General features: G+C 35.3%; 15 protein-coding genes and 2 long non-coding RNA genes across 27 annotated transcripts in view; 6 read left to right on the top strand and 11 right to left on the bottom strand.

Annotated features, from left to right (window-relative positions):
- The first annotated feature begins 6,529 nt into the window (after positions 1-6,529).
- On the top strand, positions 6,530-8,655 carry LOC106426566 (probable mitochondrial saccharopine dehydrogenase-like oxidoreductase At5g39410). Its single transcript, XM_013867276.3, has 3 exons — positions 6,530-7,062; positions 7,373-7,697; positions 7,763-8,655. Exons 1-3 carry the CDS (start codon positions 6,716-6,718, stop codon positions 8,450-8,452), a joined length of 1,362 nt encoding a protein of 453 aa, XP_013722730.2. The 5' UTR covers positions 6,530-6,715; the 3' UTR covers positions 8,453-8,655.
- LOC106426539 (phosphatidylinositol 3,4,5-trisphosphate 3-phosphatase and protein-tyrosine-phosphatase PTEN1-like) lies at positions 8,490-11,207 on the bottom strand. The gene is made up of 8 exons (XM_022696321.2): positions 11,046-11,207; positions 10,687-10,969; positions 10,436-10,612; positions 10,253-10,366; positions 9,998-10,180; positions 9,265-9,507; positions 9,087-9,188; positions 8,490-9,005 (listed from the first exon to the last, which is right to left on the bottom strand). The coding sequence occupies exons 2-8, from the start codon at positions 10,966-10,968 to the stop codon at positions 8,865-8,867; spliced, it is 1,242 nt and encodes a 413-aa protein (XP_022552042.1). The 5' UTR covers position 10,969; positions 11,046-11,207; the 3' UTR covers positions 8,490-8,864.
- Positions 11,208-19,548: 8,341 nt separating this feature from the next.
- LOC125586099 (meiosis-specific protein ASY2-like) lies at positions 19,549-22,675 on the bottom strand. Its single transcript, XM_048755905.1, has 7 exons — positions 22,444-22,675; positions 21,737-22,381; positions 21,520-21,654; positions 21,353-21,435; positions 20,540-21,121; positions 19,978-20,463; positions 19,549-19,932 (listed from the first exon to the last, which is right to left on the bottom strand). Exons 1-7 carry the CDS (start codon positions 22,673-22,675, stop codon positions 19,549-19,551), a joined length of 2,547 nt encoding a protein of 848 aa, XP_048611862.1.
- Positions 22,676-33,772: 11,097 nt separating this feature from the next.
- LOC106426527 (protein IWS1 homolog A) lies at positions 33,773-36,714 on the top strand. Of its 4 annotated transcripts, none has more exons than XM_013867239.3 (3): positions 33,773-33,976; positions 34,857-36,356; positions 36,446-36,714. In XM_013867239.3, exons 2-3 carry the CDS (start codon positions 34,883-34,885, stop codon positions 36,469-36,471), a joined length of 1,500 nt encoding a protein of 499 aa, XP_013722693.1. In that variant the 5' UTR covers positions 33,773-33,976; positions 34,857-34,882; the 3' UTR covers positions 36,472-36,714. The 4 variants fall into 4 exon arrangements, with proteins under 4 accessions (XP_013722693.1, XP_013722694.1, XP_013722697.1 ...); XM_013867240.3 differs by having other exon boundaries at positions 33,787-34,073; XM_013867243.3 differs by lacking the exon at positions 33,773-33,976 and adding an exon at positions 34,097-34,243.
- A 780-nt stretch (positions 36,715-37,494) lies between these two features.
- Positions 37,495-39,100, top strand: LOC106426570 (EID1-like F-box protein 2). Of its 2 annotated transcripts, none has more exons than XM_013867282.3 (2): positions 37,495-37,832; positions 38,127-39,100. In XM_013867282.3, exon 2 carries the CDS (start codon positions 38,136-38,138, stop codon positions 38,886-38,888), a length of 753 nt encoding a protein of 250 aa, XP_013722736.1. In that variant the 5' UTR covers positions 37,495-37,832; positions 38,127-38,135; the 3' UTR covers positions 38,889-39,100. The 2 variants fall into 2 exon arrangements, with proteins under 2 accessions (XP_013722736.1, XP_013722737.1); XM_013867283.3 differs by having other exon boundaries at positions 37,525-37,777.
- LOC106426569 (pentatricopeptide repeat-containing protein At5g39350) lies at positions 38,847-41,397 on the bottom strand. Its single transcript, XM_013867281.3, has one exon. The coding sequence runs from the start codon at positions 41,178-41,180 to the stop codon at positions 39,162-39,164; it is 2,019 nt and encodes a 672-aa protein (XP_013722735.2). The 5' UTR covers positions 41,181-41,397; the 3' UTR covers positions 38,847-39,161.
- A 35-nt stretch (positions 41,398-41,432) lies between these two features.
- LOC106426523 (histidine-containing phosphotransfer protein 3) lies at positions 41,433-43,345 on the bottom strand. 2 transcript variants are annotated; one of them, XM_013867237.3, is made up of 7 exons: positions 43,093-43,345; positions 42,808-43,011; positions 42,265-42,395; positions 42,102-42,173; positions 41,944-42,015; positions 41,790-41,862; positions 41,433-41,717 (listed from the first exon to the last, which is right to left on the bottom strand). In XM_013867237.3, exons 2-7 carry the CDS (start codon positions 42,871-42,873, stop codon positions 41,664-41,666), a joined length of 468 nt encoding a protein of 155 aa, XP_013722691.1. In that variant the 5' UTR covers positions 42,874-43,011; positions 43,093-43,345; the 3' UTR covers positions 41,433-41,663. The 2 variants fall into 2 exon arrangements, with proteins under 2 accessions (XP_013722691.1, XP_048610745.1); XM_048754788.1 differs by having other exon boundaries at positions 42,808-42,975; positions 43,093-43,324.
- An 11,368-nt stretch (positions 43,346-54,713) lies between these two features.
- LOC106426560 (phenolic glucoside malonyltransferase 1-like) lies at positions 54,714-56,436 on the top strand. The gene has a single exon (XM_013867271.3). The coding sequence runs from the start codon at positions 54,932-54,934 to the stop codon at positions 56,312-56,314; it is 1,383 nt and encodes a 460-aa protein (XP_013722725.2). The 5' UTR covers positions 54,714-54,931; the 3' UTR covers positions 56,315-56,436.
- A 219-nt stretch (positions 56,437-56,655) lies between these two features.
- Positions 56,656-58,959, bottom strand: LOC106426559 (UDP-glucose 6-dehydrogenase 4). Of its 2 annotated transcripts, none has more exons than XM_013867269.3 (2): positions 58,815-58,959; positions 56,656-58,301 (listed from the first exon to the last, which is right to left on the bottom strand). In XM_013867269.3, exon 2 carries the CDS (start codon positions 58,283-58,285, stop codon positions 56,843-56,845), a length of 1,443 nt encoding a protein of 480 aa, XP_013722723.1. In that variant the 5' UTR covers positions 58,286-58,301; positions 58,815-58,959; the 3' UTR covers positions 56,656-56,842. The 2 variants fall into 2 exon arrangements, with proteins under 2 accessions (XP_013722723.1, XP_013722724.1); XM_013867270.3 differs by having other exon boundaries at positions 56,656-58,402; positions 58,815-58,908.
- Positions 58,960-59,839: 880 nt separating this feature from the next.
- LOC106426558 (zinc finger BED domain-containing protein DAYSLEEPER) lies at positions 59,840-62,488 on the bottom strand. Its single transcript, XM_013867268.3, has 2 exons — positions 62,330-62,488; positions 59,840-62,000 (listed from the first exon to the last, which is right to left on the bottom strand). Exon 2 carries the CDS (start codon positions 61,993-61,995, stop codon positions 60,052-60,054), a length of 1,944 nt encoding a protein of 647 aa, XP_013722722.1. The 5' UTR covers positions 61,996-62,000; positions 62,330-62,488; the 3' UTR covers positions 59,840-60,051.
- Positions 62,489-72,536: 10,048 nt separating this feature from the next.
- Positions 72,537-74,692, top strand: LOC106426562 (expansin-A22-like). Its single transcript, XM_013867273.3, has 2 exons — positions 72,537-72,779; positions 74,064-74,692. The coding sequence occupies exons 1-2, from the start codon at positions 72,575-72,577 to the stop codon at positions 74,675-74,677; spliced, it is 819 nt and encodes a 272-aa protein (XP_013722727.2). The 5' UTR covers positions 72,537-72,574; the 3' UTR covers positions 74,678-74,692.
- A 2,101-nt stretch (positions 74,693-76,793) lies between these two features.
- On the bottom strand, positions 76,794-78,257 carry LOC106426550 (F-box protein At5g39250). Its single transcript, XM_013867263.3, has 2 exons — positions 78,129-78,257; positions 76,794-77,759 (listed from the first exon to the last, which is right to left on the bottom strand). The coding sequence occupies exon 2, from the start codon at positions 77,732-77,734 to the stop codon at positions 76,979-76,981; it is 756 nt and encodes a 251-aa protein (XP_013722717.1). The 5' UTR covers positions 77,735-77,759; positions 78,129-78,257; the 3' UTR covers positions 76,794-76,978.
- Positions 78,258-91,390: 13,133 nt separating this feature from the next.
- On the bottom strand, positions 91,391-94,008 carry LOC106426541. The gene is made up of 2 exons (XM_022701945.1): positions 93,018-94,008; positions 91,391-92,511 (listed from the first exon to the last, which is right to left on the bottom strand). The coding sequence occupies exons 1-2, from the start codon at positions 94,006-94,008 to the stop codon at positions 91,391-91,393; spliced, it is 2,112 nt and encodes a 703-aa protein (XP_022557666.1).
- Positions 94,009-106,787: 12,779 nt separating this feature from the next.
- LOC106426552 lies at positions 106,788-107,393 on the top strand. The gene has a single exon (XM_013867264.3). It carries the CDS (start codon positions 106,868-106,870, stop codon positions 107,231-107,233), a length of 366 nt encoding a protein of 121 aa, XP_013722718.1. The 5' UTR covers positions 106,788-106,867; the 3' UTR covers positions 107,234-107,393.
- A 3,733-nt stretch (positions 107,394-111,126) lies between these two features.
- LOC106426551 lies at positions 111,127-112,801 on the bottom strand. The gene is made up of 2 exons (XR_002658264.2): positions 111,469-112,801; positions 111,127-111,371 (listed from the first exon to the last, which is right to left on the bottom strand). It is a non-coding gene; the product is annotated as an uncharacterized LOC106426551 (long non-coding RNA).
- Positions 112,802-125,870: 13,069 nt separating this feature from the next.
- On the bottom strand, positions 125,871-128,448 carry LOC125585530 (putative 2-succinyl-6-hydroxy-2,4-cyclohexadiene-1-carboxylate synthase). Of its 3 annotated transcripts, XM_048754786.1 has the most exons (11): positions 128,359-128,448; positions 128,059-128,265; positions 127,884-127,981; positions 127,697-127,794; positions 127,456-127,505; positions 127,289-127,384; positions 127,075-127,197; positions 126,527-126,616; positions 126,344-126,439; positions 126,189-126,254; positions 125,871-126,107 (listed from the first exon to the last, which is right to left on the bottom strand). In XM_048754786.1, the coding sequence occupies exons 2-11, from the start codon at positions 128,245-128,247 to the stop codon at positions 125,979-125,981; spliced, it is 1,035 nt and encodes a 344-aa protein (XP_048610743.1). In that variant the 5' UTR covers positions 128,248-128,265; positions 128,359-128,448; the 3' UTR covers positions 125,871-125,978. The 3 variants fall into 3 exon arrangements, with proteins under 3 accessions (XP_048610743.1, XP_048610742.1, XP_048610744.1); XM_048754785.1 differs by having other exon boundaries at positions 128,059-128,446; XM_048754787.1 differs by having other exon boundaries at positions 127,108-127,197; positions 128,059-128,444.
- Positions 128,449-131,320: 2,872 nt separating this feature from the next.
- Positions 131,321-142,943, bottom strand: part of LOC106389491 — a 14,367-nt gene continuing 2,744 nt past the window's right edge. Inside the window, exons 4-7 of one of the 3 annotated variants that reach the window (XR_007322511.1) lie at positions 136,926-137,012; positions 136,241-136,286; positions 133,956-134,115; positions 131,321-133,479 (exon numbers count right to left, since the gene is read on the bottom strand). This is a non-coding gene — a long non-coding RNA (uncharacterized LOC106389491). Of the gene's footprint in view, positions 134,116-136,240; positions 136,287-136,925; positions 137,013-142,943 lie in introns of all 3 variants that reach the window. The other 2 variants (XR_007322509.1, XR_007322510.1) reach the window with 2 other exon arrangements.

Raw genomic sequence — 142,943 nt, 5'->3', positions numbered from 1 at the left:
TTTTTTTGTAAACTAGGTTCTTTCAACTTCAACAGCAGCATTCTAGCAAACACTAAGTGCTGCGGGAAAATAAAGTAGGCTGGGTTAGGTAGAGTTCACAACAAACAAAGATCAGAACTTAAAGCCAGCTGACATGAGCTGAATCTTTCCCAGTTCTCCCATTCAACTAACTCCTTACTTTCTGATACTTTAAACGGCAACGAACACTTCATTGATTGATCTGTCGACCTAACAGTTTAAAAAAAAGAACCAAACATCTCGTTGGAGTTTTGTAATACAATTTTTTTTTTTAAAAACTCAATTTTTAGAACATTTAGTGAAAAAGTTACAATTTTTCGACAATTAAGACTGAACCTTTGAAGTTGATGAAGAGACTGAACTCGGCAACTTACCCTGTCAAATTACAGCGAGTGAACCAAAACGCAGACGATATCGCTAAGCACATCACCACAACAGCATGGCGAGCCTTATCGATTTCATCCGACGAATCGTTCACCACGAAGGACTTGACCTTGTCTAGAACCTCGGAGTAAATCTCCCACATAGCGCAGTCTCCATGCCTCTCCGTCGTCTCTCTCTCGAGTGGATGCTTCTCTCATTTGGTGTGTCGCCAACACACAGATAAAGATCAGGGCCGAGCAATTATAATCACGCAGAAATTGGTGGAGAACACAAGCGAGGCCGAGAACACAAGAAAAAAAAGAAAAGAAAAAAGAAAAGAGAAAAATAAATGCCTTTCCTCTGATTTGTTGACACGTAGTTAAAAAACCCTTTTAGTGATCGATACCCAAAATCCTTTCACAAGGATCGGTAACAACTTTTTAATTTTGTTTGATTTAATTAAATTTCTCTTTAATTTAAAAACTCCTCTTAAGAAATCTCTATAATCATGGTCTTACCTCTTATTTTAATCTTTATCGACCACTTCAGGTGAATTTATACTTATACCCTTAATAATTTTTTTGTCTTTTACTTCTCCAACCAACCAATCAACAAACACTTGGGTCCACTCATTCTTCTTCCTCATCAACTATCGTTTTTTTTGTTTTTGTAAACTGTCAATCATGGTTTCTTCCTCTCATCTTCTAATCATTCACTTTGACTATCTCCATTGATGTGTTTTTTTATTCCTTAACGGTTATCGAATATTCGACCATTGGCTCCAGTAATGTAACTACTTCTCCAGTGGCATGAGATGCATGTCCGGTGGGGCATGTTGGTGGTCGGCAGTGAAAGCTCCGGTTTGTGTACTTCTCTCCACGTTAAAACTGTTCGACTTCATTGTATATCATATCACAAAGGAGAGCATTAATGATGACTTCAGATGGCACAACTCCTCCGAGGCTCCAACGGTTACCGTCAAAACTTCTCTTCATTGTATATCACCAGCGAGAGCATCAATGATGGCTTCCGATGGCACGACTCCTCCTACGGTGATGTATGACAACTCCAGTCCGGTTTGATGGCATGTCTCTCCGGTACTGAAGAACAGTGACCGTGGTGATAAGATGCGGCAGCTCCAAGTCGTCTCTTCCTCCATGTACTAACATATTATAATTATGTAAGAAGAAGACAAAAGGAGAAACAAAAGAAAAGAAAAAATGTGATCAAGAAGAAAGAGAGGAAGGAAGAGAAGTACAACAACAAAACCAATCTAGTCACCCTTGACCAAAGTGGTGCGGCTAGGTTAGCGTAGTGAGAGAGATGCATAATTTATATATATAAATGTCGCACAGTTTGACCAAAAGAAAAGAAGATGGTTTTAGTTAATTATAGTTAAACAAATTGGTACAACTCAAAAACTAGTACAACTATGCAGGTTCTCAAAACTTGTGTGCATGCAATTGTTGCCATCATTAAGCGTGGAGAAATTGATGAACATTATTGTTCTAAGTATTATTGAATAGATCAACGGACTTTGACATATTAAATGTCAATATATCCAGTGCTTCATCATTCATCATGGAAAAACCATATATCACACAATATATGTTCGACTAGTATAAATGGTACAACTATTTCTTATTTACCAGACTAGTGATACTGATATAACTAGTACAACTATTCAGGTTCTGGAATTTAAATATTCCTTCGAGTATGTCATATGAAAAAAATCAATAAAGTGGCTAAATTGTAAAGTATTTATAAAAGTTTCTTATGATATTTCATGGGTTTTTTTTTTCTTTTTGCAAATCTAACACAATCACATAAGTTTGCATGATCTACCTTATACTTTTAAGGTTTGTTAACTTCTTTGTCCACATAATTTTTGGAAAACATACATGAAATGTATTTTAACAAAATTTATGATTTCATTTTATTGGGGCAAAGACATGTACACATAAAAAAGTGGTACAACTGAGGTAAGTTCAAATTCTATGTCGTACAACTAATTTTTTCGATTTCACTGTCAAAATATAACTATGTACAAACTGGTACAACTCAAAAACTAGTAGAACTATGTACAAACCGGTACAACTCGAATACTGATACAACTATGTTATTTCATTTTATATTGTGCATCACGTTTTAAACGTATATCATGTTTTAAACATTATGGTTGAATATTAAATCAAGCAGTTGTACTATTCCTAAATATTTTTGTGTAGTTTAACCTGTTATCTATTTCTTTTGGTTGAAATACATTGAATCAAAGTCGATAAAATTAAGAGAAATTTTTTTTAGGTACGTAAATACAAAACGTAAAACTAAATAATATTTATAAAAAATTTAGATATTAAAAAGAAACTGATGGTATTGGGATTATAAATTTCATAATTTTTTAAAAATTTCATAAATTTTTGAAGATTTGTTTTTTTTGTAGGAAAAATTTTAAATTATAAAATAGAATTAAATAATAAACAGAGTGAAATGTACTAATTTGCAAACATAATAATCAAAAACTATTTGAAATCAAATTTGTAGATACAACAAACATATGTATATCATATTTTATGTCAAAATATGCAAGTTTCACCATGTTCTTCTTGTGTATGTGATTACAATTGCTCTATTTCTTATAATATTTTCATGTCTATATCAAGAAAATGAACTTTGAGGCGAGAAACCTACTAATCAGCACTAGAAAAACACAAATCAAGTGTTGCCACAATTAAACTAGTAATAGTACTACTGTAGTTAAACCGGGTAAACTATTATTGTTGTAGTCCAGATACCAAATATTAATTTTTATGCATTTTTTTCATTTTCGTGATGGCTTATCTTTTGGACTATACTCTTCCAGATCTTAAACTTCAATATTTTCTCGCTCGGCAGTTGTCTTATTCGGCTTCGGGAGCAAAAACGGGAAGATGATTTTCTTCCGTATATAATACAACTGGTACAGCTAGTACAAATGGTAAAACAAATCATTATCAAAACAAATATTATATAAATAAACTATTAACATATTTTGACTCATACATGAAGATTAAACCAATATTTTCATTGGTGATACATCATCCCTTTCTAAAATATCATTCATACGTTGAAAACAAAAATTAAATATAATCATATTAATTGTAAAATTGTTGTAATTATACATGTTTTAGACTTCTAGTTGTTCTAATTATACATGTATTTTGACAGATGCAAGCGGGAAAGATTAGACTAATATGTATTATTTGTTCAACATCATCTTTTTAATATCGTTCATACGCTGAAAAAAAAGGGATGATGTATACATGTATTTTGACAGATGCAAGCGGGAAAGATTAAACTAGTACAACTATGTACAAACGGTACAACTCAAATACTAGTACAACTATGTTATTTCATCACGATTAAAACAATTATTTGAAAAAAAACACAAAAATCATACATCAAACCCAATATTTTTCATCTTTCCGGTGACTCGCGTTTTTAGAACAATGTTCGAAGAATTTTCTGGCTCTGCATCTAGCTTTTTGGCCTCAAGACCAAAAAGATGAAGATAATTTTTTTCCGAAAATCGTACAACTAGTATAACTAGTACAACTTGTAAACATATCAATTTCAAATCAAATATTATTAAAAATATACTATTCATATATTTGACACATGCATGCGGGGTAGATTAGACCAATATGTCTTATTGGTTCTATATCATTCTCTTTTCTAGCATCTTCATATGCGGAAAACAATAATTAGATGAAATTATTATACATCTCATAATTAAGAGATGTCATTTCATAATTTCTCAAAGCCATGTCATCTTTTTTTGTGAGAATAAACATGGTGATGATACATAAGAAAATCTAAATAACACAGTTTCACTTTTATACATAGTGATAAATCTTAATAAATTAAAGTTATACAAATTTTCAAATTCCAGTCATGCGACTGTTGCAGTCAGAAAGCGTGTGAGAGAAGTCTTGATTTCTCGGGGAATCAATCAAATCACCCTTAAATGGACACACCGATGCTTGAATCATTAATTAAATGTTTTTTCCCAAACTAAATACTAACATTTACATTTATTATCTCCTATACTGCTTGTTTCTGTCATTAAATATATCCACTAAGTATAATAAGTTTTGGATACTGATCATTTCTATCAAAATATAACAAGACACTATCTAAATTTCGTTAAGTTTTACATAGTTTCAAATATATATACAATCTAAATTGTTACGTTTTTCTTAGTTTCATAAATTTAGACAATATAAATAACTCAGTTTCACTTACTTATACATAGTTATAAATCTTAATAAATTAAAACTATACAAAGTTCCAGTTCCAATTCCAAGAGATGCGACTGTAGGAGAGAGAAGTCGTGTCTTCTGAACTCGTGTCTCGTCGCGCCGTCTCCCCTTAAATGAAAGAGTTACAACTTGTAGAATAGTTGGGGTAGTAAATCGAGAATTAAATAACATGAAATAAAGTTAAAAAATATTATCATTTTCATTTATTAAATAACATGAAATAAAGTTACGAAATATCTCATTTTCTTAACGTTTTACATAGTTTCATATATTGAGACAATCTAATTTTTTAAAATTGTGCTTAGTTTCATGAATTTAGATAATCTAAATCAGTTACTTTCACTTACTTATACACAGTTATATATCTTTATCGCTTAGAGTTTTTCAAAGTTTCAAATCCAACCCATGCGCAATGAGAAGTCATGTCTTCTGAACTCGTGTCTTCTCGAGTCGTCTATCAAATCACCCTTAAGTGAGATAATAAATACTCAATTTATACTTTTCTCTACACGTCAGTTGAACTTCCATACTACGTGTATTTCGGTTAGAGGATTATCTCCATTATAAAAGGGTTTATCACCTTCTCCAAATAAGTAAAACGAAAATCTCTTCATTTACTTGATTAAACAAATATATCTCCATGTCGAACAGTAACTTGGCTTCTCTCCCTCCTTCCATGCTTCATAAAATTCTCTCAAAGGTAGCAACAAGCCATCTTCGGGACTTCGGTAGTGCAAGAATTGCTTTCTCCGAGTTCAATCAAATTGGCAGAGAAGAATACTTCTACCGATTTGCAGATCTCTTTAACTTGAATGACTAGATTAATGAGGCTAATGCTTTAAGGACATTCAGGCTTAGGTGCTACCAAGCCGGTAATCTAGAGGCCATCTACATGCGAGGTATGTATGAGTTCTTCGTCCTCCATTTATTTGATGAAAGAAGGGAAAAAATCTGTCTTGCTGGTGAGAGAGGATTGTTGTGGGCCAAGTATGTAGATGGAATGCTGAACTTAGCGTTTAGTGTTGATGCTAGAGGATTTGTTCACAACTATCCTAGCTTTAGTCGTGAATTTGTTGATCGGATGAATTACATGATCACGACTTCGTTATCCTCAAGCCCTTGGGGTTACGAAAAACCTGAGGTGTTTATGTCTCTACTGGAAAGAATAAATCCCAACATCTCACATGATTGTTGGTGCTCTGCAGTAATAGAACCGGTGTTTGTAGTCTCCTTAGATGGATCTAGAACACGGTGGACATGCAATCGTTGTTTCTGGCAATGTGCAGCTTGGGACTTATGCAATAATATTCACTTGGCCAGTGGGATATTCACTTGACCGCTGGCCACTGGCCAATTGAAGATTAGTTGTGTGTTTATGACTTATGGCATGTACTTTTTATCTACTTTTACGAGGTTTATGTAAAATGCATTTCATATAATATAATGTCTCTAGTTTTTCTATATAAAGTAATTTTTATTTATTATTAACAACACTGTCTCTATAAAAGAACATAATGCAAATGTAAAAGATACAATCAAAACTAGTTGAACTTTGCAAATTAAAAAGTGCAACTTAGTTCAATTTAGAATAACTTTGTAATTGATACAGTTTATATTAGTCGCAGTCTTATACGCTGCACAGTTACACCAAGATTTACAATTACACCAACTCGTACAAAGTTGTCGAAAGTTATGAAGAAAGAGATCTGAATTTTATGGATTGGTGCTGGATGGTCCGCGAAATGATCCTGGTTAGGTTGTAAATACGCAAAATTCTGTTGGTTCCGTGGTTTTTTTAATAATTTTTTGGATTTAATTAAAAATTTATCTATTTTCTAATTCGGACAGCTTTGGAGAATTTTTTTTTGGAGAATTTTTTTTTTTTTTTTCAGTCAGGAGTAGTGGATTGATTCAATTATTGGGGTGGGGTGGGGTGGGTTTGGGGTATACGGAGCTAATCTCTCGAAGACTTTCTCCCACCAAAGATCTCTCTTGAACCCAAAAGTTTCTCTGAATCCGTACCCGAGCACACGATGGACCCAACCCAAAACCGCAACCCGGTTTACGATATCGTCATACTCGGAGCATCCGGATTCACCGGAAAATACGTCGTCCGGGAAGCTCTCAAGTTCCTCCAAACTCCTTCTTCTCCGTTAAAGTCCCTAGCTTTAGCGGGTCGCAACCCGACCCGGTTAACCCAGTCTCTCGACTGGGCATCCCGCCCGAACCCGCCTCCTTCCTCCGTCGATATCCTCACTGCTGATACGTCAGACCCGGATTCACTTCGCCGCCTCTGTACTCAGACCAAACTCATCCTCAACTGTGTCGGACCGTTCCGTATCCATGGCGATCCCGTCGTCGCCGCTTGTGCCGACTCTGGGTAAAATCATGTTTTTTTTCTCTGTTTTAAAAAAAGTGAAACTTATGAGGAGTTGATGCAATCTAAGTAATGGTTAAAGCTTGTAACTTTGATGACAAATATGTAAATCTTGTTATGTTTGGTTTTGCTTGTTACATTGGTTCTTTGTTGCCGCTTGTGCGGGGACTCAGGATTAAATCGTCTTTTCCTCTGTTTTCTCTCTCTGGTGTGTAGTTACAGTGTGAACTAAAAAGCTGAACTTTGTGTGTGTTTATGAGTAAGAAGTAATAGTTAAAAACTTGTTATGTTTGGTTTGCTTGTTATATTGTAGGTGTGATTATTTGGATATAAGTGGTGAGCCTGAGTTCATGGAGAGGATGGAAGCTAAGTACCACGAAAGAGCAGAAGAGACTGGCTCTCTAATCGTTTCCGCTTGTGGTTTCGATTCAATCCCTGCTGAGTTGGGTCTCCTCTTCAACTCCAAGCAATGGGAGCCTCCATCGGTTCCTAACCAGATTGAAGCATACCTCGCCTTGGAGTCTACCAAAAAGATTGCTGGAAACTTTGGGACTTACGAGTCAGCGGTTCTGGGTGTTGCCAATGCAGAGAAGCTTAAAGAACTGAGACGTTCAAGACGAAGAAAGCCTAGACCATCTGTGAGTTATGAATATGACATCATAATGTAACATTCTTGAAGTGACTAATATTCGTGTATTTGCAGATTCATGGTCCACCGGCTAAAGGACCAACGCTAGAAAACCAGAAGAAGATTGGTCTTTGGGCTTTGAAGCTACCTTCCGCTGATGCAGTAGTTGTTCGTAGAACACTCACAACTCTAACGGAGAAGCCACATGGGCTCCCTGGGCTTAACGAGAGTCCTGATCAGATACAAAAGAGAGAAGCTTTCTGGTCAGCGATCAAGCCGTCTCACTTCGGCGTGAAGATAACATCCAAATCTCTCTTTGGTATATTCCGTTACGTCACACTTGGCGTCTCCCTTGGTCTGCTTTCCAAGTTCTCCTTCGGAAGATGGCTTCTTTTGAAGTTCCCTTCTGTTTTTAGCCTCGGTTGGTTCCAGAAGAAAGGTCCTAGTGAAGAAGAGGTGGAGAGCGCTACGTTCAAGATGTGGTTCATTGGTCGTGGCTACAGCGAAGAGAGTCTTGTCTCGGAAGGAAAGACAAAGCCTGACATGGAGATTATCACGAGAATCTCGGGACCTGAGATTGGGTACATAACCACACCGATAGCGCTTGTGCAATGCGGTTTGATAGTGTTGGGCCAGCGCGAAAGCCTTGTTAAGGGAGGAGTCTACACACCAGGGATTGTGTTTGGTTCAACCGATATCCAGCAGCGACTTGAAGACAATGGCATATCCTTTGAGGTCATTTCAAAGAACAAGATCCAAGACTAGAAAGTGATAGTTCCTCTTCTCATGCTTTTCTTTTCTGTTTCCTAAGTTGTGTTTGGTCCACCTAAGTAGCTTGTCTATGAGAGGACAGTTTAGTCTTTAAGTTGTAATAAAGTGAAAACTTTGCTCAGTAAACTTAAACTGGAAACAGAGCATCCTCTTGAAAAAAATTGGATGGTGAGAAAATTGTCTATCATTTACCAAAATTGCAGTCCATTGCCACAAAAAGATTGTTGAGAAAGTGATTTGTTTGTGCCATTTGCCTTTAGATACTTGCTGTTGCCTCTGCACTTGTACATGAGATATGCCGTTTTAAGCCATTGAAGTGTTTGCAGGATCAGCTGACCAATTCATGATAACTCTTTTGTGGCTGATGTTCTGAAACAAAACTTTTGAAGGAGCGGAAACAGAGGACTCAGGAAAGAGAAAGGTCGTCGCGGGAAAGAAGCTTTCCAGATATGGAAGTAGCTGGACTGAAAAGCAACTCCAAGCTAAAATCAGGACCAGATATTGATCTTCCATTACCACCAACTTTATCTAGCTCTCCTATGGAAAACTGCAGGAGCAAAACTAGCTACTGATATAAGCAATGTCAATGAGAATAGTAATGGTTTTAAAGGATTTGGAGAAACTTCACCTGAAGCAAGCCATTGGTTATAAAAGCAGTGTTGAAGCAAGTATAAAAGAGCCGGCTTCCAATCATTTTCTGGTAGAATGTGATGCGTATGTCTCCACTCACCTATCCATTAATCATATGCTTAATCAAACATCTTACCAAACATAAATTGCCTAAAATATTATGTTTTGTGACTTACTCTCACAGGTTTGTCAAAGTAGAAATCAAGACATGTTTTCTCGTCGATGATGGAACTCTCTGTATCCATTTGAACAACAAGACGCGGCTCTTCTCCGTCTGTTAACACCTCATCCTCCTCTGAATCACAGTTTATATGGGATATATAGTACCGTGGACTCGAGCTTCTACAGTAGCCTTTCTTGAATTGTCTACAACAACCTTTTGCGAGTTCTACAGATGGTCTATACATCTCATTTGGAACCTAACGTCAGAAACACTGTCAGCACTGCATCAAAGTGTACATATCAAGCAGAAACAGAGTCTACAAGGCATATATCAAGCGGAAACAGAGTCTATAATGCATATATTAAGCAGAAACAGAGCCTATAAATATAATGCATCATTTTTTATATCAATAAGAAGCATATTATATGCATCAGAATCCATATACCAAGCAGAAACAGAGTCTACACTGCATCGAAAATATATATACCAAGCAGAAAAAGAGTCTACAACGCACTCTAGAGCCTATAAATCAAGAGAAACAGAGTAAGTGAGGCATCAAGGTGTATTAATATATCAACCAGAAACTGAGTCTACAATAAATCAGTCTGTATGTATTAATAAGAACAGATTTTGTGACACATAAAAATGTATATGTTAAGCAGAAAGAGAGTTTGTGACGCCTCAAAATTTACTATAAATTAAGCAGAAACCGAGTCGTCAATGGATCAGTAAGTAATTATTATTACCTCCTGAAGTTCTGAGACCACAAAGAACACGGAATCAACGTTGGCTGTGTCATAAAGTCTAATTCTTAGCAACTCTCTGCTATGTTCTTGAGGTAATCTAACCTCTGGAGGTCCGTTTCCAATTCCCTTACCAAGTAAATGTGACCAGTATTTCACGTAACGACGCTGGCTAGGTATTGAAACCTGTCATGGAAGTAATCAAGAGATTTAATGAACGGTTTATTTAAAATGTTATAAAATTCGTAGAGGACTTACTCCATTATTGTTAGTGGTTCTTCTACTTGCATACATCTCAAGAGCTTCTTCAGCTGACATTCCACCATACACAAGGTACGCTGATACCATTAGCCCTGTCCTACCTTTCCCTGCCTGCACAATGAACATTAGTATCTGATGGTGCAAAAAATGTCAGATAAAGCAGTTTTCCTGAACAAATACCATGCAATGGACAACGGCTATGTTTTTAGGATCTAGTGAGAGCCAAGAACGAACACTTTGGCAGAAACGTTGGATCATTTTAAGAGATGGGACGTGGTTGTCATCAAATGGGAATCTCTCCACGCGTCCATCGAAGTTCTCTGGATCATAACATTCCTCTATGCATAGATTATAAATCTGACCAAAATTGTAAGAACAATGCTTTAAGGAATGAATGGTTAATGTGTTGATTGATGAGTTGTCTTACTGACCTTGTAATGATCATGGTGTCGCATATCGAGCACGGACTTGACTTGCCAAAGAGGGTTTCTATAAACTGCTCTCATTCGTTCAGCGGGCAAAGACATAGCCAACAGTTTGTCGGATATGTAAGACATGTCGAGATCGTATCCACCGGCGATTAACCGCCTCCGTTTCTTGGACACCAAGTTACGTAGGTAATAACTTGTGGTTAGGTACGTTAGAATGTGAACCCTTGTTAGTTGAAGAGTTGATTTTTCTTTTCCAGGCCCTCTTGAGAGCTTTAGACCCATTCTGAAGACAAAAATAAAAGTTAGGTTAGGTAGCTTGTGTTGCAAGAAAAAGCGGTTGAAAGGATTTTTTTTATTACCTGAAAAATTGATCATGAAGGTTGAGGAATCGATTTTCAGGTTCCCAAATTGAAGGGAGATGGGAACCCGAGAAAGAAGAAGAAGGAGAAGAGGGACGTGAGGCGAAACAAAACGGAAAATGTTTTAACTTATTTTTTTTTGGAGAAAATGAGTTTTGTTTTACCTGAAAAATGGGGACACGAGATGACAACGACGCTCCTGAAATCTAGCAAAGTTTTTCTTTTTATAGTTGGGGCTCTGAAACTCTCTCTATCTCTCTCCTCTTCTTTCTCTCTTTCTACCCGTAGACGTTTGTTTTGCCGGGAATTGCAAGATGGTGCTTAAGAACAATGATCTTGTTTTTTTTTGCCAACAATAATTAAAACTATACAGAGCTAGCCGCCAATTCCGAAAACTCGTGCTAAACGAACGACATAGCACGCAGTAGAAGGATAATTTTGAGCATCCTGAGTAAATTTGTCCTCTTCTCGTGCAAGTTTGAACTTAGATCACCTCGTGCAAATTTTTTTAAAAATATTATAAATAAAATTTAGAGCCCGATTAACATGAATACAATGTTGATTACAGACCCGATTTCGACCAAAAGCTTATCTTGAATCAAATATCATAAAACCAGCTTCGCATCAACCACCTAAACTGACGCGTCCGCTAAAATCACTAGATAACCGATTCTCTTTCTCAACCGTTGGCGCTAAACACCGGGAATTGTGGGGTTTTGCTTTGTTTCCTCGGCTGTCGGCATTCCCGGGAAAGACGCCTGAGGTAGCTGGGTCTCGGGATCTCTTTGAACCCTATAATCTCCATGTTCCAGTGAGCGCAAGACAGTCAATTGAAGAGGGAGTTACGAACAGCCATACCTTATGGCGAGCCACCGCAACAAGAACTATACAACCTCTTCAATGATGTCACGGACAGACAGGTACATGTTATACGACCCGGACCTCCTGCGACCAAGCTAAGCACCCGCCAAATCCGCAAAGGACAATGCAAGAACCGGGTTGAATCACCGCTACTCCCTGACCATTGAGCCCCTAAACCTGCACAGAAAAGACTAGCTACACCACCACACAAGACCAAATGAACTCGTGAGGCATTGGGATGTGAGCATAGACCAAGAGCAACACCATGACAATCAACAACTTAACCGGAGAACCGCCAAACCATTCGAAGTCTTCGAGAACCAAAGAGCAATAATCTGAGCCGTTATGTTCCATCTCCGGAGTCCACAAAGACGGAACAACGAGGACACCAAAAGGCTCCACTCCGAACACAAAAGCCATCGCCTTTGCTCGGAGGTAACATAGAGGAAGGAACGTGTAGAGGATGGATTTGACCACCCCACAAGGCCCGAAGAATAGAAAGGCCTGGCCCGGACTAGGTAGAGTGACGGCTCGATCGGTCGGCTCAAGAGTCAGGTCTCTCGGCTTGACTCTTGAGTACTTTTAGTCGATCATCATCGACTGAAGTATGTTCGGCTCAGCGGTTGCTCGGGCGTCTACGGGCTTCTCGGCCCAGCAAAGGAGGCCCACCGAGATGGCGTAAATTAGGTCAAGGACGAAACATCAGGACGTCTATATAAGGGAAAGGAGAAACAACGAGAGGGGGATCCGAAATCATTGACTAACACTTGGCGGCTAGATTAGGGTTTTCACCTTTGTTTCATCTCGCCGTTAGTTGTACCTTTCCGGTAGCTCATCGAGCCACCGGCTTCCTTTCTGTCGCATTCTCTTCGTTTCTCTTGTAACCGACTGAACGTTCGCCCCGACCATAAATAAGACGTCTTTGTTAAACCCACATCTTCTTTATTACCGTTTTCAGATCAAACAGCTGGCGCCCACCGTGGGGCCACTAGCAAAGTAACATCAGTACAATGGTCGTTAGCAACGACGACAGTTCTTCCTCAGGCGAGGAGCGCGAAGCTCTCGAGGTGACGCCGGCTCCAGAGGTGACACCTACGCCTACACCAGTAACTCCACTCCCCCCTCCTGCGTCTATGGAAACTATCCTGGCACGCCTCGCCCTACAAGAAGCGGCGCAGAAGGCGGCAGTTGACCAAATCACGGCGATAGCAAAGATCCTTGCTCCTATCGCTGCAAACGCCGAAGCTTCAACGGCGCAGTATCATCGACACCTGTTCGCCACAGAACGAACCACCGACGTATCACCTACGCGGGATAACGATAACCAAAGCGCCGGTAACAACATCAACGCGCACACCGCAAGCGAACTAGCCGCGTTAAAACAGTTGGTCCTCGACATCAATTCGAAGATCCACCAGGTGACGACGTCCGCGCCCCAAATCGAGCATGTACTCGCCGAATCTCTTCGTACACCCTTCACGCAAAAAGTTACCGGCGTGCGGCTCCAGAAGATGGAAAAACTCCGTCTTCCAACCTTCAAAGGTCTCTCTGACCATTCTACTCACGTCACGCCTTTTAACATAGTGATGCGACGCGCAAACCTGACCGACGAAGACAAAGACGCCGGCTTTTGCCAACTCTTCGTCGAAACCCTAGAAGGACCGGCCCTTACTTGGTTCACCGGCCTCAGAGAAAACTCCGTCGACTGTTTCCACGACCTCTCAACGGTTTTCCTTAAGAATTATATCATGTTCACCAACCAGGAAGCGACCGTGTCAGATTTGTGGAACCTCACTCACGCCAGCGACAAAAGTCAACGCGACTTCATGGAGAAATTCAAAGCTATTGTCTCGAAGATTGATATTCCCGACCATATCGCCGTCGAATCTTTGATGAACACCTTGCACGTCGACTCCACATTCCGTCAGGATCTCAAAAGAAGCAGCAGCGAAACAGCGACCCTCCAGAACAAACGACACCCGCCCCGAGCCCCGCCAGCACTCCTCCGGTGGAAATACCACTCAGAAGCGAGTCTACGTTAGCTCGGTCGGTGATGAGGAATCTCCAAAATCAGCAGCCATCACGCGAGAGAAAGGCTGGAACCACTGGGATCGAGACTCCGCTCCGAAGCAGTCAAGCTCATCCGAACCAGCGAGTTCAAACTCCGAGGAGCCAAAAAAATGGTGCCTCTACCACAAAAGGGATTCCCATGACACGAAGGAATGCAAGGTCCTCATCGGGCAGTTTTTCGAAGGGATCACTAATGGGACAATCCAAATGCCCACCTCTCCAACGACACCGAAAAACACCAAAAGCTGGAGTAAGAACAAGGAGAAGAAGGCACAGAAGTCTCAAAAGAACACGGCCCCGAGCGAGGAAAGAGAAAGCCCTGAGCGCACTCCCGTCAACAACGTCGGCCCCGCCAACGATTCGTCAGAAGACGAACACCCGCGTCACCGGCGACGAGTGGAAGTCATACTCTCTCGCCCTTGTGATTCCTCTGATGATGACGTCCCGACAGTGCAACCAGATCCGCACGATAAATTGGACAGCAAGGATAAGCAGTCTCTCGCTCCCTCGACAACAGATAAAGACCTGCGCATTCTATTGAAGCGAAAGAGCGCCACGAGCAAAAAAACAGGAACCGCCGACCTCCGTGCGACCATCTCAAAATGCAACGCCCGGAGAGTCGGTCAAACTGGCGACCTTCGTGACCAGCTCAATTCGAAGGCCGACGACCTGCGAATCCAACTCAACCGTTCAAAAGGGTCCGATCTGCGACGACGTCTCGAATCAAAAACTCCTAAATTCGAGAACACAACTGACGATTTGAGGAAGCAACTCGAATCAATGCAAGCTACCCGAGCCCCGCACATTAGCGTCATAATGGGCGGATCACCACCTTGCGGTGACTTGGTTCGAGCCGTCAAAGATTACAAACGTCAAGCAACCACCTCTAAGAAGTGGCCTTCTCCAGTCGAAAATGATCACCAGATCACTTTTTCGGCACTGGACACCAAGGGCGTCCACATGCCACATAACGATCCTCTCCTCGTCGACCTTGACATCGGTGAATGACTAGTCGCAAAAGTCCTTATTGATACTGGCAGCTCAGTCGATCTCATCTTTCACGACACACTCGACAAAATGGGAGTTGATTTAAGGGATATGAAGCCTTCCTCTCGCACGCTCACCGGCTTCAACGGAGTCTCGGAGCAAATGATCGGGACAATTCGTCTTCCAGTCTACGCAGGTGGTATAACCCGCACCGTCAAGTTCTCCGTCATCCGCGCCAAAGCACCCTATAATGCCATACTCGGAACACCATGGCTGCATTCCATGAAAGCCGTTCCTTCGACTTATCATCAATGCGTCAAGTTTCCCGGAAAAGACGGCAAAACATAGACGATTCGGGGAGATCAACAAGCCGCGAGAGAACTACTGATCGCAACTGTAAAGATGCAGCAACAAGCTTCCCTTGTCAACTCCGTCAGTAAACCACTCCACAAGATATACCCCCAAAAGGAGGAAGTTCGTGAAATCGCAATTGATGAGTCCGACCCGACGAAAATCATCCGAGTTGGCGTCTACCTGCCCGACGACATATGTTCAAGGATCATCTCTTTCATCAAAGACAACGCCTCGACGTTCCCCTGGAAGACTTCCGACATGACGGGGATCGCCCCGCAGTTACCTCCCATGAACTGCACGTTGACCCGACGTTCAAACCCATCCGCCAGAAGCGACGAAAACTCGGTCCAGAACGATCTAAAGCCGTAAACGAAGAAGTCGACAGGCTCCTCGACGCGGGTTTCATTACCGAAGTCCGATACCCCGAATGGTTGGCTAACCCGGTTGTCGTCAAAAAGAAAAACGGCAAATGGCGCATATGCGTTGACTTCACGGACCTCAACAAGGTGTGCCCAAAGGACAGTTACCCACTCCCTCATATCGATCGTCTCGTCGAATCAACTGCTGGTAACGAACTCCTAACCTTCATGGACGCTTTCTCAGGATACAACCAGATCTTGATGCATCCCGACGATCGCGAGAAGACAACATTCATCACCGACAGAGGGACCTACTGCTACAAGGTGATGCCCTTCGGGCTAAAGAACGCCGGCGCGACTTATCAGCGACTCGTCAACCGAATGTTCGCTGATCAGCTTGGCAACACCATGGAAGTGTACATCGACGATATGTTAGTCAAATCGCTCAAGGCCGACGATCACCTAAACAACTTACGCGACTGCTTCAAGATCTTGAACGACTATGGGATGAAGCTCAACCCGGCCAAGTGTACCTTCGGTGTCACTTCGGGAGAATTCCTCAGCTACATTGTCACTCAACGAGGAATCGAGGCTAACCCCAAGCAGATCTCGGCGATCCTCGACCTTCCAAGCCCAAAGAACAGCCGCGAAGTACAGCGACTAACCGGACGCATAGCAGCTCTCAACAGGTTCATCTCGCGATCAACCGATAAGTGTCTTCCCTTCTACGAGCTACTAAGGGGCAATAAGAGGTTCGTCTGGGACGAAAACTGCGAGGAGGCGTTCAATCAACTCAAGCATTACCTCACAACCCCCCCCCCCCAGTACTATCGAAGCCAGAAGCCGGCGACACATTGTCTCTCTACATAGCCGTCACATCCTCCGCCGTCAGCAGCGTGCTCATTCGAGAAGATCGGGGAGAACATAAACCAATCTTTTACACCAGTAAAAGAATGACCGAGCCGGGGACGAGATACCCAACACTCGAAAAGATGGCCTTAGCTGTCGTCACCTCGGCCAGGAAACTGCGACCCTACTTTCAGTCGCACACGATTGAAGTACTGTCCAACCAACCACTCCGAACGGTTATGCAGAATCTAACCAGTCAGGACGGTTGACTAAATGGGCGATGGAACTGAGCGAACATGACATCGTGTACAAGAATCGCACAGCAGCAAAGTCACAGGTCCTTGCCGACTTCTTGATCGAGTTAACACCAGAGCTGGAGCAAGACCTTATCCTACCAAGTGTAAACTGGATCCTACACGTCGACGGTTCATCCACGAGTAAAGGGTCGGGAGCAGGAGTGCAACTGCAATCACCAAGAGGAGAACTCATCCGGCAGTCATTCAGTTTTGGTTTTGCGGCGTCAAACAACGAAGCTGAGTACGAATCCCTCATCGCAAGGCTCCGTCTCGCCAAGGCAGTGAAAGCCAAAAGAATCAGCGCTTACTGCGACTATCAACTTGTCGTAAGCCAGTACCTCGGCGATTACGACGTCCGCAACGAAAGGATGGATGCCTACCTCAAACTCGTCCAAGACCTCACACGAGACTTCGAGTTCTTCGAACTCACGAAGGTTCCTCGCGGAGAAAATGTCTGTGCTGACGCCCTCGCTGCTCTAGGAAGCAAGCTACACGATCAAGTCAAGAGGACAATCCCAATCCATAAAATCGAGAAACCGAGCATCGACACGAAGGCAGAGCAGACTGCGATTGCAGCAGCGATTAGCGAAGCGATGGACATCGACGAAGCAGAACCTCCTTCGCAAGATGATCAGCCAACAGATTGGCTCAAGGAACTCATCGATTACCTCGCTGAAGGTTTATTGCCCACCAAGAAATGGGACGCGCGACGACTGAAGCGACGTAGCGCACACTACATTGTCATGGACGGGGAACTACACCGATGGACCGCGACGAAGGTGCTACTCAAATGCATCTCCGGCGAAGAAACGAGACTAGTCATGGCCGAAACACATGAAGGAGCAGCAGGCAATCACTGGGGCGGACGAGCTCTCGCATTAAAAGTAAAGAATCTCGGATTCTACCGGCCAACCATGAACGCCGACTGCGAGACATACGTGCGCAAGTGCGACAAATGCCAGCGTCACGCTTCCACCATACACAGCCCAACGGAGTTCCTTCATACCCTAACAGCTCCATACCCATTCATGCGATGGGGAATGGACATCATCGGTCCAATGCCGGCATCTCGCCAAAAGAAGTTCATCCTGGTCCTCACAGATTACTTCACCAAGTGGGTTGAAGCCGAAGCCTATGCCAGCATAACCGACAAGGAGGTGCAAAACTTCGTCTGGAAGAACATAATCTGCCGACACGGGCTCCCATACGAGATCATCACAGACAACGTTTCACAATTCATCTCGCATCATTTCAAGGGATTCTGCGACAGATGGCGAATTCGACTCAACATGTCGACCCCGAGAAACCCGCAAAGTAACGGCCAAGCCGAGTCGACGAACAAGACCATCATCGACGGTCTGAAGAAACGACTCGACTTAAAGAAAGGTTGCTGGGCAGATGAACTAGACGGTGTCATGTGGTCCCACAGAACAACTCCTCGCGGAGCGCGAAAATTACACCCTTCTCGATGGCCTACGGCTTCGAGGCAATGGCTCCCGCAGAGGTAAATGTGACGAGTCTGCGCCGATCGCGAATACCACAAAACGCCAAACTCAACCGCGACATGCTTCTCGACGCACTCGACGACATCGAGGAAAAGCGCGACCAAGCATTACTCCGTATCCAGAACTACCAGTATCAAATCGAGAGCTACTACAACAAAAATGTCAAATCGCGTCCTCTCGAAATGGGCAAACTTGTCTTAAGAAAGGTCTTCAAAAACACTAAGGAGTGGAAAGCCGGCAAGCTCGGAGCCAACTGGGAAGGACCATACAAGATAGTCGAAGTCATCAAACCAGGAGTATACCGCCTCGAGACTTCAACAGGCGAAGCAATACCGAGAGCTTGGAACTCCAAACACCTCCGCCTGTTCCACCCTTAGTCGAGACGAACGCCGTACCGAGTAAATGCGCCACTAAGGCCACTTTTACTCGCTCTTGCAAACGGCGAAAGAACGACCAACGGTCACGTTCTCTCTAAAAAAAAAAAAAAAAAAAAAAAACGAGTAAATGCGCCTCTAAGGCCACTTTTACTCGCAACCCAAGAACTACAAATGGCTTGATTCACGCAAAGGGATACGTAGGCAGCCCAAAAGAAAAGGGTCCAGCCGAAATAAAAAAAAACGACAAACCCCCCTCCCCGAGGAATCGATCTCCGAAGCAGATGATCACTTGAGCGATGCCTACACGAGCACGCCCCGACTTCTCGAACAAGTGTATTGGTACTCGCATCCCACGTTGGATATGTCCTGATCAGACACGTATCCACGGGAGTCGACCGTGTCGCGATTCAAACCAACACGGCCGAGACAATGACTCTAATTCACCCTATATTTTACTAAGTAAGGTCTGGCCCACCGAACGCTTGGAAATTACATTAGGATCGATTTGGAACCGTCAACGTTGAAAACTCGCAATTAACAACGAAACTCAAATGACGAACGATCGCGAGTCAAAGAGATCGACCGAGACAAAGTCATGACGAGCTTAACACCACAACGATTCGATATCTCGAATAATGTTTATACTAAACAAACAAAGTCACTTCGAATCTTGAGAAATCATGCATTTGATAGACAAGTACAATAAAAGGTAAACAGTTTAATACGATTCGAAGAGTTGAAAATAACAGAAGAAAAACAACAAAGTAGAAGCCTCAAAAGGCAAAAGTCTAAAAAGCAACAACACAAGTCCTCCGGGACTGAAAAGAAACAACATACAAGAGAAGCTAGTCCTCCCGGTCGCTTTCACGATCGTTGAGGACGGAGAGCTCCGAACCCCTGATGCTCGACTCACGAGCAGCCGGAGAAACACGCGCTTCGTCTGATCTCGGGATGATCTCTGGATCAGCCAAAGGGCCTTCAAGAAGAGGCGTCGGGTCTTCGCGCCGCGCTTCAGTCGGATGAGTAGGCGGAACATGAAGACTCGCTGCAGTCTCCGGATCGATCAAGCCGGCGTTGGACCCATACGGATCGAGACTCGCCAAGATTCGAGCATCCACAAACTGAGAGTCCAATACGAGAGGAGAAAGTGTGAGATCTTCCTCGGGTATCTCACCCACCCTAAGCTTCTCGACTTCCTGCTCGTATTTCTTTTCTTGCTCGGCGAATATCTAGATAGTAGCTTGCGAGATGTCGCTCCCAGCCCTCTTCAAGGCCTCAAGGCATTTCCTGGTTCCGAAGGCTTGGCTATAAAGCAACCGGGCCTCCTCATAGGGACCTCGTCGCTCTTCTCGGGAGCGAATCCTAGCGAAGCGACGATTAGCTTTCGCGGCCATCTCGGCCTCAACTCTTCCTCTTTCCCTCGTCACTTCCAGGATTCTGGAATCTCTAAGGCGCCTCATCTCTCTTTCATGAGACGCAGCGAGCGAAACCTTCTCGCTCTCAAGTCCGGCGTTCTTCCACTCGAGCTCACGGACGACTCCTCGGGATGCCTTCAACTCGGCTTTGAGCTCGTCTCTTCGAGCAATAATGCGAGCAACCATCCCGTTAAGCCTCTCGATGTCAGCCCTCGATGCATTCAGCTGGCGAGCAGAAGCTTCCTCTCTCTCCGCGTGCTCCTTCTTAGCCAGCTCGAGTTCGCTCAAATCTCCCTTCAGGGCAGTGTTGTACTTATCAATCACGACGTTTGTCGCGCTATCCCCCTAAACAAACGAGGAGATGAAAATTGTAAGAAAAATTTAAGGAACGAAAAAAAAAAAAGAAGACCAAGCCGTTTACTAGCAGCTTGGCCCTCGCAGCTTCCTCGTATTCACTCCCGAAGATGAGGTCCTTCACAGCGGGCAGAGGTTTCGCCCTCCCCCTTAGTTGGCGAAGGAACTCTCCGCACTTCTCGGGAATGTACACTAGAGGGGCCGGTCCCTCGTAGTGAAACGAAACCTTGTCCGGAAAGTTGACTCCGGGCACCCTCCTCAAGATAGCGGAGCCGCGAGAAGAAGTGCCGATCTGAGCGACCCCTTCTCCAATGGGAACCAGAGTTCCCTCGCGAGAAAACGCCAGAATAGGAGATTGCGCCTCATCGCCAACATCGTCGTTATGCCTCCTGATCAAAAGCGGCGACTCTCCGCTGTCTTCTTCAGAACCGTCCGGACGGGCGGCATTAAGAGGAGTTTCAGATTCCTCCCCTCCACCAACTTCCTCCGCATCGTTTCGTTCTCCCGAGATTTCAGCCTCAGAAGCCTCCTCTTCGGGTTGAAGTTCTTCTTCTTGAACATCACCCTCCTCAATCTCAGTCGGTTCTTCAGGATTCTCCGACTGCTCGTCAACGGGCTTCTTTGTCCTCTTCTTCTTCTTCTTCTTCTTCTACGGTTCGCCAGAAGGAGGAACGTCGTTCGCCTCCTCGGCGCTCCCCTCGACTCCCGAGCCGCCCCTCTTCCTTTTTTTACCCTTCCCTGCGTTTCTAGCACCAGAAGGGGGAACCTCACCAGCGCGAGGAACCGCCGTCGAGGGTCCTTCCCCGCTGGCCAGCCCAAGCTAAGCGGCTAATATCGCGCTCAAATCAGGAAGAGTTCCAATCCTCTTTGCTTCAGAAACTTGCTTCTGGATGTCCTTCGGGAAGATGTCTAGTCGCTTGGTGCGAATAGGATGAACGGTCGGAAGATCAGATCTCCACTCTCCTGAAAACATAAGGCAGAAAGGTCAGGACGCGACAAGTAAACTTTGCGATCGAAAGAATAACCAGAAACGGCGAGAGAACTCACTTCGAGCGATCTGGTCCTTAAGCTCGCGAATCCTCTCGACGGTAATTTCGGACCAACGGTAGATTCGAAGCAAAGCGACGGCTCGAACGCTCTTCAGGAAATCCTCGGGATAGACTGGAGACGTAGGATAGCCAACTGCGAGCACAACAAAAAGAAAGTTTCGTTAAGATCGACAAAGTCAGACGTAGCTCGCGACAAGATATTCTACCACAAAAACGGTTCCATAGAACCCGATAGTCCTCTCGAGGAGGCTCCTCGAAAGCTGAGTCATCGGACTTGAGTAAAAAATAAGAACGCTGCCAATTCTGCGTTTTGTTTGGATGACCGGCGCACACATTGCAATTTGGTCGCATCTTCACCGAATAGGTTCCGTCCTTCATGTCGGTTATCGAGGTCATCTCCTCGAACGACCTGACGCTCATCGGCATGTCAATCTGCTCTGCTAGAACTGATAAAGTCACGGCCAGTCGTAGCGAGCCGTTCAATAACTGACTAATCGCGAGATCTCGCCGCCTAGCGTACACGGTGATCAGTCGCGGGACGGGGAACCAACAGCGAGTGTCATCCTGGAAATAGGACTCGTATACCGTTTGGTACTCGATCGGAGGAGACCAAGGCCTTTGCTCTTTCGTAGGGATGAGGAAGGTCACGCCTGTAGCGTTCGTGGCCCGAAAAACCCTCTTCACGCTCCTTGGGGTCGACTTAGTCTCGTCCACACCGTCCCAATCTTGACCAGCCACGAAAGCAGGACGCAATAAGTCAGGGTGTAGTCGTGGAAGCTCCTCGAAAATCCCTTTGGGATAGAAGGTCGTTGGAAACAACTCGGCTTCAGAATCGTCGTCTTCCGAAGGAACGTCTTCCACTGCGCGAGCTCTCAAGGTAATCGAGTCAACGGGCATCGCCCGCTCTGTCCATCTCTCGCACACTCCGTCGCGTCCCTCACAGCGACATTCTCACTTCCTTCTCTCGCAAGCCTCGTCGCATCTGCGACTAAAAGCCTCTGGGAGCGAGACAAATTGACTGCATCCATCATCGCCGTATGATGAGCCGATTCGAGGTCCCCGGTGCAACCGCCTTCAGGATTCCTAGCCGGAGCCGACGTCGCCGCAACTGAATTCCCCTTCTGCTGCCTCGATAGTCTCTGAACTGACGACATGGTGAGCAAGACGGCGAAGAATGCGTCGAAAGAAGGCTATAACACTTAGAGAGATAAGGAAAAGAGAGAGAAAGAACCTTTGATCGCGGAGGAGAACTTGAAGAAATGAGAGGGGATCTACGTATTTATAAGGAAAAGAGAGGGGGGGGGAAACTCGAGGCGCTATCATTAGGTCTATTCGGGCCTAAACGGGCCTCGAAATCCACCCTAAAAACCCAGCGGACCCTCGCGACGATTCCGCTTCTCGACATATTATGGAAGGAAGAGATGGGGGGAAACTCGAGGCGTCATCATTAAATTCAAACGGGCCCGTTTGGGCCTCGAAACTCTCCCAAATGTCCAGCGGACCCTCGCGACGTTTCAGCTTCTCATCTAAATCAGATGTCGGTCATCTTAAAATCAAAATAAACCAACGGTTAATCTAGACACGTCAGTCGGGACCTGAATATCCACGACTAATCAATCTCAAGCGGAAATATTCCAGAACCTTCCCTGCGACACAACGACCAAAGGGAGCGATAAAGCCTGTCCTGCTCGCCTCTGAGAGAACGATGCTGTGCGACTCATCGACCAATCGCTCCAACCTTCCGACAGGCCTTCTATTCCCTCAAACCTTCAAACCTTAGAATCCATCACGAGCCAGAAAGCACTTCGCTCGCTAATGGACTGGGGGGGACTTACTGTAGAGGATGGATTTGACCACCCCACAAGGCCCGAAGAATAGAAAGGCCTGGCCCAGACTAGGTAGAGCGACGGCTCGATCGGTCGGCTCAAGAGTCAGGTCTCTCGGCTTGACTCTTGAGTACTTTTAGTCGATCATCATCGACTGAAGTATGTTCGGCTCAGCGGCTGCTCGGACGTCTACGGGCTTCTCGGCCCAGCAAAGGAGGCCCACCGAGATGGCGTAAATTAGGTCAAGGACGAAACATCAGGACGTCTATATAAGGGAAAGGGGAAACAACGAGAGGGGGGTCCGAAATCATTGACTAACACTTGGTGGCTAGATTAGGGTTTTCACCTTTGCTTCATCTCGCCGTTAGTTATACCTTTCCGGTAGCTCATCGAGCCACCGGCTTCCTCTCTGTCGCATTCTCTTCGTTTCTCTTGTAACCGACTGAACGTTCGCCCCGACCATAAATAAGACGTCTTTGTTAAACCCACATCTTCTTTATTACCGTTTTCCGATCAAACAGAACGTAGATGAGTTGCAAAGTGAGGAGGCACCACGAGCAACCACCGAGGAGCCATAGACAACCTCCTATCAAAACTACTCGCAAAGCCTACACGAACCGTGACAGAGCCATGTACCATCCCGCCTGCGTAAAGGGACTCAAGGCCCGCCACCGTGAAAAAGGGAACCACCGGAGAACACTTGACTGCGGTTGGGAAACACCGATGCTCGACGCCGCCGCCAAGAACCTAGATGTCACCGCCAGAGTCACCAGAACAGTCAAACAGGGCCAACGGAAATCCTCCGCTGAACCGTCGAGAAGACCAAGCCGCCCCTCGTCCGCGCTTGCAATGAAACAGGAGTAGACCTAAGATCTGAAAATCGACCTAACTCCTCAAACCAAAAAACCGATTGACACCATGGACCAGAACTCCGCAACCTCTCCGCGAACGAGCACTTCCCAGAACAACACCCAAACCCATATTCGCAAGCATACCGACAGAGAGCACTGACAAGAAGGAGCAGCAAAGATAGAGAAGGCTATAGGCCGACGAGAGAACCTCCGGCGTTAACAAGCGCCGGGGTTAAGTTGATTTTAGTTTTGGGCGTGAGAGAGTTGGGGAAGGAGAGAGAAAGGAGAAATTTGTCACCTCGTGCAACTTGGACGAACAGTGATCTTGTTTATCTCTTCCCTTTCTTCAGTTCTCAAGTATTCAGATTTGTAAGAGCTAAAGCTTGCATTAAAAATATGAAAACTATATATGTACATAAATATTACTGTTTCTGAATATAAATGAATTTTGTTCTGTTTAGTTCTATATAATGATGAATCTATATATCTTCTAAATATAAAATGAGCTACATTTGAGGATTCTTTTCTATATCAAAAATATTCACACCAACGAAGAAAAGAGACAACTCAGTTTCATTGGGTATCACTCGTATCAGATATGTCTATTTGTTTTGCTCAACTCACATACTCTGAGTACATAAATACATTAAACCGTAGTGGCTCTCTCTAAGTGTTACATCTCCCTTATGCTCATCTGAAAAAATCAGACGCTATTGGTGCTATTCTGGGAAAATTTGTTTTAGCTGAAAATGTATTTTTGCACTTTTGGCAAGATATGTGATTTGGCAGTTTGACTAAACATTTGTTTTCGTGGTTTTTGCAGGAACTATAATTTTACGGATTTGGTAAAAAAATTGATTTTGCGGAAACTGTAATTTTTGTTTTGATGGAAAATGGGGTTTCGCGATTCAATCGAAAATATGATTTGGCGGAAAAATGTAATTTTAAAATTTTGGAGGGAAGATATGTTTGCTGTTCGGCGAGAAAAATTTTATTTTCCATTTTGGCAGAAAAATGAATTTGTTGTTGTTGGGCAAAACATGATTTATATCATAATTATTTGTTTGTCTAAAACTTAAATCTAAATGTTTTATTTGGATAAGGGTTATTTGTCATTTATTATTTTGAAAAATTTATCTCCATCCAGATGCATCAGTTGAATTCATCTGGAAGAATCACATTTTTGGTTAAAATTTTAAAATTCATTTGGATGGATCATTTGGATGATGCTTATTTTAACACAAATGAACATCAATTCTCATCTTCATCCAGATGGTCAATTTGGATGGACAAACGAACATGTCCATTGTCTCGTCGAATTCTCATCTTCAACGCCCACAACTCCCATCAAAACAGCTCATAATAATGCATTAATTTCTTCAACGGTTGAGCGGCTGTTACCTTTTCCCATTCCCACTTCAACATTATCAGCTAATAAGAGCAGACAATGGTTATCAAGATGGCCAAATCCACCGGCAAAGCTCCAGTTGCTCAGTTCTTCAATGATCTAGCTCATGTATTGGGATTGGGACATGCAGAGCTCCGATTCAAGTTAATACATTCAAGTTGCTCAGTTCTTCAATGATCTAGCCAAAATGTCAACCAAATATAGACGAAATATTTTTTTAAGGATATATGTTATAAATTTATGTTATATGTATATTTAAAAGTTCTAATATTATATAATAAATTATTTTATAAACTTATTTCTATTGTTGGTATATTTTCAAAAATTAATATTTTGTTTAATTTTAAAAATAGAAACTTTTAATTTTTGGTTAATTTTTGAAACTTTCTATTGAATTCCCGTTATAATGTTTTCATCGGTCATAAGTCGCAAAATTTTCTAATGAAAAATTACAACGACAAACGGTCATCAGAAATCCAACGAATTCTTGACGAAGTTTTGTTTCAACAAAATAGATCTGATATTACTTTTTGTCAAGAATCAACTATTTTCTTGTAAGTGATCTAACTGAACAAACTAATTTACAAAATCATTATATTTGATTGAATGTTGAAAATTTAAAAATAAAATTGATATAAAATATTTTGTTTGTCTATATATTTACAATAACTTATCGGATGTTAGTCATTAAATTTATCTGTCTAATTTTTGTTTTTTCATATATTTGCTTCAATCATAATACTAATAACATTATTTTATTTATATAAACTATTCATATATATGTTTTTAATGAAATATTATATAATTATTTTGAGTAGGTATACATTCTTAGATGATATAAAAATATTATTTATTATAAATCATTTACAAAAGATTATGAATATGTGATCTAATTATTTAGAATTTTCTATTAATATAGAAGATAATATATATATATATAAATTTATTTTTACAAAATAAATAAATTATTAAGAAAACCAAAGAGTATATGAAATGTACTTTTGAGATAATATATGTTTGATTTTGAAGTAAAATAAATAAATTAAATGAATATATATATATATCATGGTTCTAAAACGCGGCCGCACCGGCCGATTATGCGGCGGAAAAACGCTTAGCTGTGGTAGAATGGACGATTTACTCTTATTCAGTTATTAAATCAGACTCACACAAATAATTCACGTTTTTGATGTTTAAAAGTTTGAAATCGGGTGTTACATATTAAATCTGTAAGTTTGAAACATAAACATCAATAAAGATGGAAAATTGATGAGATCTGTGAAAAAACATGGATAAGGCGGTTCTAAATTTTTCTATGTAGCCCTAAAATGTCTAAAGGAGTAATATGAAATATTTACTGTTATGCCATTAATGAATAAAAAGTGTAAAAACAAAAAAAAAACATCTAAGGCTTCGAACTAATGACATGTTGTGCTTTTAGTGGCCCAATAACCCACTATACCACATCAACCTCCTCGGTAAATTTTCTATACATTATTAAGAATTATATATTACGTGCAAGAACATCGAAAAATGCACAAAATTAATCCTCAATTAATCATTGATTAATGTCTGATTTTTTTTACAATTCTTTAGACCTGGACCGTCAGCCCGACTTATGCCTAGCGCAATTCCGAATATGGATATCTATAGATAAAAAAGTCAGATAAAACAAACTAATTTTATTTGGCCTCAGCATGCTTTTGGGTGCATTTCATTTTTCTCCTAAAAATCATTATATAAATAATCAAATTTATTCTGCTTACATGTATTTATTATTTTTATACATTTAATTTGTTCTACAATTAAATAGCTGAATGGAGACAATTTTTTTTGTAACTTCTGTAATCGTTTTCATTATAAAAGATTAGGTCGTGTTATCCTTTGAACGATGAATGTGTGCTTTGAACAAAAAAAATTTGGTAAAAGCTTTGAACAAATATTGACAACTTAATATTTAAATTCTAAATTTAGCCTTGATTTTTTTAAAAAATTACAAATTACTATAACTATTAATCACACAATGAAAATTGTGTTATCAGTGATTTAAAATTTTTGTTATAAGAATATACAAATTATCAAAAAACTATATGAGTAGAAAGCATCATTTAATATATATCAATATTAAAAATATACTATATATATGTTAATATCATTTAAATTTAATTATATATCATATAAAATAGAAAAAAAATGATTGTTTGGATTAATAAAATTTATTTATGTGTTCACCCCAATTTAATTATATATGGAATTGTTATTAACTCTTTAATTATTCTATATATATTTATTATTTCATAAATATGTAAAAAAACATATAATACATAAAAACAGTATATATAATGTTCATTCCGTGCAAGAGTGCATGGCTTAACCTACTATATATAGTACTTTGTAAGACAATTATAATTACCATTTACTCTACCATTAAAGTTTTAAAGATATTTTAAACATTTTATAGGAAAATTACTAAATTTTGACATCATAAAAGTGGAAGAATATCTTAAAACTTATAGAAAAATGGTCAATTCCAGGTACCTTTTCTTTCAAAAAAAAATTATTTGTTATAAAAGCAGCCGAAAGCAGCCGCTTTCGTTGAAAATTTAAAAAGATGTGGGGCCCGCTGCACTATTTGCACAGTGAATTTCTTTCTATATATACGAACGTTTTCGTTCGTTGTAACACACACCTCAAACACTTCTCTTCTCCCTAATAAGAAACTCTCTCTCTCTATATCAGTGTTATTATTTCTACGGATATAAAATTTTGCCCTTATTTAAATTCCTGCGATAAAATAAAATTCCAGTTCTTTTCATAACATGTTATCAGCACGATCGTTCTCTAAATTGAAATACAAATGGCAAAAATCGAGAAACTTCAGTTTCCGGCATTGGAAGTAACTGGGACAAACTACACGGCATGGGTTACAAACATGGAGCTTCATCTAGATTCCGAGAAAATACTCAAAACAATAAAAAAAGGCAATATATCAACCTCCCATGAAAAAGGCTAAGGCCGTGATATTTCTGAGAAGGCATCTAGATGAAAATCTTACGCATGATTATGCGAGAACCAAAGATCCCTTAGATCTTTGGAAAGCTCTGAAGGAGAGGTTTGATAACCAAAAGAAAATTACTCTCCCCCATGCACTCGATGAGTGGAAAAATCTACGATTTCAAGATTTTGAAAAAGTGGAAACGTACAATTCCGCTATATTGAAAATAGCGGCGCAATTAGATTATTACGGTAAGCCTGTTTCGGAAGCAGAAATGCTCAAGAAAACTTACCAAACGTTCCACAAAAATCATTATGTTCTACAAGAACAATATAGAAATTGTGGGTATACGAGGTTCTCTGAACTCGTTGTGGCGCTTATGATAGCGGAGAGAAATAATGAACTCCTCATTAAAAACCACAATGTCTGACCCACGGGAACCAAAGCATTTCCTGAGGTAAATGCAATGGATATAAAAAATCCGGAAAAAGGAAATTATTCCTATCGTGGGCGTGGTCGTGGCCGTGGTCACAATCATGTTTTTGGTCGTGGTCGTGGTTATTGATTTAACCGCAACCATGAAAGAAGTAACAACCCAAGAGGAAGGGGATCCAACACATGGAATCGATCTGATCGGGTAAGAGGGAAAAAAATCCAAGAAAACCCTACTCATAAAAATGAGAACGTCTGTTACAGATGTGGATCGAAGGGACACTGGTCTCAAGGGTGTCGAACTCCTCGGCATCTATGCCAATTGTACCATGAATCTATTAAAGGCAAGGCAAAGGAAGTAAATCTCAATGAACACCTTGTGGGTACAACATCGACATACCTCGAATCCTCTGACTTTATGGGAGATTTCGACGAGGTCACTCATCAAAATAAATGAAGTGCTTGTACTGATCAAGTTTAATAATGCCCAGTGATGCCATAAAATATTATGTAATTCACTTTCATAACAATGTTGTATTTCATAATAACTAATGTATAATTATTGTGTACTTGTTATTGATGCATAATATGTTTTACTTATGAAAGTTTATTTTCTTTATTGATATTAACTATGTGTTACAGAAATGGATGAGAAAGCAAATGGAACAACAACTAAGAAAATTGGTAGAGAAATTTGCATACCAGATAGTGGCACAACGCACACTATACTGAAAGATAAGAGATATTTCTCTACTTTAAAGTCAGTAAAAATGACTGTAAACACAATATCAGGTCCTACATACCTGATCGAAGGAATTGGCAAGGCATACTTTATGTTGCCTAATGGAACAAAGTTTTCCATAGATAATGCCTTATATTCTCCAAATTCTTAGGGAAATTTGTTGAGTTTCAAAGATATATACCGTCAAGGGTATAATACTCAGTCTGCAACTGAGAATGGAAAGAAGTATTTATATATAACTTCTGAAAAATCAGGCAAATGCCTTGTAGTGGAAAAATTTCCAGAACTTCCTTCTGGATTGCATCACACTTATATTGATGCTATAGAATCACATCTTGTGATCAAAAGAAATCCAGAAGATGTTACATTATGGCATGATCGTCTTGGTCACCCATGCACTACAATGATGCGAAAAATCATTGAAAGCTCACATGGTCATTCAATAAAAACTCGAGATATATACCAAAGTAATAAAATGACATGTGATGCGTGTGCTCTTGGGAAATTAATCATAAGACCATCACCAACCAAAATTGACAAAGAATCACCAAATTTTTTGGAAAGAATCCAAGGTGATATTTGTGGACCAATACATCCACCGTGTGGACCATTCTACTACTTTATGGTATTAATCGATGCATCGAGTAGATGGTCACATGTTTGTTTGTTATCGTCTCGAAATATGGCATTTGCGAGATTTCTAACTCAGATAATCAAATTAAGAGCACAGTTCTTGGATTATCCAATTAAAAGAGTTAGATTGTATAACGCTGGTGAAATCAAATACCAAGCCTTTAATGATTATTGTATGGTATCAGGGATTGAAGTAGAGCATTATGTTGCTCATGTTCATACACAAAATGGTTTGGCAGAATCATTAATTAAACGGATGCAACTAATTGCAAGGCCATTGATCATGAGATCAAAACTCTCAACCTTTGTATGGGGACATGCTATTTTGCATGCAGAAGCACTAATTCAGATAAGACCAAGTGCATACCATAGATATTCCCCATTACAGTTAGCATTTGGAAAATAACCAAATATCTCTCACCTAAAAATCTTTGGTTGTGCGGTTTATATTCCAATAGCACCACCGCAACGTACAAAGATGGGACCGCAAAGACGGTTGGGAATATATATTGGCTATGATTCTCCATCAATAATAAGATACCTAGAACCACAAACTGGTGATGTGTTTACAGCACGATTTGCCGATTGTCATTTCAATGAGAAAGAATTCCCAACTCTAGGGGGAGACAATAAGCAAATAGGAAAAGAAATCAAATGGAGTGTACTATCGTTATTACACCTTGATCCTCCTACGAAACAGTCAGAACTAGAAGTTCGATGTATCATGCATTTACAAAATATAGCAAATCAGCTACCTGATGCATTTGCTGATACCAAAATGGTAACTAAATCACATATACCCGCTGCAAATACTCCTGCTCGTATTGAAATACCACAAAATGGTGGAACAGCAGTTGATACACGTGAATCAGGAACACGTTTAAAGCGCGGTAGACCTATTGGTTCAAAGGATAAACTTCCTAGAAAACGTAAGGAATGTGAAAAGCATGATACTCCCAAAATAGCGGAAAATATTTTGGAAGAAGCAAATTGTGAATCTAACGACAATATAGAGCATCATGAATCTGAAGGAAATCACGAGATTTCTATCAATTACATCCATAATGGAAAGATATGGAAACGAAATGAGATGGATGATATTGATGACGTTTTCTCGTACCTTTTAGCAAAGGAAATAAATGAAGAAAACGAAGATCCAGAACCAAAGTCTGTATATGAATGTCAAAAGAGACATGACTGGATTAAATGGAAAGATGCGATACAAGTCGAACTAGATTCGCTTAACAAACGAAATGTATTCGGACCTATTGTGCTCACACCCAAAGATATAAAACCTGTTGGGTACAAATGGGTGTTTGTCCGAAAAAGAAATGAGAAAAACGAGATCACAAGATACAAAGCTCGTCTCGTAGCCCAAGGTTTCTCTCAAAGGCTAGGAATTGATTATGAGGAAACTTATTCTCCTGTTATGGACGCAATCACATTTAGATTCCTGATGAGCCTAGCGGCCAATGAAAATTTAGAAATTCGTCTCATGGATGTCGTTACGGCATATTTATATGGATCATTAGATACTAATATCTATATGAGAATCCCAGATGGATTTAAAATGCCAGAAACGTTAAGTTCCAAACCTAAAGAGTTATGTGCAATAAAATTGCAAAGATCATTATATGGGTTAAAACAATCTGGACGAATGTGGTATAATCGTCTCAGCGAACACTTAACAAAAGAAGGATACACGAATGATCCTATATGCCCTTGTGTTTTCATAAAGAAAACAACATCCGAATTTGTGATAATCGCGGTGTACGTTGATGATCTTAATATTATTGGAACTCAAAACGAAATCCAAAAGGCATCAAACTATCTGAAAGGAGAATTTGAGATAAAAGATCTCGGCCAGACAAAATATTGTCTAGGATTACAAATTGAGCATTCTCAAAAGGATATATTTGTACACCAGTCTACATATACCAAACGAGTATTGAAACGCTTTAACATGGATAAAGCAACTCCTCTTAGCACACCGATGGTCGTTATATCACTTAATGTTGAAAATGATCCGTTTCGACCATCTGAGGAAAATGAAGAAATACTTGGTCCTGAAACTCCATATTTAAGTGCAATTGGAGCTCTTATGTATCTTGCAAATTGTACTCGACTTGACATATCTTTTGCCATTAATATTTTAGCGAGATTCAGTTCGTCTCCTACGCGAAGACATTGGAATGGAATTAAACATGTCTTTCGTTACCTTCAAGGAACAACTGATTTAGGCTTGTTTTATCCTAAAAGTTCAAATGGTTGGTTTTGCAGATGCATGATATCTTTCAGATCCACACAAAGCCCGATCACAAACAGGATACGTTTTCACTATCGGAGGCAGTGCTATATCTTGGCGTTCTTAGAAACAAACGCTTGTGGCTACTTCTTCAAATCATGCTGAGATCATTGCACTCCATGAAGCAAGTAGAGAATGTGTATGGCTAAGATCAATAAGCCGACACATCTGTTCAAGCAGCGAGATTGACGAAAATACGGAGCCAACTATTCTATATGAAGATAACGCGGCATGTGTTGCTCAAACGAAGGAAGGATATATCAAAAGCGATAGAACCAAACATATACCTCCGAATTTCTTCTCATACACTCAAGAGCTCGAGAAGAATAAAGAGATTGAAGTAAGATATGTCGATCATGCGATAATGCAGCCGACCTCTTCACAAAATCACTCCCTACCTCGGTATTCAAAAAACACATCCATAACATTGGAATGCGTCATCAGAAGGATCTATGACTGCTTATTCGAGGGGGAGCTTACGTGGTTGTATTCTTTTTACCTTACTATGGTTTTTCCCTTTGGGTTTTACAAGAAAGATTTTTAACGAGGCAACAAAGACGTTAAGCGAGAATAGATAGTGACATCGGTCCACAAGAGGGAGTGTTATGAAAGCAGCCGAAAGCAGCCGCTTTCGTTGAAAATTTAAAAAGATGTGGGGCCCGCTGCACTATTTGCACAGTGAATTTCTTTCTATATATACGAACGTTTTCGTTCGTTATAACACACACCTCAAACATTTCTCTTCTCCCTAATAAAAAACTCTCTCTATATCAGTGTTTTTATTTCTACGGATATAAAATTTTACTCTTATTTAAATTTCTGCGATACAATAAAATTTCAGTTATTTTCGTAACATTATTCATATTTTCATTTACATTTTGCCTAATGACAAACTGGATTTATTTTGGTCCAACTCCGGTGTGGATCTTGGTTACGTCTAACCCCCAAACATCTCGTCCCGGTTCGGTCTTAATTAAGCAAAAACAGATCAAAACCAAACCATGTGATGAAAAGTAAAGTTTCGTACTTTATAATGACCCCACAAGGCCACCCAAATTTTTCTCTCTCTAAAATCTAGGAATAGAGGAGAAGAGGGGTAAACATTATTAAACTGCCCTTCCAAATTCTGCGACAAACGCGGAAAGCAAGGAGACGAAGAAAAGAAAAGAAAAGCCCTCACCACCACCTTCGTTTTTTTTTCTTCTTTTAGTTGGTTGCACGATCTCGACGAACACGGAACACCGACCCAGAAGAAAAGGACTCGTAAATTCTGCACCTTTTTTCTTCTCCCGTGTTTAAAATCATTGTTTTGTCAAAAAGTCTTTTGCTTTTCTTTTGAACAGTTCCTCTGAAAACAAAGGTGAATTATTATTATTTCGTTTTTTTTTTTTAATTTTCTCTTCTAGTTTCAAAATGATTTTCCCCCATTGAAGTTTCTGATCGTGGAAGCCATTTAATCGGTAAATGCGAAAATGTGTTTCCTTCGAAGCCGAGATATTTTTCTAGCATTTTCCATTTTTCAATAGAAACGTAAGAACTGGATCTTATGCTTTATTTGTGGGTCTTTGGTTTGATTATTCTCAGGAAAAAAAAATGAATGCTTCAAGATGAAAACTTCTCTTTAAATGCGATCCATTTGAGTTTCCTTTATTTAATTATTTAGAGAAGCGCATTGTCTTTGTCGTTCATGACATTGCTTGCTTTTAGTTTTCGAATAATTTCCTCCATTTTTACATATAACTTATTCTTTGACCCCTTCTTGCTGCTTCTGTTTATCATATTTGGTAAGCCAAAATCCAAAGCTGTTCAACTAGATTTTGAAATCTTTTGGTAGGTATGTTAGTACAAAAACGTTTGTTTCAGTAACCAAAAAGAAAACGGTTTTAGTTTTGGCTTTCTTGTGGTGGATAATGTTGTTGCTGCCTCCTCATCTTATGACATAATCTATATTCAGTTTTGAGTTTTGGTTTCTGTTAGAGTTATTGTGTTTAATCTCTTCTCTGATCTGTTTTTTTTTTTGTTGTTGTTTTCTGTTCTACAAGTTTAGTGACATAAAGAAAACATTTTTCTTTGTTTGTATATAAATGTCTTTATATGAAGTAGTAATTTAATTTTGGTGTCTTGTGTTTTAAAATGTGAACAGGTTGTGTCTTGTTGTGTTTGTAATTGATGGATGAAGACAGTGTGAGTAGCTTTGGAACGCCTGAAATGATGGCGAGGAGGGACTCTACTGGGAAGGCAGTAGCATCAAAGCCTAAAGAGAAAGAGATCCCTCGTTACCTCAGGGCATCCACCGGTTCTTGCCATGATATCTGCAAGTACGGCAAGAAGCAGGTAACCGTGGAGAAACCGTGGCGTTCGACTAACAGAAAGATCTTCAAGAAAGTGAATGATGATGCTTTGGTCGAAACTTCGAAGCCTGGCTCTTCTAAAACTAAGAAGGTTACGACAAAGAAGGTCACTCCTGATGATGATGGTTCTTCTGAGATGATGATGATCAAGAGAGAGGTTGTGAAGCATCAAGTGAGTGGGGTGAAGAAGTCAGAGGTGTTGATAATACCATCTGGTGATGAAACTCCTGTGAAGAAGAAAGTGACATCATCAAGCTCTAAGCTTAAACCTTCACCAGATTCAGGAGCTCGTATTGTTGATGCTATTAAGCCGAAGGTCTTGAAGAAATCTTATTCAGCACTAGCAACGTCCAAATCTAAAGTGAACAGCGAGAAAGCTGCTTCTTCATCGGTTCTGAAACCCAAAATGGGATCAAAAAGTGAAGATGCAAAGATGAAGAAGGCTACAGCTTCCTCCACAGTTGTTTTAAAGAAGGTTCCAGTGACGCCAAGAGCTTCTCTTTCTCCAAGATTACCAATGAGACTAGCTGGAACTTCAAGTTTGAAGAAGAGTCAGAGCTTAAAGGCTGCATCCTCTTCTCGACCAAATCAGAAACTAAGACGTGTGAAGCGCACTGATGAGTCTGACAAGCAGGTAGATGGCTATCCAGTGGAGGAGAAAACATTGCACGTTGTGGAAATGGAAACAAAGAGCAAAGCTGTGTCTGAACATGATCAGAATCAGCAGTGCGTTGCTGAACCTTTTCCTCCTCTTCTACAGACTCAATCAACTGAGAAAGACGATGACTGTCCTGTTTCGGAGACAGAGGAGTATGATTACCCTTCAGGAAGCAACGAAGCTGAGAGCGTAGTAGAAGAAGAGATCGAAACCTCCAATGGAGAGGAGAGGAAACCAAGAGTGAGGAAGGAAGGAGAGTCTGCAGAGGAAGCTGCTCGGAAGCTACATTTCAGGAGAGGGAAAGTTGTGGATGCTGATGATGTGGGCGAGAGTGCGAGGAAGCTCAAGTTTAGGAGAGGAAGAGATCTTGGTGAAGACAAAGCGCAAGATGCACAAGTCAGAAGAAGCTTTAAGAAGAGGGAAGATGTCAAAGAAGAAGAAGACGAGGATGGTGAAAAAGTTGTGTTGAGGCATCAAGACGTTCAGGAGAAAGATGCACAGGGACTGCTCAACAATGTCATCGAAGAAACAGCGAGTAAACTTGTTGAAGCTCGAAAAAGCAAAGTCAAAGCTTTGGTTGGTGCTTTCGAAACTGTCATCTCTCTTCAAGAGTCTAAACCTCCTGCTAACTCTGGTATGTGCCTTGAGCATGAGCAGAACTAACATTTGAATCTTTACAGGAGTAGTTGAATTGGTTTTTGGTTTTTGGTTTTGTGTGTGCAGAAACTGGTAATTCGAGCCCGGTTTGATGTGGTTTCGGTTTGCTGGAAACTTCAAGAAAGATTGATTGATGCATTCATATTTAAGGATATGATGTCTCAGCCGTATATTGAATTGATATGGTGCTTTGTGAATAATACTCTGATGGATTGTGTTATGTGTTTAGTTTTGGTTCTTCTGAACCGGTTTGTTGGTTTTCATTTGGATGTGTTCGGTTTTGTACAGACAAAAAAAAAAATAGTTTTCTTTACATTTTCATCTCTTGTTGGTTATTTGTTTTCTTCTGCAGTTTTTTTTTCTTTCTAGACAAACCGGATGGTAAACCGGATCCACAAACCAACAAAAGATATTCCTTCTAATATGACATGTGATGGATCACAATGCCACCAAATGTTAGTTAAAAGTTTCATGAATGCATTAATTGGATTTGCTTGATTGAATCAAAGCCAATGGAGAAAGATTACATGTCCATATCCACATAAATCTTTTAACAAAAAGAATGAATACCAATGGCCTTATGACTCTGTGTTTGTTCAACAATACCATTATTAGACTTATGAACAGACTCAGATCTTTGCTTTATTATTATTCACATTGGTTCAATCTGTCAACCGTTCATAATCATGATGCTAGTTTTCATGATGGGATCATATTGAATTGGGTTCCAGACAAGGATGGACATGGGGAGCTTCTAAGCTCTAACTCACTTGCCTTTCTTTAGTTTTCGTAACCAACGCTTTATCTTGTCTGCTTCAGAAGATATTTTCACATTTTAACATGTTTCAAAAACTCCTTTTTAATTGTCAAAATCTTTTCCCCCATTTTTCAACCTTTCTCCACTATTTTATAAATTTATGAAATTCAGCTACAATGGAGACAAACTAGTAGATGGAGTTAATTAAACTTCACATTAATTAAAAACATTGTAATTGTAAAATGCGTCGTTGCCGTTAACGTTAACGGAGTCACCAACTCTTTGTAGCGAGATCAGCCTCCATCCAATCAAACGGATTAGCCACACCGTACACCTTACCGTACTTTAACATAACCCGTAGAATCGCAGACAAACCGTACATTTCCCACTTACATAGAAAACAATCAGAAAAAAAAATAAAATTAGGAAAGAAGCAGATTTGCTTGCTTGCTTCTTCTCGATCTCTGCATGCATCACCTCATCTTCTTCATTCTTTAACCAAAGTTCAAAACTTTTCTCTCTGGGTATTGCTGGAAAGCATCAGAATCAGTTGAAATGCTAACCCTTTTCTCCTTTTTCTTTATGCTTCATGGTCGCTCGAGCAAAACCCTAAACTAGTATACTCTCGATTCAACTCAAAGGTCCCACCTTTACACTTTACTGAACCTCTTGTGTAATTGATTGGTGTAAACTAAGGTGAGATGTCCCTTATCTTTGAAGCAAGGAGTGTTATAGATCTGGGCTATTTTGATTTTTGGTTTTGTGGGAATCTTTAAAGTTTTGAACAAGAAAACGAATTTGGTTTCATAAGAGTGTTTCTATATACATAAAGAATGCACCTTTGATGTGGGTATTGTTTATATGATCATATGAATCTCTAATCTCTGTCTCATGATATAGTCACTTTTTACCAATTAGTTAAAGCTTCTTGCTTTTACTTAAATGCATTTGTTCAGTGAGGTTAAGGCTTACTATTTGCTTCTGTGCTAGGCTTAGAGGATGATAATAGCGAAGCAGTACCGTTGTGTTCACTCGGCGACTTGTCATTGCACGAAAGGACATCTTAGTGAAGAAGTACTGTTCCTTATGGTTCAGCATCTAAACTGGAACCCTAATGTAATCGCCACTCTGTCTTGTGTCTGTAAATGGTTTGATGATCTTGCTAAGAGACTGCTGTGGAAAGAGTTCTGCAGAGCCAGAGCGCCGAAGATGATGTGTGATCTCCAGTCTAGTGGCAGCCACAGTGTTGATGGTAGTTGGAGGGCACTTGGGAAGCTTTTGATTTACTGCTCAGGTTCCAGTAAAGGTGGACTCTTTAGCGATGTTCAAGTCCCTGGTCACTTTGTTCACAGGACCCGCTTCTCTAGAACTTCAGGAAGGAGCTTCCTTCCTCCTCAGTGTCGAAACGATGACATTCTTTATGTTTCTGATCCTTGTGAGCATTTGGATCAAGGAGGAGAAGATGGTGATTTGGGATTCTTCCGTGGGATTTTCAAATCGTTTTCAATGTCGAAGGTGAGGAAGTTGCTTATTAGGAAAGGGACATCGTTTCATCCCACAGAGGTTTGTCCTTATTGCAAGGCGAAGCTGTGGAGTATGCTTCAGGCGAGGATGATACCACAGAGTGCTAGCTGTAGATTGGGGGCTTATGAAGATAGCATTGAGTATTATGTTTGCCTCAATGGACATATGCTTGGAGTTTGTACTCTCTTACCTTTGTCTGATTCCGAAGGAGCATCCGAGGTTCAGTGACTATACACGTTGCTTGAAGCTGTCGCTAATGTATCTTCTGCTGGTGAAATGTTGTTGGTGGACTTGGGATCATCAGTTTGCATAGAGTTGGTGTGATGTTGTGGCAACTTCAGATTCTCATGTATTATCATTGTTGTGCAAACCATTTGTTGTCACAGTTCATGTATGTGTATGAACAACATTTACTTCTGCTAAATTTTTCATTAGGTATCTTCTCCACATCTTATATCATTTCGCTAACAGAAATAATACAAAAAAAAATATAACAATTGTTCATAATCTTTGTCTGAACTCGACTGTGCTATGACCTGGTTTCTTTCTCAAACCAACATCCTCCATCATTTTTCTCACCTTCTCCATATCTTTCCATCGTCCCAAAGCCGCATAGATATTCGACAACAACACGTAGTTTCCTGTGTTCTCTGGTTCTAGCTCGAACAGCTTGTTTGCTGCAACTTCTCCAAGCTGGACATTCTCATGTGTGACGCATGCAGCGAGCAATGCACCCCAAACAGTTGACGTTGGTTCAAATGGAATTGTTGTAATGAGATTATAAGCTTCTTCTAACCGACCTGCTCGACCAAGAAGATCAACCATGCAAGTGTAATGGTTTGGTCGAGCTATCTTCTTATGATGCTCAAGCATAAACCTGAACAATGTCAAGCCTTGTTCGACCAAGCCGGAATGGCTGCAAGCGTTCAAGGCAGAAGTAAATGTGATTTCATTTGGCGTCACACCAGACCGAACCATTTCCATGAAAACTTGCAGCGCGTTATGGCCATCTCCGTGCATCCCGTGACCAGAGATCAATGCACCCCATAGAACTATATCTTTGCTCTTGTGTTTCTCCTGGATCCCATCAAATATCTTGTGGGCGGATTCTAAAGTTCCACACTTTGAGTAAACATGAACCAGCCCTGTAGCTGCATCGAGGCTCGACGTAAACCCGGTTTTGGTTAGGTAGCAATGAATGTCCATTGCTTGGCGCAGATCTGCCAAAGCTGCATACGCTGGAAGGAGACTGTTTAGTGTAGCAATGTTCGGTTCAACATCTTCCCGTCTCATCCCTTTGAAGAGATCCAACGCGTCACTCATAAGTTCATTATGCACACAACTGGCGATAATCGCACTCCAGGGACCTGTCTGGTTTTTTGAAGCCCCAGAGAAGACTTTGAAGCAAAGGTCCACTCGACTGCATTTAGCATACATGCTGATCAGAGAAGTTTCTATGATGACACTGGAGTGAACCCTTTGCCTTATTGCCCAACCATGTAAACATTTACCATCATTCAGCTCCAAAGCATCACCACAAGCTGAAACAAGAGAGGCTATAGTCACATCATTAGGTCTCACGCCATCAAACTGCATCAACCTGCACAACTCCAAAGCGTTCTTCACATCCCCATCTTCTGTATATCCGTTAATCATAGAAGTCCATGTGATCACATCCCTGCGCTCCATCCTATCAAACACAAATCTCGCCTCGTCCATACGACCACATTTCAAATACATGTTCACCAACGCATTCTTTACCTCTATCTTATCACCTAACCGCTTCTCATCCACCAGTTTATGAACATTCCTTCCAATTTCAAGATCCTTCAAGTGACCACAAACAGGCAACATGGAAACAACAGTAGCGTGGTCAGCACCAACACCCTCATCTACCATCCGATCAAATGTCATCAAAGCATCACTCATATACCCATTCCTATAATACCCACTAATCATCGTGTTCCAAGAAATCACATCTCTGTTCATCATCACATCAAACACTCTCCTCGCCATCTCAACCCTCCCAAAGCTCATGTACATGGCAAGCAACGCGTTCTGCACATACTTATCCGCGCCAAACCAGCTTCTCAAGACCCTCCCGTGAATCACCAACCCTAAAGGCACAGACTTTAACTCTCCAGCAGCCTTGGCAACAAAAGGGTACGTATAACCATCGGGACAACACTTAGTTCCCTCGCCGACCATCTTAACGAACGTGTTTACAGCGTCTTGGTACATCCCGTCGCGCACGTACATTCTGATGACGATGTTGTAAGAAAGCAGAGAGCTTTCAGGCATTACGTCGAACAGCTTGCGTGCGTGGGCGGTGTGGCCGCATAGAGCGTATGTGACGGAGAGGGTCGAGAGAATGTGGTCGGAGGCTCGACCGTTGGTGATGACGTGGCAGTGTAGAGCCTTGGTTTTGGAGAGTGATTGAGTAGCTGCATACTGGTTCAAGAGAGATTGGTATTGCTTGACGCTAAGTGTGTGTTTGGCTCTGCGCAAAACTTCACTCATTTGAGAATACCGAGCGAAGTGATCTCTCTCTTAACGGTGTCGTCTAGTGCTATTTAACTTCTTTCGTCAAAGGCCAATGGATGCGGCGTCGTTTATACAATTTAGCTTTGCAGATTTGTTCTTGATTGGTATCTCTCCCTGGAAGCCTTCCACAATGATCATCTGCTTACGGCGTCGTTTAATACAATTTAACTTCGTAAACTCGTGTTTTACATATACTTCTTCTTCATATGATTTTTATGAGATTCAAAATCGTAGCAAACGATTCAGATTATATATTAGGAACAAGGGTCATCAAACCAAAGCGATTGATAAAGTTACATAGTACTGATCTAACAACAACAATCACTCGGGTCTTTTCCACACATTTGTAAGTGTTTTAACTTTTAAGTTTTAACTAAACAATAACATCCTGAGAATGCAAATCATCATCACTCTGATAGTCTGATTGATCAAATTCATGTTCTGTCGTCGGCGAGTATCTTATATATCAACCTGAGGGATTCTACCACCAGCTTGGACAATCTGCTGCTCAAGCTGCAGAAGACAATACAAGAATCATTCATAACTATGTTCTTTCACAGTTTCTCATAATCTTTTGTCACTTACATTGAACAAATCTTGAAGCTTTGCCTTCAATGACTTGTACTCAATATCCACCTGCTGCAAACATCTCACACACCTGAAGCAGAATTGTTCCCCAAATTAGTCTCAACTCTCAACAATTAAAAAAAAAAATGAACATAGCAGAAAATGAGCTTACCCTTCAAAGCTCTGAGAGTCACAACACTCCTTGAAGGTAACACAAAGACCTTTGACCCTCTTGGCACCAACACTACACAAACAAGAACGACCTCTTCACTAAGACTAAGTAGGAGATAAGAGACAAAGGACTGAGATTACAGATCTGAGTAACATTACCTTGAGCTACTACCTTTGAGTTGATGAACACTAGAACCTACCAGACTGAAATCTACATTTCCTGTCTGATCTCTGAAGTATGTACAAAAACAAATATCAAACCAAAACATATCTTTTGATTATACTAGATGTGCACACAAAGGTCAAAAAGAAAAAAACTTACAGAGCTCTAGCCATGTTACCGATAAGCTTCTCACAGTCTTCAAAGAAGAGAGAAACAACCTCTGCCACAAAATCAGGGCTACATTCATCTTGCAGCTTTTTCAGCTCAGTGAACTGATCATCCAGAAACCCCTTCACATACCAAAACAACTAATCTCAGCCAAAGCCTTAATTTTCAAATTCAAGCTCTCAGTAAGAAAAGCTTAAATCTATAAAGGAGACACCTTTGGAAAAAGAGACAATAACCCATTTCACGCACGCTTAAAACCAATTCTTAAATCCTCAATTTCCAAATTCAAATCCAAGAACCCTAACTACTGTAGAGGAGGATCATCGCTAAAAAGGAGTCACCTTTAGATAAGTAAACAAGAACCCATTTCACAGAAACTTTAAACTAACTCTTTAACCCTCAATTTCCAAATCAAGAACCCTAACAACTTTAGAGGATCATCTCTAACAAAAAGGATCCACCTTTGGATTCATTTTCGTACCCAGATGCTAAAATTTACTAACTTTATCTGTAAGGAAAAAACGAAGAAGAAACCTGGTGATAGAGAGAAATGGTGTAGTCACGAAATTGTCTCTGCAACTGAGCAACGAGTGTGTCCATGATGGTTACTTGTGACGATGAAGCAGAGAGAAGAAGGAGATTTGAAGTTTGATATAGGAGAACAAAATGAGCAGTTTTCTCTGAATTTTTGGACTTGAAACTCTAATCCCAATAAAAGAGATTCTTACAGTGATTATTCTATTGGACGAAAATAATAAAGAAATATTCAGTCAATTTAGAATACAATAATTAATTGTTAAAATAAAAATTAAAGACAACCTTGAGAAAGCGAGATAGATTGATTTAGGCCATGAAAAACGGAATCTCATTCATGATTTGATACATTCATTCATTCTGTGCGTTTTCTTTTTCCAAAACCCACAGACATCAAGAATCTCTCACGCTGGAAGATTCTCCATAGAAAGTTAGAAACACAAAGTACTTATCTTCATCTAAAGCATCATTACTCTGTCGACAGCACTCCAGAACATCGGTTTGATTCTTTGGACCGAAATCCAGGGAGTGATATGTGAACATGGATGAACTCCTTTGTTATTAAAATATTTATATTATTTTAGTTTTCTACTTTAATGCCTGTGTTTTCTATTCAATTATTGAATAATTACTTTTTTTTTTTTTTATCAAACAACAGTTTTTTATTAATTAATCTCCATAGCTTGAGAAATTGTTTACATCAATCAATAACAAAGACAAACCGGCTAAAACATCTACTGCTACCATAGCAAAGCAGAGAAATGAGATATAACACCATAAGACATGAGCAAACATAACACATAAATAACACCTAATATTGCTGACCAGTCTTCGAAACTCAACGCCAATCATGCTAAGAAGTGAAATGAAGCTTTGGGAATTAGAGAGCACAAGTATTGGTCTCACACCCGCGATTAAAACCGCAACCGAAGCAGATTTAACAATCAGAAGTTCGACATCACAAGCAGAGGCGACAAAGAACCAAATGAATGAGCCTATTAACAGAACAAACATGAGCATACAAAATCTTGGGCACACTGCTCCCTGCAACACAACCACTCAAACCGAATGAAACATATGGGAGCCAATCATGCTATTAGATTTTCCACCCGCGTTTACAAATAACTGGATATTTATATAGTAAAAGTCTAATAATAATGCATCATATATTTTGTTAAGGATGTTAAAATGGATAAATCTGCATGAACCCGTCCCATTCAAACCTCATCCCATTTAATGGAGTGATCGACTTAGATTGGTGATAATTTCAGGTATTTTAAATATTTTTTTATAAAATATATTTAAAAATATATATATTGAAGTGTGTTTTTCTAAAAAAATCCGTTAAGCTAATTGAATCAAAATAAATATTGATATATTAAAATTTATTTTAAATTGCTAACAAAACCCATTTCAGCATTGTGGCTAGCCTGGATATATAGACTGCAAAAACCAAATCAAAACCAAACCAAAAAAATCAAACCGAACCAATGTTTTCATATAGCCAAACAACTCCTATACCTCTGGAACTAAGAAATTGGAAACTGAACCTGAAAAAATATTAAAAATGATAAATGTATATTTCAAATATATTGGTTCCAATGATTGAGGAGATGTACAAATTTTAAAAGTAAACTAGATTCTGACCCACGAAATTGCGCGAGATTATTTATATTTATAATTTATATTTTAAACTAAATTTTATTATTTGGTAAAATTTTATTAAAAAAACAGCATTCAATTGTTTTTTTTTTGTTTTTGGTTTGCTTCCAGTTCGGTTGTGGATTTTGTTTTTCGGTTTAAGAAGAATAATAGTTTAGTTATTTATGAATTTGGGTTTGGTTTGAATTTTTTTTTTATTTTGTTTTGGTTCATCTAATTTTACAGCTATAATTTATTAATAATAAGCTTGGGAAGATTATGTTTAAACTCCGACAAAGGAGAATACAAAGAAACTACTGAGAGCAAAATAAACAACAACAATAGCAAAAAAAGATAGAATGGTGATATAGATCACAAAAAGGAATCATATGAAATCGTATCACAACTGCGATTTTTATTTATATTAATTATAGTTATAAGTTTATATTTATATTAAAGAGTATATGATGTTTGTTATGTATTAACTACATAATAGTAATCTTAATTTATTTTTGTGATATTAATATTATGAAATGTATTTTCTTAGATTACATTTAAAATGTATAAGTATTACATTTTTATATTTTGATAAAATATGGATTTAATCTGGAGAGTAAAGTTTTGATATTTGAAACCACAAAATAAGTTCGCACTTCAAAAAACATAAAATGTGTTTTAGTAAAATACACAAAGCCGTCAAAATTACACAATCTCCGACATATTACTATTGAATATTTAATATTTCAATTTGTTTAATTTTTGTAAGCTTTTTACGTGACCATATGTGAAGCCAAGTTATACAATCTATCATGATGCTGCTTCCTGTTATAACAAAATAATGTTAACACCATTTTATTGATTATAGTAACGTAAATAAAATAAACATTAAGTATCCAAAAAATTCAACATAAAACAAAAGTATTCAAACCCCTAGAAATTGATATTATAAAAACCCAACAAATCAAAAAGTTCTCAGACAACATTTCTTTTTTGTAAAAAAACTTCATAACATAGTTTCTCAGAACCTATTCATTTTTAATCTTCTAAAGCTTCTTCTGCATATGTCTGTAGCAGAACTAATCTCACCCCAGCAAGTTGAGTTTAAAACCACTGAAACTATACGATTTTAATCTTGGAAATATTAAAATGAGAAGAAGAATCAAAGTGTGTTCTTCTGTTTGATAGTTTTAAGAACGTGTTTTATGAAGGAAATATGTCTATATTTATAGTCTAAGCAGTTTCTTTAATAAATAATAATTTTTTGAATTATGAAAACAAATTAAATATTTGGTATATGCTTAAAAATATTCAGATGTATGTGAATTGTGGTAAGATCTTATAGTATGGTTTGTTCAACAAACTTGGTAAAATAATTATCAATATTATGTATGCGATAGGATTTGCAGATATCTCATAACAAATTCTCTACATAAAATTCATGTGTTTACAATAGATAATATACATAAAATTGTTTAATTATTTCAAATACATATATAAAATCAAAAATTACCAAATACGGAATATTCATTCCAAACTGTGATTATAGCATAAATTCAAAATATTGTAATATATTATCTTTGATATTGTTACTAATATAAAATATTAGGTATCAATGGAAGCTGGTAGTTTAAAATTTAAACGAATTTGAGAATATAGAAATTTAAAGTTTACTATATCGTTTATTTTTTTAAATTTATTAAAATATTTGTTCAATATTTATCGGTAACTATTTTACTGATTTATAGTTAATTATACATAACAATGATTTAAAAAGATTTGTTTGATATCTTTTTGAGAATATGTATTTTCGAAATTTAAGTGAAAATTGCAAAATTCTATTTAACATGATTTCTCAAATGTCAGTTTGGCAATTTTTAAATAACCGATTGGTAGTTTCCAGTTTGTAAGCTAAACCATAAATAGATATGGGAATGTTATAGCTAACGATGATAATGTGTATATCAAATTTCATAAACTTCTATGTAGTGAATTAGATGTTCAATCCTAGCTATCCAATGATGTGAATGTTGCCAATTATTAACTTAAAGTGATATAGGCAAGATGAAAAAAGAACACCATAGAAGTTGGCTGTGGTTTATAGGTAACTTAAACCATATGTTTATGCGTAAACGAAAGGGAGAGTTCGCCCTAATAGAACTCTCTCTGGCCCACTTCCCTAGGAGAGCCGCCTCCATGGATCTCCTCTGCAGCTTTTGTTTGCTTGCTCAGTCTTTTTCCCATTGAGTCGGTTACTCCCTTCCATGGCGCTGATGCTCTCTTCTCCTTCGTTGTGTCTCCACTCTCCGGCGTGTCTCCGTCCTCCGGCGCATTTCCGTCCTCCTCCCGATCCACCGCCGCGTTTGTCTCCTCTCATGCCGCTTGAAGCTCTCTTTTCGCTGCAACCGCTGGAACCACCGGATCCTCCCGACGCATTCACAAATCTTGTGTTTCTTGTACTTTCTGACACACCTTTCACCCTGTTTCATAAACAGCGTCCTCAAATGCCATATCGGGAATCTCCTTTTCCGATTCCGGCGTCTTTGACCAGGGATGGTGTTGTTCCTTTTGTGACCACTGATTACACAAGGTTTTTTTCTAAGGATTTGTATCCTGCAGTATGCAGTGTGTTCCGTCCGCTCCCATTCACTTTGGTTCGTCTCTGCTCTTCAATCTCAGTGTCTTCTCATGTAGATTGGTATGAGATGATTGTTGTCTGGGTGTCACCGAATATATGGTTTATGGTCTTAAATTGTAATGTTCTAGTGACCTTTAGTTTATTTGGTTCTGATCTTGTGCCAGTTCGTGGCTTTCCTGTCACCTTGGTGCGACATTTTACTGCAGTATGCAGTCTCTCTATGGTATTTAATCTGGCTTTTGGTGCTGTGAGTTTGTGTTTTCTTTCTTGGTGGCAGTTTGAAAGGAAACTCACTATTTGGCTTCTCCAGTTGAATATGACTATGGGGGTTTTCAATACCAGGTAGCTTCCTTCGTGAACCTGTTCTATTTCCCAATATTTCCTCTTTTATGAAGTGAATTGGATGTCCAAGCGTCGCTAGTATTGCAAGGAACTTCCTCCTGGCTGATGATTGATTAAGCGTTTAAGCACACACCAATTAACCTAATGTGCCAACAATACCACAATCGAATGGTATGTCATTGTAGCATTTTAGGATCAAATTCACAAGGAACTAGAGATCTACAACACCAAGAATACACAAACTTTCCTAATTCAAGCAACCAAGAAGATGGATGATTTTGTAACAAGCTAATGTCCTAGAAATATAAACAAGGTGATCTCAAATTCAATCAAGAAATAAGTGCAAGAACTTTCAATAAAATGCTAAGGATGGATCCATTGGCAAAGATAATTGATATAAGGTGATCAAGGTTCAATCTAGGATGTTCAAACAAAACAATCAACAAGTTTTAGGTTTAGATCTCATTCAAAATAGATTAATCCACTCCCGTGATAATAATCCCTATGCTAGTCATGCATTAAACATCAACTCCCGTTGGCTAACACATTCAAGCATGCATAAATCACAAGTCTACTAACCACTTAAACATCTCAGACATCAACTGCCGTTGACCAAATATGTAAAAGACAATGCTAAGTTCATTCAAACATTTTAACAAACACCTTCTGGGCGTAAAATAACTTAAGGTCTAGATGAGAGTGATCAAGTCTAATCTAGCATTAAGAACACTTAGCAAGCATAGAGCAATGTTAATCAAGCAATAAACATCCTTAATATCCACTTAATCACCCTAATCTATCTAACCCATGAATCACAAGTTCACTACTCACTAATCTCCATGAGAAACCTTAAACCCATGTAAGGATCAAGGCTAATCATGTTAATGAGCAAGAGAAACACAAATATAAGATGAAGTACTTCCTTAGATTATCAAAAGATTCAAGCTTTTACAAGTTTAGACAAAGTCTTGAGAGAAAATGAGATAACCTCTTTAGATTAGGTTACAATGTATTTATAATAGCTTTAAAACTCAAGGGTAAAATGGTAAAAATCTATATTTTGGACGACGGCCGCAACTTCCACATCCTGCGGCAGCAGCCTGCGAAACGCCCTGTCTAATTTTGTCGACACACGGCCGCAACCAGACTTATCCCGCGACAGTAGCCTGTGGCGCCGTAGCAGCCTCCATTTGCATGCTATGCGGCCCCGTAGAAACCTCCATTTGCCTGCGGTAGTTGCCTGCTACTGCACCATTCTCCACTCATTTGAATGTTTTATAACTCATTTGGGTCCAAAATCTCATTAATGCTTCTTCAAACCTAAAAACACACAAATGCAATGCAATGCAACCTAAACAAACCTAAATGCTAGTCTAAATGATAAAATGTACAAGAATAGATGATCAAAACAATGTAAATATGCATGATATCAATGCTCTGCCCTACATCTGTTGCAGTGTTTGTAACTTTTCAAGTTACACGGTATGCTTTTATTCAAGAAGGTTATGAGATCGTAGTCTTTTGATTTCTTATGGTCTCTTGTAATGAGGTGTATCGTTATTCTATCATCTGTTTTATTAATGTTTCAGTTTGTTTGGTTGTTACTGGCTTTGATGTATTCTCCCTTGGTGGAGTTAAACTCTTTTAAGTTTTAATGAAAGTATGGTTTGGACAAAAAAAAAAAAAACCCATATGTTTATGGTATATGATGAAACTAAAATGTATGTCGGATTGTTTAAATTTATGTGTAAGAAAGTAAACCAATTATCTTTTAAAAACGTCAAAATTTGGCTGTGGTTTATAGGTGGTTCAAACCATATGTTTGTGCTAAAGAAAACCAAAAGTTAAATCCTTTAACAAAAAAGAAAAGAAAACCAAAAGTATTGGTCAAATGGTTTAATTGTATGTGTGAGATAGTAATATATATATATATATATCCTATATATTAGAAGAGAAGCATTACAACATGTTAACTATGACACATGTCAACAATATAATATTTTTTAAAGTTTCTAGATAAATATGTTGGTACACTAAACATATATTATATACTTATCATAAACTAACCATGAAATTAATTAACCATCTATATTTTTTTTTTCCTTCTTTCTTTAAATAAAAGCTACGGAATTACCAAAAATGAAAAAAAAATATTTGACAACTAATGATTTTGATGATAAAGATTTGACAATAATTTACATATCTTCCATTATTTTTAATGTTATATTATTAAAATAAATTAAACAATCATATTAACCATATAATAATAATGTAGATTTTTTTGTATGTTATATTTTGAATTTTTAAAACCGACTATAAATAACAAAAATTGTTAAAAGTCTCACTTTGAAAATTTTATGATTTATAGTTTAAATTTTATTTATAATAAAATACAAATGATCATAAAATCATATGGCTGATAAAAAAAACATAACACTATATGAGTAAAAATTACATTTAATAGATAACAGATTAATATATATATGACTTATGAATGATACCGTATAATTATGGTTGAATGGTCAAAGTTCGTATTCAACAATTATTAGAATATGTATTTTATTCTGCGCATGTGCGCGGATAATCACTTAGTATATATATATATATATATATATATGTATATATATAAGACTAAAGTAAACCATCTTATGGAATGAAGCTTTGAATTTTGTATTATTCTTTTATCTGTAGATAACCAAATGATGGTTTAATGTGATGTTGGTTCAAATTAAGTAATTTGGTTATATGTTATATTAGATGATAACCTGCGCTCATGGGCAGAGTGAGTTTTTTATACTAATTTTTGTTCATTAAATGATTTTAGCATTTTACAACACTATGATTTTTATCGATTGTAAAATGACAAATACAAATGTTGGTCCATTAAATGTATCACCGTTGTTTGAAGAGTTAACGTATTATAGCTCATTTTAATTATTTTTAAGACTTTATATGCACAAAAGAAAATTCGGCTAACACAAATCATCAAAACCAGATAGGTAACTTCGATTGTAAAATGATGAAAGGAGATTAGGTTTTCTGCTCTCGATTTGATTACTATTGATTCTCCATAAGTTATCATCTAATATTAAGATCTCAAAAAAATTTCAAAGAAAATTTTGAAATTAACATTTTTATTTAGTATATAATTTAATTTAAATGATATTAATATACATATATATAAAATGAATATTTATCAATGAGACTTCATATTCATATGATTTATGATCATTTGTATCTTTCTTGAACAAATAAAAATTAAACCATTGATCATAAAATATTCAATGTGAGACTTTTACAATTTGAAGTAATTTATAGTCGTTAAAAAAATTATAATACGACATATAAGAAAAAATCTAATTTTTTTATTATATGCTTAATATGATTGTTTAATTTCTTTTAATAATATAAAATTAAACAAAAATAGAGAGGATATAAAATATGTATTACTCATAATTATTAATTGTCATATACATGTTAATCATATTAGGTAATTCCGTAGCTTTTGGTTAAGAAAATAATTGATAATATTCCTTTGTACACTACTATCAATTTGATGATTTATTAGGAGCAAGGAATATAAGGGCATGTCTTTCACCTCTTTATTCGGAAGTGGTTGCTTTGATTTGGGCAATAGAATGTATGAAGAATTTAAGACAGTTTTAGGGTACGTTTGCAACGGATTGTTCTCAATTGGTGAAAATGGTTTCGGAACCAAAGGAATGACCAGCATTTGAAAGTTATCTGGAAGATATCAAGCTGTTTCGAAGAAGTTTCCTCAACTCAGATATCGTTCATGTACCTCGTACGGAGAACCTACGGGCGGATAGATTAGCACACAGTGCTAGAAAACAACCTTCTTTCGTCGTTCACATGGATGCGGAGTTACTGATTTGGTTTACAGAGTCAATATGAGTCTGTGAATGTCTTGTTGTTAAAAAAAATCAATTTGATATTTAGTTTAATAAAAAGTATAATATATATTTATATGGACCAATTTATTTTTCTAAGAATTCTAAAAATCATCCTAATGATGACACGTGGCTACGAAAATATGTTGTAATGCTCTAGAATTAATATATAAAGGATAAGTAGTTTTAATATTAATGAAAGATTTTGAATGTTTCCAAAACCTAATAACAATCTTTAACGGTAGATAAAAAAATATGACTCTAATTTAATAGATTAGATAGTTTTTAGGTAACTAATAAGTATATACGTAGAATAAACATCAGTAATAGGCATGTTAAAAATGGTTAGATAATCATTTTCTAATGGTAAAGACATTTAATAATATAAAGCATGAATATGTTTGCTTGTGATCTAATTATAATAAGAGGTGGACTTAAGAGGTTATAATATCACATGCCTAACTTTTTACATTATCTTTCTTTTTTTTGTCTAAAAGTTCTTTTATTTAATATTGTCTATCAAAATGAATAAGATAAAATTTGATATGATACATTGGATTAAGAAAGCCAAAACAAGCTCTTGAGAAATAATCTAACCCATCGAAAAATATGTTCTGACAAATACGCTTACAAGAGAAATCAATGATAAATTACAAGAGAAAACAAGTTTAGTTGGATGATGCCAAAACATTGATAGCAGAATGATCTTATTCCTCGGGTTTTGACAATCGAAGTGCTTTCACACATCACAACGGGCTGCAATCATCTTCATTGCTTACACGATAAAAGTTCTTTAGATAAAAATAGATTCTTTTCTTTGGTTAAAGATGTTCCGGAAGAGATGCCTTCCAAAAAGTTTGCTCTAGTACCCGTCGAACAATCTGTAATAACCATAACAACAAAAATTGGAGCAAAATGAATATATCTCAGATTACAAAAATCGGCGAAAAATGAAAATATCCCCGTAAACTTGGAAAGACACCACCAAAGTAAAACCATAATACTAAGAGGAACTTCAATTTAGGAGTGAAACTCTATATTTGAAGTTTCACTACTCAAAAATTCAAATTTGAAGTTTCATATTTTTATTTGTATTTTAGTCCCTACAATCACACATCACATTTATGATTCATAAATATTTTCTTGTTTATTGTTTAATCCTTATAAAAATTATATCTCATAAATATTTTAAGTTTTGTTTACAAAATTTAAGCTTACACATAAATTAAATATAACTTTAAAATAAGATTTAAAATATTTAAAACTAGATTTAGATAACAAAAGTATACAAAAGAAACTTAACAAAGAATTTTTTAAAACATTACATGAAGACATAACTATTACACAAATTTAAATATTACAACAACATTAATAGTCATGTAAGTTTGATCCGGAACCTTCAAAATTTCCAAATATTATCTTTTTTTTTGTGTAACTGAAGATGGTTGTTGTTGTTGATGTATTTTCGTACAATTATTTCTTGTTCATATTGAATATATTCACGAGTATTAATATCATCGATAAAAGTTAGTCTTTTAGAAATATTTTATGTTTCTCTTTTATTTTCTTGTTCTAATCTAATGTATTTAAAAGTATTAAAATCACCCGATTTCAACAATTTTTATCTTTAATATACTAATTAAAATGAGGAGAGCCATTTTTACTTCGAAATGCACTAGTATATCATATATGCATTACGAAAATCACTTTATGAAATAATATGGTATTTTGCTTGAAGTTTAATATTAATTAAGTTATTTTGTTTAAAATTTTATATTTGTAATATAATATTTTATTAATTAATATTGTTGTAATATGTTTGTATATGTGCTAGTTATTTTCAAAAGTTTTGTGAATTCAAATTAGTTATGACAAATATAAGAACCATATTATAAAACACAATTATTTTGGTTTATGAGGCTATCAAATATAAACCAAAATTATATTTTGAAGTTTGAAAAAAAAAAAAAATATATCGTTATAAATTTGGTTGTACATATAATGGATTAAGTTCAAAAAAAAAAATAGGTCTAACAATTTTTTATACTATATTTTTATAATAATTTTATTTTAATAATATAAATGACGAAAAAGTGTTATATTAGTTGATCATGAAAATATATGTTTTTACAATACTATTAGTTTTTTACCTATAAATTCATCGGGACCCAAGAAAAATTCCTAAATAAATATGACAAAAAATATAAAAAATGATGACATGACTCGTAATTAATTGTGATATGGATAAATATATTTAATGATTATTTATATTTTTGGTATATTTTTTATAATATGGTAATAAAATATACATCATTATTAAGTAAATATGATATCAAATAATATAATAATAAATATATAATAATATTTTACAAAGTTTAAAATATTATTTATTTTTATTTTTCATAATTATATAATTTTATTAGGGAAGAGATTTTCAAAATTTACAATTTAAAAAAATTATAAATTTTTAATCGTATTATTATTAGTTTCTTTTAAATATCTAAAATTTTTAGAAATATCATTTAGTTTTACTTTTTGATAATTATACAATTTTATATTATTATTTTACTAATTTTATACAAATTGATTTAATATATTTTTATCCAAAAAAGTAGATAAGACATCTATCTAAAATTATAATTTTAAATATGTACATATTAAATATAATTTAAAAAATAAAATTCATTATTTTTTCTTAATTTTAATTTTATGTTCAATTAATCAACATTTATATTAAAATATCGATAAGAAAATAATATAATTTAAAATAATAATAAAATAATTTAAATATGGGAAATTTCGTTTACCACTTTTATGTTACTACTTTTCATCTTTACCACTACTAAAGAGACATTTTCAAAAATACCTTCTTCATTAAACGGCAAAAGACTCTTATACCCTTGTTCTCTAAATATATAATAAATAATTATTTAAATATATAAAAAATAAAAAAAATAAAAAATAAAAAACTATATTTTTTTAATGTTTCAAATTATATTTTTTCAAATTCGAACTTTTTTATAATATTTCTAGAAATTTTTTTTTATTATTTTTTTTCAAATTTTCTTTTTGAAAATCGAAAATTATGTTTGAAACTATTTTTTTAAAAAAAATTATATTTTTAAGTATTTATTTATATATTTATTAGAATCTTAAATTTTATATTCCAAAAACATTACCTCATCCCTCAACTCTAAATACTAAGTCTAAATTAGTTAACCCTAAAGTCTAAGTGTATAAGTTTCTTCTACCTTCGTTAAAAACGAAGGCAAAAATGATTAGTATAAACATGAAAAATAGTATTTTGAACGTGGTATTATGGTGTCCTTTTGAACAACATGGAAAAAAACACCTTATTGATCGCATAACTGAGGGTGAATGGAATTTCTTATTTCTTTCTGTCATGTTTTTAATACAATAGACAAAAGTCAAATTTAGGGTACTGAGATTTTTGGTTGGTGATAAATTCAGTCGGTGGAAAATAAATAACGATTATAATTTCTTTTGTTCACACAACTGAATTTCTCTACAATCTATACGGACTCATCATCAGTTATCTGTCACCACAGGATTAAAAAAGAAATCTCCAAAAGAAATGGTTTCTTCGCTTAACGTCATCGACGTGTCACGAGTGACTCCTTCTGACTCGTCCGAGTCACTCACTCTCCCGCTCACTTTCTTTGACCTAATCTGGTACAAACTCCACCCCGTCGAACGAGTCATCTTCTACCGACTTACGGACGCAACGCGCCCTTTCTTCGACTCAGTCATCGTGCCCAATCTCAAGTCCTCTCTTTCGTCATCCCTCTCTCACTACCTCCCACTCGCTGGGAAACTCGTCTGGGACTCACTCGACAAAAAACCTACCCTTGTCTACTCCCAGAACGACGCCGTTTCATTCACCATAGCCGAGTCAAAAGCCGTTTTCTCACTGTTAACCGGAAACAAACCGTTCCCCACAACCGAGTTGTACCCATTGGTGCCCGAGTTACGAACCACCGACGAATCAGCCTCTGCTGTGTCGTTTCAAGTCACGCTTTTTCCAAACCAAGGATTTTGCGTCGGCGTAGCTGCACACCATGCCGTTTTAGATGGCAAAACGACAACCATGTTCCTCAAATCATGGGCCTACACATGCAAACTCCAACAAGACCAAACGGTAAACGCTCCCTTACCGCAGGATCTAACCCCGATTTACGATCGTACGGTCATAAAAGATCCGAACGATATCGAAACGGAGGTAATGAATCACTGGAAGTCTAAACTCGAAATCATCTCGGACGGCAACGTGAAGAGCTTAAAGATTCTTCCGACGCCGGAGCCTAGTCCCGACGTCGTCCGATTCACACTCGATCTCACTCGTGAAGATATCCAAACGCTTCGAGAGCGACTCAAGAGAGAATCGTCTGCGTCCTCGTCACCTAAAGAGCTTCGCTTGTCGACGTTTGTGGTTACGTTCTCGTACGCGTTTACTTGTTTAGTCAGAGCTCGTGGCGGAGATCCGAAGAGACCAGTCGGGTACGTGTTCTCGGTGGACTGTCGAAGCCTTCTTGATCCGCCGATCCCTTCGAATTATTTCGGGAACTGCCTTTCGGCGTCGTTTAATATGAAGTTAACGGCGGAGACGTTTATGGGTGAAGAAGGGTTCTTAAATGCGGCGAGAATGGTTAGCGATTCGGTTGAGGAGTTGGATGAAACGGTGGCCTTTAATATTCGGAAGATTTTTGCAGCGTATCCAAGTCTTCCACCAGGAGCGCAGCTTATTTCTGCTTCGGGGTCGACCCGATTTGGAGTATACGGGTTAGATTTCGGGTGGGGTAAACCGGAGAGGGTTGCGATTGTGTCGATCGATCAAGGGGAAGTGATATCTATGGCGGACGGTAGAGATGGGATTGGTGGTGTGGAGCTTGGCTTCTCTCTCAAGAAACACGAAATGGACAATTTGATTGATTTGCTTCCTGAGGGATTAAAAATCTAAATCAATTTTCCTTTTAAAATTTCTTTTCTGTGATTTTCGTTTTTTAAAAAGGAATTGAATAATTATTAAACTAAAACTGAGTTCGTGTTTCAGTAATAACAGTTGTGATCAATTTCAGCTTATTGCAAATCGTCGTCGGAGTAACTTTTGAACTATAAATTTATGCAAATTAAAAGATTGAGACAGAAAGAGATCCCATAAATTAATATAAACATTAGTGAATTAAAAACAAAACCCATGTATTACTCAAACTACAAGAAATTGGAAGCTACAGTTTTCAATAAGATGTGATCTGAATCTGAATAGACTTTAAAAGAGAAGATGTAATTTGGATTTTAAAGAAAGTAAACATTATTGTATTTCTAAGGAAATAACAAAAACGATGCAACAATATTGAGTACAAAGTCGTCTCTTAGACAAAATTTGAAACACACAATTAACGAGAAACGAAACAAAACCACAAACAATAAAAAAGTAAGAAACAAAGAATCAGCCAGATTATTATCATTATTATTACCTTCTTCTCATTCAGACAAAAGCAGGCATGTCCTTAACCCATGCATCAAGTGGCTTACCAATGGAGTAAACGATGAAACCAATCTCTCTCAACTTGTCCACATTCAGAACGTTTCTTCCATCGAAGATAAAAGCTGGTTTCTGCATGTTGTCAAAGATCTTCTGGTAGTCCAAAGACTTGAACTCATCCCACTCAGTCAAAACGCAAACCGCATGCGCGTCTTTAGTAGCTTCATACGCGTCCCACTTCACACTCACTTGTTTCACCGTGGTCGGGCTCATCGGCTGCAAGTGTAGCGGATGGTCCCAGTCGAACTTTTTCATCGAAAGGTCTCTCTGAATCTGCTCTTCAGTGACTTGAGGATCATAGATGCTGATCTGCGCTTTGTCTCCCAACAAACCTTTGCACACGTCAATGGCTGGTGTCTCCCTCGTGTCACCCGTGTCTTTCTTGAACGCGAATCCGAGGATGGCAACCTTCTTGTTGGAGACGGTGTTGAACATAGAGGAGACGATCCTGTTCACGAACCGGTTCTTCTGGTAATCGTTGATCTTGATCACTTGTTTCCAGTACTCAGCAACTTCTGGAAGTCCGTTGCACTGACAGATGTAGACGAGATTCAGAATGTCCTTCTGGAAACAAGAGCCTCCGAATCCAACACTAGCGTTCAAGAACTTGGGACCGATTCTTGAATCAGTACCGACAGCGTAGGCCACTTGAGTGACATCAGCTCCGGTGGATTCACACAGAGCCGACATGGCGTTGACTGATGAAATCCTCTGAGCCAAGAAAGCGTTTGCAGCTAGCTTTGAAAGCTCGGCGGACCAGAGATTGGTCGTGATGATCTGGCCCTCAGGAACCCAGTTTGCATACACTTCCTTAAGCGTCTGAACAGCTTTGAAACCTTCAGGTGTCTCTCGCCCTCCGATGAGAACACGGTCAGGGTTGAAAAGATCAGCGATCGCAGTTCCTTCCGCGAGAAACTCAGGATTCGAAAGGATCTGAAACTTGATCCCTTTGCTGTTATGCATCAAGATCTTCTCGATGGCTTCAGCTGTTTTCACGGGCACAGTTGATTTCTCAACCACGATCTTGTCGGAAACCGACACGTCAGCAATCATACGAGCAGCACTCTCCCAGTAAGTGAGATCGGCGGCTTTGCCAGCTCCAAGACCAGTGGTTTTCGTGGGTGTGTTGACAGAGACGAAGACGATATCAGCTTCTCTGACGTGCTTCTCAACGTCGGTGCTGAAGAAGAGGTTCTTGCCTCTGCATTGCTTGACGATGTCTTCAAGGCCAGGCTCGTAGATGGGAAGCTGGTCACTGTTCCATGCGTTGATACGTGGAACAGAGATGTCAACGACTGCTACTTCAACGTGTGGGCATTTGAGTGCAATCACAGCCATCGTTGGACCACCAACATATCCAGCTCCAATACAACAGATCTTCACCATCTTTTTCAATCACTCTCTGTACATAATCGAATCAAAACTTCATAACAACATTCATACCAATTTCGATACAGATCAAGATCGCGTAGCAACACTCAAAGAGTCAAAATCAATCTCCCTCTGTAATAGTAGAATCAAAACATCATAACAACATTCATACAAACTGCTATAGATCGATAGCAACAAAGATCCACATTCGTGATTCAAAATCAAAGCCAGAAACGAATAAGATCTGGAGTTTATATGCAAGCAAGAGAAGATCACTCACGATTCGATCTGATCGAAAATTTCTCGAGAATCACACGGATCTAAACACAATCTAGCTAAATTAACAAGAGATCTATACATTCGAGCGTTATTGATTAGATTTCAAACACATACAGATCCGATCTCTAAGATCTGAGGGATTATCAATCGGCGATTCAGAGGTAAAGAGATCATCTAAGAATCAACCACAGATTCGCGAGAAGAGCAAACTGAAAATGGAGCTTAGAGATAGCAAGGAATCGGTGAAAAGATAGATCGACGATACCTTGGGAGATTAGCAGCGAAGAAGATGTTCTCTTGGAAGAGGAGAATGAAGTTTCGATGAAGAAGAAGAGAGGGGAGATATTTATAGGAGACACATTTCCGATTTTACCCCTTTTGACATGCTAACTTATGGTGGGGCAACCATTTTAATCACACGCAAGGGTGAACGCAGAGTACGTTGGAAGTATTGTATGAAATGACGAGAATGCCCCTGATGAAAGTAGGCCATGCTTATGATACATCCATCGTGAAGGGTGTGCACGACGAGCTCACTAGCAAAGCAACACATTTGCTGTTAGAAAAAAAAAAGTTTATTAAAAATCTGCAGAAAACAAAGACATGCATGGTTTAACGGTGCTCACTCAAACTGCGAGTAGAGAAGAAATGTGTCGTTGTTGGCTTACCTCTTTGGGTAAAGACTTCAGCTTCGTAACCACATTCTCTTCTTTAGCCTTATGGGTTAGCCATATCTTGGGCTGAGATTTTTAAGCTAACCTAAACGAACCGAAAACTTCGGTTAGTTCGGTTTTCGGTTCGGTTTGGAAATCGGTTAGTTCAGTTCTCTAAATAAATTTCAAACAGTACCAACCTTAACCAAAATTCTGAACTGAACTAATCAAAATAAACTAAATTTTCTCACATCTACAGTAAGTCGCAAGAGCAAGGGTACTAGCGTTTACTGTGGGCTGCTGCAGTACAGGTCCAAAGACCATGGTAGGGAAAATGCTGACGAGATCAATCCCGGTTCGTTTTGCAAGTATTCAGGATGCATTAACCTCTGCAAAAATTCCAGGTCTGACCAACAAGTCTTTTCTAAAACTTGATTCTTTGACCAATTAGGGTTCATCATAAGTGCAGCTTCAAAGGAAACATGCACAAACAGGCTTACCACTTGGTTTGAGGCATGCCTTGAGCACATTGAACGTGCTATCCACAGCCCATCCAAATTGCAGTAGACATTTTAAAGAATTGGAGGATAAATTTAACTAAGACATCTTAAAGAAGCACCATCTAGGAAGAAGCAACTTCAAATGAAAACTACTAATTGCAAATCACAGGGCGGGCTTAAGACTAACCACACAATTAAGTAGTAGAATACAACAAGGATTAGAGATAAAACGAAGCAAAGTCTTAACACTTAAGTAGTAGGAAACAGCAAGGATTAGAGTAAACAAAGCAAAGTCCAATGCTCAAGCAGTAGAAAACAACATTATGATACACAAAGCGAAGCCCCACCCCTAGGCTTCAGCGTTGACAACAGCACTCGACATTTGCTGAGAAGAAGCATCGCTCTCAAGAAGCCATTCCCTGGCGCAAATCAGAGCCTCCACAGTCTCAGGCCTCAGTGACGTCTTGTACTCATCCATTTCCCTCGGTTCCATGTCAAACACATAGTCGAATGCTGCAGCGGAGACCGAGATGGAGAGGATGTCTCTAGCCATCTTGCACAACGTTGGGTACTTGAGCTTGTTCTGTTTCCACCAGTCGAGAACATCAAACTCCTGAACACGAGGAAGCAGCGTTTCATCAAGGTACTGGTCCAGCTCTGACTTGAGGTTCTGCCCGGTTGTCTCCAATATGTAGTTGTCGAAATCAGACAGCCCGTCTGCTTCGGATGCTGGCTTTAGCGGCTCAGGGAGTGCCATGTACTCGTTGAAGAGCTCGTGGATCCCATCGTCCACGGTCTTGATGTTCTTCCCAGCGTCTTCTCCGAATATCTTGGAGAAGCTGAACTCCACCAGCTTCATCTTGAACCGAGGATCCATCACAACCGCCATCGCCAACACCAAGCTACACTCCCTCCAGTACTTGTCGACCTTCTCCTTCATGGTTTTAGCTAAACCAGCAACGTAAGGATCCTCTCCTGCTATGGCCCGAGAGAGATCAGACTGTGTCTTCCACACTTCATGGAAGAAGGTCACAGCAGAAGGGTTTCCACTAGACTGAAGAGTGGATGCCGCTTCGTAAAGAGGCTTCAGGAACGTGCAGAGACTCTCCACGAGCCTCCAATCTTCTGCTGAAGGAGGCTGCTTGAAGTCAGGATCAGCAGTGTCTAAGCAAGAGAACACTTCCTTCAACTCCGAAGCAGCCACAAGCATGTTATACGTTGTGTTCCACTGCGTCTTATCATCGAGACAGAGCACCTTGTCGCTAGGAACTTGAAGCTGTTCCTTGAGCTCAACAAACCTCTCCTCATGAGACTCCGAGGTCTTCACGTGCTTCACACTGTCCCTGATCTTCTTGATCACATCTTTCCCTTTCTCAAGAGCATCTTTAGCAAGGCCACTGAATGTTCTGGCGACACAGTTCCCTATCACCAGCTGACCATCCAGAACTCCAGGGTTCCTGACACAGAGTAGAGACCTGATGTTCTCAACTGCAGTTTTACTCGTGGGATGGTTGAAGGCAACAGAGAACAGCTTCCCCTCCAGACCCCACTCAGAAACACAGTTGGAAACAGCAAGACTCAGTGCTTCTTCAGATTCTGGATAGGGCTCCATCAAAACATTGAGAAGCTTCTTCTGTATCTTCCAATCACTGTCAATGAAGTGACCGGTGATAAACACATAGCCAAGAGTCAGCTTGGACGTCCACATGTCCAGCGTGAGACACAAGCGTCCAGGGATCCCTTCTAGCGACTTGATAACATTCTGCTTCTCGGAGAGGTAAGTGGCCACACAGTCTCCTTGCACATTGTTGAAGCTCACATTGTCGAACTGTGGGTGAAGAGCCTGCACGAAGGAGACGAACCCTGGATGCTCAACCATGTGAAGAGGGTAGTCATGCATGATGATCATCTTGGCAATCTCGTGGCGACACTTGTCCTGATCAAACGGAACGTAAGTGTTCTGGGTCCGGTAACGCCTTCTCGGCGTGTGGTCACTCTTGGGAGTCGTCATCATCTGCTGGCTGTTATCGTTGTCATTGTTGTCATGGGTATGATGAAGAAGCGCAGGGCATGTCCCTTTGTCGATGTGACGCTTGAGGTGGCTGGTCCCAGCCACTTTGGTGCCACTGCTGTAAGCAAAGCTCTGGTTACAGCCCTTGCAGAAAGCCCTTCTGCAACCAGGCTCTGTAACACCGATGGTGAAGTGTTCCCACACCTTTGACTTCTTCTTGCGTCGCTTGATCGGTGGTGTGGTCATCTCAACGTCGTTGTATACCTCCATTGCTGTCTCCATCTTGGCTACAGAGAATGAACAAAAACAAAAAGACACGAAACGCAGCGTTTAATAAATATTATTGGAAGAGGGCAAAATTGGTATTTCAAACTGATAGCGTAGATCCGGCAAGAACAGATCTGGGACTTTTGAAATCGATTAGACATGAACTAGAGCCCAGATTATTACAGATCCGAGTCGGCCTTTATCAACTTATAATCAAACAATTTTCAAAAACCTCCATGAGTAAATATATTGTTGACGGGTTCGAATTAGTTGCAGATCTGTTTCGAAATAATTGCGCGAAGAACAAGCAATTTTAAGTCGAAATTAAAATCAAGGTCGGAAACATTACCTTCGAGCTAGAGCAGGAAAACGCTATGTCCAGATCTGTTTGGGCTTTGAGAAACCCGAGAGGCTTTGGTCTGGAAGAAAGCACAAGGTAAAGAGATAATTTGTTAGGTCAATAACAATTAATAGGTCGAGAAAAAGTTCTTTTAACAGAGCTTTTGGGTTAGTTATTGGGCTTTTTCAATAACAGCCCATTACATTGATAACTTAACAACGCTTCTGAGGTAACTATCTCACCGGTCTAGCACTTCGCTTTTTGGTCTAGATTTGGTTATTAACGATGTGTCCTGTCTGCGCAGTATTCTAAAACGGCTTTTGCCGACGCTTAAAGCTCTAAACCTCCTAAAACCGTGGCAATTATCTTCTAAACAACCTAAATAATTAATATTTAATAATATATAATTTATTAATCAAAAATTATAATAATTAATATATTATATTATAGATTCTTATGAAGATAAAATAATAAGAATTGTATCATTAATAGATAATAATATTTAATATAAACATTGTATATATTGAATATATTACTATAATTTATAATTGATTAGACCGTTTAAATTAATAATCTCGACGATCGCTCGATAGTTCTAGGCGCTAGACGTGTTGAACCACCGTCCGCTAAGCTTTTTTGAACATCGTGTTTGTATTTTTGAAGGATGTAGCTTAAAAAGATAATAATGATTGGGTGAAGAAGAAGATTTATATGCATCAATGAGAGGAGTCAATCATCAAATTTTGCAAATGTGAAGTTATATCCTTCGTGATTATTTCTAATGTAAATAGTTTCTGCTTTATCAATAATTTGTATTTTTGGTAAAAATTAACTAATTATTCTAGTAAATAGTTTCTGCTTCTAATGTAAATAGTTTATGCTTAATCAACAATTTGTTATTTTGTTGATTAACTACAATTTTAGTGGTGTATTCTTCGTGTTTTGTTTATTACATACTCCATCCGTTTCAAAAAGATATATGTTTTAGAAAAAAAATTTGTTTCACAAAGATAGATATCTTGTGTTTTCTATGAAAAAAATTGTAATCTTCAAAAAAATTAATTGATTTTATTGAATTAGTATTGGTTAAAAATATTGAAAATTACAGAAAATGATACATTTAATGTGTTTTCGTAATATGTGCAAAAATGGTTAAAAAATTATGTCCGTGAAACGATTATCCAAAAAAAAGCAAAGGAAAGTCAAGTTTACAATTAGATGTAGCTCAAGAGGAGAACAATGGTGGGGTAAAGAAGAAAATTCATATGCATTTGGATGTCAATCATCAAATTTCGCAAATGTGAAGTTATATCCTTTGTGATTATTTTCTAGTGTAAATTTTTTTTTGTCAGCATTTTCTAGTATAAATAGTGTCTGCTTAATCAATAATTTTTTATTTTGTTGATTAACTATGATTTTAGTAGTGTATTCTTCATGTTTCGTTTCTTATATAAATTTTAGGCGTTTATTAAAAAATCAGTAAAGCACAGTGATGTCAAGTTTACACTTGGATTAAATCAAAACTTTACTTGATTCGTAAATTACAAAAATAGAATACAGATTTGTGATCTACGTTGATAACTTAACAACATTTAAAATCTATGAATACTAATATCTATTTCATAAACCTTTTATACACTTCTAACTTCTAAGCTATTATTGGAACATCTCTACTATAAAAAAAAATTATGTAGCTTTTTAGAAATAAAACAACTAAAAAGAAATAGGAAAGATAGTGAATTGAGAGCTCCGAAAATATATTAGCAGTGTTGGTCTAACATTTTACACTGACCTAATATAATTCTTAAACTATCCCTTTGATCTATTTTTATCAAAAATTACAAAACATTAATATAAAATAAATAACCTTTTCATAAAAAACGAATCACATTTAACTATCTATTAAAAACAGTAACTTTAAACACGGTAAAAATATAGTTTTCTTGCAAAATGATTCATTAAATTAATTTCAATAATTTTGAATCATAACAGTCTTAATTGATAACATAGTCCATCTATTTATGTCATGTGTGAAATATTAGACAACAAATAACTATTTTCAATTTTAACTTTGATAAACTTCTTTTAGTTGTGGTAACTGATATTAGAATAGTTAACAATATGCATTGAGAAATTTATCTGTGTTTGATGACAATATTCCATTTTTCATATATGGATGATTTAATCATGAAAATATAAGTATAAGAATGAAATATCTTATTACAGGTTTACCATATATGAATGACTTTTCATTAGAAACATTGAAATTAGATAAAATATTAATAAAATAAATTAATATTTTTATAACTTGTTTAGTGCACAAATTTATAATATTTATTTTGCTTATAATATTTTTAATTATGGTAATTACCATATACTTATTTGAGATTTTTCTTATACACACAAACCATTTCCTTTTAACTTCTTCTCTTATTTCATCCCAAAACCTTTTTGGTCAACTATTTTATTTAAATAAAATGTAATATTATAATTAAAATATAGAAAATAATAAAAATACAACCAAATGCAAAGTTAAGATTATTGAACATTATAACACAAATACTCAAATACGAAGAAACTTTCTTCTGAACTATCTTGCTTCTTATTAGGCAACACCATTTCTATTTGGCTATCATTTTTCTGATGAAATTCCAATTTTTTCTTTGTAGTTTTTGTTGTTGTATAACAATGTAACATTGACCAAATTCTAAATAGGATCTATAGGTAATATTTGATAAAGAATCCAATTTAATGATTCTCTTAAAAAATTAGTAAGTAAAACTGCTAATTTTCAACAATTCTAAAAATATCACCATACATAAAAAAATGCATCTCCATTGAAGCACTACTATCCACCAATAAACATGTTGAACTTCTATCTCCGTGATGATGACAAACCATGGTGGTTTCCGTGATAATTGTTTCTTACAACTTTATGATGAGTTCCTTACAACTTTATCTTTGATTCAACAAAATTAGATCATATTTCTTGTCTGCGACCATGTTACAGATTCCAAACTGGAGATTGCAATAGCAAATTGAAAAGAATGAAAATTTCCTTTCAATTCACAGCAAAAAAAAAATCTTCACAACTAGAGAGCAGAATAAGAGATACATAAACATTGAGAAACTGACCAATGCTTTGATCAGAATAGTTTGGTAATATCTAACTATCAAAACGTAAAAAGAATAATATTTCTTAAATTTCTCGATGTTAAAAAAAAATTAATGGTATTGGGATTAGAAAATTACTATTTAAAAAACTGCATAAAATTTTGAAGAATATTTTTAGTAATAAAAATATAATTATAAGAAAATAGAATTAAACAATATTTCAAAAATTATAAAATATTACCATATTTCTATTTCTACTATTATATTATTTATTATTATATTAATGATGATCTATAAGTTATTACTATATTTTAAAATTTTATCAAAAATATAAATCAACGCTAAATGTAAATATCTATGTCACATTTAACTTCACGATATGTTATCATTGTTAGTGTGTCATGTCATCATTTTTATTTCAAAATAATTGTGGTAATGTTTAGGGGATGACTAAGGGAAAAATGGTATCAAAATTAAATGAGGAATTGAAATAATACTAAAATGATAGAGTCAAACTATTTTTTCCCATTAATTGTTTACGGTTCTAACGATAGTTACTAGATGATAATCCACACCCTGCGCGGAATGAGTTTAAGCTAACAATTATATTTTCTGATTATAAAAATTAGAGTTCTCTTTTATATATCTTTTTGCATTCTAATAATAATTAATATTATAAGGGACATGATCTCATCTAATGATCCATATTGAACCATCATAAAGATAAAATGGTCATTTTCATCTATTTTGTCCATGTAGATTTCTTAAGGATGTGTGAGATTTTTTTTTAACCATCTGGTCCATTTCAGATTTTTGTCCTACTTTTGAGAATATGAATTTTTGTAATTTGTGAGAAACATATAAATAAACAGTATTAGAAAATGAATCATAAATGAAAAATGAGATTTTCTTTGGAAGGATTGAAGCTTTTCTTGGAGACTTACAAATCTTCGACGTATTTAGAAGCAGGCATGTTTGTGGCGATGAGGAGGCGATGTGCGTCGGCTAGACTGATTCTAAGAACATGGTTGGTTTCTGTAAACCAGCTTGTGATTGGATGGTCATATCAGGATTTCACTGCGAACAAAGATCAGCGTTTTGCCAACGTCCGTGAAGAAGACGACGACTTCTCCCCTTATTTTGGTTAAATGATGTAATTGATTTGTGGTTAATTAATATTTATTAACTCAATTAATTAATACAGTGGCAGCTGACTGTAATTATTTAAAAAAATATGGGATAAATACAAAATGTACTTCAGTTTTAAAAATATAGATTTTACATCAAAACTATTGTCAATGGAATTAATTATCATGTTTAAACATTATATTAAATTTTTGGTCCATAATGGAATTCCTGTAATATATCTAGTATATTATTTCTCTTTTAATATGGATTGGGAGAAAATTTATGGTGATGATACCTAAATATTGAACATATAATTACAATTTTAAAAAAGTTTCTCAGTTAATATATAGAGAATTTTATTTGGTTATACATTTAAACGAATAGTGGACTATACCAGATTGAACTTACAACCATTTAGTAGTTGCTGTTTGTAATCAATCTTCGTATTAATAAGCTTTTTACGATGGTAAGATTGGAATCCCTTTAATATTAAAGGAGAAACATTTTTAAAAACTAACATTTGTTTAGTACTTTAATCACAAGTTTGTCATTTTTGCTAAGGTGGTATCACCATAAATTACTAGAGAAATTACAACATATTAGATGATACACGCAATGAGTTTTTATAATAATATTTATTTATTAAATGGTTTTAATATTTTGCAAAACAACAATCTTTATCGATTATAAAATGACGAATACAAATGTTGGTCTTTTAAATATATTATCGTTGTTGAAGAGTTAACGTTTTACATCTCATTTTAGTTATTTTTAAAACTTCATATGCAAAAAAAAATTAAGTTTTGCGGCTGCCACAAATCACCAAAACCAAATATGCAACATCGATTGTATAACGACGAAAGGGGATTAGGTTTTCTGATCTCGATTTGTTTACTATTGATCCTCCATAAGTGAATTCATTTTCTACTTCTATAAAATTGTGTTTTCATTCTCGTCTTTGTTTTATTGATATGAGTTAAGTTTTTTTTTAACTTCTTCTATGAATTCAATGAATTAAATAAGTGTCAATTTAGAAAAAAAAAGACATCTGAAAAAATTAGTTTCACTCCAGATACATATCTAAGAATCACAATTTTGAAAAAAACCACCGGCAAACTATATTAACAAATTAATGTTCAAATCTAATATATCAAGCTGTTATAAAATATATAAGTGCAGACTCGAGTTTTATTTATAATCAATTACTAAAGAAATTACAACATACTAGATGATAACCCGCGCGCATGCGCGAGATGAATTTTTATAATAATATTTGTTTATTAAATGGTTTTAACATTTCGCAAAAAACAATCTTTATCGAATATAAAATGACGAATACAAATGTTGGTCTTTTAAATATATTATCGTTGTTGAAGAGTTAACATTTTACATCTCATTTTAATTATTTTTAAAACTTCATATGCACAAAAAAAATTAAGTTTTGCGGCTGACACAAAATACACCGAAACCAAATATGCAACATCGATTGTATAACGACGAAAGGGGATTAGGTTTTCTGCTCTCGATTTATTTATTATTGACTCTCCATAAGTGAATTCATTTTCTACCTCTATAAAATTGTGTTTTCATTCTCGTATTTGTTTTATTGATATGAGTTAAGTTTTTTTTTAACTTCTTCTATGAATTCAGTGAATTAAATAAGTGTCAATTTAAAAAAAAAGGACATCTGAAAAAATTAGTTTCACTCCATATACATATCTAAGAATCACAATTTTGAAAAAAATCACCGGTAAACTATATGAACAAATTAGTGTTCAAATCTAATATATCAAGCTGTTATAGAATATATAAGTGCAGACTCGAAATATAAATGTCTGTCTAGTATACATTCACCAGCTCGGTCTAAAAATTATATAATTCTAGAATAACAAAACAAATTATATAATTCACCAGTTCGGGTAATATTTGAATCTAAACGGGTAATATCCGAACCCGAATGGATATCTGAAGATAACCAAACATAAGTATACTTAACCCTATATTTCTAGTTTACTTCTCTCATTTTATTCAAAATATTTATATTAATGATGCTTATTGCTCAAAATTAGATAATATACATATACCTATGGAAAAAATTATTTGCTACTCACTTAAATATATATATATATATATATATATATATCAAGCTCTTGTTTCTTGCATTAACAAAAGTTGCATCTAAAATTTCAAGACAACAACTAAATTAGTGTCTTTCTATTTTTAAAGTTTTATCTCCAAACCTATTAATAGTTCAATTTAAAAAAAAATAGAAAACTAGTTAAGTATATTTTAAATACAAAAAACTTAAACAATGAATCATTTATTTATTTTTTATTCAAAATTTAAATATCCGAACCGGCCTAAAATATCCAAATCCGAACATAAAATATTCGAACCCGGCTCGAAGTGTATAAATATCCGAACATAAAATACCCGAACCCGGCTTGAAGTGTAGAAATATCTGAACCGCTACTCACTTAAATATATATATATATTAAGCTCTTGTTACTTGCATTAACAAAAGTTGCATCTAAAATTTCAAAACAACAACTAAATTAGTGTCTTTCTATTTTCAAAGTTTTATCTTCAAACCTATTAATAGTTTAATTATTTAAAAATTAGAAAACTAGTTAAAATATATTTAAAATACAAAAAACTTAAACAATGAATCATTTATTTATTTTTTATTCAAAATTTAAATATCCGAACCGGCCCAAAATATCCAAACCCGAACATAAAGTACCCGAACCCGGCTCGAAGTGTAGAAATATCCGAACATAAATTACCCGAACCCGGCTCGAAGTGTAGAAATATCCAAACTGCTACTCACTTAAATATATATATATATATATCAAGCTCTTGTTTTTTGCATTAACAAAAGTTGCATCTAAAATTTCAAAACATCAACTAAATTAGTGTATTTCTATTTTTAAAGTTTTATCTCCAAACCTATTAATAGTTTAATTTTTTTTTAAATAGAAAATGAGTTAAAATATATTTTAGATACAAAAAATTTTAAAAATGAATCATTTATTTATTTTTTCTTCAAAATTTAAATATCCGAACCTGGCCCAAAATATCCAAATCCGAACATAAAATACCCGAACCCGGCTCAAATTGTAGAAATATTCGAACAGGTTTTATTACCTTTATACTGAAATATCCGATACGAACCCGAACGTGTATCCGAACGCCCACTCCTACGATATATGATCATCATTTGTATTTTACTTGAACAAAAAAAGTTAAACTATTGATCACAAAAATTTCAATGTGGAACTTTTACCATTTTTAGTAATTTATAGTCGTTTTTAAAAATTCAAAATATAACATATAAGAAAAAATATAAATTCTTTTATTATATGCTAATGTGATTTTTTAATTTCTTTTAATAGTATTAAATTAAAAAAAAATAAAGAGGTTAGAAAAATAGTTATCAAATATTTTATTATTCATAATCATTAATTGTCATATATATGTTAACCATATTAGGTAATTCCGTAGCTTTTATTTAAGAAAAGAAAAAATATTCTTTTGTACACTACTTATTAATTTGATAGTTAGTTTAATAAAAACATAGTATATGTTTTATATGGACCAATTTATTTTTCTAACAATTCTAATAATCATTCTCGTGATGATACGTGACTACGAAAATATGTAGTAATGCTGTAGGAATAATATATAGGGATACCATTGGCAAGTATATATTATATTTGATTAATAAAATGACTACACATATGACATCCCTTTTAAAAAAAGTTATGTGTAGAGTTCCTATCGTAGAGAGCTTCTCCTGCGTTCCTTTAAGCTTTTATTATTTCTTCCATAGATAGGCCTGAAATACTAAAAAGGTGTATGTCATTCTTTACGAACTACAGTTTAAGTGTTTACAGATTCTTACAGAAATTTTCATTCTTTACAGTTTTTTACGAACTACACTCAAGCAACCTTGGTGTGTTTACATGTGGAGCAAAACAGAGTATACCTATGCTACATATTCAATTTAGAAACAATAATATGTCAATATAAATTTGGAGACTGTTTATACTCATTACAAGCAGAACCAAAATGAGATAAATATTGTGAAATTATGCTAATTCTTTGGGAATGTATTAACGTCTACATAAAGGATTCTGATATGCAATTCTCTAAGTTTTCATGTATTCACCGCTGAAAGAAAATATAAATTTGATGTACTAGAAAGTTCAAATGAAGATGGAGATTGGAGACAATAATAATTGAGTATCCAACATATAACTTTTATGGTGATAGTGAATTTTACGAAAAGATTTGATCCTTTCAAAAATTAATGTATTGAAAATTTTGAAAATACCAAACAGTGTCAAATATGAAAGTTTAATTTTAAACTTTGTGACTTATTATTTTATTTTTCTTTGTCAATGATTCATTCATTCAATAAGGTTCTAGCCAAAAGACTAGGAAAATGGACAACATAGTATTATGATAAAAAGAAAAAAGAAAGCAACAACAACATCAATAGATGCCACCAAGAATGAAAATTCCAGAACGTAGAAGAAAAGGATAATCAGGCCTTTAACTGGCACAACCTCCTAAACATCCGTAGGAACCAACTAGTAAGGTCCAGCATTCAGCGCTTCAGTTGTAACGGAGGACGAGAGCCAACTAGGACCACCCGTCGCCATGTAAGATTGAAGTCTTTGGTCTCTAGTAACACTCTCTGCAACTTGCAAAGCAATGAAGTTGGTCTCTCTGTGACTTGATACCACTTGACAGTGGTCAAAGAGATGCAAGGATCGTAAAATTCTTGAAATGCCATATGATAGTGGAGAGGGACTCGTAGGAGAGAACATATTGTACATCCACTACATATATCTTCGAATTTATTAAAGGTTAGAAATCACATGTATTCTAGGTCTTCTTAAGACTTCTACTTAAACAAAATTGTAAGGACTGTTTATTACTCATATACTCTATACAAACAATAAAGATATCTTACTAACATACTTCGTGATGGCAGCCATTGAAATTTTGAAATTGTCTTATTGGATAGTAGAGTAAGTTTTCGTATCATATGCTTTTCTCTAAATTTTTTAAGTCGACCGTATCCCAATAATTTGCCCCTATGTTTCAGAGTTTTTGCTTTAAATTTTGATCAAAAATGTTGTTTCAGGAAGTTTTATTTAGTACCCAAAATTGATTGAATTTAGCGTTATGGTTTATTTGTAAGAAAAACTAAAGTTACTATGTAAGAGTAATTACACAACTACATAGTAAGTCTGATGCTAACCTTTCAGCTGGCATCCATCCATGTCCTCTTAAAGATATCATCGGATGGAAAAATAGGTATGAGACTCCATCTCTTTGAACTGGTGATTTCCCCAGTTGTATACATCCATCGTGTCTAGCAGTCAGGTTAATCTATTGCCAGTTAGTATACCGACAAACAGACATCAATTTGTATACATCATAGCTAAAGCCCAAGAATATGATATATATACAAAATTCACAATTCAAATCATATAAAACGTAAGATACAAAACGTCATTGCATGTATAATTGAAAAAATGATGTAAAATGTAAATAAAACTAAATTATTTATTTTTACATTTTACTCCGCGCAAGGCATTGCATGTATACTACTACTACCTAGTGTTTGTAGTAAATCTTCATCGTTCAGTAAACGTTCCACGATGGTAACTATAGGAGATATATATGAATATAATGTAAATATATTTTTTCCTTATTGTAGAGATAAGCTCAGAGCCATCCTCTGTATATAAACTCATGTAATCACCATCTATCGTAATATTCCATTCAAACACATTCTCTCTACTCTATATGGTATCAGAGCGTATCTCTACAATAAGGAAAATATATATTTACAGTATATTCATATCTATCTCCTATAGTGACATAATCATGAAAAGTGTGTAGTGAATTATATATATATATATGTACACAAGTTCCCATTAATATTTGTCATCAATCAAGTTTAAGTTAAAATTATAGTTAAGAAGAGATAGAAGCATGAAACTCAACTTCGAAAAAATGATGTATGTAAAAGTTCTGATGATGGTAATAGCGATATGGTTCGTGCCCATGACCTACAGTAATGGAGCCGAAGCACCCGCTGGTGATGTAGCCGAGGCACCCGGAACCGACACATTCAACAATGATTGGTATGACGCACGAGCCACATTTTACGGTGACATCCATGGTGGAGACACTCAAAGTAAGTTTTCATTTACTAGTATATTTTTAGAATCTGATTAATGAAACTGTTGTTCTATTTTGAATTAATATCTTCCGTTAGCGGCACTGGTTCAATATTGCTACGGACTCGTATTTTTCGTGACATTATACACGGAAAATATATATTCAGAATTGTTTTTTTGCACAAGAAACTTTTTGATTAATTCAACACCGTATAGGCTCAGTCTTTTTTAAACGCTAACTAGATCTCGATCCGCGCAACCGCGCGAGTTTTTGTTTTCATTTATTTTTATATAAACATTTTGTTTTCAATTCTAAATTAGTATATATTATAATATATATGTGTCTATCAATTTTTAAAACTTAATAAGTTTACGGTATATTTTTCCATTGAATAGATTGTTTCAAACTTTCACATGTATTTGTGTCTTCTTCTATATATATTTTGGATTATTAAAATCGTAACTATATATATAAAGATTAGTAAAATATTGTTTTATTGTCATATTCAAAAATATTGTAACATTTCACAAATTTAAAATTTTTTTAAAAAATTAAACTTTTCGCTTCATAGATTTATATTATCGAAAAAATAATTAAACATTTAGTTTTTGTTTAATTTTTAAAATAAACTATATAGTTTAAAATTTGTTTTCATTGGTTTAAGGTACTAAAGATTAATCATTGTTAGATAATATGATTTTTGTTATTTTAAAAAAAAATTGTATAATTTTAAAAGTTAACATCGACAAATATTTAAATAATTAACATAAGGAGGTATAATATTACAACATTAAATTATATCTATTTAATTTATCTATAAATCCAATGGATTATTTATTGTTTAAATCCAATTATTGATATTATTTATTGTTTAAATCCAATTATTGATAGCCCAATAAAAATTTCTGGTTGACCCAAAATTTAAATGATAAGATTAGAGATTAAATGTAATATGACTTTCTAGGAATATGTTCATTAGGTCAATTTTTAAAAAAATCACACATAAATCAAGGTTACGACTTCTGTTTTAATATATAAAATTAATTTCAGCATATGTGATCGCATCATCATATAGTTTCAAAAGTAAATATGTTAGTTTTCTGCATAAAATATTCTTACAAAGTAGTATAACGCAAACACCAACATAGTTTTTCCTTTCGTTATTGCGTTTTCAGTAGTTAAACGCAAAAAACAAAAACAAGAATAAACAAACAATCAAATACATAATATTTCTAAGCAAAAATAAAACATAATATTTATTAATTATTACATACTCACAGTTTCATTATATATTCAATAGTGGGAGCTTGTGGATACGGTGATCTATTTAAACAAGGCTATGGTCTAGCCACGGCCGCGTTGAGCCCGGCGCTCTTCAACGACGGCTACACGTGCGGGGCTTGTTACGAGATCATGTGCACGCGTGATCCACAATGGTGTTTGCCCGGATCCATTAAAATCACAGCTACAAATTTATGTCCAGCAAATTACACCAAGACGACAGACATATGGTGCAACCCACCACAAAAACATTTTGATCTCTCAATGCCAATGTTCCTCAAGATCGCCAAGTACAAAGCTGGGGTTGTCCCGGTTAGATACAGACGTGTTCCCTGTACGAAAAACGGTGGTGTCAAATTCGAAACCAGCGGAAACCCTTATTTCTTAATGATCTTGCCGTACAATGTAGGAGGAGCCGGAGATATTAATGCCATGCAGATTAAAGGAAGCACGACCGGATGGATAAACATGAGAAAGAATTGGGGACAGCACTGGACCACCAATATTGTGTTGACCGGACAAGGTTTATCATTCATGGTTAGAACAAGTGATGGGGTTGTTAAGCAATTTATGAATGTTGCACCAAATAATTGGGGATTTCAACAGACATTTGATGGAAGGATTAACTTTTAGGAGACTGGTTTGAGATTTGTTAGCTATATGTCTTATAGCTCTACAGAATTATACAGATGTATCAGGTGCAAAATTTACAATAATTAAAAAGACAACACTAAACAAATGTGATTTCCTTTACAAATATATTATGCGTTGAATTCATGCATTTGGTTTAACTTCAACATCACTAGTCTTTTGACATAGCATTCCGCTCGTTTTGATTCCAACTATTCAGCTTTTTTTGCCAAGTTTATGTTTTTCCATTTCTTATAACTCACGACCGCACACTCCCAAGTCCCAAGTCTTATATGTGTAGAGACATGGTGGCTACATCCTACATAGTACAAATCATATGCTACCAAGTTCCGGCGTCTTATATCGAATTAAGACTTCAATCCATCCGGTTGGAAGCTTATATATAGAAACTCTCGTAAGTGCCCCTTTGTTTGAGTAATGACAAGATCGAAAGATTACTGAAAAATGAAAAGTCATATACCTATTTTCCCATAATTTTGTTCTCACAATGTAAACTTAGAAGTTATACACACCAATTAGACTAAGTACAAGGAAAATATTTCATTTCACGGTGTTTGTTATTATCACAACTAGTTAAGTTATTTTGACAGTATAAACCTTTTGAAGTTTTATTATAGTGAAAATTACTCGGATTAACCCTCATTTATTAAGTAATTACTATATTAATTCTCTTTCATAACCAATAGGGGTGGGCACTTCCGTTATTTTCTCGGTTCGGTTCGGTTTGGTTAGTTCGGTTCTAATATTTTTCCAACTGAAATAAACCATAGTTACTTTGGTTTGGTTCAGTTCGGTTTGTGTTCGGTTCAGTTTATATTCGGTTCGGTTTGTATTCGGTTCGGTTCAGTTTGTTTTTTTTGGATCAGTTTAATTAGGTTTTTCTTAGTTTATTTTTTTTGGAAGAAAAATTATGTTTTAAAACATAAATTATGTAAATATAAACTATGTAAACTAAATTCAATATAAAATTGAAACAAAACCTTTAAAAAAGTCACAAAAAGTATATAAAAATTAAAACAAATAAAAGTTAACTAAAATAAAAAAAATAACATCATTAGTAATGTCTTTTATACCATTATAAAAAATCTTGTAATGAATCATCTTCCATGTGACGATATGGAGAAAAACTTTTGTTTTTAATAAAATTTGCTTTAGGTTTTAGGTTTACATTAACATCCACGTTTACCTATATAAGAATATAAAAATACAGATTTGTTTATTTTTTTAAATCAAATATGTTGATGAATACATATTAGGTTAAAAGAATATATGTTAATGAATGAAAATGGAAAATACGTGGTTTGATATTAAAATTTTAGTGTATTTGTATTACTAATATTTTTAATTTAAATAATTACAAAAACACATCGGTTTCTCGATTCGGTTCGGGGTTCGGTTTAAAACCGAACCAACCCGAACCATTCGGATTGGGAAAATCTGCAACCAAATGGTTTAAAATAGACTTTGGTTCGGTTTGGATCGGTTTCGGTTCGGTTGGTTCGGTTTGACTCGGTTCGATTCAGTTTTTTTGCGCACCCCTAATAACCAGATGATGAAATCACTACAAGAAAAGATGATATTCTCTAGACATTCCGACGGAAATTTCTCCTTTTCTTGTAGTGAATAGGTGCATAAAGACCAAATAACCTTTAGAGTTGATAGTTACTGCATCTTTGCAACTATAATTAATTTTATAATTTATTAAAAATATGAAAAACAAAACTACTCATGTACATGATCTCGAGTGAAATACATATTTCTTTATTAAAAAAAAAAAATTAGGGTTCATGCTGTTCGTGAACAGTCTCCTCACAGTCTCTTCCCAACTTTTGTTGGAAATTGAATAACCTAAGAGAGAGATGGAGAGAGGAAGCAGAACAAAAATGCCTTTTTTAAAACGTAAAATTTAAAAAAATTTCAATACAAAAAAAAGAAGTTGAAGTTATTTACCGCTATCTCTACTTTGTATATTAAAATAGTCGATAAAAAAAACACAATAATAAAACATAGCGACAACACTTGCATAAACAAGTAGTAGACTACAAGTCTTGGTCTACTATTAAACGAGATCTAGATTATTTATATAGACGACTTGGTCTACTATTAAACGAGAACTAGATTATTTATATAGAACGGTATATTATTTATAAAGAACAAAATCAAACTAGTGTTAAACGAAAAAAAGAAAAAAATAGCGTGTGTTTTAAAAAGATTAGTACAGGACCAAAGAACATTTGTGCCTACAGAGTTACAACTGTAAGAGCTCTAATGTGATGCATGTTTTCATTTCCAATCAAGCATATCAAGAAGCCACAAAACCTCTTCTTTAGTCTCAGCAACATCACAGAAATCCAACTGAATCCCAAAAACGTCGAGAACCCCATCGTTTATATCCTCAGCATCCATGAAAAGCAAAGAGACCCATGCTCGTATCCCCGAGACAAAAGGGTAATAAGGAGATAAGTCAAGATACTCAAAAGCAAGAGCCCGGTAGGACGAACGGTCGATATACTCAAAGACAGACCGGTTGATTATCCTAGCAACCTTGTCTGAATCATTCCTTCCCACAAGCATAGAGACACTAACCGTCTGGTTTAACGGAACAGTGAATCTAGGCTCAGCGGGAACAACCATTTTGTAATCAGGTTTCGCTAAGTGAGTCCTAAGAACGTTGCTGATTCCTGATGGTAAAGGTTTGATTCCCGTTTCCATCGCAAGACCGGGAATTAAACCGGAGTAAACCGGTTTATCTTCGGACCAAATGTCGACGAAGAACTCCAAGTTCTCGAAGGAGAGCCTTGGAGGAGGGAGGGTACGGTTTAGCCTCCGTTTGCTAAACGTTTGAAACATCTTGTAGTATGTTCCGGTGGGCGGTTTGGTTCGTTTGCAGACGGAAGGCCATTTCTTGGCGCATTGACATTTCCAGTAAAAATCGTCCTTTGCTATGTGTCTCCACTGTTTGCAGACACCCATACAAGCTGCTAGATCTTCTCCTTCAAGCAATGGAAAAACATTCTTCAAGACTTCTTCTGTGAACATCTTTAAACAATGCTGCTCAACGAAACTACACACACAAAAAACAGTGACCAATTTGGTTAGTTTAATCAAATATATTCAGACAAATGTGAACATCAGAACAGATCCTGATTGATTCTGTAATCAATTTTCATCAACAAAAGCATCGAACTTTAGGATCAGACCAGAATTATCTAATTGGGTAAATCAAATCTGCGATTTTCATACAATTACAAGTTGAAATCGAAATCGACAACATCTTTTTTTTTAAAAAAAATTCAGTATTTTTTCGTGAAGACGAGCGAGATCCATATCGTAAGCTTGAAATAGAACATGATCATGGTCAAAATGAACAAGAATCAGAACGCCGCATGCTACTTTCAGATTCAGCAATATTCAAGAAAAAGAAAAAACTAACCTTGCACAAGATCTGGGGAGGTTGAATCTGGATGATCTTGTAGATACGACTGAAAATCTTTTCCTGGGAAATTAGGGGTAACCGAAAGCAAGCAAATGCATCGGTAAATCTGAAGAAAATTAGGAAAATTAATGAGAAACTAAATTAACTAAATGGGCCTTAGCCCATTAATCTAGCCCAAGATCATAAAATGGATTAGAAATTTTTGGAAGTAATCTATTCTACTAACTCCATCAACTATTTCCCACAAGTTTTCACTAATAAAATTTTAATAAATACAATTATATTTTTGAAGTTTACAATTTTTAATTTATGCATTGAAAATATGAAAAATGTATCTTTTTGGAACTAATTTTAAGAATGGAAGGAGTATTAAATTAGAAACATCACCAGTGATAGAAGTTTAGTCTAATTAATTATTTTCAACGATTTACACTTAAAAATACTAACTGCATCTAATCTATCTTATTAAAACTCAAGTACAAAATTGGAGTGTTTGGAGACTTAAATAGGACTATTAAAAAAATTTGGAGTGTTTGGAAACATGAATTGTAGTCTTTTAAAAAATTAATTTTGTTTGGAAACAAGGATAGTAGTATTAAGAAAAAAAAATAATGGGCTTATGTTATTAAGAAAAATTAAAAGGTCATCATATTATAAGAAACTATCTATCTGGCCCAGATTTAAAATATACGAAAATGGGTCAATCTAATTGCCTAAAACTTTTTCTTTTCTAAACTAACCATAAAACAAAATTTAAAATTTATACACATATTTCAAATCAAAATAATAATTTAAATTTGATTTATATCAAAAATTGATTAAAAAATAATACATATATTCAAAAATGGATTTTTACTAAACTATTTTTCAATAACCATTATAAAAAAATGTTGTCAATATATATAATAAAAATACAATACAAAGCTCAATTTGAAATACCAACTCAAATTATGGTTTTTATTTTTCATATTAAGTTTTAATAAGATAGATATATGTAATTATTTATATGATGGTACGTATAAAATACTATTAATTATATGATTACTTATATGATGGTACGTATAAAATACGATTAATTACATGATGACAGTATACGATATATAATAATGAATAGGGATGGGATTTCGGGCACCAATACGGGTTTGGTTCTGATCGGTTTGTATTTAGGGTTTTCAGGGTCAAAGATTTAAGCCCTGTTAGGATGTTTCTAAATTTTGGTTTGAGTTTGATACGGATCTTTGCGGGTTTGATTCGCGTTTGGATAACCCATTTAAATTATTTTTAAAGTTTTAAATCATTATCTATTTTAAATTTCTCAAAATCTATAAATAAAATAATATATTACCTATAAATTTGAATAACATATGTCAGAATACCTAAGCTTAACATATCAATTGGCTTGATTTAAAATTTTGGATACGAAATCAATAATTATTTTAAGTATTTTTGGAGATTTTAGTATACTTTAACTATTGCAGATATTTACTTTTGACTATATATATATATATATTCAAGTATTTAAACCAATATAAAAGTATCATTCTTAATGTTTTATATACGTTAAATCTAAAAATAATTAATATATATATATAAGTATATAAATCTATTTTTAGATAAATTCGGGTACCCGAATACTTCGGTTCGGATCAGATTTGGTTTTCTAAATAACAAAATTTCGAATAATTTGAATATTTAATCAATTTATGTTCGGGTTTGGTACTATATTTTCAGATCGGTATCGATTCTGTTCCTTGGATTCATTTTGTAAAACCCTAATAATTACATGAAAAACAAATATCAACATATTTTTCAAAATATACACCCGCGCGCCTGCTAACATTAAAGTTGAAGTTTAAGTACACATTGGGATTGTTTGGCAATATGAATAGTAGCTAAAAAAAATAAAACTATTTAGAAACATGGATAGCACTAAGTTAGAAAAAAAAATGGGCTTATGCTACTAAAAAAATTGGAAGTCCATTATATTAAAAAGTAATGGGTCTATGTTACTTGATATATATATTCAAATCAAAATAATAATTTAAAATTAATTTATATAAAAAATTCATTCAAAAAAAAAAATATATATATATATATATTCAAAATTTGATTTTTACTAACATATTTTCCAATAACTATTATAAAAATGTTTTCAATATATATAATAAAAATACAATACAAAGTTCAACTTCAAACACCAAATTAAATTATGGTTTTTATATTTCACATTAAATTTTAAAATATAATATATGTGATTATTTATATGATTGTACGTATAAAATATTATTAATTATAAGAAAACTTATTTGATGGTACGTATAAAATACAATTAATTATATGATAACACATATTTTGTAACCTATGATGACACATATAGGATATATAATAGTGATTAGGGGTGGGCGTTCGGGTTCGTTCTCGGGTCTTTTTGGGATTTCGTATTCAGTTCAAATCTTTGAGGATTTGGTTCGGATTCGGATAACCAATTTAAATAAGTTTGGTTTAAATATTTGGATAGATAATTAATAATTATTTAAGTATTTTTTGAGTTTTTAGTATTTTTTTAACTATTTAAGATATTTACATTTAACTATTTGTATATATTTTCAAGCATTTATGTGAACTTAAAAGTATCATATATATTCTGGATGTTTTTATATATATTAAATCTAAAAATAATTAATATATATAAGTATATAAATCTATTTTGGATACCCAAAATATTTCGGTTCGGATCGGATTAGGTTCCAGTTCTTCAAATACCAAAATTTTAAATAATTCGGATATTTAATCAATTCCGGTTCAGATTTAGTACTACTTATTCGGATTGTGATCGGTTTGATTCTTCGAATTCGAGTTTTTTGCCCAACTCTAAATAGTGACATAAAAAGAAAATAGCATTATATTTTTTTAAAAAATACACCCGCACGAGCGTGCGGGTCAAAATCTAGTTATATATTGTGGATGTAACCCACCACTTGAACATAATAATCGGGATTCACTTTTTTCTATTTACATCTAAATATCTTATTTAATCAAACAAAAACTAAAATTAAATAAATAGAGAACAATGCGTGATATACAGCATTAAAATCGTCGGTTAATAATTACTTCAATTAACATATTTTAAAATTACATCTAGATTCTCTAGAAGATAGCATCTAAATATATAATGTAACCATCTTCTATTTGGTACCTAATTATACGGCCATTATCTAATTTAAAATCTGAGTATATTTTTATGTGTATTTGATATTGTTATGGAAGTATTATTTATTTTAATATATTCTACGAATTTGAGTTTAACGGATTTTAAATAGGTTATTTGATTAAAAGTATTTATTAAATGTGATTTTATTTAAAGTTACAAAAATAACATAAATATAAAAATCAATTTTTTCAAAAAAAAAGTAAAACAAAAATTATATCCACCATTGAGAGACGGGTCAAAATCTACATCTCGGTTAACAATGAAACAAACCCAAAAATAAATACATGGGTGTACACTAATTTACGCCAAGAACAAGCGAGGCTTTTCTCTACTTTGTAGAGATAGAAATGCTCTCTCCCTACTTAACACATCTTCTATCTTTTAGAAGAGAAGAGACACAGGTTGATGCGGTCCCTCTTCAGAACTAAGAGATTGTGTAAACAAGAACACAATAAGAGTTTTCTTTAGGCAAATGCAATCTGCCTTTTATTTCTTTTTGGCTTTTCTTATATAGAAACAAAGGAACTACACGTTCCAACAAAACAGGAAGGAAATGGGAAATGGAAAAAGTGCACGTGTCTTACTCTGGTCCTATATGTTAGGAACAGAATGGACTAAGTATTATTTGCTGAAACAAAAACAAATGGAAATTAGAAACAGAGACTCAATCGTGGTAACGTGGATTTGGTCTCCTTTCTCTGCTTGACTTTCTCCCGCCAACTCTAACGTCTTGTACGTCATCTTCCTCATCACATGTGTTCAAAAAAAAAAAAAAAAGAAGAGAAGAGACACAAATCTTTTGTTTTTTGTTGTAAATACTGAGATCGATTTTGGAATTGATTTTGAAGTGATCTTCAACCAAGCCCAAAAAATACTTCAACTTTCTTCTTTATTCTCTAGGTTTTGGTTGATTAATAAAGTTATGATTAGATGTCGGAGTTAAAAGAAGTAGCTCTCTATGATTAGATGTTGCACTTGCTTGATCCTAGTGGACGGATAAAGATATTCGGGTCTGAGATACGCCGAAGACGTGGGTGCGCTCTAGTCGAATGATTGAGGAAGATTGAAGCTTAAGAAAGGATGGTGATCGAGAAGAGACTGCTTGAATTGGTACTGAAGATTGAAGCTTGTGATACGATGGAGAACGAAGAGACATGCAGGCAAAAAAGTAAGAACTGTGGCGGAGGAGTTCTTTAGCGACCGAGCTTGCCCTTCATTCTGAGAAGGGCACGTGTGTGCTATGTGTCTCGGGATGGCTTCTCCTTGACGCGTTATCTCATCTGCCGCTTGCTTTAAGTTTAAATTTTAACTAGAACCGCGCGTGGCAGTGGACGCATTGTTGGTTTGTGTTGTAACAGTGGATGCATTGTTGCTATTTTTAACTATGTGTTGGTTTGTGTTGTAACAGTGGATGCATTGTTGCTATTTTCTCCCCATTCGTGGCAGCTGGGAAAGAAATGTGATAGTAGTTGCTTCTTTACATTGAACCGAAGTAGTTTGGGCCTTGATAGCCTAGTGTTTTCCGTTATGGAACCTACTTACCTTCAAAATCTTTCACTTGGTTTGGATGATAGTCTTGCAGGGAGCATTGTGTTGTCAATGGAAGTGTTGTCAATGGAAGTTTTCCGTTTCATTAGTTCGTGTACGAACTTGTATTCGGATACTCAAGACTCACCGGTATTACAAGGTTTTACCTCTCGGATTTACGACCTCTCTGCCTTTGTTGCAGTGTGTCTAACCCTTTTGGTTGTGATCATATCAACGGGTATCTCTAAGCTTGTTTACAAGGTAGACTGTCAAGAACTCACTAACCTTCTTTCAGAGAGTTGGTCATTCGATGTTCACCGGATCTTACTCGCTATTCGATCCTTTATCTTTTCCTTTGTTGCTTTATATGCTCACTTTGTTTGTTGTTGTGCTTATGCTCAGTGCCGGCCCTGGACGGAAGCGGAAGAAGCTTGTGCTTCCGGCCGCCGTGAGATTATGTTAATTAGCGGCCACAAATTTTACAAAAGTTCTCTACAGCACTAATGGTTGCGATGCTCTTATGTGGACAAGAGGAAGTAGGTTCGATCCTTCCTCTTTAACTTTTTAAAAAATATTAGAATCAACTAATTTATAGGCCATTTTATTAATATTTGCTTCTGGTCTCATAAATACTGGGACCGGCTCTGCTTATGCTATGGCAAATTCTTTGGCTTGTGATGCCTTCCTATGTTGTAACACCTCCTCCTCTAATGGAGTTTTAAACGTTTAAGTTAATGAAGTAAAGTTTGATAAAAAAAAAAAACTAGAACCGTGCAATCGTGCGGTTATTTGTTTTTATTTTAGTAATAATGTAATAATATGATCTTGCACCATGATAAACTATATATATAAAAATTATAATACAAATTTGACTAATTATTAATATATATAAGTGAAACCAATTATTTTCTATATTTTTTTATTTTTGATAAAATTTCAAATTTATTAATCTAGGTACATCATCCATTTACAAAGAGAAACTAAAGAATACTAAAGAATAGGAAACCCTTAGAGAGCCTATTGTTTTTCAGTAAATGACGATGAAATCAAGGTGCAATTATTTTCTATATTAAATAATATGAATATTCATTTGTAACCGACAATTGTATAATAAAATTTACTCAATTGTCATACAAACAACTATGAGTTTGTATCAGTTTGACATGCTAAAGCCACCATGTTGGGTTATAAAAACGTTTGTTGAGCCCTTTCTCTAAAAAAGAAAAGAAAAACGACGTTTGTTAGTTGACACTGTTTTTGTATAAGCGATAGAAAGTATGTAGAGAGTAGGTATACATGTGGAAGTATATATAGTGGAGATTTGAAACCCTAGAGTATATGATATCTCTTAACCACCTTTGCAAGACATATTACGATTGATTTTACTAGAATAAATATTCTATTTATTGTGATACTGTAGTGAAACCAACAAAATAGGAAAGGTTAAGATTTTATAGTTGTTTGTTCGAATATTCTGTCAATTGATTTATTCATTAGCCGATTTAAATATATACAATTGTTTGTTCCTAAATTCAAGAGAAAATGAATATCTTATAAACAAATTTAGCTGATTTAGAAGTTATTGTTGGTATACGTAACTGATTTTCGAAATCTCGATATTTTTAATTAAACTAAATAAGTTTTTTTCTATTAATTATTAATCTATTTTGATTTTGTGTTCGTTGAAATATTTAAGGTGTTATGAAAAATGGTTGTAACATGCAATTTCTCCATGAGGTGCGTTATATAACCTTGCGTATGATGCAGATTAATTAAGCAAAGGGTGAGGAATAATATACATAGAGTTGACGATAATGTTTGGTTATGATGATTAATATAAACTCTTGTGGTGACGATTAAAATATAAAACTCTTGTCGTGATATTAGAGATTTTACTTTAATAAAAGTTAAAGTTAGAATAGTATAGATAATGATAGATAAAATGACGCTGAAATGCAAAGCGAGTTTAAGGGTTATAATTAATTTAGGAAATGAATAAATACATGGAAAAGACAAAGATTATTTAAACATAGATCGTTTAATTTTAGGTGGCACGAAAGTGTAAATACTTTTGAAAACTAAGTGGCAGTTTTTATAAGAACTTCTCTTTTATAGATTTACCTAAATCTCTGTTGTTGGGCTTCTTTAAATTTTCTTTGTACCTGTTTCATTTTCATGCCCGCCCACCCATTGGGCTTAATGAAAATCTTGCCAACAAAAAAAAACTTACGCCAAGAAAACCACCATATCTTCAGCTCCTAAAAAGACAATAAACTCTTGTGCTGATTCTTATTTTGGCATGATGTAAAAGTAGCACGATTCACCAAACTTATACAAACTGATATAATGGCTTAGGTATATGAAACAAGCTCATTACCTGATACGTATATACAAGGTGCAGACCCATGTGTGAATTTAATCAGTGTCAAAATAAATGAGGAGTCGCTTGTGTTGTGTTGCTCTTGGTTCGTTCCATGGTTGTTGTTTGTAGTTTCTGTTGTTTGTTGTTGTTGTTTAATTTCCGTTACTAATACTTATCTGTATCTTTTGTCAAAAACTTAAAATTGGAGAATCAGTTCAAAAAAAAATTAATAATAAATGAGGAGTCACTGGTGGCAATCAAACCCTCGTTTAGTGGAGTCAAAAACAATATTTTACCAATTCTACCATTAACACTTTAACAATTTCATATACAAAAACAACATAAGACACATTTTACATACATATTTTCACTCGTATTCTGATATGGTATATGAGCCAAAACCCTAAAAATAATTATTGCCTATTAATGAATTTCTCTTTTATCTTTCTCATCGATCTACTTTGGTGATCTCGAGCCAATTGCTCGTATTAGATCATTGTTTCACAGAAGCCTATTGTTTATTGTGTTCTTGTTCAATTAGATTTGAGCCCAATGTTCTTAAAATTTTTGTTATCACGTTCGATATTTTATCCATTGAAAATACATCTAATAAAGCGATCATTGTGGTATATTATCTGAATACTATCTTCCTCCACAGTGACCCTTAATGGAACAAACTATGAACGATGGACAAAGATGATGTGGAACGCATTGCATGCCAAAAACAAGCTGAAATTTATTGATGGGCTCCTTAAATGTCCTTCAACTAGAACCAACCATTACAAGTTGTGGAGAATCATAAACTCTATTTTGGTAGCTTGGATTCTCAACGCGATCGATCCCAAGCTTTGTTCTTTTATTTCTTTTTATGACACTGTCTAGGATCTATGACAAGGCTTGAAAGAAATGTTCTATATCAGGAATAATGCAGAACTCTATGAACTATGATTTCTTTTTCATAGTTCCAAATAATTAAGAAGGTCTCACTATTCAGATTTACTATGGGAAACTGAAGCGTATGTGGGATGATTTGGAAGACTGTGATCCTCTTCCTTCTTCTTGTTGTGGGAAGGGTTTTTGTGCTCAGCAACTTTCACATATCGCAAGGCGTGACAAAAGTGCATATCATAGTTTCAAATAGAGTTTGATGGTGTTCATTACCACAATATTAAATATTTTGGCTATGTCTTCCTCACCTTCTTTGTCTGATTTATACTATTTGATTTTGTAGGAAGAAAGACACTAGAGCATGAAAGTTCAGAGACTACCAGTATTAGGAACAGAAACACGAGATATCAAGAACTCTTTCTTGTATATTAGAAATCTGTTAAACAATCTTCGTAGATTTGTTTAATCCGAATTACTCTCAGTCACACACGACTAGAGACAGACCAATTTCTAATCTCACGAAACAGAAAGCCCGAGCTGCACTAACAAGTCACTCGTCTTTCTTAAGCTTCTAAGAACAATTCTCTTGCTCAAGCTTTTTCAATCTAAATGGCTAACCTAGATCTACCCAAAGTAATCAGGTTAAATACCCTTAACACAATATCTTATTTTCCTAATATTATGATAAGCCCAAATCTTCCAGATCTTCTTTGCTTCACGCCAAAGTAATCTCCTGGACCCAATGAGTGATCGACACGTCATCGTCGCATAATTGACTTGTAACAGCAAGTTACACATCCAACAGTATGTGCAACACGTCCCCTGTTTCACAATCCGTCAAGCTCCTTTTTCCTGAGCTTATATTCTCCCCCTTTTTATCTCAATGTGACAACCTAAGCAATCTGCAGTAAGACAAATCATAGCACAGATGTACACAACCAAAAGCTATCTAGACCAATCAAACCACAACACATGAACTGAACCATTATCCTTCAAAGAAAAAACGTAAACAAGGTTCATAGAACACATCCGATACATAGAGTCAAAGTTTTAGATGTCTTAAGATAGAAAACACTAAAAACAGAGTTTCAAGGAAAGATCAGATGTAACATAAACATCATTCTGAGTCATTTTCATCCTCCTCCTCGGTTTCATCATCTCCATCGTGCTCCTCAGCTTGACTAACCCCTGGATGTGGCACATAGTCTCCCCCTGCGTAGGTGCACATTAAGATAAAAACATATTTGTTAGACAAGCAACACCCAAAAACATAGAAACTGTACTACTCCCTTACTCATCAGGCAAACTCGAATGGCTTTAAGGCAATGGTGCGATCGATGTCCTCTTCGAGACTTGCAGTGCTTGAGTCTGCTCCAGTACCTCGACCTGCCTTTATGTCTTTGACAACCAACGTAGGAAGTCCAGTGAACTCATCATTGCGGGTGTCAGGAGGTATCACGCGCTGAAAGAGGATAACTTGTTGGATCAAAGTGGGGAACATGATTCGACGCGTCTTATCTATCCTGGTGTTCGCTGCCATGGTCAAGATCTGTTCGTAAACCAGCTTCCCAAAGTCGAAACCCTCATGATGATGAAGAATGTAGACGAACCTGAGACGCTCCTGATTCATAGACGTGTAGTTCGTACTAGGAATCAAGTTTGAGCATACCAGCTTGTAGAGAAACTGATTTGTTGCTGTGAGAAATTTCGAGCTCATGTTCTCCCATCGCCTTATTCTACCATCAGTGAGAAAGCCACAGACTTCATCCATGTTCTCATCCATCCAGTTAGGATCTTCTTCAAACCCAGGAATGCAATAAACAACATTAATCAAGCTCGGAGAGAAATCAACGAGCGAACCTCGGACATACACAGCTACTCCGTCATCTCGTTCTTGAGTATCCGGAAGATTAGCAATGAACTCTCTTACCACATTTGGCTGAAACGGATCGATATCAGTGAGAGTGTGGATCAAACCAGCTTCGGTAACAACCTTCAGTACATCGGAGAGATTGTCGTCCGTGAGGGAGATACATTGCTGAGTGATGAACTTCCTTCCTCGAAGATCCTTGAACCTATCAGCCGCCACCATCGAGATGAACTTGGCTGTCATTGGAAGTCTTGGTGGTCGCAGCAATTCGGGGTAGTGTTGAGCCTTAGTTTGATAGACGCTTCGACTCTCTTCATATCTCTGTTCTTTAGTTTGATTTTCCGGGGTTAGAGCCGCAACTAGAGGAGGATCGGAGTTGTCATCGGAGGATTCATCTTCCGAGAGAGATTTGACCTCTAGCTCAACATGCACCAGGGGAGGTGAGGTATTAACCGCTGAACCACGATGACGAAGCCGCTTGCGAGAGGAAGATCTCGATCCCGAAGGAATGTCGTGAGAGTTCATCGAGGCTGAGATTGAGCCTTGTAGAGGATAGGTTTCAGCTGGCTTGAGCTTAGAGAGACGCGAGCTTCTTCTTGCTGGTTGCATGTCGCTGGTGAGAGAGTGTATCGGCCAAGAGAAGGGAAGTGTGACACTTGAGCTAGCCGATTCCTTTTAAGTCACAAATGCAAACCCTAATCACACTTATAAGGCCTGTTAATAACACAAAAAAAGGCCCAAAAGATATTACCCATAAAGGATTAACAATAACTTAAAGTTTCAAATCAAGATCAAAATTTATTCAAACCATGTGATAGCATCACTTATGTTCGCGAGAGAGTTAGTGTAACCGATCATCATAACTCTAGTGAGCAATGCATCAACTGACAGACACTGACTTTTACAACTTGCTGCAGGGCATACTCATAGATGCCTTTTGTGTCCATAAGAGAGCTAACGGTTGCTTCCTACCAGTACTTAAGTCACCAAAAGGAAACTTTAGGCAAAATCAGTGAGGACAACCCAAGTCTGTAGCTGTTTCTCAGCCGAGTAGCTGTCACAGACAAGATCATTCCGCGTAAATCGTTCACATCTTAACCCCTACATCACATCACTTTGTATTATCCGGAAACAAAGTGTATACATCTTGCGAGTTTGTCCCTTCATCTCGACCGAAATAATATACTTTTTGTTGTTTCTACAAGAGTCTGTTTGTCACCTCAACTGAGTGAAATAGTTATCAATATTAGAGTCAAAGTGGGGCTACACCTTGCTCCAAGCTGAGCTATCCCAACGAGTCAACATCAACTCTGCCTAGTCCGAACAGTGATCGAAATCAGAGACTAAATGTTGCGACATCCAGCTCCAAAATGAGTATCCATTATTCCAGGATTTACTTATTTTGATTCATTCTTGTATTAATCAATATTGTGAGTGTGTGAGATATTACACCTTTTTCTCCTCTTCCTTGTTTCACTCAGTCTCTGCTGTGTTTCCTCATTCAATCCAGACAGTGATCAATACTCAGACCGAAAATGTTGCAGCATCCTGATCCAAGATGAGTGTCTTTCATCAGCAATCAAAAGACTGTAATGTTTAGGGGATAGACGAAACAGGTTATGCAGTTGAACTTGTTGCCTCAAGGTTTTAGAGTGGTGATGACGCAGTAACATGTAGTAACACATATGTACAAGGGCTCTCTTCTTCTGACATGACTTATTTAGAGATTCACAATTCCCAAGGCCTTTTGAAGGCTGAGGAATGCTTTATAATCCAGAGGTTTGGTGAATAAATCAGTCAGTTGTCTTTTCATTGGTACATGCTCCAAGATGACAATTTTCATCTCACCAACTCTCTCACAAAGTGATGCCTAATGTCAACATGTTTGGTACGCGAATGCTGAACCGGATTTTTAGACAAATTTATGGCACTCATATTATCACAATGGACTAGCATAGGGTCAGAAATAATACCATAGTCCACGAGCATTTGTCGCATCCAAAGTAACTGAGTGAAACAGCTTCCTAGGGCGATATACTCAGCCTCGGCGGTAGAGAGAGAGAAACACAGTTTTGCTTCTTGCTATGCCACGCTACCAAGTTATTTTCAAGGAATAAACATCCACCTGATGTGCTATGTCTATCATCCAGACATCCTGCCCAGTCAGCATCACAGAACCCTGCAAGATTCACGTTAGTTTCAAAGGTATAATGTAGACCAAAGTCCAGCGTACCTTTCACATATTTTATAATGCGTTTAACTACATTCATATGTGATTCCTTGGGACATACTTGATATCGCGCACAGATACCTACACTCAGACACAGATCAGGTCGACTTGCAGTAAGGTAGAGCAGACTCCCTATCATAGCTCTATACAGCTTTTCATCGACCGGTTTCCCATCATCATCTCGTGATAATTTCGTAGTTGTGCTCATCGGAGTGTATGATGTCTTACTCGTCTGCATCCCAAATCTTTTAATAAGATTCTTAGCATATGTGCTTTGTGATACCGTGATTCCATCATCAAGTTGTTTGACTTGCAGTCCAAGAAAATAGCTTAACTCGCCCACCATACTCATCTCGAACTCCTTGGTCATAGTTCTTACAAACTCATCAACCATGTCTTAAGAGGTTCCTCCGAATATGATATCATCAACATAGACTTGAATGATAAGTATGTCACTTCCATTCTCTCCAATAAATAAGGTTTTATCAACTCCTCCTCGTTGAAACGCAGCCTGAGTCAGAAACTCTGTCAGTCGGTCATACCATGCTCGAGGAGCCTGTTTAAGCCCATACAGTGCCTTCTTGAGTTTGTAGACATGATCGAGGAAGTGAGGATCCTCGAAACCCTTCGGTTATGTGACATATACTTCTTCCTGTAACACACCATTCAGAAAAGCACTTTTCACATCCATTTGATATAGCTTAATCCGCAAATTGCATGCCATTCCGCACAACAGTCTGATCGACTCAAGTCGTGCAACCGGAGCAAATGTCTCATCAAAGTCCACACCTTCAATTTGTGTGTAGCCTTGTCCCACAAGTCTGGATTTGTTTCTGACTACATTCCCAATTTCATCAGTCTTATTCTTGTGGATCCATTTAGTCCTAATGATGTTCACACCCTCAGGTCGTGGAACTAGCTCCCATACTTGTAAACGATCAAACTGCTCAAGCTCCAGATGCATAGACTTTGTCCAAAACTCATCGTTCAGTGCTTCCTGAAACATTTTAGGTTCAATCAAGGATACAAAACACTCAAGTTCGTTCATCTCCACCACGAAGCAAGCAAGCTTGACCATTTCTTTGAAGTCAATCTGTTTCTTCCTTGTGACCCTCTCGTCAAACACTCCACCAATCACATCGGCAGACGAATGATTCTTATGCACTTTGGCTCAATCCAGGTCAACACGCTGTTCCCCGGTCTGATCATCCTCTTCTTCTGACTCGTTTTTAATTTTTACTTCTGAGGATGCTGAAGCCGGCTGTGTGACACATTCAATGTTCTGAGTGACTCGAGCTTGATAGAAACCAATACTGTCATCGAACACAACGTTTACGTTATCTCCAATGAACTTAGTGCGTTGATTAAATACTCTGTACGCTGAGCTATTCGTTGAAAATCCTAGAAACATCCCAACATTACTTTTCGCATCGAACTTTCCAAGATGATCTTTATCATTCAAGATGTAGCATAGACAACCAAAGACATGCATATGATTGAGGTTTGGAGCCTTTCCTTTGAACACTTCATATGGGGTAGTTTTTGTGTTTGGCTTGACATACACGCGATTGATAACGTAACATGCAGTAGCTATAGCCTCTGCCCAAAAACCAGATGGAACACTGTTTCCACAAAGCATTGCTCTCGCCATTTCCTGCAGAGTTCTGTTCTTCCTTTCCACTACTCCATTCTGTTGAGGAGTTCTAGGGGCTGCATACTTATGTTGGATTCCTTGACTGTGACAGAACTTATCAAATTCTTCATTTTGAAACCCCCCTCCATGATCACTCTTGATCTGCACAATGCCGCCTTTCTCCTGCTTAAGTTGTAGGGCCAGAATGCGAAAACTCTCCAATGCATCTGATTTATTCCTCAGAAAGTCTACCCAAGTGTATCGAGAGAAATCATCTACAAGGACAAAGATATATCTTTTACCAGCAACACTATCTGGCGTGATAGGTCCCATAAGATCCATATGCACTAGCTCCAGTATTCCCTTGGATCTGATTTCAGAAATCTGCTTGTGCTGAACCTTAACTTGTTTCCCTTGACAGCACCCTCCGCATACGGTGTCTGTTTGTTTCTCAAGTTCTGGGACTCCCCTGACAACCTCAGCATTCACTAGCCGTGTCAAACCATTTGTGTTCATTTGTCCAAGCTTCTTGTGCCAAAGATCCAGCTTAGACTCTTTTGCCGTGTAACACAAGTGTGATGGCTTCCATATGTAGCAGTTCTTTCCAGATCGCACTCCGCTTAGAACCACATTCCCTTTAGCATCGACTGCTCGACATTCTGTGCTGTTGAAGATAACTTATAACCCTTCATCACAAAGTTGGCTAACACTGATGAGATTTGCCTTAAGGCCATCCACATAAAATACATTAATGAGTCTAGGTAGAACATTTTTTTCCAGTTCCTTCACTCCTCGTACCATCACCGAATGTCGCTTTGCCTCCTTTGAGGTACCCGAGCTTCTAAAAGAAATCTTGATTTCCTGTCATGTGTTTTGAGCAGCCACTATCAAAGTACCACAGTGTATCAAACTGTGAGTTGGAATCTGAACTTGTGTAAGCGACGTTGCTTAACTAATTTAGTTTCAGTGGACAATCTCGCGAAGTTGCAAACGATAGGCTGTTCTGTGTTCGTGCGTGTTTCACTCTTCTTATTGTGTGAGACAGTCGGGGCTCTCTGTTTGTAGTTCGGGTACAGATCTCGCTTTGCTATCCAGACATGACCATACAAGGATGGTTCCATAAGACAAAGGTTCATTCTCCAGGCTCATTGATACTGATACTTACGAAAGTAACAATACTTGACGTTATGTCCATGTTTTCCGCAGAAGTGACACCCATTTCCTCGTCGAGTAGTAGGTTTCTTCTTCGGATCTCGACCTTTCAGATTATCAGCCTGAATCTCATCCAATATTTTGACTTCTTTTCCTTTCAAACCTCCTTTCACAAAGACGGTTTCTTCAGCAGATTTGGATGTAGAACCTTGAAAATCTAATCCCCAATTGCTACTAGGACACTGGCCAACGGTGAGAAGATGATCTAGAGTTGTGGTGCCGGTCGTGAGCATTCTCACTTTCTTGAGGTTATCAGCGAGTTGGTTTTCCAGCAGTTTGCTCTTGTCCATCTCCTTGGTTAGTTGATCACTCAGATGAGATATTTTCAGCTCAAACTGTTTTTGCACCCTTTCTTGTTCAGTCATTGCTCTCTTTAGTGACATCATCTCTTGATCCGAGTCTTTCAGTATTGATAATTCAGCATCATGTTCAGAGGGTTTCTCCAATTCCAGGATGTTCACCTGAGCTTTTAGCATAGCCTTATCTTTCAGTAGTTGCAAGTTCTCATGACTAAGTTCTGCGAATTTGTCAAACAGAGACTTGTATTCTATTTCAAGATCGTGGTTGAAATCATCTTCATCCTCTTCCACGGCTGAACTTAGTTTTGGTTCTTCTTCCTTACAGACAAGTGCCATGAAGTTTATATGTAGCTCGTCTCCATCGCTATCACTCTCTGAGTCTGTATCACTGAAACACATGAGTGACTTGTCCTTTTTTAGATTGTTAGGACATTCACTTCGAGTGTGACCAAAACCCTTACAGTCAATGCACTTCAGCTCTTTTCGTTTAGCTAGAGGACACTCATTGCGGTAATGCCCGAAACCTTCGCATTCATGGCATTGCAACTTCTTTTTTCTTAGTGTTCTTTGAATCATGCCTAGAGCTGTTACGATCTGATTCATTCTCTGGAACAGTGAGTTAGAGCGATTTCCTCCTTTCTCCATTCGTTTGATGAACTTGTTGAAGTTTCGACATAAATCCTAAGTTTTCTTCAACCTTAGTGACTCGATCCTGCTCTTTAGAGTCAGCTACAAACGCGATACTCTTTTGAGAGTTTGAGGTTCGATTAGTTTTCTCCAGATTGTGAACCTTCAAAATACCAGACAGTTGGTTAAATTTCATCTAATCAGTATTAACGGCTATATCCAGTACTGCCTTATATGCCTCAAACCGTGGAGGTAGACATCTTTGCAGCTTCTTCACCAAATCATGCTCGTCATATTTCTTTTCAAGAATTGAAGCTTCGCTAGCAAGTTCACTGATTTTTGAGATGAATCCGTCAATTGGTTCATCATCACCCATCCGAAGGTTTTCAAATTTTGAAGCTAAATGGTCAATTCTTGTTCTCCGCACGTTAGTATTTCCTTCAAAGTGATTGACCAAAATGTCCCATGCCTTTTTAGCATATTCACAACCTTGGATGATTTTGAACTGATCCAGATCAACTGCAGAGAAGATCGCAGTGAGTGCTTTAGAGTTGAATTTCGATGCTGCCTTCTCTTGATCAGTCCACCTATACTTTGGCTTAGGATCCAAAGTTTTGTCTTATGTCATCATCATAGGAACAGACCAACCTTCTTCTACTGCGGTCCAAGCATCCTTATCAATTCCTCTAATCAGTTGTCACATCCTTGCCTTCCAATGACCGAAGTTACAGCTGTCCAGCATGATAGGTTTCTGAATCCCTAATAGTTCCTTCATGGTGTCCATGAAATCCGCAGGATCTCAACCTGTCAGTAGTGTATGATACCATAGAGGTTTCCTGCTCTGATACCAAATGAAAGTTCAGAGACTACCAGTATTTGGAACAGAAACACGAGATATCAAGAACTCTTTCTTGTATATTAGAAATCTGTTAAACAATCTTCCTAGATCTGTTTAATCCGAATTACTCTCAGTCACACACGACTAGAGACGGACCAATTTCTAATCTCACGAAACAGAAAGCACGAGCTGCACTAACAAGTCACTCGTCTTTCTTAAGCTTCCAAGAACAATTCTCTTGCTCAAGCTTTTTCAATCTAAATGGCTAACCTAGATCTACCCAAAGTAACCAGGTTAAATACCCTTAACACAATATCTTATTTTCCTAATATTATGATAAGCCTAAATCTTCCAGATCTTATTTGCTTCACGCCAAAGTAATCTCCTGGACCCAATGAGTGATCGACACGTCATCGTCGCATAATTGACTTGTAACAGCAAGTTACACATCCAACAGTATGTGCAACACGTCCTCTGTTTCACAATCCGTCAAGCTCCTTTTTCCTGAGCTTACAGAGCATTACTCGTATACCTCTCAATTTTTTCCTAACGTTGTGAGGTTCTCATCACAAGTTTCTCTCTCTAATTCTTAGTTTTGTGGTCGTGCATCTTACTTGTGCCCACATTGTCGAAAAACTGGACATGAGGTTAGTCGTTGTTATTAGCTTATTGGATTTTCGGACTCGTTTTCTGCTCGAGGTCGTGGCAGGTCTCGTGGTTGCGCTTTACAGATTGGATATGGGTGGGCCAATAAAGCTCAGCTGTCTGAAATATTTGGCGTATCTGTGATTCTCTTGAGCTTATGACGCTTGACCGAGAAGGTTTTCCATTATCAGATTCAAAATGGAATCAATCTGTTCAGCTATTGAAACCGTGAGATAACAAACTAAGTCCCACATTGGAGAATTAGACAATGAGTGTCTAATATATAAAGAGATGTCCAACTTTAATACTACGAGGCCTTTTGGAAAGGAGCCCAAAAGTAAATTCATGCGGGCCAGCGCTCTTAGGCCCAAAGTGGACAATATCATACTAATCATATAATATAGAGTTGGACATGGGCTCACACAATCCCAACAATTGGTATCAGAGCGGTTGACGAGAAATATGCAAAAGACCAATATACCCTTCGAGAGATGAATGGTATCCTATGAGTTAGGAATGAGAGGTGTGTGGCGGAGATCAAGTCAAAAGATTCTGGAAGTCAATTGTGGAACACGAGATGAATGTGATCCTTAGTTTGATGAGGAGAATGTGAGATAACAAACTAAATCTCACATTGGAGAATTAGACAAAGAATGTCTAATATATGATAAATTTTCTTTTGTTGGTTTTTGTCATACTTTACATTGTTCTTTGTGTTCCTCACTTGACCAACACATTTCTCTTTGTTGCTTGGTTGCATAAGGAGAGCCCTGGTTTTGCAGTATTTACGTACTTGTTTTGTTATGTACGAAAATGCAGACCGGAGTAGGTGATGAGTATGATGGTGTTTACTTCTTTAGTTTGTTTCATAAAATCACAATTTATTCGCATTACCGAAAAAACTAACATTTTATTTAATTTTTTTTTGCTAAAATTTGAATATTTAATTAAATCATTAGAAAATATTATGGTGATTATACAATTATAGCCACCGTAATAACTTGATTTGCAAAGTATATCTTAATTTAGAGAAAGCTCATTTTAACATGAAGAATGAAATTATCAATTGTGTAATTAAATTTATAATTCAAGCACAGCAGTGATAATGATGTATTTATTTGTTTGGAGTTTGACAATCAGTTTGAATAATTCTAAAACGCGGCTGCAGAGGCCATTTACTCGCCAAGTACGCGGTAGGCGGTGAAGAACCGTGGAGATTTTATCCAATTCGAGGAAAAACGCGGAAATAAAAAAAATCTTCAAACTTTGTTGTTTTTTGGGTCAAAAACGTGTATTAAACGCATGATTTAGTGTTTTTAAGTAGAAGTCGAGTTGATTTTGTGAACTAAACGAGTTAATTTAGTAAAAAAATAGATAGAAACTTTCATGATAACAGTGACGGCACGCAGGAAAATAATTAGGTCAGGAAGAAGAAGATTCAAAAATTATGTTTATGCCCTTATTTAATATAAATGAGTAAAAAAAGTCTAAATACATGAAGGAAAGGTATCAAACTTGTCCCTTGGTAGTTTTAGAAGAGTGCATTTACCATTCTAGCTGTGAAAAAACATTGTTCTCATTCGCATCGTTAAATATATTACCTTAAATTTTAAAATTTTAATATGAATAAAATTATAATATGATAAACTAATGCCATATTAATCCCCTAGTAAACTCCGAGATTTTGCTAACTCGCTAGGCACATGCTAACTGTCCGATTCACGCCTAGCGCTATTTCGAACCTTGAATAAAACCAATTGATAAACACTAAAAGAGGACAAAATAGCGAAGCATGGGAGACAAGAGAAAGAAGGTCAGAGTGTGGGATCAATATTAGTCACTATTCACTGACGCAACAACTTACCCCTTGTGTTTAGTCTTAGGGTACCTCATTTCCCCACCAAAACCTCAATATTTATATTCCTGCCTCTTGATATTTTTTTAAAATAAAATATAAGGAATAAAGTGAAAGTATATGAGAGGAAAGGCCAGAAAATTACGGCACATGGGATGTTGATATTATCAAAAATAAATGGATACTTTGTTTTTTTTAGGACATGCATTCTATACTTTGTTTGTTTTGTCAACAAAACTTTATCTGTAATAATGTAACATTAGGTGGTAATTTGCACCAGGCACGGACTCATGGAATTAAAAAAAATATAACTTTAAAACTATATAGATTAATTTATTGGTGCAGTTTAAATATATTTTATGGAAATAAATCTATAAGAATAAGCAAAACTTATATAAATTTATTATGAATTTAAGATAAAACAAAACAAAAGCAATAGAATTATTGTTTTCATAATATAAATTATCAATATAAAATAAAACGAAACATAGGCAATAGAATAATAAAATACAAATATAAGTTTTATAACTTTCACTTTAATTTTCCACATAGACTTCTTTGGCTTCAAGTGAGAGATGAAATAAATGACAATTTTTTTTGCTAGGTAGAAAAATAGTATGTTATGATGTCGATGCTTGTCAAACCGTGGATATATATAAGGATCACTTATAGGGTTTTGGTTACGAAAGATTAGAGAAAAAATAATATTCTCTCGCCACAATCAAAACGAATGAATTCCTAACTTTTAGTTGCCAATTTTAAAATTACGGAAGTAATATAATTAAGAAATCAACATATAGAAAAAAATATTAACTTTGTAAATTAACCTGATCGAATAGCAGCGTGATTGAGATTTTGATTCCTTAATTTTAGAGTCTTGGTGTTTAAGCTAAGGAATTAAATGAAATTTGTAAATTGGTATTGTCCAATCAGTCAAAAGATCAGATTGCGGTAGGTGCTATATGATTAAAATTCATATACAAATTGCATTATATAAATACGCACCAGAAATGTAACATACCAAAACAATAGAAAAAACATGACCATGATGAAAAAGATCAAACTTAAGACATGACCGGATTTCTACTTCTTAACCAGTCATATTAACACAACCGGTTTGACCTGTGAGTTGCGATGATATATATATATATATATATATATATATATATATATATTTTAACGTTATAATGATATATTATTTTCATAATAAGTTTAGTGACATCATAAGAGGTCGGTCGACTACTTGCCTAATAATATTATTAGATTGAAATAAAATATAAAGAGATATATTAATTAGAAGAGACATGCATAATCCATAGAAACCAATTATAGTATGCAGTAATACACGAAAGTTAAATGACCAATGGCATAACATAACATGTAATTAGTCTAGGTAAAGAAAGATTTTTCACTAAAGTCTACGAGAAAAACACTCATGATGACACATAAGTAATGATAAATTTGATAATAACACATGAAACAAAGGTTAATTAATTAGAATGCTCCTAGAATAATAGTAGCAAAGGGATGAGTAGTAAATACAATAGAAAAACAAGTTTCTATGTTGTCTAATTGCAGCTTTAAAAATAGAAAGTAGCCTATATTTATGCATCTTGAGACGTATCCAAAAATTATTTTTCCCCACTAAAATTGTGGTTTTATTTTTTTTTAGTTAAAAATAGCACTTGTTCACGCACGAATACGTCAAAACATTTGTGTTTATCTGTTTTTATTGGTGTATTGGTTGTATTATACATGTCAAATTAAGAAGAGTGTTTTGGTCAAAAAAATTAAGAAAGGTATGCAAAAATTAATCATTAGTTTTAACATTGAAGTTATATACAAGTTGCGATAGTTTGTTTACCAAAATGTTTTTTTTAATGACAAAAAGTGTTCTTTTTATTTGTTATGGATCATTAGCCCAATAGAATGTAAAAAGTAAAAGGAAAAAAAAAGAGCGTTTGAATCAAAATTTAGATATGGAGCAAACATTCTAACGATAAAATTACTGAAATGTAGGTAGAAATGATTACCAATGTACACCCTCCGTTTCAATATATAAGTAGTTTTTAAAATTTTTGTTTGTTTCACATTGTAAACTATTTCAAAAATTTAATTCAAAAAGTAATATGATAAAATAGTATTTAAATAAAAAAATTAAAGTAAAATTAGAAGTATGGTCTGTCATTGGTTCTTTTCTCTTTTTAATTAAATATTAAAGCTATAAACATGTTTTCCTAAATACTTGTATTTTTAGAAAAAACTACTTAAAATGGAGAAAATAAATGGGTAAAATTTAAAACCAGCAAATTTCAATCCAACAAATTTCAAACCACCGAAAACAAAGCTCCAAAAATTGGAGAAACAAGATCCCAAACATAGAAAAACAAACTAAAAATATGACCAAACTACTACCGAGAAATCACAAAGATTAATCTTCAAGACAAAGTACAAGAAACAAAAATCACAAACCAAAATTCAATCGAGAACACTTGAATTAAGAATAAGCTTGAGAAAGATATCATCTCCGTCCAATTTACTGACAATAAAAAAATTAAATTAAATTATATTGCTACAATATCAGACCCTAAAAGCTTAGTTGAACCACCAGAAATGAAGTCGGAATCATCCAACATTGAAAAAATATTTTTTCCTACAAAGAGAAAACAAGGACCAAACTAAAAATGGTTACTCTCTACAACTAGAACGAACATAAAAACCTTGAAGAAAAGATAACCTGCAACCACAAGAACAACCGCAGAACTGGAAAAACAGACCACAATCAGCTTGAACATAAAGCTCCAAACATATCTTGTTAAACAGAAGAAAGACAAACATGGGAAAACCCACACATGCAAAATCCATAAACCCAAATCAACAAAAAAAATTTGGAAACATAATCAGGAGTCTCTTTAATTTGTCGAAAGTACTTCCAACAAGATAACATAATTAAGATAAAAAAAAATCAAAAGAAGAAAGATCAGTTTTATGCTCAAACTATTCATTTAACTACTCTGTAATTTAAGAGGTGCAGTGCAGTACTTAGGGGTCAAATCCACATAAACTCTAAGATTACACAATGTAATTTTTAGTTTTTGAATTACGCTAGACGATAGATTAAAAGCAATAAACAAGATAATTAAGAAGGTTGTAGGATCAATAGGAGAGGGCATTAGACTCAAGGAGATTCGCATGTAAATCAGGACCACATAACAATCAATATATCATAGATCTAATGAAGAATAGTTATTGAACTCAAGGCACAACATAAAAATCATTCAACTTCAGTTGCAGAAATTATTTTTGCAAAAATCTTAGAATTCCAAATTTCTTTGAAAATTCAATCTATTCAAATAAGCATTAAGAATGAGTTTGGCAAGTTCTCATACCTCTTTAGGAGAAAAATCTAACGACATCAGTAAGAGGAATTTTGCTCATTTAAGATATGTCAGAAAATCAATAACGGTGGTATTTCTACCAATTATCCTAGGGTATAAGTTCCAGATTCTTAGTCATCATCCTCTTCCCATACATCTTAATCATAGGAGAGAGCCTAACAACATCAATAAGAGGGGTTTCAAAAATAATTTTATCCATGATTGCTCTGCATTTGGCATCCTCCAGCTCTTATTTAGACTTTCTTAGATGATTTGGGAAAGGAACCTTAGGTCTGTAGACCCTTCCTTCAGTTTTCTTTGATGTTTCGGGAGGAGGACAGTTTGTATGCATAAGATGTCAATTGACATTGATGGGGGTGTCCTTCAACACTCTGTGTTGGTATTGACACCAATGGTTCGTGTATCGTTAGATTTCTTCATATATTTTTAGCAGGGTGTCGACCGACACTAGGTTGTGTCGATCAACACTCTTCTCAAGTGTAGACCCTTCAGTGTCGACTAGGATTGCACGGTCAATTTATCTCTGACAAAACTAAAAAATCATGACTTTGGAGTGGTGTCAACCGACACTCAGCATTGTGTCGATCGACACTGGGTTTGAATCTCCAAATTATTCATCTTCCATCTCTTTTAACTCCACGAATTGTTTCTCAGTATGACAACTCCTCAACACTGGAGTGAGCAGTTTTCCACTTTTGAAACTGAATCCTTCTTCCCTCTTCACAAACCCATCATTTTGCGCAACCTGAGTATCCGATTTCTTGACATGAGTGTCCAGATCTTCGAACTTCCCATTCAAATCATTGTACATCGAGTCAATCTTTCCATTGAATTTAACAGTCATTTTATGTTGACTCAGGAGAATCTGTTACAACATAGACTCCATTTTGTTATCTTGAGTCGCCGCAAGAGGTTCCTAATAGTTGGAAGAATCCTAATCTCTTACGAAGTTGTTATTGCTCTACAAAGTCTTCTGAAATTAAGATTGTTGAGTTTTGTTAGAAAAGTTTTGATTTCTTGTGAAGCCACTCCTCTGGCCAATTCCATTGAAGCTTTTGTTCCCTTGCTGCTTACTAAACCTCTACCGCTGAAAACCAGCTCCATTGACAAAATTAACCTCCTCTTCTTCAGCCTTTTTAGTTGGTTCAATAGTCTCAACTTTTGCAGTAAACTTGAACCTACTAATTGCCAACAAGGAGACCGTGAACAAAATCCAGTTTAGCTTTCACCTCAACAATCTAACATGAATATGCATTTCCAGCCATTCTCTTCTTGTCAAGGTCTACGTTCTTGGTACTATTGTTATATGCTAAATTTTCAATAAGTTTCTTAGTTTTCTCTAGTTTCATGGTTTTGAAATTTTCTTCACTTGCAACATCTAAGGTCATCTAATACCTCCAACTAATACCACTGAAGAGGATACTCAGTAGTGAACCTTGCTAAAACCATGATGCGGACAGTCTTTCTGGTAAGCTCTAAATCTGATCCAAGATGTAATTTGTAGGACCCTGAGAAAATGAAGAGATTTTGCTTCTCAACTCCTCTGATCTTGCATCATGAAAAAATTGTTCAAAAAGGTATGCTTGGTGTCATTCCAGGTAGTGAGATATCATGGTGCCAATTGTTTCGGCCAATAACCTTCAACCCCGTATAGAAAGTAAAGGAAAATATTGCAGAACAGGTAGTTTTCAGGGAGATTCACAGGTAAATTAAAATCACATATCAATCAAATTATCAGGGATTTAATAAAATCAAACCACAACAATAAAATCAATCAACTCCAGTTGTATAGATTATCTATTTCACAATCTTAGAAATCCAAATTCTTTTGCAAACTCATTCAATTCAATTAAGAATGAGTTTGATCGGTTCACAAAATATTTAAATCAAATTTCTTTACAGATATGTATTTTGCTCATTCACAATATGTCAGGAAATCAATAACACTGTTATCTACTAATTATCTTACGGTCTAAATTCCAGTTGATTAATCTAGAATCGGTATTAAAAACAATATGAATGAAGAACAATGTAATTACCCTAATCATTTTGATCAATCTAACAATTCATCTATAACCTTTGAATAACCCTAAATCTAACAAGAAAAATACTCAGACATAATCAATGAATCACAAATCATGGTAAAAATAAATTGCATAAATAGATTAGAGTAAAAAATATTGGAATTCTAAATCAATCTCCGAAGGAGTTATGATTCTTCTCTCCAAATCTCTCTAAAATCTTCAATCTAGCGTAAGTAAAGCGTAGCCTAAAAAATTGGCTTAAGAAACATAATACACACTAAAACAATTTAGGAATCTTCTGCAAATAAGAAAATTTATGGGCTAATTTTGCAATTTTTGAAACTTGTAAAAACTCATAGTTTTGCATGGATCACAATGGGTGTCGACCGGCACCAAAATGATGAACTTTGGAGAAATTAAGGAGAGAGAAAAATTGTGACTAAAATTTTGTTTTATTAGTCGATGTTGGCAACTAATAAGTAATAATTACCTAAGTTTAACATTTTACCAAAAAACTAATATGCACCTAGTATGTATTTAGGCATTGCCTGATTGCATCATTACATGACTGGCTTAACTCAAAACATAATGTTATTTACAAAAAAAAAATCATCTATACCTTTTCATCCGGATGTTTATAGTTTATCTCACGTGGGTCAATGAAATATATATACTTTTTTGGGGCATATTTCACTGGTTAAAACTTAAAAGTAAAACAAAGTGTAATCGAATGTTTTTCAGTTTTGATTCGAGATACAGAATGGTAAGGAAGGAACACAAGGGGAATTAAAAGATGTCTCGTCAACATCTAAATTTTTTTAGCAACTTTTTTAATTATTTACGACCACAAAGAAAAATATATTGTCTCTGCCCTATATCATTTTGTCCCTCATCACTTCCACTTTCATCAAACAAACTAAACAAAAGCCATAAACTTTAGCTCTCTCACCTTATTAGCACATGTATCCATTATAGTGTGTAAGGCGTTGAGAACTTTTTGTTGAAGATATAAATATTAAGAATGAATCTAGCTGATACAGTTCATCAGTATGGTTTTGCTTTATAAATTATCAAAACTTTTCTACTTTCTTTGTAAATAAGTTTTATATTGTTGGGTGTACTTAATAAAATCAAATAATACAAATTAGAAATTGATTCACTGGTTTTGTGTTGCCAGTTGATAACGAAATGTCGACACTAATTTAAATACAGATGTGAAACATGTATTAACACGTTAAGAAATAACTTTATATTGGTTAGAACATGATCAACTACAGATTTGAAACATGTATGAACACGTTGAGAAATAACTTTATATATGGTTAGAACATGAAACTAAACAACATGCATAATCAACTAAACAAAATCTGTATTTTTCAAAATTTATCTATGTTATTGACAAAAGGACTAATAGAAACACTGCATTACTTGTTATAATAAAGTTAATCCGTGCTTGTCACCGTTATTGGATCAATTAAGGACATTAACTTTTGGACAAATCTCCAAAATAGCATCTTTCTAAGTTTATATCACAAAAATAGCACTCAAAAACTAAAATGACCAAAATAGCACCTTTTTAAGTTTATCCTTTGAAAATTTTAATTTTTTTATTTTTCAAAATTTGAAATCTTATCCCCAAAACCTCATTTCTCAACTCTAAACCCTAAACCCTAAACTCTAAATCCTAAACCCTAAACCATAAACCCTAAACCCTAAACTCTAAACCCTAAACCCTAAACCCTAAATCCTAAACCCCACCCTTTAACTCTAAACCCTAAGTTTGTGACTTTTGATAAAACATTAAGTACTATTTTTGTGACTTTTGACCTTGAGTGCTAGTTTGGGAACATAAACTTAATTTAGTGCTATTTTTGTCTTTTTCTCTTTAACTTTTTGTAACCCAAGTTTTCCAATCTCTACGCATGAGCCACTTTGATCATTTAGACTTTGATCCCTGTGGTTTACCCATAGTGGATTAGCAGAACCTTTTTTACTAGAAGATCATAAAGTTCAACCCGTGTCTGCTGGCACAATATGGTATTAGACAAAAAACGTAGTCTCGCTACGGCCTCGTGTTCAGTTCTACAGTGTCCAAACTCTATGCATGGATCATCTGGTCGCTAAGGCTTTGGTTCCAAATCCAATGCTTCAGCCGTGGACCGTGGTGGATTTGTTGCTAAAGGATATGCTCATCTCCGAGATAAATTATTATTATTATTAGTAAAATGACTTATTATTCTCATTAATGTACACAAATAAATCACGTGGTGGAACAGCTAAACACATGCTATTAACCTGAAATTTAGATAGTAAACCATGTGCACCAAATCAAAACTATTAAAATATAACTCCTTCCTTTTTATTTATTAAATTAATCAAATCTTAGAACCATCTCAATTATATAATCTTTATATTTTTGGCATTATAAAAAAACAGCAGGAAGCTATTTGCATGCAGGGAATATACAGAACATGCTCTCTGATCACTTCCATGCTCCCTTCTCTGTCTCCTTTGCTTTCTCTTATTCCATGTGCTTTCACATGCTCTTTTCTCTCTTTTTTTAATCAAACCCGTTCCGGTTTAGTTTTTCCCGGTTCTCATACTTCAAAATAACTTTTGTTTTCCTGATTCAAAATTTATCTTTTAAAAAAAAAACTGTTTAATGAGGTTTTGCTGGCTCACAACACATTCACATGCAGCACCCTCTCTACGAAGCACATTTTAATTTAATGCGCCTATTATCTCCTTCGACCAAAAAAAAAAAGAAAAGAAAAGAAATGCGCCTATTATCTCCCATTTTATTGACCAAATTGCCCCTCATATATTCATAAGACGCTAAAATAATTGGCTTTAGTATAATGACATTGTCTTTTTAGGTCATGTTTTTAGCAAGTCTAAAGTATATAATGAAATCATTTTTAAAATTAAGAAAATTTGAAAGATGTTTTGGAATGTTGATAATAGCATAGTCACATATTCAAATGTGAACATAAAAAAAAATCATAATAATTCGTGACTACAAAAACATAGTTTTTGTTTGTTAAATAGAAAATAGGGTTTCAAATTATTTTCCTGAACACAGTAGAAGAACAATGTCTTTTTAGAATACGTAGTCAGAAAGGAATAAAATTTGCAAATCATCAATGTGCATTCTTATGATATTTTGACATTTAGTACAAAGAAAAAGACATGAGTTAAAAAAAAAAGACATGAGTTATCACCCATGTTAAACAGAAGAATAAAACGAAGATTACAATGAACGAAGGGTCCAACCTTGACAAAACAAAAAGGGGTCCAACAAAGATATCAAACGAAAACACTTATTAGGTCAAATGAAACTGACTGAATCATTTAAACAAAGTGAACGTCCTTCGTACGTACAGTTAAGTCTAAATATGTAAATAAAATGAAATACGGATAACCATGGAAGGGTAATATAGAGAAAAATATTTGCCAAAAACACTTATCATGTGCCCTCACAGAAGGCTCAGGCTTTTACTGTCAAATCATATGGCAAATGTGCACTCGTCACCCACTTCCTCTCTTTGCTAACTTAACCGGTTTCTCCCATCTTTGGAACTTACAGATATACCCTTCTTCCCACATGTCAGCGCTGTCGGTATTCGTACAACTCAAACATTCAGACAATTTGGAAACTAATGGTTTAGTATTTTAGGCTTATTCTTCAAAGAAATATGAAACGACCCAAGAAGATAAAATAAGGGTTGTCCAAAAAAAGGATAAAGTAAGTTAAATAATAAGCTAATAACGATTGTAGCAACATCATTCTATGTTGAATATGAAGTTCCGATATAGATTGGATGAAATTTGTTTACGTACGGTTATGCCCCTAAAAGATACTTGGCAATGAGCACGTGAGTAAGATATTATCATGATTTTTTCAAAACCACAAGGGCCCAACCGAAAAACAAAAGCACAAGACGACAAACTGAGGAATGAAAGCACCACTAGTGGCACTACCGTAATAAACAGTAACTCCAGGGGCATAAACGAGTGACCAAGCGTACATAAACCCCAATCTTCTTTCTTCTCTCATTCAAACAAATAAAGAAACAAAAGTCTATTATAACTAAGCCTCTCTTCTTCTTCGTCCAGGATGAGAATATTGAAGACCCAAAGATCCTCGAGAGGAGGAAGAAGAAACATCAAGAAACAAGGAAGCAGAAGATCACATGTTTCGTCACGAGCCAGCATTATCAGGAACTGTTCCAGAAACAGTGGAGATAAGTTCACCGAGAAGCTTCAGGCGCTTAAGAGTCTTCTTCCTCCGTCAGAGACCAACAAGACGGATCACAATCGTCACGTGGAGGAGAAACCAAATAGTGGAGAGACGGAACAGCTGTTTCAAGAAACGGCGGATTACATCGTCAGGCTTAGGAACCAAGTCATCGTGTTGCAAAAGCTAATCGAGATATATGGATCATCATCATCCTCTGATCAGACGGAAGACTTTGTCTTATAATGTTCATATTTTTAAATTATGATTTTGTTTTCTGAAACTTTAAGCATTTTATTTTTATGTATTACGTACTTTAAACCTATATGGTTTTACGTAGTTTAATGTATAATGGTCTTATTTTTGTTCTCCGACATACGTAATCAAAGCGCGTTGTTTGCTCGTTGTTGGCATGAGCGACTAGCTAGCGAGACGTTATATAGTTTGTTTGATTGTTAATGTTAGCCACCACCGACTAGCAACAACAATCAAAGTATGTTTGTTTTATTGTTCCTGAAACGTTACCTTTTGGCGAACCGTTTCCGCATTTAACGATAATTTTTTGATGTTATCTATTCCTGAAACTCTCGGTCGAACCAAAATTGCAGAACGAACATGATTTAATCACTGATACTAGCAACAACATCGAACATGATTTCAGGGAAAACAAAAATTAGAAAAGTGAGAAAAGGGTATTAGAGTGTTAGATAAAGTAACAGAAACAGCAAATAACTAAATGTTAAAAAGTGAATAAATGTTGATGACATGTGTAATGAGTTTCATCATAAGACTAAAGGATTCAGATTTTCTTGTGGTGGAGGCTTTTAGTAATAGTTAGCTTATTAAGTTTAAAATTTTTATCATGTTTCTAGCACATCATTCCTTTTATGTTCTTATATTTGATTTTATTGTAAAGTCTTTCTTTTATAGATTATTTTTAGCAACAAAGAAAACTAGAAGTGAAAAATAACAAATTATATTCTATAGAAGTATTAAACTACAGAACTAAAGATAGAAGAGTGAACATAAAAGTAAAGAGGGAAGAGAGATACGTACATCAGTCCAAATATATGCTGTCTTTTGTCCCAGTAGGACGTCACAAACATTTACAAATAATTACATAGTTTGCCACATCCATGTATATACGTATATGTATTTATGTAACATATATGTAATTCATGGTCACGATGATTGTGACTTGTTAGTTCCCTTTGCTTAACTCTACCATGTGATCCCCTCCCTTTAAAGCTTTCGTTTTAATTTAAAGTTTCTCATAGCCCCTTATACTACAATGCGCATGTTGCTTTTCCCTATTTTCTGTGTCTATGTGATATTTTTATTTCTTTACACAAACAAAATATCTATGTTGTTAAGAAAAAAAACAAAATATCTATTTTGTAAGAAAATATCTACTTTTTGAACTTAAATATCTTTTTTTCCTCGTATTCAACAAATTGTATATTTTAAAAAAACTGTTATTTTATCTATTTACTTCATATTTTGGCTTTAAATTTTAACTTATGTAAATTGAAATTTATGTCATGATTTTCTTAGTAATAGATACAGTTAAAACTAGCCCGTAGGACAGGCGGATGAACAAATAAAAATAATAAAATAATATTTTAAATTCAATACATATATTTTTAAAATGTAGTTTACTCGCAATTGAAAACAATATTAATTTTTAGTATTTTTTTGTTTTTCTTGTTAGAAATAACATTTAGTAAATTTTCTTTTAATGTAATAATCTTATATTTTATTTTTGTTTTATTTTTATTATAAAAATAAGTAAAATAAAAGCTCGAAAATATTGTCTAAATTCTATACATTGATCACTGATTATTTCTCAGTCTTATACATTTGTTTTTGAATCTATTAATTCTTTTTACTCTAGTAGCTGGTCTGTGGCTCGCGCGGAAAATTGTTTTTTTAATTAGATATTTTATTTAACGCTTGTTTATATTTTGAAATGTTTTATTATATCTTAGAACATTTTCAATGGTACACAAAAATTATCTCTATATTTCACTCTAAAATAGAGTAACTCTATTATAGAGTTGAATTTACTACAATGGTTCACTCTACAATAAAGTGAAATATAGAGTAATATTGCTTTTTACTCCAAATATAGAGTAAAATAATAACATTAGTTTATATTCTACTGTATTATAGAGTAACTCTATTATAGAGTGAACTATTGGAGCAAATCCAACTCTATAATAGAGTTACTCGTAGATAATTTTTTTGTGTACCATTGGAGATTGTCTTATGTGTGATTTTTTAATCATATTTTGTTAATTTCTTTTAAAATTTATGATATTCAATTTTAGTTTGTTGCGTAAATAAAATTTCATAATAAGATTATTATATAATTTTTAGAGCTTTAATGGACTACTAGATTTTGATCCGCGCTTTGAAAGCGCAGAATTGTCTTATATTAAAAATTCTACTAACCTGTCAGTTCACTAATATGTTAATTCATGGGCGTTCGGTTTTAGATTCTGTTCCAGTTTTTTTTATTTGTGTCAATTCGATTGTGATTTTTGTTTATTCAGTTCAAGAGATATAAGAACCATTTGGTTATTTATGAATATGGTTTTGGTTTTGGTTTAGTTATTTTGGTTTCTGGTTTGGTTCAGATAATAACCTTAGGAACCTGATAAAATTTGAGTTCACTTCGGTTTTTGGTTCTCATTTTTGGATAATTTTGGATAATTCAGGTAAAAATTACATTTTGGATTTTGTTGGATACAATATCAGATAACTCAGATAAATTCAAATATTTCGAATATTTATTCGAATATTTTTTTTTTGGTGATTCAGTTCTATCGGGAAATTACGACAATTTTAAATATATCAGATAAAAGGTAATGGGTAATCCATTTTTTGAGTTGTTCGGTCATAAGTAGTATTTTTAGAATATTTGATAACTTTAAAACTAAAGATTATTAATATTTTACGGTATATAAAATTTATTTAAGATATTCGGGTACCCATTTGGTTCTCGGTTGGGTTTTAATTTGGTTTTGTTTTTTTTCTGTTTCAGCGATATAGGAACCATTAAGATATTTGTGAACATTGATTCGGTTTTGGTTTTGTTTTTTGTTTTATGTTATTTCAGTTTGATTTTCAATTCTCAATTTATATGCCAATACTTAAATCTGTTTGTACAATTTGTCTTGTATTTGATAAATAATTGATTTAAACTTATTTTTAATAATAGATTTTATATATCAATACTGTTATTATATAAAATTTGTTGCTATTTCATTGATAATATATAACTATGAAGGTTTACCAGAAAGTATTTTGATGTTTATAAATATGAAGGTTTATCAGATTTCATTGATAATATATAAATAAATACATTACTATGTAAAATATATGTTGGAAATATTTAGTTTATTAATGAGAATTTGGTGGGATATTCTTAAACTTGCTACATATTAGTTAAGTTTCCATAATCTTTATTGATACAATATTCGAGTTTTAATTTAAAGATCGCAATCTAGTTTGTCTTCCATTTATTTTCAAATATTAGATTTTTTCCAGTTATAAAATGTTTTCAAAATGTAAAAAATGTTTAAATTTTGGCACACAATCCGCCATTTTCGAAAATAAAATAAAACCTAGATTTGATACCATTTATTTTTCAACTAGACTCATTAAGTTTAAATTAAAATTTTGGAAACTTTCTTCGTTTGTTAAGTTTAGATATTTCTATATGAAAAATTAGAAGTTTAGATCTATTAAATTACTAAAAAGATTGTGTAAAAACTTTTAGTTCCAGTCTACATAGTCAAAAATATGCTTCATATATTATGTTTCCGTAAACCATATATCAGAAATATTAAATATTTATTGTATAACATAAATATCTTGGTGTTAACTATATTTAGGTATAGATAATATATTTATTGTTTACGGTTTGTTTACAGTTTGTTTTGTAAGGAAGATCAGGGTTTCCGGAAATTTTAATGTTTAGAGTTTGTTTAGTAGGTCTATGAGTGTGTGGAATAAAGTATAGTTATGTATATGTAGTGTTCAGGGTTCGTTTTGCAAGCTATAGTATTTGCAATATTCATTGTAATCACATATGTTTATACCATAGAGGAATCATTATATTGATTATAAATTCAACAAAATCTATATTATTGTTAAGAGTTTTTATTGTAAATTATACAAATAAATTTATAAATACATAATAATTTCTATGCTTTAAGGTGTAAGAGGAAAGTGACAAAAAAAGCTTAACCTTATCAAGTAAGAGAGTTTTATGGTTATTTACATTTTAGCTAAGCTTTTAGCAAATCCACAACTGTCATAGGCTCCAACAATGCATCATGACCAATCTCTAATATTGGACGCACAGAAACCGGCTTCACTATCAAACAGCAAATAAAACAATCATCACAAATCAACCGCAACATCACAGCTAGCAATGAAAAGCAAGATAGAGAATTAACACATCTATACATTACCTAAAAATCTAACTTTGGAAAATCTCCTTAATGAAAGCTCCAAATCTATGGCAAATCTCCTCTTCTTAGCAAATGAAAGCTCCAAACCATCATCAAAAAAATTAGAATTCATTTGTGACCGAAGCAAATAGTGAACTCATCTCGAGTGTTCAAATTCCTCAAACCTCAACAAAAAACTGTGAACTTATGACCATTCCTCTGATTACTTTACAGCAGACCTATACAAACAATGTTCTATTCACATCTATGAACTTATATAAGCATAGATGCAATGAATTAACAGAAAGTTCCATAAAACTTCACCTTTTGTACTTAGTAACTGCAACGCCTTTGACGTATATAGCACCAGCCATACCTGAAGAAACCCATCAATCCTGAAGAAACCCATCAATAAAGCTCCTCAACCTTTCACTCATTTCTTATACATCACAGTTATAAAGGTGGAGACTTTAACATGCGTTAGACAATAATACAGAGCAAACTCCAAAATGTGTTTCAGAGATATTACCGAATTGAAAAGACGGAAATGGCAGAGAATCTAAATTCCAGAGGATTGAGATTTTAAACTCGGGTAGTGAGATTCCGTTGATCACTTTGGTGTAGTCGGCGTTGATGACTCGATTGATCTACTTTCTCAAACAATTCCCCTCTATTGCTCTCCTCACCGCGTCAACCTCCGGAAGCTCCGGCGGGTTACCTTCATGAAACCTCCTTCGATTCACGACCAAAAATCCCACAAAAGCCTAATTGAACCTCAAGCAAAACTTCAATCTTCAAACACTCCGAAATCTTTATCGTCATCACCTTTATTGTATATTGGAATTAATCACTCTTGAAAGTTTAAATCCAAATCTGGGATGATCTCTTGTGACAGATTGCTAAACTCAAAGTAACGTGTTTATTTTTTGATATAGGTAATTAATATATTTAGATAATTATTAATAATTGACAGTAGCATTTCTATAAATATAAAAGTATAGCTTAAAAATATTCCTTTGGCACAATCTTGTAAATATTCTTGAAAGAAAATGTCATACAAAAAAAAAGGCTTTCTGTTTTAATAGTATTGATTTTCATTTTGGAGGTTAAGATCTTTGGAATATATGTCTGAGTTTAGATTATTAGTTTGATATCTACGCTTATTCTCTTTTTCATATTATTTCATAGCATCTCTTTTTGGATTGTACAAATATTCTGATTTTAATTTTCATACAAATATTTAATTTGTGGTTGATGATTTTTTGGAATTCATGGCATATGATTTTTCTTTATCACATTTATTTAGATACAATAACCTTTGATCTCTTGTTTATATCATGACAATATATTTTTATCGTTCTTTTGTTTACTGTTTTATTTGCTATATCTTATTTTTTTCAACAATTGCTATATGTATTATTTTTAAGTTATAGATTTTCATAAATTTCTTGTTAACTTACGTTGGTTTGAGTTTAGTGGTCAAACAGAAAAAGAAAAAGAAAAGCATGTACTCATTTTTATTTAGTTTATTTGGTTTGATAAAAAGTGAAAACCAGTATCATTAATGTATTTTCCAAATTTTTTGTTCTTATGAATATTTTATATTTATTTTTGAAATTCATTTTTTATATATTTTGTATTTTGAGTTATTTTTTATGTTTTACTAATTTTTCTAGTGTTATTTTTATTTTCTGAATTATTTATATAAAATATTTTTTACTTATTAATTAATAATTGGTTGTGGTTTTCCAAAAATTGTTTCCATTTTTTTTTTTAAGTTTGAGTTTGGTGACAAAAAAATATGTAAGATTCACTCTTTCTTATTTTTTTGGCATGTATTTGTGAAACCTCAGTGACAATATCGTAAACAGACTTGTTTGCCTTTTTGTTCTGATGAAAATTATACTTATTCATGAAATTTTATGTATTATTAGATTATATGATTCATTTTCACTAAATTATTACTAAACTTTTCACATAATTCAATATATATTATGTATTTTCATTAAATTATAATTTTATGTTTATTATATGTTTACTTTTGCTTCTCAATTTAAAAATACACTATGTATTAATCTTTAGTTATGGTTTTCTATGTTTTGTTAATTTTTCAAGTTTGAGTTTTGTGACCAGAGCAATTATAATTCTTGTTAGATTTCTTTTATATTTATTTTTTCGTTTGTATGATTTTGATGAAACGTGAGATATCATTCTCTTATTCATTGTTTATGTAAAGTTATGTAGAAAAAAAAATTATTAGTTGTTAAATAATTTACCAAGCTTAAATGTTATTATTATATATTTTTTACTAAAGTTGTATTGTCCTTCTGTTATATCCTGTTATTTTTATTTGTTTCAAACTTTTTTTTAATTTGTTTATCGTGTCTTTGATTATGTATGATTTTTAGTTATGTTTTCATCATTTTTGTTAATTTCTCCAAACTTGAGGTTGGTGACAAAGAAGTAAACATAATTTCTTTGATTTCATTCATTTTTTTTATTTTTTATCATTCTTTGTTTGATGAAAAGTGAAAAACTATATCGTAAGTTGATTTCCCTTTTTTAAGTTTCTGTTTATTTTTGAATTTATGTATTTTGGATTGTATTTTTTCATTAAATCGTTAGTTGTTGTTTTAAATTTTCACTAAATTCAAGTTATATTATGTATTTTAACTAAAATTTTATTGTAATATTTGTTATATTTGGTTAGTTTTTGGTTTTCAAAGTGAATTTTTTGTTTTTTCTAAAAAGATATCTTTGATTATGTATTAATCATCAATTTAGTTTTACATATTTTTTTGCTTAGTTAAAACTTGGAACCAGAAAAGAAGAGAAAGTATTTCGTAAAGTTCACTTTTTAGCTGTATTTAAAGAAACATGTATGTATTTGTAACAAAACTTTTCTCGTTGTATTTGTTATATTTTTTTAGTTTTTAGTTTTCAAAGTGATTTTTTAATCTAAAATAATATGTAATATGTATCAATCATTGATTATGGTTTTCCATTATTTCGTTTTTTTTTCTTAGATTAAACTTTGGTACTAGAAAAGAGAAAGTATTTCCTAAAGTTCACTCTTTAGCTTGATTTGATGAAACAATGTCGTAAATGGTTCTCTTTTGTTTTGTTTATGAATAAGTTTTACTATATATTGTTGCTAAATTAATATATGTGGATAGAACGACTGATGTCAATTTTTTTGTTTAATTGAGAATCGAGTACTAATATAAGGTACTTATGAGGTATTAAATGTTTTGTCAATAGATTTGATATAAATAAAAAATAAATATGAGACAATTTCTTAATTTTTCAAAATTATGACATTTGTCAAATTTTGGCATAGCCTTTGCTGAGTTGACTCTCTACGATGAGAGAAAGTCTAACTTTATTGTAATAGATAGATAAATGACACAATTTTCTTAATTTCAAAATAAAATATTTTTAGAACTTCATGAAACATATGTGTTGGACATTGATTTAAACGAAAATTCCTAACCCATACTAAAAAATAGGAATTTTTAATCAGGATTCCAGAAAACTTTACGTAAAATAATTTACTCCCTATGTTTTTTAATTAGTGTCACTTTGACATTTTTCACATAGATTAAGAAAGTGACTGAATTGTATTTAAATTGTTATTAATTATACATATTTGACCAATAGTCTTTGAGATAAAAAAAATTATTTATAAAATCAATGAAGTTTACAATTAATTTTCAGCTGAAAGTAAGTATAAAAGATCACCCCCAATGCATCATACTATGCATTCATATATATAGGACCTAACAAATTCCTATTTCAACTATCATTATCATATTTCCTAATCTTTTAGATAATCATAACTTAATAAAGAAAATGAAACTTGTATCTCAAGTAATATTCAAGTTTATCCAACATTCTCATCTTCACCACTTTCGTAGAAGTTAGCATTAATGAGACATTTATCTCGAAATTTTAAGACAATCAAATCTCACTGGCACATACAATCAGAAAAAGAAACTCTCAAATGTAAATAAATAAACATAAATATGATAATAATAATAATTATTATTATTAGAGGAAAATATTAACCAGAAGTCAAACTGGCCTTCGTTTTGTTGAAACCTAACATCTTGATCAATCTCCTGTGATTACTTTAAAAGATTTTGATCAGAGATGAGATCCTGGAGTTGCGAAGGAGCTTTGTCTTTAGGGTCATTAGGGTTGGCGTTCTTGAGAACGTTTGTATCGACCTTGAGTTTCTTGTTGACGGTGGGATATATGTGCGATTATATACAGTCAAAATAGTTTCCCTTGTAGTGTGAGTAGAGGAACACGCCGCATTCTTCGCAGTAGGCCTGAGATTTTTATCCGAGATCCGGATTCGATCCGAGATTCGATCCGGATTCGATCCGAAAATCCGGATATCCGGAAGGGCCGAATCCGGATATCCGGAGGAGGCGAATCCGGATCCGGATAGTAAAATGTTGGATCCGTCAAAGCCGGATCCGGATCCGGATATCTTAATTTTTAAGTCCGGATATCCGGATCCGTAAGTTTTACTAAAAAATATTTCAAAATAGTAATATCTATATATAAAAATTAATTTTATTTAATATATTTTCATTTTTATAATAGTATATATAAATTTTATGTAAATTTTGTAATATTATACATAGAAATAATTAAAGACATTATATATATATATATATATATATATATATATATATTTTAAAATTATTGCTAATATTATATATATATATATTAATATTATTTTTTATTTATTTTAAGGATCCAAATCCGGATCCAGATATCCGCCGGATATTACAAGTTTTAGAAGGATATCCGACATCCGGATATCCGAAAACCCCAGATCCGGATCCACGTACCTTAAAATTGTCCGGATACCTGATCCGTCACAGGCCTATTTCGCAGGCAGTGATGTGGTGCTAGCTGTTAAGGAGTTCTTCACTTCAGGAGGGATGTTGAGGGAGTTAAAGCAACAACAATCGTTCTTATACCAAAATTTAAGGGGGCTGATGTACTAAGTCAATCCCGTCCAATTTCTTTATGTTCAACAGTCTACAAAATAACAGCAAGGCTCCTAAAGAAATACTTCAACTATTTATCCCATAGCGACTCAATATATATAATCATGTTGGATTTATTAAAGCATGTCTTATCTGTGATAGTTGGCATCATAACTTGTAGTTGACTTCCATAAGCGAGTCAAACTACTAGAGGCTGCCTTAAAATCGACCTTTCAAAGTCCTTTGATAATCTCGACTGCAAGTTCTTACTCAATCTATTGCGGAATTTTGAGGTTCCAGAAACATTAGTCAACTAGATCTGTGAATGTATTACACGTACAACTACCTCTTACAATACCAGTTTTAATGGAGAACTTATAGACTGCTTACCCAGGACCTCGTAGTCCAGTGGTACTACCTCCTTGGGGAAGGGAGGTCGGCTGTTCGACTCGCGGGGAGGGGGAGGCGTGCCCAGGGCCCGTAAAAAGGTACAGGCAAAGGCTGGCGCCGGGCCTAGGTGGGGGGCCGCAAGGTCAACACCTGGTTAATCAAAAAAAAAAAAAAAAACTTATAGACTGCTTCATATGAAAGAAAGGTCTGCAATATGGAGAACTTATACATTGCTTCATGGTTTTTGCAAAAAAAAAAAAACATTTTGTGGTTTTGGTGTGAAAACCTGATTTTGCGGTTCTGACGAAAATATCTAATATTCGGTTTTGGCAGAAAAATCTAATTTTGCAATTTTGGCAAAAAACACAATTTTTGGGTTGTTGGAAAACATGATTTTCGGTTTTGGTGGAAAAATATGAGTTTGCTGCTTTGGCAAAAAAATCAATTTTGAGGGCAAATCCTGATTTTTTGGTTTAACAAAAAAGACGTAGTTTAACGGTTTTAGCAGAAAAAAATTAATTTAGCGGATTTTGCTAAAATTCGATTTTGCGATTTTAGCAAACAAAATGTATTTTATCCTTATGTCAGGACAACTTGATTTTTTCATATTTTTTTTTTCTGAAAACATAATTTTATAGTTTAAATATTTTACTATCTAATAATAGCAATAATTATTATAACCTAACTACTTTTTATATTTCATATTGAAAGATATCTATTTTTACATTTGTAATAAAGTGTATTTTAGTCTTTTCATTTTTAAGATATTATCTTGTAGAAGAACTGAACAAAGACTGATAGGTCTAAGATCTTTCATAATTGCATGCAGCACCTCTAGAATCTTAGTGAGTGTGATTCCACTACTTAGGAAAAGCTCATGATCTAAAGAATTTTTTTGCTTTTACTGCTCGACCAATATTATATTAGAATCTTTGAAAAACAGCAGTCATTCCATCCATTCTATGGCACATGAGACCCTAAACGAAAACACTGCTTGGTCAACTTCCTCATCAAATACTTCTTTCACAAGCTCTCCATTCATTTTGGGTGAAACATTAGGAACAAAGCCTTCAAAAAGCTCCTGAAAATCTGATGGAGATGACGAAGTGAAAAGATTATAAAAGTAAGCAGTCATTCTCTTACCTATAAATCAATCTGCTCTATGCTTAACTCCATTTGAATCAAGAAGCATATGAAAGACATTTGAATTTTTATTCGACTTGACAGAAACATGGAAGAACTTGGATTTCCTATCACTCAGCTTTAACCATTTTCCCTTACAATTTTGGCTCCAATATGATTCTTCCTCATGGTAAGCTTCTATAAGCTCTTGCTTCATACCCGGAAGTCTATACCTTATGGGCAAGCTACTAGATTGCTCCTCCTCAAGAGTATTTTGAATCTTAACAATTTTCTCTCTTGCATTCAAATTATACAAGATCATTTTCACTTATTCAAGACTGATATTCATCTTCTAATTCTTGCTGAACATTGCAAACCACTTCTCTATTATGGGCATTCCAAGCCTAACAACAATGTCCTTTATATTAGGAAGATCAAGTAAAATTTTGTCAAACATGAAATTCACTTATCAGAGAGATGAGAACATACTTTGATATGAACCATATTTATCCAAGAAAACCTGATTATAAGCTTGAAAAAGGCTCAGCCAAAAATTATTCACAAAACCTTTATCCAGTTTGCTCTGAATCCAATCCTTACCTCTCATATCAACCAATGAAAAAGGATTCCTAAAAGTCATAAGTTCACTCATCTTACACTGAAATCACCAAACATGCACCACAAACTTCTTCTGCTGATGCCTATCCGAGATAACTTCTCCCATATCAAATGCCTTTTACTTTCTGTAGGATCACCATAAATACACGAAACAAAAACCTTTTGCTTCCCAACCTGAACATCCATATCAATTATCTGAGCTTAAAATACTTACACCAATATACATTTTCCAAAAAACTACTAACACACCACTACTTTCTTCCAGACTCACAGTATGTACACACTCATAACCAAACCAAACTTGGATATCAACTAAAATATTAGAGTGGATATGAAAATATTGTTTTACATATTTCCATGAGGCGAGGAATTGTCAAGTCTTGAGATCGTCCCAAGCATTGACAATTCCATCCCAGAAGGCTCATATAGATCGGACAGTCTCTCATTCAGAACTATCACTGGAACATTTTGCTTTGCAGTGTCGAAGGTTCCATCCAATTCATTAGAAGCTTTTCCCTTAACAACATCACCAACATCCTTCCTCTGCTTCAAAGGTAAGTTCTCAGTTATGTTCTCATGGGCAATTCTAGTAAACCTTCTTTTGCTCTTACTTGGCCTTCTCCTAGCCTTGCATTTTTAGAGATGATCGCGGATGGACTTCTCCAGAGAAGCATAACCTAAAAACCGTCGAATCACTCTTAGAAGAGGAATAGACATCAAAATTATAGGAAGCAACCAAATTGAGAGTCCAATATTATTATTCACTAGCATCAATGCAAGTCTTACTCTGGATCCTATAGCAGCAATTATCAACTTTGGAGAAGAAAAAATGTTCCATCATAGAACTTCAACGATGCATCAGATTCATAATTAGACACCAAGCCCTTAATCTTGTTTAGATCCTTTGTAACAAAAGGAATATGTTCTAAGCTATAAGCATACCTTTGAAGAAACACATCTTTTCCAGCTTCTCCCACATATTTTATAACCATTTCTTCTCGACTTTTCCTATCATCTCCAGTAAAAGCTAACAAATAATGATGTATACCTTTCAAGAATTCCATGAAAACTGTAGGACGACCTGTTATTGAGTTAAGATCAACCTGGTTTGCTTCAGCACACCAAAAAGAGGATCTGATTCCTTGATGATAGGCTCAACAAGTGGTTTTAACTGAGACAGACATGCTATTTTTGCCAAACCTTGATTTTGTCTTTTCATGACCAAAATCGGGCAAACAGCATGCTCATGAGTGAGCCTCTGACACAAATAACATCTCTAGGGGAGATAAATAGTAGTTGAACCTCCTTTTGGTAAGAGAATAACATTTTCCTTTTCTTGAGAGGTTTATACACATCAAACTTCATTTTGACCCTTACATATTCTTGACTTTGAGCTTTGGACGAGTCGTAAGCTACTTGAATAACCTGTCCAACTATGTCAACATGCGCATAGATAACTTTATCTGTGTAATAGTTGATTGTTATGTTTCAATCTGAACCCAAATAGGGATGAATTGCATAGAATTCGCAGGTGGAACCTCAGAAAAATGCTCAATAGCTAGAGTCCATTCATTATAGGAATGAACCCCTTTTTCTAAAACTTCAAGAAGATCATGCTCTTTCTGAAAAATAAACTGAAATATTTCCCTAGAAAGAGCTACTCCTCTAATGTTTCCTTCCCTCTTCCATTTTTGAGGCATGTCATGAATTAGGCTTGACATCTTTTGTAAATCCGGATTAAGAAGTTTTCCAAATAAGCCTAATCATTCTTATCACTCGAGCAAAACTCAACCAAATCCGGCATAACAAACGGTTCATCCTCTCCTCAAGGTACATAGTCATATGAGCTTTGTCCATAGCAGAAAACATCTTGAGAGAACAAAACTTGTTTGAGGATAAAATCTACTCAAACCTTCTTCACACTACAACTCCAAACACTACCACATAGATTTCTACAAACCACAAGTCTTATATTCTAACCCAAACCACCTAAGACACCAAACAATAATGCCAACTAAGACCTCGGAACTACTCTGAAACACTTATTACAAATAAAATCAATAAAAGCTAAGATCACCACTACATGAGCAACCACAAAATATCAACCCAGATCTCATTGTTACTTCACAGATTCTTCTGTATCACCACCTTAATCTCATAACCTAATAGAGAACAAAACTCTAATTGATCACGAGAAACAAATCCCTCACTAGGGCAACTTGACTAAGATCTCCTTCGAAATTGCCATTGTTGTCGCATGAAATCGCCTAAGAGGAAAATACTTTGAATCTTGTAATACAAAATATATCCAAAAAACTTTTCCAAATTAATATAACATAGTTTTCAATGAAAGTGAAGAAAAAAAATTGCAGTGATACATGAATAAGTTCCAATTTCAACCTTTGTTAATTTTGGGTAATATTTTAAAATCGAATCCAGACCCACAGCCAACCACAAATTTGGTGATCTGGTTTGGGTGTAAGAAAAATATGTTATTTAAAATCCGATAAACCTGCAAACCGCTAAAATAAAAAACCTGGCTACCGGTTGAACCGATGGATTACCTCATATGTAATTCGGTTTGACTTTAAATTGTTATTTTAAAATATTTTAATATATATTTTTGAATGGTTTGATGAATTGTGAAGATATTTTAAATGTGATGTTCCAACTTTGCAAAAGTTAGCTATATGAATTTTTAGTTAGACTACTTTTTCATTTGGTTGTGAGCGCAGTTGATCAATATTTAAGAGGATCTATAATAAAAAGAGAAAGATAATTGAGCATCAACTATAGATGATCTCCGGTACAACTTACGTTTGCAAGAAAGATGACTAAAATTATTCTTTTTTTCTTTATTTATGTAGTTCACTTTTTATTGACTATTTAATCCTTTGCTTTTGGTTTACTTTGAATTTAAAAAGTTAATTTGATTAGTTATATTAAATATTAGTTACTTCTTAATTTATTATACTTTTATTACATGTTGTAACTTATAGCTGTTACAAAAATATTAAATTAATTAAATTGTTATTTCTAGTATTTTGTATAAAGTGAAGGTAAAATAAAAATTAAATATTTTATTTTAGATTTATGAAATGTGAATATTTTCTTGTATTTTCAATAGTTAATATATATCATTATAAATTAATTACTAATACATAAGTTTGTTTGCAGTCGATCTAATAACTAGGTGATCCAAAAAGTAGTCCGGTTTAGTATATGGGTCGGATTAAAAATATGGCTCGATGGTAATACATGACACTTTTAACTTTCCACTGTCATGTGTAAACAAAAATAATACTCTAAACGTTAAAACAACTTGGGGTTTAAAACAACTTAGGCTTTAAAGTTTTCGATATCCTCCTACAATCTTGAAAAAAAAACTAATACTCTGTTTAAAACAGCTTAGGCTTTAAAGTTGAAACATTTTTTATGGCAACTATTGACTATACTATGTATAGCGGTTAAGAAAAATTTGAGGGCAAGAGAAATGCAAGGAGATACTGATGGTGTGACTGATAACCATCATGGGAATAATAAGAACGGATAGGAAAGGAATGAGTAGGAATAAAATTTTAGGAATGATAAGGAATGATGGTTCCTTATCAAAATTAATGAGGAATTGATTTGCTCTATAATTCTCTACAAATAAAGGAATGAAGAGGAATGAAAAGGAAAACATATTCCTCATGAATGGTAAAATTTTTAAGGAATGTTAAGGAACATAGTGTTCCTCCTCGTTCCCTTTGTCACCAGTCACAGATGTGGTGCTCTCGAGGAATCAACTAATCACGTGTTTTTTGAATGTCCACCAGCGGTTCAGGTCTGGGCACTTTTACGGATCCCGATGAATCCAGATATTTTTCCCACTCAATCATTGTTTACCAATATGGATCATTTATTTTGGAGAGTTTCCCCTGAGATGGAGGATTATTCATTTGCTTGGATTCTCTGGTATATATGGAAAGGTAGAAACAACAAAGTTTTTAGCAATTTGGATATGGATCCGAGAGATACTCTCAACTTGGTAGAAACGGAATCCTTACTTTGGGTGGAAGCACAAAATTCTCAGACTAAAGGCATGGAACGCACCCAAGTTCATGTACCTTTGACAATACCGAGTATACCAAGTAGATGGTGTTTTACGGACGGATCTTGGAAAAATGAGGATAAATTTTCAGGGCAAGGATGGTATAGTACCCTGGAAGGATACGATGGACTAATGGGAGCAAGGAATACGAGAGCAAGTCAGTCGCCAGTACACTCAGAGATAGAGGCCCTTATATGGGCAATAGAATGTATGAGGAATCTTAGACAGGCCTGGGTTACTTTTGCAATGGATTGTGCTCAATTGGTGAAGATGGTTTCGGAACCAGAAGAGTGGCCAGCCTTTGCAAGCTATTTGGAAGATATAAAAGTTTTAAAGAGGAGTTTCAACAGCTCAGAGATCATTCATATACAACGGACATAGAACTCGAAGGCGGACAGTCTCGCACGCAGTGCAAGGAAACAACCGTCGTTTGTCGTTCATATGGATGCAGAGCTACAGGGGTGGTTCGCAGAGTCTACATGAGTCTGCTTTGTTTGCTGACAAAAAAAAAAAACTTTGTTCATTACCTTACCAAAGTAACAAAGTAATACATATGTTTTTTTTTTTTGAAGATTTTCTTCTATTTAAAGCATGAGAAAAAAAAGAAAACAAGTCATAAGGCCTTAGTTTTTGGGCTGCGCCCTATTACAAAAAAACCGAAGCCCACATGAGAGAAAAAAAAAACCAGTGGATAAAAGATGAGATAGTAGAAGCCCAGATGGCCAGAAAAAATTACGGATCAGAACTGAGGACTTAGTCGGTTGGTTGTAGAAGTGGTAGAGGAGGGTTTGGAGGATATGGTGATGGACCAGTTGCAAACCAGAGCTGAATCATCTGAGAAGCTCTGATTGGGTTTGAGTCTCTGAGCCATGGATCTTATTTCGAATCGTTCTGTCTAGTATGGAAGAAATGGTAGTGATGGTTTTTGCATTGTTGCGGTGAAGTCGAGCGTTCCTTTCTTGCCAAATAGAGTAGATTACAGCTTGCCATACAATCAGTTGAAGCTTCTTGCGCCAAGGAGGTCCTGGTAGTGATTGCATGCGATTAAGAGAATCGTTCCAGCCAGTAGATGGGGTTGTCTCAGTCCGTCGAGCATGATGGATCCAAAGTTCATAGGAGAATGAGCAAGAGAAGAACAAGTGGTCCCTTGATTCATCTCCTTGATTGCAGAGTAGACAAGTTGCAGGAACAGCAAGTCCCCAAGAGAGAAGTCTGTCTCGGGTCGGTAGTCTATTTAGGGTGACGAGCCAGGCGTGGAAGCTATGCCGGGGCACCCCACCAGAATTCCAAATAGCTCCTTTCCAAGATACAGTTTGCGCATGAATTTTCAGGAGTTTATAGATTGTTCCGTCGATATTTAAGCCAAACTTTACCTTCTATTGTCCACTCATATTCATCAGGGAGCTGAGACAGAGTAACCGAAGATAAAAATGCTTGAATTTGAACTTGGCGATCAGAGCGGGCCGGTCTTATATTCCAACGATCCCTGACAAACAGATTATGGAGTGTAGCTGATAAGGGGATTCCCATCGAGTTCGCTGCAACAGGGGCCAAGAATTTCTGATACTCCCAACGGGTGACCAATTATCCATCCAAAATCTGACTTCTCTTCCATTACCAACCTTCACAGTGATCCAATCATCAATGCTTCCAAGCTTTAGCAATTTATTGGTGAACCAAGAATTTTTTTTCTTCTCCTTAGTGATCCAGAAGTTGCTGAGCGATCCTTTGAGAACTTCAGCCTTATACCACGCGACCCAGATTGATCCTGAGTTTGAAAACAGGAGCCATATGAGCTTAAGGGAACATGCTTTATTCCAAGCAACAAGGTCCCGGCACCCCAAGCCACCTTCTTCCTTTGCCAGAGTAACGGTTTCCCATGAGACCCTCGCCGAGTGGCTTCCTTCAGCGCTGCCATGCCATAAAAACGCTCCACAGAGAGAGTTAATCTTTGAGATACATGCTTTTGGCAAGACGAAAGTGGAGGACCAGAAGTTAGTGACCCCCGCTATCACAGTGTTGAGTAGAAGGAGCCGTCCAGCGAATGAGAGGGAGCGAGTACTCCAAGAGTTAACTTTGTCTTTGATGTGTTGGAGGAGAGGAGCGCAGTTATGGAGGGAGAGCTTCTGGGAACAGAGGGGGATGCCAAGATACCTGACTGGTAAAGAACCATGAGTAAGGCCCGTGGTAGCTCCAATAAGGTCGATTTGGTCTTGAGACAAACCCGAAGACACAAAGGAGGTTTTCTGGATACTGGCTGTAAGACCAGAGTGAGTTGCAAATTTATTGAGGATTGAGAGAACTCCTTGGACAGAGCACAGCTTACCATCTGTGAAAATGAGAAGGTCATCAGCAAAACAGAGATGAGTAAACTTTGAGGATTTGCATTTCTCATGGTATCCAAAGACGCCATTTTCAGCTCCTTTATTGAGCATCAAAGACAACCAGTTCATCGCTATGACAAAGAGATAAGGAGACAGAGGATCTCCTTGTCTCAATCCCCGCTTTCCTTTGAAGAAACCTTGAATTCTGCCATTGTATCCAACCGAGAAGGATGGGGTACACACACAGCTCCTTATTGAGGATTGAGAGAACTCCTTGGACAGAGCTCAGCTTACCATCTGTGAAAATGAGAAGGTCATCAGCAAAACAGAGATGAGTAAGCTTTGAGGATTTGCATTTCTCATGGTATCCAAAGACGCCATTTTCAGCTCCTTTATTGAGCATCAAGGACAACCAGTTCATCGCTATGACAAAGAGATAAGGAGACAGAGGATCTCCTTGTCTCAATCCCCGCTTTCCTTTGAAGAAACCTTGAATTTTGCCATTGTATCCAACCGAGAAGGATGGGGTACACACACAGCTCCTTAGCCGGAGAAGGTACGTGGAGGGGAGCCCTAGGGAGGACAAACAGATGAACAAGAAGTCCCAGCTCAGTGTATCGAAGGCTTTAGCAATGTCTACTTTAAGAGTTATACGGGGCGGTCATTTGTTTTTTTGATAACCGTCAACAAGCTCAGTGGCCAGAATCGTATTTTCAACCAGCACCCGTCCTTTGATGAATGCGGTTTGATTGGGGAGGATCAGCTTAGGAAATATCTGCTTTAGCTTGTAGACTAGGATTTTTGAGATTGCCTTGTAGAGAGTTGTACAGCATGAGATGAGATGAGCCGATAGTCGTCCCAAGCCCAATCTAGACTAATTAATATTTGTATTAAATTTCATAATAAATAACGTTACAACTCCTTGCTCTGTGTAGCCACACTCGACGAGCTTAAAGCAGATCGTAACAGTAAATAGAATCAGTTGATCTTTCCACTGGCGAAATCTGATATCAGCTTCACAAACTGTTTAGGGTTCTCAACATGTGGAAGATGGCCGGAATCTGGTACTTCCCGGAAAACCGCATTTTGTAGCTCACACAACAGTTTCTGCATTTTGAAAATTGGCGATTCAGTAAGTAAACCAAACCAAACCAAACTATTCGATGTTTCAGTTTAAAGCAAACTTACAACTGAGAGTTGGTTGCTAACAATCTGATCGTTCTCACTGCATACGACGAGCGTCTTCTGGTTGATCTGCATAGTTACACATCCAAAACATAGAACAAAATCAGAAATATTTATAAATTGATCGTTCCTTTTCATAGATAAGTATTTGCTATTACGTGTTTGATATGTGAAGCAACGTTATAGCCACCGCTAATCATAAAATCGACCATTGCATCTTCCCACCACGGCATTTGACAATGCAACCGGCCAATCTAAAGCAAAAAATAGATTCATTTACCAAAATCGGTTTGACATATGGAATAATAAAACAGAAAAAATGAAGGGAGATTTGATGTTACGTTAGTCCAATCTATGTTCTCTGACAAGGGCGATGAAAAGGCTAACACGTTCGCCAAAAGGCGAAGAGGGAATGACTTCAACAACTTAACCTGAAACAATAGTGACAAATGTTATTAAATACTATACTCAACATTGCAAACTTATTTATCGAGTAAAAATAACGTGCAGAAGAAAGAGAGAGTAATAATAACAAGAGTATATATCTCAGCAATTAACAAAGGAAAATATAAAAATAAGAGAGAGAGAGAGAGAGAGAGGGAGAGGGAGAGGGAGAGAGGGAGAGAGGGAGAGGGAGAGAGGGAGAGAGGGAGAGAGGGAGAGAGAGAGAGGGAGAGAGGGAGAGAGAGAGGGAGAGAGAGGGCGAGAGAGGGAGAGAGAGGGCGAGAGAGGGAGAGAGGGAGTAACAATAAATTTTCAAATGAGATTGTGAAATACCTATTGAAAACTCTTATGGCACATGTTTATTGTTAAGTGGGTTAATTTTAAAAATATTAAAACTTAATAAAATAATTAAATTATATCAAAAATAGACATTTTAAAAATTCACCAAAGGAAATGCTGGAAGAGTTTTCAGACGAACCCCAGCGTAAGCAATTGACTTTGGTAAGTCTTTAAGCGCACCGGTTCCTTCCGAGTACGCATTGGCATTAATGAGAACCAGTTTATCAACCTGCAAGTTTTAAAAAAGAGAATAGTAAGTAAGCTACTAAGATGGGTTTAATAGAAAGAGTTTGATTATGATGAATAAAAAGAAAAGTTACTGCTTCAGGGTAGGTAGCAGTGAAATCAACAGCTACAGTTGCTCCTAAGCTTGGTCCAACTAAAATCATTGGTCGTTTGATATATGTTTTCCAAAGCTGAAATTCAAATCAAATAATTAAACCGTCACTAGTTCTCTGTTTTCTTATAATGTATAGTAAGTACTGACCTCGAATAGATGATGCCGCTTGGATGCTGCATCACATGGTGGAAGTTTTCCTACAATATTCATTTTACAATTGAGTTCTTGAAATTTAAAATATAAAAAATAGTGAGTTCTTGAAATTGTAAAAGAATTAATCATACATTCATATATTATATAAAAGTTTTCTCAAGAACCGAGTTTCTTTTCTTGTAAAAGTAAGTTTATTTTGGTAGAACTTGTAAAAGAAAGTGTATTTAAATCTTACCAAGATCGGAGAAGCCCCAACCAAGAACATCAATAGCCCAAGTCTCAAGAGAAGCTTGTTCAAGCAGAGGATAAGTACGTCTCCATTCAAGACATGAACTAAGCCAACAAAAGAAAAAATCTCTGTTAATCTTTGACACAGTGAGTGAGTTCTTGGAATTGTCTTGTCTCTTGTCAGTAAAACAAACCTGTCGAAACAATGGAGAAGAACAACGGGACTTTTGTCGTGTTGTTGAACAATTGGTTTGATACAGCTGCTCATTACGCAGCCTCTGAAGTTTCCCATCTGCAACACATTTTCATTTTCTCTTTCACATATATCGAGAAACTTAGTACTTGAATAGGAGAGAGAAGATGAAGAACCTGAAGAGGAACAGGAATCCGTACAATCCTTTGAGCCAGAGCTCTTGCGAATGGATCTTTTATGTCCTTTACCTCCTTAGGAAGAAACACCGGAAACCCATCTCCGTTCGCCCTTACCCGACGTCGACGTCGGGATCTTTTCGTCGGCGGCGACGCCGGTGGAGTTACCATCCTCAAGAAGCCCATCATTTCTCGCTCTTTTGGGCTCTGCTTGTAGTGTGTGTTCAAATCTACTTCTTGAAGCTCTTCTCCAAGAAAATTGTGAATTGATTTTGTTATTTTTAGAGGAATATTAATTACCTGATTACTTGTGTGACATTGAAGAGACTAGCCAGAAATAGAAAGGAGAGTTATGTTTGGAGTCAGACTATTTGCATGGAGTTTTAAATTGAAATGCAACTACCCTGTATACTGTTATTGTAGTTTCCTAGTTTTTTTTTAAAAAATAATTGCTAATTACATTCTTGATTTGTTTTTTTTTGTTTTTTGTACTTTTCTTTGGAAATGACCACACATGTTCTTCTGACATTTTACACGATTTCCGTTTTGAAACCTGGAAGACAAAAGCAAAACCCAATGGTATTACATTTCAAACTCAAAATCAACTACCACCCACCAAAGGATTAAAAGAATTTGAATTTTGTGAATTTACAAGAAAAAAATTCCGAGTTCATAGTAAGCCTAGGAGGGATCCGGATATCCGGGAATTTAGGGCACCCGGATCCGGATCCGGATCCGTCGGATCTGTTAATTTAATATCTGAATTAGGATTCGTGGCTTTCGGATATCCGAAATCTGGATATCCGTCTAGATATTACATTATTAGCGAATATTCGGATCCGGATCCGTAAAATAATTAAAACTAATTCTTTTTTTTTTAAATTACTACATTTTTTAAATAATACTTAAAGCAAATATTTTATTTAAGATTTATAATTATATATATATGAATAATATTTTAAAAATTAAAATATAATATTATAAGACTAATTTATGTATAAAATTAATATATCAAATATAAATATCAATGAAATTTGAAATTTTAATATATTTTAAAAATACGGATCCGGATATCCGGATCTAAAAATTAAGATATCCGGATCTGGATTCAATTTTGACGTATCCATGATTTTACTATCCGGATTCGGATCCGGACACCCCGGATATTTTATTTTCGAAATGGATCTCGGATCGGATCTCCATGCCTAGTTCATAGTACAACAATTTGATTAAGATATTTTATTTGGAAAGAATGAAAACAATTGCTTAACATAAGTATCGAAGCAAGAAAAAGAAGTCGTAACTAGGGGTGGAAACCACAACAAATTTGAAGCAATAACACAAGTTAAAGGATATAATACCCAGTTAGTGGATGTTGTTTGTTCCGGAAACGGCCTAGCAAAATTGACTGTAAATTTGGATGGTTTTGCTCCTTATCATCCGCTTGTAGTTGTTACCGAAGTAACATCTGTAAATGCAAAAATTATAGCAAGAACTATAACGCAAATTACACCAGAGAATTTCTACAAAAATATGTGTACTTACTTATTTCTTTTTTAATTGAATTAACAAATATCTCTTTAAACATAAGTTCAACAAGATCAAGATCCTCTTGACTTGTTGATCTAGTCTCACACATGTTGAATACAAAATCCAGTGTTTCTAAAATCAGACCGGCTAACGAACCGGAAATGTTTTAGGTCATGGATCATTGTGGTTTGACCGGATCTGAACCGGGTTCGATCAGGTTTACTAAGATTAAATTAAATTTAATGATATTTTATAAATAATATGCATATTCTTCAAAAAAATAAACCATATTAAATAAATATCCATAATGTGTAGAAAAACTGAAAAATAACAATTAAAATCTAAAACCAATATGAAAACCGCATTTAAACTTTATTCGTAGATCTTATCACTCTAAATTTTCATCACCTTTAAAAAACAATTATATACACATTAAGTAAAAAATATATTTTGAAATACAAATTTCACAAACGTAAATGTTTCAATTATTTAAAGTCTTCAAAACAGGTGATCATGAAATAAAATTTAAACAAAGTCAGAAGTAGCCACAAACAATATCTTGACATGAATATTAAACTTTGTGAATCTTGTAATTTATGAGTTGTAGAGACGAGAAAAGAAAAAAACGAGAGACGATACTTTATTAATCTTTAATAAATCTTATATTATATATTAAAACAGAAGTCACAACCTTGATTCATGTGTGATTTTTTTTTAAAATGGACCTAATAGACATATTCCTAGAAAATCATGTTATATTTAGTATCTAATCTTATCATTAAATTTTGGGCCTACCAGAAATTTTTATTGGGCTATCAATAATTAGATTTAAAAAATAGATGATCCATTGAATTTATAGATAGTATAAATTAAATAGATATAATTTAATGTTGTAATACTATACCTCTATTTGCCAAATATTTAAATATTTTTCGACGTTAACTTTTAAAATTATAAATATTTTTTTCTAAATAACAAAATTCATATTATCTAACAATGATTAATCCTTACTACCTTAAACCAATGAAAATAAATTTTAAACTATATAGTTTATTTTAAAAATTAAACAAAAACTAAATGTTGAATTATTTACTCGATAATATAAATCTATGAAGTGAAAAGTTTAATTTTTTAAAAACTTTCTAAATTTTTAAAATGTTACAATATCTTTGAATATGACAATAAACCAATATTTTATTAATCTTTATATATATAGTTACGATTTTAATAATTAAATAATAATCTGAAAATATATATGTAGATGAAGATACAAATACATGTGAAAGTTTGAAATAATCTATTCAATGAAAAAAATATACAGTAAACTTATTATGTTTTAAAAATTGATAAACACATATATATTATAATATATACCAATTTAGAATTGAAAACAAAATATTTATATAAAAATAAACGGAAACAAAAATCGCGCGGTTGCGCGGATCGAGATCTAGTTTTTACTTAAAAAAGAAAAAAAATTAATTGTTTCATTAACAAAATTTTGGCTTATATACGAACCAGATTTTGACTGGTTCTTTGGGACGTCGGTTCCTGGGTTTTTTACAGTTCGATAAAGGTTTTTAACTGGTTTGATTTTAGTTGGGTTTTATCATTAACAAAACCCGAATTATTTTTGGTTCATGGTTCAATCCGGTCCGACCGCCGGTTCGGTCGGGTTTAAAAACACTGACAAAATCTTAAAACTTCCCCTCTTAGTCATTTGCGCTTTCACTCAATCGGCTAACCTAGCCTTCTAAAAGATATTTACTAAATCTCCAAAATGGTAAGTTCCATAAAGTTTATAAGTTTTTAATAAACATTCTAGACAAGATCTCCATTCTCCAAAGTGAATCTCTGCATTCTTTTTCTCAAGTGATTGCTGCATTTATGCTGACTTGATCGCTAATCCCGTCTTTAAGTCTTTAGCTCTGTCTCATCTTTAATCATTTCACCCGTATACTTGACAGCAGATTCTATACTTAAATCTGATTCATGATGTACAGCTGATTTTTGCATCTCCAACCTCTTCCTTTTTTTGATTTTGAATGCTTTTCAAGTACATGCATAGATCCGCTTACAGAAACCACATATGGCTTGACACATATATTCTGAAAATATGTGCATTAGAAAAGCCAAATTGTTCTATACATACACAATTACTATTACGCTTCTTCGGTTTCACAGAACAAACTCTTTGGATTTTCAAATTCACTTTGTCGCACTCTTTTTTTTATATATATATATATAATACTGTTTCCGTTTCATGAAGGTTGTAGTTTTGGAAATTTTAAAGATAATATTTTGTGTGTGTTTGATGTATCTTTATAGCTTTTGCCTATTTTATCCATATTAATTAAGACAATAACTATATATAACAATTTTATTATAAACTATGCATTAATTAGGGTTATTGTTAGTATTGTAACTTTATTTTCAAAATGTGTGAAAATACTAAAATTACAAATTTAATGGAACGGGGGAAATATTACATTTTCAACAACAACAAAAAAAAATGGATGAACGTAATCGAGCATCATCTGGAAGCATGACTTGTCAAACCGTGTTTTGTTGAAAGAAGATACACACAAAATGAATTGGTTGATTAATTTTATGCATGAAACTTTCACTCGTCAGAAATACGGTCACTTTTTATGTCGTATTGTTGCAGTGGTTCAAGACTGGGATATACACCAACTAAAATTATGTTTTCCCCTAATTTAATATATTTAATTAGGACCTAAATTTGTCTTAAGTATTTAAATTTGTCTATTCCAAATAGACCAATAAATTTAGAAAACAAACAAGATAATGCATCTAAATGTGGGAGCCAAAAACCCGTACAACCAAAATTTATAAAAGAAATTTTTATTTCTTCGGGGAACCGGATTTTCTGAAATAGACAAACAAGTAGTTAGGAAAAATCTACTCTATTAATTTAGAGTCCTATTTTTATCTACCGTTGAAAGTTGTCATTTAGTTTTGGGCCCTTTCTAAAGTGTTACAATAATAATGGATACACGCTATTTAATATGCTTCAAACGAAATATTAAAAACAGACCAACTTTGGTTCAAGCAAATAACCGGTATTGTCGATTCCAAATTAAATTAAAAATAATTGTTGGTTATGTATCTCTTATACCGCGTTAAAAGCGTCCATGTATATCTAATCATCTAGAATATTCTAACAATATTAACAATAGATTTGATCAAATCTACAATAACGTTCATTCCAAACTAAATAATATCTCACAACTTAATTTGGTTTCAATATTTTCCTTAATACAATCATTAGTCCGAATATTATAACAGTATTAAAAATATATTTGATCAAATCTAAACTAACTTTTCTTCCAAGCAAAAAACCTCGGCCAACTTAAACTTGAAAACTGAATATATTCCTCGCAAGATTTTATACTGGATATTCAAGCTTCCTATTAATCAAGTATGGAAGACACGTTATTCTAGATTTCATATCTTAACTTTATATAATAGTTTCAAATAAAATGCAAAGCACCATAATATATGGAAATCCGAATATGCCGGTATTGTCGATTCCAAATTAAATTAAAAATAATTGTTGGTTATGTATCTCTTATCCCGCGTTAAAAGCGTCCATGTATATCTAATCATCTAGAATATTCTAACAATATTAACAATAGATTTGATCAAATCTACAATAACGTTCATTCCATAACTAAATAATATCTCACAACTTAATTTGGTTTCAATATTTTCCTTAATACAATCATTAGTCCGAATATTATAACAGTATTAAAAATATATTTGATCAAATCTAAACTAACTTTTCTTCCAAGCAAAAAACCTCGGCCAACTTAAACTTGAAAACTGAATATATTCCTCGCAAGATTTTATACTGGATATTCAAGCTTCCTATTAATCAAGTTTGGAAGACACGTTATTCTAGATTTCATATCTTAACTTTATATAATAGTTTCAAAAAAAATGCACAGCACCATAATATATGGAAATCCGAATATGCCTTTCCATCGTCATTAAACCTACGCATTTAGCACCAAAACACTATAAATAATCTTCTACCACCTTAACATTTCTCCACACCTCACTATTAAAAAGAGACTAATATGGCTATGGTTACAAACAACGCGATCACTATGTTGAACAATGTCAAACCATTTAAGACTACTTGGAAGGTTGAAGTCAAAGTCCTTCATTCGTGGACACAACACTCGAACTATTCTGGTGGAGACTCTCTCGAGTTCATACTCGCAGATAAGATGGTGTGTCTATTTCTTTTAAAACCGATTTTGTTCAAATCGTTTTTTTTTGCCAATGACTAAACCAATGTATGATTATTTGTTATTGTAGGGATTCAAGATACATTGTACCTGCAAGAGGCTCTTCTTTGCTCGTGTTAGGAAATTTAAGATTGGTGAATGGAGGTTCCTCGAGAATTTCACTCTTCACCCAGCTACCAAGAAGTACAGAGCAACGAGTCATAGATTCAAGATGTCCATCGTAGGCAATTCCACTGTCAGCGAGTCCTCTCTGGAAAATGATGATAATTTTTTGTCACTAACACCTTTCCAATCAATCATTAACGGGAGTCTTGATTCAAATTTTTTGATTGGTAAAGCACTATTTGTTATCTTATTATTCTATTTGATTTGCTTTATATAAACTAATATTTTATCCTGTTATATGGTTGTAGATGTTATTGGCCAAGCGGTAGATGTTGGAGACATTGAAGTTGTTCAAGTGCTTGGTAAAGAAAAGAAGAAGCTGGAACTTACTTTGACAGATACATGGTAAGTTAATATATATCTAACGTATGTTCTATAATTCTTTGAATCAAACATTTGTTCTATAATTTTTAACTTATACATATATTTTCAGTGATCAAAACATAGCCTGTTGTCTATGGGGTCGTTTTGCTGAACAAGTTCTAGCTGCTTACAAAAATGCTGAAGAGAACAATATTCTCTGTTTAGTAAGATATGCTAAAATTAATGTTTACAAGGGTAAGTTCTTAAATTATATATTTAGTATATGTTTCTATACGCTACAATAATATTTTCATATGTTATAGGACAAGTCCAGATAACAAATGCCTTTGAAACTTCAAGTGTGGTGATAAATCCTGACGGTTTCGATGTGCAAGATTATCTAAGGCTGCCAACTAATGAGCTTGCTCTCTCTACTGTTACCCGTGATGTCGTGAAACCAAAAGGAAAGAAGCGCCAGATTGATAAATGGTCTCTTTATCCAGAGAGATCAGTATTAGATATCATAATGGCAACTGAGGTTATGTTTACAATATTCATTATTATCTTTTTAATGTTAATAGTATTGATTTAATAAATACTGATTCTGAATTTTTAGGTCGAGAAATGCATTGTTAAGGCAACTGTTCATGCAATAGACACAGATTGGGCATGGTATTATTTTGGTTGTGTTAAGTGCAACTTCAAAAAAGTAACCGACATTACCAAGAGGGATGTGGTGCCTGTGAAACATCTGTGGCGTTGTGATGGATGCCACCAGTCTGTGACGAATGTTGCACCACAGTATGTATCTTAAACTTTATTTTTAAGAATAGATAATCTACTATGAATTGCTAATTTATTTCACTTCCAATTAGGTTTAAACTACATCTTCTTATAAAGGATGACTATGGTGAAACTAGAGTGATGCTGCTTGATACTGTTGCTGAACCAATTTTGGGAGTAAGTGCTGATGTTCTCCTAGGTGGTTCTCTAGATGAGGTATATAAGCCTTCATTTAATGCCTCTAATTTTTTATAATTTTTGGTTTCGTCAGTTTTGAAATGTTTGATAATTTTCTATTTAGGTTGAGGATCCTGAAGACTTACCAGATGTTATTAATGATCTTATTGGGAAAACTTACAAATTTGGTGTCTACGTGAACAAAGACAATGTCGACTATGGAGCTGATATTTTTGCTATCGGGAAAACTTGGGGTGCTGATGAAATAATAACTGAGGATGACGATACTCTGACTAATGTTGTTTCTTCTGATCGTTCATCTGGACCGGTTTGTTAATTTTTTTTTTGAAGTATTTATGTATTAATCATATATAGATTTGTCTCCTTATATTTTTATACATTTTTAGGTGTCGCTGATCAGTATTGAAAGTGAAGACAACACATGTTTGTCTTCAACTCCACTCTCAAAACGAAGAGTAGACAGTGATCTCGACGACCTTTCTTCTACTTCAAAGAAACAATGCTTCAAGATCATTAAGGTGGAAAAGAATAATGGGGAGTAGTTTGAAGCTTCGTGAAATTTAATTTGGTGGACACTTTATGTTCAATTTTTCTTCTTTATTTGTTTTTTTACTTTGATGTTATTTGTTTAATTTCAATTTATTATTTTTATTTGGTTTTTTCAATAATTATGGGACTTCTAATAAAGATAATTTTTTTTATTCTTCTTCAAGTTATCCATACGAATCCTTTTAGTTTGTCTAATTGTTTTAACCTATTAATTATGATTTCATCGACTTCAAAAGTTGAGTATATGACTTTGAAAATATGTTATTAGGAAACTATAAATAGTGCAGTATATTACTCAATATTTTAGTGTACCAAATAAAGTAATGTTAAGTGATTAAATAAATTTTCTTAAAACACAAACGGGAATTTAGACTTACTTTAAATTCGTGGTAATTCATAGTTCCTGTTATCACTGCGCATTTCCTACTTCATGTTAACATCATATAGAATCCCGTAAATATCAAATAAATATAATTTGATAAACGCATATACAATCAAAACAATATCAGATAATATAGAATAATTTTTAAATATAACCCTTGCAGTTTTGTGAAACAACGGGATATTCTATGCAAATCGGTTAAGATAGTTTCTAAACTTATTATACTGTATCTAAACCCACAATATTCTTATGATCTTTGAAATATGCGTTCTTATGCACATATAAGGAATCTTAACTGATATTATTCTCATTTAAATTTTTTATCAGCCCGCCATTACTTAGACTTGAAAACTTTCAAAGTGTTAAGATTTAAACAAGGTTACACAAATACACGAAAAATTTAGCATCAAAACGTAGAGCAGTCATCCATAAAATTAAAAACCTATCTCAAAACTATCGAATAGGTTACTCTGCTACTTCTCTAAAGATGACGATAAGCAATATATGTTGTTAACATGATCGTACGAGGGAAATTTTGATGCAACCACTATTCTAATACTTAACCATTTATATGAACAGAATGAAAAGAAAGCACCCGACTCCCACCAGAGCTGATTATCGGAAACGTTCACAAACACAATACAAACAGAAACCAGTTTCTGACAAAACAAGAGATGTACCTTTGAGTACTGTTTTTCCAAGACTGCTGAATGATATTCGGTCGAACTTTGCATCAAGGTTCCAAGCCCAAGTAACTGCGTCAAATCCTACAAACAAACGAGGTTTATATATTATATATTGGTCTTATGTTGATATACTAAGTTTTGTTATCATTAAACACTCATCTGAGTTGTTATTTGGTGTAGTTTGTTTTGACAAATACAATAACTGCAACCCTAATCACAGTCAGAGGAGTCTAATACCGAACGGCATGTCTTATTTGAACTTATCCCTTTTAAGTACTGTTTTGAAAAAAAAGAATAGTGACATAAGGTAGAACATGTGTTGAATCTTTTTACTATGCAGCCATCTCAAGTAGAGCAACACAATCCAATGCAAGCCAAGTCACGTTTGAAAAACAACATACACCAAATCATACATTTTCAGAAACAAAAACCAGAGACACAACAAGGAATTCAGGAACATCAAAAAATGTTGTTACAGAGCATGAACTTCCAAACGATGATCAAGAAAATGAAGGTAATATAGTTGTTCTTATTTGATTCTTACATTTTATTTGTGATACTATAATTTTTTTATATATTTTCAGCTTTTCAAGCCACTATGGATGAATATAGTGATCTGGAATTCGAATGTAGTAGTCAGGAACAATGTGATACTGATACTTCAGATGATGAACAACCATCTATTGATCTGGAACCAGTAAAAGACAATCAGTCTGATAGAGTTAGTTTTCTGGCTGCTTTGTTCAAAAAAAACTTCTCTGAGCCAAAAGCAAAAGTGAAACCAGTATCACCCAAAGAAGATGGTTAGTTTGATCATAAAAGTTATTTCTAAAATGTGGAATATGTTTTGCTAACCAACATCACTACTTTTTAACCAGATTATATTGACGAGGGTGACCCAACACATACTTGTGTTCATTGTGGAGCTATCATGTGGTATGGCGAACGCATTAATAAGACCAAATATAGACGAAAACCTATATTTACATTGTGTTGCATGCAATGTCAGGTTCAGCTGCCATATTTAAAGAAACCCCCTGATGTTCTTATGAAGCTTCTTACAGGAAATGATAAGCTTAGCAAGCATTTTCAAAGGAATACTAGAGCGTATAATATGGTTTTCTCATTCACTTCTCTTGGTGGAAAAGTTGAGAACTCTGTAAAAAAGGGACCAGGACCCCAAATGTTTCAGCTTCATGGTGAAAACTATCATTTAACAGGAAGTCTAACACCTAATGAAGGAGACTATGCCAAGTTTGGGCAGTTATACATTGTTGACACAGAGAATGAAGTAGAAAACAGATCTAATGCTCTCAGGTAACTAATATTATTTTGAACAACTTATGAGGTTAACTTTTTGCCAAATCGTTTTGTATTAATAGAAAAGATGATTCGTATTTTGTTTTTGTTTTCAGCAAAGGCAAAAAAAACTCATCAAAACGCAAGCAAGATAGCTTGAAGAAGGAAATTATTGAGCAGATTATCAAGATGTTGAATGATGTGAACCCATATGTTGCCCAGTTTCGATCAGCAAAAGAGAGATTTCGAATGAATCCTGAAAAGACTTTTCACATGCGAATTATCAGTAGAAGCGACAATGATGGAAGGACATATAATATGCCAACAGCATCCGAGGTTGCTGCTTTGATACCTGGTGATTTTAATTTGGGAATGGATAAGAGGGATATTGTTCTGCAGCATAAGTGTGGACGACTAACAAGGATTGATGAGATTCATATTTCCTATCTAGCACTTCAATATCCTCTATTATTTGTGTATGGTGAGGATGGTTTCAGGGTTGGAATTAAGAAGGGTGTCACAGAGGCTTCAAAGAAACTCAAAAAAGATTCTATTAGTATGAGGCAGTTTTTTGCTTTCCGGTTGCAAGAGCGAGAAAATGAGTCTCATGCCCTGCTTTACTCAAGAAGGTTATTTCAACAATTCATAGTCGATGCCTATACTACAATTGAATCTAACAGACTGAGGTATTTGAAGCTTAATCAGACATGCTTGCGTTCAGATAGTTACGACTCTATCAAGGAGTCTGAGAATGCTGGTCAGACAACTATGAACGAGCAAGGTCAGCAATTTCTTCTGCCAGCTACATTTACTGGCGGTCCAAGATACATGAAGAATATGTACTTAGACGCTATGGCCATTTGTAGACATTTTGGTTTTCCAGACCTTTTCATCACATTCACATGCAATCCAAAATGGCCTGAACTTACAAGATTTAATCAGAAACGAGGCTTGCAATCAGATGACAGGCCGGAAATTATTTGTCGGATGTTTAAGATGAAACTCGACAGCTTGATGAATGATCTAACAAAGAAGCATATTTTGGGAAAAGTCGCTTCATGTAAGTTTTTTTAAATCTATTTCTGACTTATTCAAATAACGTTTTCAAGCATATGAGATTTTTTGTTAGATTTTTGTGTTATCAGCGTGGGCTTACAATAATTTTGTTGTTATTTTCAATCTTTCAGCTATGTACACAGTTGAGTTTCAAAAAAGAGGTCTGCCACATGCTCACATTCTACTTTTTATGCATCCTTCCTCCAAATTTCTAAAAACAGAAGACATTGATAAAATCATATCAGCTGAGATCCCAGACAAAACATCTGATCCTGCTCTTTACAATGTTGTTAAGGATATGATGATTCATGGTCCATGTGGAGCTGCTAATATGAATTCACCATGTATGGAAAATGGGAAGTGCCAGAAGAGTTTTCCTAAACATTTCGCTGAGAATACTATGGTGAAAAAAGATGGATTTCCGGTTTATAGAAGACGTGAGCAATCTGATCGTTATGTTGAGAAGAACGGTTTGAAATGTGATAACAGATGGGTCATCCCTTACAACAAGAAACTCTCTCTTCGTTACCGAGCTCATATAAATGTAGAGTGGTGCAACCAGACTGGTTCTATTAAGTATTTGTTTAAATACATTAATAAAGGAGCAGACCGTATAACTGTGGTTGTCGAACCACCACCAGGTCCACAAGTGGAGCCAACAGCAGTTACAAATCAACCTTTACCAAACTTAGCAGCAGAGACCTCATCGATAGGGAATGATGGTGGTGTATTGAAACAGAATGTGGAGATTAAAAAGAATGAAATAAAGGATTTCTTTGATTGCAGGTACATTATTAAATGAATACTGATATCTACATAATTGTCATACGATGTTATGCTTTTATTCTGATATTTCTAACTTAATTTTTTTTTTTTGTAGATATGTTTCTACTTGTGAAGGAGCTTGGAGGATTTTTAAATTCCCTATACATTATAGATCCACAGCGGTTGAGAAGCTATCATTTCATCTACCAGGGAAACAAAACATTATCTTCAAAGGGAGGGACAAACTAAAGGAAGTGGTTGGTCGTAAGCTCATTGAAAACACAATGTTTTTGGCTTGGTTTGAGCTGTGTAAGGCTGATGCTTTTGCTCGGACCCTGACGTATGTTCAGATTCCCAACTATTACACCTATTTGAAGACCCAGAAGAAGTTCAGTAGAAGGAAGCAAGGATTCAGCGTTGGAAGAATTAATTATGCCCCACGTAAACAAGAAAGTTCTTATTATTTGAGAGTGCTGTTAAACTATGTCAAAGGTCCGACCAGTTATCAGGATATTAAAACCTATGATGATGTGGTTTATGAGCGGTACAAAGACGCATGCTATGCTCGAGGAATATTGGATGATGACCAGGAGTATATCGATGACTTAGTCAGGCGTAGTTACGATAGTACTGCAGCTGTTGTTCGTGATCTTTTTGTTATGATGCTTCTGTCAGATAGTCTGTGTCAGCCAGAGGTGGTTTGGGAAAAAACTTGGGAACTGTTATCTGAAGATATCGAGTATAACCGCAGAGTGCATTTCAATAGGCCAGGTACAATACCACGTTGTTTTTACTTTTATAAGGAATTACAAACGTTTTTAAAGGTTTATTGTGAATTTTATTACAATTTTTTTTTAATGAGATCGCACAGGTTCACTATATTTATAATGTTTTAATATTATTTTGCAGGACTTATACTAAGTGACAAAGAGAAGAAATTATATGCTCTCATAGAGATTGAGAAGCTTATGAAAAGGAGTGGGAGTTCACTCTCCTTATATGAATCTATGCCACAGCTTCCTGAAAATGCCAAAACGATCGAGAATGTTTTGATCTTGGATGAACTAAGCTATAATCTTGAAGCAATGCAAGCCACTCATGATAGAGATATTCTTTTGATGACTGATGAACAAAGAAAGATATATGATGAGATCATTAGTGCCGTTGTGGAACAGAGAGGCGGTATGTTCTTTGTTGATGGGTTTGGTGGCACTGGAAAAACATTTCTTTGGAAACTTCTCTCAGCTGCGGTTAGGTGTAGGGGAGATATAGTTCTTTGTACAGCATCTAGCGGAATTGCTTCTTTGTTGTTACAAGGTGGTAGGACTGCTCATTCCCGTTTTGGCATACCTATCAATCCTGATGATTTTACTACATGTACATTGCCTCAAGGATCAGATAAAGCAAATTTGTTAAAGGAAGCTTCACTTATTATTTGGGATGAAGCACCGATGATGAGCAAACATTGTTTTGAATCTTTAGACAGGAGTTTAAATGATCTTATGGGAAATCAAGATCAAAAACCATTTGGGGGAAAGGTTATTGTGTTTGGAGGTGATTTTCGACAAGTACTTCCTGTTATTACTGGAGCTGGTAGGGCTGAGATTGTGTTGTCTGCGATGAACTCATCATATCTCTGGGAATATTGCAAGGTTCTGAAATTAACTAAGAATATGAGATTGTGTTCAAATGATCTTACCGACCATGAGGCCAAAGATCTGAAAGAATTTTCTGAGTGGATTTTGGCTGTTGGTGATGGGAGAATAGCAGAACCTAATAATGGGGAAGCATTAATCGATATTCCAGAAGAGTTCCTAATTATGGACCCAAAGGAACCTATAGAAACTATAAGTCAAGCCATCTACGGAGATGCTGATTCATTAAGAGGAATGAAGGATCCAAAGTTTTTCCAACAAAGAGCGATTTTATGTCCAACTAACGAAGATGTTAATATGATTAATGATCATATGTTATCTAAACTTGATGGTAAGGCGTTCATTTTCTTTTACAAATTTTAGATTGGCGTTATACTGTTAAGATACTAACTTCTTTTTTATATTTCTGTTATTTCCATCAGGTGAAGAAATGATTTACATCTCATCTGACAGTATTGATCCATCTGATACAGCTTCAGTCTACAATGACGCCCTCAGTACCGACTTCCTTAACAGCATTAAAGTTTCTGGCCTACCAAATCATAGCCTAAGATTGAAGATTGGATGTCCTGTTATGTTGCTAAGGAATATTAATGCTAATGAAGGTTTAATGAATGGAACTAGATTGCAGATTATCCAACTTATGGATTTTATGGTGGAAGCTAGAATCATAACTGGAGAGAAGGTTGGTAAGGTCGTCTATATTCCAAGATTGTTGATCAATCCAACAGATAAAAGACTTCCTTTCAAGATGCGTAGAAGACAGCTGCCATTATCAGTGGCTTTTGCAATAACCATCAACAAAAGTCAAGGACAATCACTATCTGAGGTTGGAATATTTCTTCCTAGGCCAGTATTCTCTCACGGACAGCTCTATGTTGCCATATCAAGGGTCACGTCGAAGAAAGGATTGAAAATATTGATTGTTGATAAAGAGGGGAAGCCACAAAGGAAGACTATGAATGTTGTCTTCAAAGAGATTTTTAATAATCTTTAGACGAGAGGAATGAAATTGTTTTATATGGAGTTTGTTTCATTTTATTAGTTTGGAGTTTGGAATTGGTGTTTTGAATTTTTTTTAAAGACAATATTTATTTGATGTTTTGGTTTCTTATTTCGAACTTTCAAGTTAAGTATTACAATCAATTAGTTATATATTTAGCATACACTGTTAAGTATAGAGAATTCTATCTACCTAATAGAGGTTTGGAGTCAAACCAAACGTGTATATTGATTA

This window comes from Brassica napus, chromosome C4 (genome assembly GCF_020379485.1).
Source record: "Brassica napus cultivar Da-Ae chromosome C4, Da-Ae, whole genome shotgun sequence".
Classification (NCBI taxonomy): domain Eukaryota; kingdom Viridiplantae; phylum Streptophyta; class Magnoliopsida; order Brassicales; family Brassicaceae; genus Brassica; species Brassica napus.
This window is presented reverse-complemented; position numbering and strand designations above follow the sequence as displayed.

What these genes read in the sequence shown, in the direction of transcription:
- LOC106426566 (XM_013867276.3), top strand. Translation starts at nt 6,716, where the DNA reads ATGGACCCAACCCAAAACCGCAACCCGGTTTACGATATCGTCATACTC. An exon ending in GCCGCTTGTGCCGACTCTGG is followed by an intron (nt 7,063 to 7,372) that starts GTAAAATCATGT and finishes GTTATATTGTAG; the next exon opens with GTGTGATTATTTGGATATAA. An exon ending in GAAGAAAGCCTAGACCATCT is followed by an intron (nt 7,698 to 7,762) that starts GTGAGTTATGAA and finishes GTGTATTTGCAG; the next exon opens with ATTCATGGTCCACCGGCTAA.
- LOC106426539 (XM_022696321.2), bottom strand. Translation starts at nt 10,968, where the DNA reads ATGGGTCTAAAGCTCTCAAGAGGGCCTGGAAAAGAAAAATCAACTCTT. An exon ending in GACACCATGATCATTACAAG is followed by an intron (nt 10,613 to 10,686) that starts GTCAGTAAGACA and finishes AATTTTGGTCAG; the next exon opens with ATTTATAATCTATGCATAGA. An exon ending in ACTTTGACAAACCTGTGAGA is followed by an intron (nt 9,189 to 9,264) that starts GTAAGTCACAAA and finishes ATTAATGGATAG; the next exon opens with GTGAGTGGAGACATACGCAT.
- LOC125586099 (XM_048755905.1), bottom strand. Translation starts at nt 22,675, where the DNA reads ATGTCGTCAGTTCAGAGACTATCGAGGCAGCAGAAGGGGAATTCAGTT. An exon ending in TAAGGACCAGATCGCTCGAA is followed by an intron (nt 21,436 to 21,519) that starts GTGAGTTCTCTC and finishes TTATGTTTTCAG; the next exon opens with GAGAGTGGAGATCTGATCTT. An exon ending in CTGCGAGGGCCAAGCTGCTA is followed by an intron (nt 20,464 to 20,539) that starts GTAAACGGCTTG and finishes TCGTTTGTTTAG; the next exon opens with GGGGATAGCGCGACAAACGT.
- LOC106426527 (XM_013867239.3), top strand. Translation starts at nt 34,883, where the DNA reads ATGGATGAAGACAGTGTGAGTAGCTTTGGAACGCCTGAAATGATGGCG. An exon ending in TAAACCTCCTGCTAACTCTG is followed by an intron (nt 36,357 to 36,445) that starts GTATGTGCCTTG and finishes TTGTGTGTGCAG; the next exon opens with AAACTGGTAATTCGAGCCCG.
- LOC106426570 (XM_013867282.3), top strand. Translation starts at nt 38,136, where the DNA reads ATGATAATAGCGAAGCAGTACCGTTGTGTTCACTCGGCGACTTGTCAT.
- LOC106426569 (XM_013867281.3), bottom strand. Translation starts at nt 41,180, where the DNA reads ATGAGTGAAGTTTTGCGCAGAGCCAAACACACACTTAGCGTCAAGCAA.
- LOC106426523 (XM_013867237.3), bottom strand. Translation starts at nt 42,873, where the DNA reads ATGGACACACTCGTTGCTCAGTTGCAGAGACAATTTCGTGACTACACC. An exon ending in GACTCTCAGAGCTTTGAAGG is followed by an intron (nt 41,863 to 41,943) that starts GTAAGCTCATTT and finishes ATTCTGCTTCAG; the next exon opens with GTGTGTGAGATGTTTGCAGC. An exon ending in AGCTTCAAGATTTGTTCAAT is followed by an intron (nt 41,718 to 41,789) that starts GTAAGTGACAAA and finishes TGTCTTCTGCAG; the next exon opens with CTTGAGCAGCAGATTGTCCA.
- LOC106426560 (XM_013867271.3), top strand. Translation starts at nt 54,932, where the DNA reads ATGGTTTCTTCGCTTAACGTCATCGACGTGTCACGAGTGACTCCTTCT.
- LOC106426559 (XM_013867269.3), bottom strand. Translation starts at nt 58,285, where the DNA reads ATGGTGAAGATCTGTTGTATTGGAGCTGGATATGTTGGTGGTCCAACG.
- LOC106426558 (XM_013867268.3), bottom strand. Translation starts at nt 61,995, where the DNA reads ATGGAGACAGCAATGGAGGTATACAACGACGTTGAGATGACCACACCA.
- LOC106426562 (XM_013867273.3), top strand. Translation starts at nt 72,575, where the DNA reads ATGAAACTCAACTTCGAAAAAATGATGTATGTAAAAGTTCTGATGATG. An exon ending in CCATGGTGGAGACACTCAAA is followed by an intron (nt 72,780 to 74,063) that starts GTAAGTTTTCAT and finishes TATATTCAATAG; the next exon opens with TGGGAGCTTGTGGATACGGT.
- LOC106426550 (XM_013867263.3), bottom strand. Translation starts at nt 77,734, where the DNA reads ATGTTCACAGAAGAAGTCTTGAAGAATGTTTTTCCATTGCTTGAAGGA.
- LOC106426541 (XM_022701945.1), bottom strand. Translation starts at nt 94,008, where the DNA reads ATGGAGAAAGGAGGAAATCGCTCTAACTCACTGTTCCAGAGAATGAAT. An exon ending in CGTCAAGTATTGTTACTTTC is followed by an intron (nt 92,512 to 93,017) that starts GTAAGTATCAGT and finishes TCAACAGCACAG; the next exon opens with AATGTCGAGCAGTCGATGCT.
- LOC106426552 (XM_013867264.3), top strand. Translation starts at nt 106,868, where the DNA reads ATGAGAATATTGAAGACCCAAAGATCCTCGAGAGGAGGAAGAAGAAAC.
- LOC125585530 (XM_048754786.1), bottom strand. Translation starts at nt 128,247, where the DNA reads ATGATGGGCTTCTTGAGGATGGTAACTCCACCGGCGTCGCCGCCGACG. An exon ending in GGATTCCTGTTCCTCTTCAG is followed by an intron (nt 127,982 to 128,058) that starts GTTCTTCATCTT and finishes AATGTGTTGCAG; the next exon opens with ATGGGAAACTTCAGAGGCTG. An exon ending in AGCGGCATCATCTATTCGAG is followed by an intron (nt 127,385 to 127,455) that starts GTCAGTACTTAC and finishes TTTGAATTTCAG; the next exon opens with CTTTGGAAAACATATATCAA.